At 41.2% G+C, this 118,041-nt stretch overlaps 30 protein-coding genes across 30 annotated transcripts; 12 read left to right on the forward strand and 18 right to left on the reverse strand.

The window, feature by feature from the left end:
- Positions 1-1,922: 1,922 nt before the first annotated feature.
- Positions 1,923-3,958, reverse strand: MELLADRAFT_75524 (ATP-dependent 26S proteasome regulatory subunit; the record flags this gene model as incomplete). The annotated part of the gene is made up of 9 exons (XM_007414787.1): positions 1,923-2,051; positions 2,191-2,358; positions 2,428-2,551; positions 2,616-2,640; positions 2,717-2,769; positions 2,828-2,953; positions 3,038-3,483; positions 3,552-3,714; positions 3,795-3,958. The coding sequence occupies 9 exons, from the start codon at positions 3,846-3,848 to the stop codon at positions 2,029-2,031; spliced, it is 1,182 nt and encodes a 393-aa protein (XP_007414849.1).
- A 955-nt stretch (positions 3,959-4,913) lies between these two features.
- On the reverse strand, positions 4,914-6,882 carry MELLADRAFT_91721 (uncharacterized protein; the record flags this gene model as incomplete). Its single annotated transcript, XM_007414786.1, has 8 exons — positions 4,914-4,967; positions 5,054-5,527; positions 5,614-6,022; positions 6,091-6,165; positions 6,243-6,346; positions 6,415-6,420; positions 6,525-6,578; positions 6,688-6,882. 8 exons carry the CDS (start codon positions 6,880-6,882, stop codon positions 4,914-4,916), a joined length of 1,371 nt encoding a protein of 456 aa, XP_007414848.1.
- A 2,682-nt stretch (positions 6,883-9,564) lies between these two features.
- Positions 9,565-10,096, forward strand: MELLADRAFT_91722 (uncharacterized protein; the record flags this gene model as incomplete). Its single annotated transcript, XM_007414662.1, has 3 exons — positions 9,565-9,806; positions 9,874-9,968; positions 10,044-10,096. The coding sequence occupies 3 exons, from the start codon at positions 9,565-9,567 to the stop codon at positions 10,094-10,096; spliced, it is 390 nt and encodes a 129-aa protein (XP_007414724.1).
- Positions 10,097-13,319: 3,223 nt separating this feature from the next.
- MELLADRAFT_123335 (uncharacterized protein) lies at positions 13,320-13,977 on the reverse strand (the record flags this gene model as incomplete). The annotated part of the gene is made up of 4 exons (XM_007414785.1): positions 13,320-13,451; positions 13,519-13,654; positions 13,730-13,816; positions 13,877-13,977. The coding sequence occupies 4 exons, from the start codon at positions 13,975-13,977 to the stop codon at positions 13,320-13,322; spliced, it is 456 nt and encodes a 151-aa protein (XP_007414847.1).
- Positions 13,978-22,780: 8,803 nt separating this feature from the next.
- Positions 22,781-22,996, forward strand: MELLADRAFT_91723 (uncharacterized protein; the record flags this gene model as incomplete). Its single annotated transcript, XM_007414663.1, has 1 exon — positions 22,781-22,996. The coding sequence occupies one exon, from the start codon at positions 22,781-22,783 to the stop codon at positions 22,994-22,996; it is 216 nt and encodes a 71-aa protein (XP_007414725.1).
- A 3,178-nt stretch (positions 22,997-26,174) lies between these two features.
- MELLADRAFT_110513 (uncharacterized protein) lies at positions 26,175-27,744 on the forward strand (the record flags this gene model as incomplete). The annotated part of the gene is made up of 6 exons (XM_007414664.1): positions 26,175-26,493; positions 26,654-26,911; positions 27,032-27,126; positions 27,213-27,279; positions 27,371-27,391; positions 27,494-27,744. 6 exons carry the CDS (start codon positions 26,175-26,177, stop codon positions 27,742-27,744), a joined length of 1,011 nt encoding a protein of 336 aa, XP_007414726.1.
- A 601-nt stretch (positions 27,745-28,345) lies between these two features.
- Positions 28,346-30,154, forward strand: MELLADRAFT_66644 (uncharacterized protein; the record flags this gene model as incomplete). Its single annotated transcript, XM_007414665.1, has 5 exons — positions 28,346-28,355; positions 28,424-28,560; positions 28,649-28,683; positions 28,714-28,808; positions 28,932-30,154. The coding sequence occupies 5 exons, from the start codon at positions 28,346-28,348 to the stop codon at positions 30,152-30,154; spliced, it is 1,500 nt and encodes a 499-aa protein (XP_007414727.1).
- Positions 30,155-31,034: 880 nt separating this feature from the next.
- MELLADRAFT_91724 (uncharacterized protein) lies at positions 31,035-31,658 on the reverse strand (the record flags this gene model as incomplete). Its single annotated transcript, XM_007414784.1, has 5 exons — positions 31,035-31,137; positions 31,247-31,329; positions 31,420-31,449; positions 31,533-31,550; positions 31,641-31,658. The coding sequence occupies 5 exons, from the start codon at positions 31,656-31,658 to the stop codon at positions 31,035-31,037; spliced, it is 252 nt and encodes an 83-aa protein (XP_007414846.1).
- A 513-nt stretch (positions 31,659-32,171) lies between these two features.
- On the forward strand, positions 32,172-34,825 carry MELLADRAFT_117657 (uncharacterized protein; the record flags this gene model as incomplete). The annotated part of the gene is made up of 6 exons (XM_007414666.1): positions 32,172-32,318; positions 32,446-32,588; positions 32,677-32,749; positions 32,841-33,690; positions 33,764-34,406; positions 34,494-34,825. The coding sequence occupies 6 exons, from the start codon at positions 32,207-32,209 to the stop codon at positions 34,641-34,643; spliced, it is 1,971 nt and encodes a 656-aa protein (XP_007414728.1).
- A 175-nt stretch (positions 34,826-35,000) lies between these two features.
- Positions 35,001-37,381, reverse strand: MELLADRAFT_110516 (uncharacterized protein; the record flags this gene model as incomplete). The annotated part of the gene is made up of 5 exons (XM_007414783.1): positions 35,001-35,330; positions 35,407-36,297; positions 36,360-36,956; positions 37,038-37,239; positions 37,338-37,381. 5 exons carry the CDS (start codon positions 37,379-37,381, stop codon positions 35,001-35,003), a joined length of 2,064 nt encoding a protein of 687 aa, XP_007414845.1.
- Positions 37,382-38,513: 1,132 nt separating this feature from the next.
- MELLADRAFT_110517 (uncharacterized protein) lies at positions 38,514-40,239 on the reverse strand (the record flags this gene model as incomplete). Its single annotated transcript, XM_007414782.1, has 7 exons — positions 38,514-38,682; positions 38,745-38,872; positions 39,245-39,335; positions 39,539-39,552; positions 39,602-39,676; positions 40,034-40,121; positions 40,175-40,239. The coding sequence occupies 7 exons, from the start codon at positions 40,237-40,239 to the stop codon at positions 38,514-38,516; spliced, it is 630 nt and encodes a 209-aa protein (XP_007414844.1).
- Positions 40,240-41,946: 1,707 nt separating this feature from the next.
- On the forward strand, positions 41,947-42,906 carry MELLADRAFT_91727 (uncharacterized protein; the record flags this gene model as incomplete). The annotated part of the gene is made up of 5 exons (XM_007414667.1): positions 41,947-42,226; positions 42,452-42,460; positions 42,532-42,587; positions 42,676-42,723; positions 42,805-42,906. The coding sequence occupies 5 exons, from the start codon at positions 41,947-41,949 to the stop codon at positions 42,904-42,906; spliced, it is 495 nt and encodes a 164-aa protein (XP_007414729.1).
- Positions 42,907-43,307: 401 nt separating this feature from the next.
- On the forward strand, positions 43,308-46,843 carry MELLADRAFT_110519 (uncharacterized protein; the record flags this gene model as incomplete). The annotated part of the gene is made up of 9 exons (XM_007414668.1): positions 43,308-43,360; positions 43,476-43,581; positions 43,690-44,229; positions 44,316-44,802; positions 44,947-45,141; positions 45,254-45,552; positions 45,708-46,579; positions 46,673-46,691; positions 46,799-46,843. 9 exons carry the CDS (start codon positions 43,308-43,310, stop codon positions 46,841-46,843), a joined length of 2,616 nt encoding a protein of 871 aa, XP_007414730.1.
- Positions 46,844-47,567: 724 nt separating this feature from the next.
- MELLADRAFT_49930 (uncharacterized protein) lies at positions 47,568-48,851 on the reverse strand (the record flags this gene model as incomplete). The annotated part of the gene is made up of 3 exons (XM_007414781.1): positions 47,568-48,527; positions 48,613-48,725; positions 48,787-48,851. The coding sequence occupies 3 exons, from the start codon at positions 48,794-48,796 to the stop codon at positions 47,694-47,696; spliced, it is 957 nt and encodes a 318-aa protein (XP_007414843.1).
- A 202-nt stretch (positions 48,852-49,053) lies between these two features.
- Positions 49,054-55,715, forward strand: MELLADRAFT_49933 (uncharacterized protein; the record flags this gene model as incomplete). Its single annotated transcript, XM_007414669.1, has 27 exons — positions 49,054-49,270; positions 49,353-49,473; positions 49,551-49,817; positions 49,880-50,028; positions 50,101-50,127; positions 50,219-50,333; positions 50,628-50,853; positions 50,934-51,112; positions 51,192-51,359; positions 51,448-51,540; positions 51,620-51,933; positions 52,040-52,129; positions 52,193-52,320; positions 52,395-52,485; positions 52,582-52,757; positions 52,818-52,990; positions 53,054-53,259; positions 53,360-53,561; positions 53,632-53,801; positions 53,885-54,206; positions 54,285-54,407; positions 54,485-54,623; positions 54,696-54,763; positions 54,848-55,044; positions 55,132-55,180; positions 55,266-55,324; positions 55,427-55,715. Coding segments are annotated over 27 exons (3,912 nt in total).
- Positions 55,716-55,783: 68 nt separating this feature from the next.
- MELLADRAFT_72870 (uncharacterized protein) lies at positions 55,784-57,381 on the reverse strand (the record flags this gene model as incomplete). The annotated part of the gene is made up of 4 exons (XM_007414780.1): positions 55,784-56,725; positions 56,813-56,885; positions 56,994-57,151; positions 57,224-57,381. 4 exons carry the CDS (start codon positions 57,300-57,302, stop codon positions 56,106-56,108), a joined length of 930 nt encoding a protein of 309 aa, XP_007414842.1.
- A 1,385-nt stretch (positions 57,382-58,766) lies between these two features.
- On the reverse strand, positions 58,767-59,368 carry MELLADRAFT_66652 (uncharacterized protein; the record flags this gene model as incomplete). Its single annotated transcript, XM_007414779.1, has 2 exons — positions 58,767-58,954; positions 58,987-59,368. The coding sequence occupies 2 exons, from the start codon at positions 59,366-59,368 to the stop codon at positions 58,767-58,769; spliced, it is 570 nt and encodes a 189-aa protein (XP_007414841.1).
- A 446-nt stretch (positions 59,369-59,814) lies between these two features.
- Positions 59,815-62,321, reverse strand: MELLADRAFT_66653 (uncharacterized protein; the record flags this gene model as incomplete). Its single annotated transcript, XM_007414778.1, has 7 exons — positions 59,815-60,704; positions 60,784-60,827; positions 60,895-61,118; positions 61,316-61,367; positions 61,451-61,533; positions 61,608-61,765; positions 61,958-62,321. 7 exons carry the CDS (start codon positions 62,319-62,321, stop codon positions 59,815-59,817), a joined length of 1,815 nt encoding a protein of 604 aa, XP_007414840.1.
- A 339-nt stretch (positions 62,322-62,660) lies between these two features.
- MELLADRAFT_91734 (uncharacterized protein) lies at positions 62,661-67,486 on the forward strand (the record flags this gene model as incomplete). The annotated part of the gene is made up of 23 exons (XM_007414670.1): positions 62,661-62,895; positions 62,961-63,074; positions 63,146-63,396; positions 63,488-63,549; positions 63,607-63,668; positions 63,747-63,892; positions 63,973-64,131; positions 64,209-64,298; positions 64,354-64,507; positions 64,575-64,670; positions 64,729-64,784; positions 64,842-64,948; positions 65,016-65,205; positions 65,276-65,456; positions 65,528-65,570; positions 65,648-65,734; positions 65,842-65,887; positions 65,947-66,093; positions 66,160-66,243; positions 66,318-66,506; positions 66,579-66,662; positions 66,736-67,035; positions 67,154-67,486. 23 exons carry the CDS (start codon positions 62,661-62,663, stop codon positions 67,484-67,486), a joined length of 3,216 nt encoding a protein of 1,071 aa, XP_007414732.1.
- An 826-nt stretch (positions 67,487-68,312) lies between these two features.
- MELLADRAFT_72874 (uncharacterized protein) lies at positions 68,313-70,260 on the reverse strand (the record flags this gene model as incomplete). The annotated part of the gene is made up of 10 exons (XM_007414777.1): positions 68,313-68,640; positions 68,708-68,855; positions 68,945-68,988; positions 69,092-69,186; positions 69,253-69,274; positions 69,349-69,496; positions 69,584-69,681; positions 69,757-69,838; positions 69,920-70,010; positions 70,085-70,260. 10 exons carry the CDS (start codon positions 70,184-70,186, stop codon positions 68,577-68,579), a joined length of 894 nt encoding a protein of 297 aa, XP_007414839.1.
- Positions 70,261-74,277: 4,017 nt separating this feature from the next.
- Positions 74,278-76,582, forward strand: MELLADRAFT_110526 (uncharacterized protein; the record flags this gene model as incomplete). The annotated part of the gene is made up of 5 exons (XM_007414671.1): positions 74,278-74,564; positions 74,987-75,784; positions 75,865-75,980; positions 76,075-76,295; positions 76,370-76,582. The coding sequence occupies 5 exons, from the start codon at positions 74,278-74,280 to the stop codon at positions 76,580-76,582; spliced, it is 1,635 nt and encodes a 544-aa protein (XP_007414733.1).
- Positions 76,583-76,918: 336 nt separating this feature from the next.
- On the reverse strand, positions 76,919-78,665 carry MELLADRAFT_66658 (uncharacterized protein; the record flags this gene model as incomplete). The annotated part of the gene is made up of 3 exons (XM_007414776.1): positions 76,919-77,436; positions 77,538-77,626; positions 77,869-78,665. The coding sequence occupies 3 exons, from the start codon at positions 78,663-78,665 to the stop codon at positions 76,919-76,921; spliced, it is 1,404 nt and encodes a 467-aa protein (XP_007414838.1).
- A 1,195-nt stretch (positions 78,666-79,860) lies between these two features.
- MELLADRAFT_117663 (uncharacterized protein) lies at positions 79,861-81,706 on the forward strand (the record flags this gene model as incomplete). The annotated part of the gene is made up of 4 exons (XM_007414672.1): positions 79,861-80,375; positions 80,440-81,003; positions 81,065-81,195; positions 81,279-81,706. 4 exons carry the CDS (start codon positions 79,959-79,961, stop codon positions 81,340-81,342), a joined length of 1,176 nt encoding a protein of 391 aa, XP_007414734.1.
- Positions 81,707-82,388: 682 nt separating this feature from the next.
- On the reverse strand, positions 82,389-83,609 carry MELLADRAFT_110529 (uncharacterized protein; the record flags this gene model as incomplete). The annotated part of the gene is made up of 3 exons (XM_007414775.1): positions 82,389-82,634; positions 82,945-83,071; positions 83,569-83,609. The coding sequence occupies 3 exons, from the start codon at positions 83,607-83,609 to the stop codon at positions 82,389-82,391; spliced, it is 414 nt and encodes a 137-aa protein (XP_007414837.1).
- A 5,196-nt stretch (positions 83,610-88,805) lies between these two features.
- On the reverse strand, positions 88,806-89,850 carry MELLADRAFT_72875 (uncharacterized protein; the record flags this gene model as incomplete). The annotated part of the gene is made up of 1 exon (XM_007414774.1): positions 88,806-89,850. A coding segment is annotated over one exon (267 nt), but the record flags the coding sequence as incomplete, so codon positions are not given.
- A 5,043-nt stretch (positions 89,851-94,893) lies between these two features.
- Positions 94,894-96,181, reverse strand: MELLADRAFT_66661 (uncharacterized protein; the record flags this gene model as incomplete). Its single annotated transcript, XM_007414773.1, has 2 exons — positions 94,894-95,178; positions 95,558-96,181. 2 exons carry the CDS (start codon positions 96,179-96,181, stop codon positions 94,894-94,896), a joined length of 909 nt encoding a protein of 302 aa, XP_007414835.1.
- Positions 96,182-97,562: 1,381 nt separating this feature from the next.
- Positions 97,563-98,944, reverse strand: MELLADRAFT_72876 (uncharacterized protein; the record flags this gene model as incomplete). Its single annotated transcript, XM_007414772.1, has 3 exons — positions 97,563-98,364; positions 98,450-98,517; positions 98,595-98,944. The coding sequence occupies 3 exons, from the start codon at positions 98,904-98,906 to the stop codon at positions 97,701-97,703; spliced, it is 1,044 nt and encodes a 347-aa protein (XP_007414834.1).
- A 393-nt stretch (positions 98,945-99,337) lies between these two features.
- MELLADRAFT_27169 (uncharacterized protein) lies at positions 99,338-100,567 on the forward strand (the record flags this gene model as incomplete). The annotated part of the gene is made up of 6 exons (XM_007414673.1): positions 99,338-99,445; positions 99,534-99,592; positions 99,786-99,889; positions 99,968-100,070; positions 100,138-100,325; positions 100,383-100,567. Coding segments are annotated over 6 exons (747 nt in total), but the record flags the coding sequence as incomplete, so codon positions are not given.
- A 1,296-nt stretch (positions 100,568-101,863) lies between these two features.
- On the reverse strand, positions 101,864-102,618 carry MELLADRAFT_110534 (uncharacterized protein; the record flags this gene model as incomplete). The annotated part of the gene is made up of 3 exons (XM_007414771.1): positions 101,864-102,103; positions 102,186-102,473; positions 102,550-102,618. The coding sequence occupies 3 exons, from the start codon at positions 102,616-102,618 to the stop codon at positions 101,864-101,866; spliced, it is 597 nt and encodes a 198-aa protein (XP_007414833.1).
- An 11,248-nt stretch (positions 102,619-113,866) lies between these two features.
- Positions 113,867-114,714, reverse strand: MELLADRAFT_110536 (uncharacterized protein; the record flags this gene model as incomplete). Its single annotated transcript, XM_007414770.1, has 3 exons — positions 113,867-114,103; positions 114,191-114,547; positions 114,631-114,714. 3 exons carry the CDS (start codon positions 114,712-114,714, stop codon positions 113,867-113,869), a joined length of 678 nt encoding a protein of 225 aa, XP_007414832.1.
- Positions 114,715-118,041: the final 3,327 nt, after the last annotated feature.

Consider the following 118,041-nt stretch of genomic DNA (forward strand, 5'->3'; position numbering starts at 1 on the left):
AGAGTAGTCCCATTTTATATCTCATCGTTCAAGGCATCAGTGGAGGCTCTGGTTGGCCCGGTACATATCTGTGGATGGAGGCTATGGTTAGGCCGACTTGAACCAGTCGAGATTTGGAAAGCCGGTCCAGCATAAATTGATTTGATCCTTCCCAGTCAGATCACAATGCAATTTGAATGATTGATCACAATTTATGATTATGAATTCAGTCTCAATGACCCGGCTTCAGCCCCAGACTTGAAACATTCTGGACTCCACCGCACAACTTAATGTTATTTTTTTATCGTTGCATCATGGGGCCATAAGTTTTCTTGTGATATGAGAACTGTTCTTGGGCTGGACTGGTCTTTCTTCCCTGCGAAAGGCTGATAGAAATTCTCGATGAGGATACACTTCACCACAGAATCAGAGCGAAAATCAGACGGATTGAAAAAAATCATCGTCCCACTGGCCATACAAAAATCCCCTTCTGTGAGAAACTTGGGCCAGTTTTATCTGAATCCTGGGGTCTATGTTTTTCTGTTTTTTTTTTCAATTATACATGAACAAGCAATCTCTTTGGATTTGACTGGTTTTGTTTCGTCGATATGATAAGTCATTACAAACAACTTGGAACGGTTTGTGCGAAGTTACATTGCCATATCACTTTTTTTGAAATGTGGGGCATCCTTGCAACGACGCTTTTGCGCAAGCATGTCTGAAGAGGTGGTTTTCAAAACCAATGCCTTCCGCTAACAACTTCAACAAACCCTGATGGCCGCAGGTTCGCATGGGCATGGAAGGGAGCTAGTGCCGTGTCTGTCTGTGGAGCCACATAATTTGATGAGCATACGGGAAGCTCATTATGTCATTCAGCGCGTGTGATCAATTCAAGATGTCTCGCAAGATCAATTGTAGATGGTGAAGTTTGAATTTGTGATGTGCAGGCGAGCTTGGGGCAAATAGATAGCGTCGAATGTGTGTTTTTTTTGTAAAAAAAAAATGTGTCTGAAAGGCAATGAAATTGAATCGCCGTTCAAAGGCGCGAGCCCTCAAGTTAAATACAACATAATTTACAACAGGAAAAAAACGAAATTGTAACTAGAATGATGCGTTTCGATTCTTAGGTTGTTAAATTTGTAGGATAACAAGTGTCGAATGAAATATTCACGAGAGTAAACAATTGAGTAAGAGTTTCATGCATGAGGTTGGTTGGGTAAACCAACTTCAGCAGGAGTAAGTTCGCGTGCGGGTGGTGAGGTATGAGTCACGACTGTATCTAAGAGGCTAAATAGTCCGTCGACAGGAAGATATCTGGTGGAAAATAAGATAGAAAGAGTCATTGGTTTAGCTCTGGGGTACTTTCGTTTGGGGTGCTGTGGATGTCTACTCACTGGGCGACGGCTGAGACAGGTTCGGTAGTGATGCCTTGTTGTGGGGTAGGTGTACCCATGACATTGGCGGTAACTTTTGGCAAAGAAGAAAGAAAAATGTAAGTGGGGATGAGCCGAAGAGTACTGTCAAGTGGTTGGAAAGGACTCACCGGCCAAGAATGCTACGGAGACGAGATTGAAGCTTTGCATGTTGATGTGTGAATTTATATTGTTGATGAGATGGTAAGTGGTTGTGATGGGGCATAGGTTTCCCCATGACCAGTCTCCTTATATCTCATCGAGCATCACTGCCACTGGAGGGTCTGGTAGTGGGTGGAGGCTATGGTTTGGATGGCTTTAACCGGTCGAGATTTGAAAGCCGGCCAAGAGCCAGTCCAGAAAGAATAAATCGATCGCCCCCAGTCAGATCACAATGTAATTCGACTTCTTGACCACAGATTGGGACTGCATCTGACTGCATCACTAACACCAAGACTGAGCCCGCTGCCCCCAGCGTTCACGGTCTGGAGGCGATGAAGGTGGAGGCCGTCACCTCCATCGGTTGAGATGTAGGCACAGCATATCATGGAGCCAAGCGACCCACATGTCGGCAATCATACGCATCGCTCTAGAGGAGCCATGTATTACAGCTAGTCACAATCTTTACATCAACCTATCAAATATCACCATACTCCATCTCTGAGGATACAAAAATAAAAAATACAATGAAGGCAAACAACAATTGAGAAGTAGAAATCAGATCAAGTCCAATATTGACACAAACCAATGAAATCAGCAACGAGAAACTGTCATCATACTCAAAGAAAAAGCACTTAACTGGTCTCATGCTTTTTCGATTCCTGGATCTTCCTCACAGCCTTATTCAAATCATCCTGCACAATGTAGTCTCGATCGTCCCTGATAGCAAACATACCTGCTTCTGTGCAAACGTTCCTCAGATCGGCTCCGTTGAAGCCTTCAGCCAATTTGACAATAGCTTCGTAGTCTACATAAAACCACACGACATTATGAAAACTCGAAAGAAAAGCAAATATAAGAAAATATTTGTACTGACCTATTTCACCATGCTTCTGGATGGGCAATGCGTGGATCTTCAAAATCTCCATCCTCGCAACTTCGTTAGGAAGAGGGATTTCTATCTTTCGATCCAGTCTACCGGGCCTCATCAAAGCAGGATCCTGTGGAACGATCAAAAATGGTCACTACATCTATTCCTGCAACGTGAGTTAGGTCGTGACGCACAAGGGTGTCCGGTCGATTTGTTGCCCTATACATTTCATCATCAGATATGGCTACATGAAATGAAAGATACAGCAAATCTGCGCCAATTGATCATGACTCACATGATAATCTTAGTCTTGCCTAAATAGTCGAACCCGTCCATCTGATTCAGTAACTAATAAAGATATTAGAGTTAGTGATTGTTGAGACTACGCAAGGTCTCAAGGACCAACCTCCATCAAAGTCCTCTGAATTTCCCTGTCTGCACTAGTACCTTCGCTGAATCTCCTTCCTCCAATGGCGTCGATTTCATCCATAAAGATGATACAAGGCTCGTGTTCCTTGGCATAGCCGAACATCTAGTTTGATGTAATGAAGTAATCAGATAATCTCCAGTCATCTGCAGCACTTGATTTGAATAGCTTCTAAACGTTTTGACACACCTCACGGATCAGCCTGGCTGATTCACCAATATACTTATCGACAATAGCTGAACTGACGACCTTTAGGAAATTTGTTGAAAGAGTATTTGCGACAGCTTTAGCCAAGAGAGTCTTTCCGGTTCCAGGGGGACCGTATAACAGTACACCTTTAGGTGGTTTGATTCCAACCCTGAGAAAGAGTTCAGGGTTCATCAAGGGTAATTCGATCACTTCTCGGAGCTCTCGAATCTGATCTGATAGTCCACCGATCCCGGCAAATGAAGCCGTACCGGGATCTTCTGTTGACATGTTGTAGACCATTGGGTCCACTTCACGGGGTAAGATTCGCATGATGGTCAATGTAGTCATATCCAGTGATACTCGTACTCCGTTCTTCAGTTTGTCCTTTGGTACAGCGGCTCTGCATCCCACTACATATCTCGGACCACTTGAAGCCTTGACAATGACTGATAGTTGAGATAAAACAATGTGAGTTTGAGGGGAGACCAATCCGTATGAAACATAAAATCCTCACATCTTTCCTCGTCTAAAGCTTTCAGTACCTCTCCAATGATTTGACCCACAGATTGTAATGCTTTGATATCTTCCTCTGATCGATCGTAGTCTTTCTCCAATGAACGAAGCGAGAAACGAAGACGCTTGAGAGTTTCAGCGCTTGTCTCGTGATCTTTCAATTTCTGTTTTTGATAAAGAGATAGAACCAAATCAGAAAGTTAATCCGAAGGACTTGAGACCTGAGATGGGAATGATGACGAACCTTGCGATATGCCTCTAAGGCAACATTACGCCGCTGATCTTCTTCGGAAGACATGTAGTGTAGATTGAAGGTTTAAGGACGAAGATGTTGGATGATAGTCTATTATCTTGATATTTCTTGATTGATAAAGTGTTGTTGCTGTTGACCGTTGAGAATGGTTTGTTGTTAAATTGAAGAATGATGACGTTTGCTCTGTATGTAATACGCGGCTCGACAAAAACCATGGCATGTCAATAACCTGTTACATCTGTATTGGACTGTGAAAGTTTCGATCACAATGACGAATCCGCAGCGCCGAAGCAAAACAATCGAACCTTGGAGAAATCATCAAGACTCAAGTCTCAAGAGAATTCTCCGAGTCCCATCACCTCACTTTCTCTTTCAATCTTATCAGACTTGGGAACAACAGCATTTCGAACAATTACATAGTGAATACCCTTTCACTGGAACATTGTCCAGATTGTGACGCTGGCTCGTGTGAAACACATCACTGGAATTTAAAACTTCCTGTGAGAGAAGGTATCAGACTTGGAACACATGATTGATTCATTGATTCTCTGGTGGATGAAAAACCCAATGGGAAATCCCTGCAAAACGAAAATTCTTAACATAAAACAATCTGAAAAAGCTCTTGACCAGAATCAAGCATAACAAAATTATCTACAATACTTTTTCATAGTTTTTGTGAAAGGTCCAAAATGAGGTCTTGGAATCAGAAAACAGAAAAGATACTATTCTGACGAGTGCTGACACTAGCAGCAGAAATGTTGAACAGGATTGTTTAAGCGGAGTTTTTCTCTCTGATTCTCTATTTCCTTCCCCCCTGTGCTTATCATGGACTCAACAATCAACTAGAGTTTACAAGTAGCCAATATAATTTCTCCTTGAAACCCTCATATTTGCACAATTTCATTAAAAATCTTCACTTTAGGAGAGAAAGATCCAGGTCCGTCTACACGATATTCTACAAGATGAAAAGTCCGAAAACCCTGCTTGATTTTGAAAGAGCCTAAATGTACAGTCGAGAGAAAAACAAGAACTAATTGGTTAAAACTTCAAATGATACGAAGGTTCAAAGAAAGGCAAACGAGAGGAATACACTTGAAAAGATTATTAGCTCTACATGAAGTTGTGTCCATTTTTACATTGGGACTCGTTGTGTCCTAAACTTATCTGAAATTCACATTGTTAAATGATGAAAGTTGAATGAACGATGGTAATCTGATTGATTGTCCCGAAAAGTGATCCACAGGCATCACCTGTTCTGATTCGAGTTCATTTGCTAAGTCTATGGCCTTGAATCTGTGCCCATCTCCTTGATTTGCATACCTCACTGACTGTGTATTACGTATTGTACGAGGAGCCAATGTTCCAGACTGTTCATCACGAAGAAGAACGGTCACATTGGCTATACCTACCTCCCGTGTATATGTTGATCCTTTAGCGTCTGCGTATGTAAAATTTTGCTCTGTTTGACCAAATCCACCACTAACTGTTCCTGAAGCGTCGAACTGTAGGTTGCCATTCGATATCTGGCTGGTATCGATCTGAGTGGAAAACCCACTAAACTTTGGCGGCTTTATGGTACGGCTATAGCCTTGACTAAGAATCCCAAATGATCCGTCCTTTTTGGTCTCAAGTGAAAGAGCTAGAGGGTAGCTAAATATATCACGAAAGCTTGTTCTAAAATTGACAGTCGACTTGGAAGATCCAGCAGAAGCCTGATTGACTTGCTACTCACGCGGTACAGATGTTGAACACAATTTAAAGTGATTTCAGGATAATTATTCAAGGTAAAACTTAGTAACCCGATGCGCACCTGACCACTCCCATTCGGGCCCCACAACTGGGTGTTTTTGAATGACAAAGTTTGACTGAAAGTGACTTTTTTCTTGCCAGATCCGGTGACCAAGGTACTAGAAATCGACAGTTTTCTTCTTGCTTCTACTACCGTACGTACGCCTTCTTTACACATCTCTCCACCTATTGAGATCCTCGGTTCATTTTTGTAACTTTCAATATTCCCAGTAGTACGTTTCCCAGATGGGTCTTTGATGATCGCAATGTTTCCACTGAGCTGGAAAGACTCATTTATCGAGTGGTTAGCGCCTTGGCCTGCTACGGATAGGGTGAATGTATGGTCTTTTCCGTCCGTCAGTGTTGGAATGAATGGTGTGATATCTATCATATAAGTCGGCTGGTCAAATGCGCCATAAGCGGCTATCGGTCTGAATCACGGTGAACAGTCAATTTCAAGTCAAAATATGATGAGTGCGCTTCATTAGAGTCCCCTCACCTCCACCATGTCAATATAATTCCACCAGTAAAAAGTACCGGATACGGATTTGCGACACCCGCCAGCCTATCGTCACTGTGTGATAATTGACAGAAAAGTAAACGTCATGAGTGTCACTGATCCCCCATCATGGAAACAGTTGAAAGACTTACATCCACAGTTGCAATTCTCGATACGGTCCCTTGGCGTTCAGACTATTGACATTGGTGGAATTCGATGCTATGGCTGAGACTGCTTCGTCTAGTGCATTTGTGTACTGGGAATCATCACACGTATATCAACATTCTGAAAGCGATTATATGTAAGAATACAACTCGAGATTACCCAAAACTTTCAAGTAGGACACGTTTTTCGTCAGAGGAGAAGTGTCGGGGATCAATTTTACCATGAATATGTGCATAAATGGCTTCTTATATGTAGAATGTTCGTGTTACCTCTTCTTTTCCCGAACCGCTAGCATAGATCTCAACAAATGCAGATACCGTACTCTATAGTCATGAAATTCGTCGCGCAAGGATAATGTAAAGAGTTTGTAAAAAGAGAATTTACATGTCAGTTGAAATTCATAAACAAATCATCACAGTGAAACAGAAGTACATCTGGAATCTTGATAGCCGAGACTGCTGGATTTTCAGTGAACCTCTCTCCACCAGGTTTCGAGATCGGAAGGATCAAATTCGCAGACTCGGGCGCTGGAAAATCTTCCGTAGGTCGGTAATATGTAGCGGAAAGAGTCACTACGAACGATCCATCGATACCGATTGACAAGTCGATAATGTTGGAAAGCTCCATAACCAAATCAGCTTCAGAAGCAAGAAGTGGCATGTATTTAGTGATATCTTTCAGCCTGTGTATCAAGAGTGCATAAATCAATTAATCCTAGGTGCAATCTAACAGAAATGATCATATTCAAGGACTAATCTTACACGGTCCATATGATACCTCCTTGATTTGGCTCTGCAGTGGAACTGCGCATAACTTATCGCCAGAATGAACTCAGAAAGTCAGCTCTTGTCAAGATTGCCAGCCTGCAGTAACACGATGCCGATCAATGATACTGACTCTCTACCTGGTTGAGGAAAATGCTCTGTAAAGTAAGATAATGCGAATCAATGAATGCGGATACGATGAAGTCTGAAAGAATAGAGCTTTACTAACGCTCAGGCGATCATATTGGTTTCCTCGAGAAGCTACATGAGAAGAAAAATGTGACAGTTTCCAAAAATACCAGAATAACGAGCTGATCAGTTGAAAGCAGCATGACGGTTTGGAAAACGAGCGCATATCCCATCTAGAATGTAGTGAGATCTCCTGTGAACCCACTGGTCGTCAAATTCAGAATCACTGATGCCCAACTGCCAGGAGTTCCACAATTCGTAGGTGGTGAGTACTTTGTCTTCACTGGCGTACCATAACTGTTTCCAAATGTCTTGAGGAAGAGAGATGTGAAGTCCAGAAATGTAAGATAGCTTTTTTCTCTCATGGACTTAGAGGGTGAAAGATTTGTTTCATCTCACATATTCTAAAAGGGTCACCTCGCAAGACTTTCCGCCGGTGGGTACCACAGGTGGCTATGAAAGGAAAATATGACGTTAGGCGAAAGCACATTCCACACTATCAAGTGGGACCTCTCCGGTATCATCTTCACGAAAGTAGGCAAAACCCTCTGTACCTGCTGCACTTGAAAATTGACCAGTGGTGATTCCGAATCTCCATGTTCACTAGATGGATCTCCCCGACTTTCCAGAATTGTGGTGGATGATGGCTGAACTGATCGTCTAGAAGGTGTAGAAGATTGTCCGAATGATATCGAATTCTCATGGCCTGAGTTTGAGGGTAGAAAAAATATACAGCGAGGCCAAAAGCTCAAAAATCTTCGCAGCCTCATTGCAAATCGAGAACTTGGCAAGGGTGAAAAATTAATCCTTGAGTCGCACGCACTTGTCTATTCATCTGAGTTCAGAGTTAATCAACGTGCCTATATACGTTTGTGCAGGCGATGTTCGTTGAGACATGTTGTTTTAACTTTCTCGATGCATCCACCTCCGTAACCAATCCCAACATCGACTACAAAGGCCAAGACGGCTCATTTCGCTCACTATGACGGTAGTGTGATTGTCTGACTGACCACGAGTAACTTCGGGGAAATATACCCCCTTCACTGCAATCCAGTAACATTTAATTTAGCTTCTGCTTCGGCTTCCAGAGTTACCTGGCTTCATACGTACCGAGGATGGTTGGTGAGCACAATTTAGAGTCGAATCGGAAGCGGATGAAGAAAATGTTTAAATTGCGACCGAAATGACTAGTGAGTGATCGACCCGTGCTGGTAGGCAAGCAGCCGACCAACTTCACATTCATCGCTGTCAACTTGACCTCGAAAGATATCAAGCTTTTATAAGTCACCCAAAATGAAATCATTGATAATATGGTGTCTGTGCATGACTCATATAAAGCATGTCTCCACTCATCATGAGGAATCCTCCAACTTCAGAATGCGCCTTCAGAATGCAAGCTGGTATGGGTACGAAGTGGGAAGGAAACTGCGAATGTTATTTATTTTTCGGTCATTGTGTAGAAGGGAAACCATCGAGACCATTGAAATATCAATTTCTTATCGTGAATTATGAAAGTGCTGGCTGTTTGATCAGACAAAAGGTTTGGTCACAGGTGTTTGGAATTGGAAGCGTTGAGTAAACAAGTGACATATACGACTCATATTGTGAAAAGTCATGTGTTATGCTTCAAACTGGTGATTCACCTGTGAAAGTAATGTGCCTTGTCCGAATTCGAATTCTGATCTCAGTTGGAGATCCCAGGACCCAAGATATCATCTTGGCATGATTTTGCTCGGTCCTAATATGTAAAACTTTTTGGTTACATTTTCAACTCCCATCAGCTCAAGAATGAAAAAGATGCGCCTTGACCGTACATAGCATCCCATACTCTCATATTTGTGATAGCGTGGTTAATTCTCAAGCTATGAAGCAAAGTCGTGGCTGTATCGGCGAGGGACTTCATTAAGTTTGGACGAACGAGCGCCTTCCTCTCGTCGTGGTGCCGAAGAACACGGATACTCTAGAAGTGGTAGAACAGGATCAAGGCAAGAGTATCAAGATCATGAAAGAGAAGAACGTGACTCAGACAGACGTACTTCAAGACGATCTTTAGCACCGGCGCGCCATCGATCATCCAAAGGTGATCGTCGTAGCCGCTCCCCTGAAAGGCGAGATGGTCCGGGTTGCGTAGATCGACCACGAGAGCTTAAACCTCATCGATCCTCTCCGCCACGCCATCTTCGCTCACGACCTCGCTCTCAAAGTCCGCCAGCTCAATCCGTTTCTTTATCAGCACTGCGAGCAGCGTTAGGAGACGAAGAACCTGAACCTGAACCCTCCGAAGCACCAAACTTTGCACCCTCAGGAAAACTTGCGGCTGAGACAAAAACAGTGAACGGTGTAGTTCTCAAGTATCATGAACCACCAGACGCTCGTAAACCGAGTAAAAATTGGCGATTGTACGTTTTCAAAGGGAAAAAGCAATTGGATGTATTACATCATACATGTACACCGCCAATCGGCGTATCTGTTCGGACGTGATCGACTTGTAGTTGACATACCCATCGATCACCCATCAAGCTCAAAACAGCATGCCGTTCTACAATTCCGACTAGTGCAGACCCGCAATGAGTTTGGAGATACAAAGAGTTTAGTAAAGTGGGTGAAGCTTACAACTCGGATGCAACCTGATCCTAGTCAATAAGGGCTTCGCTCATCATTCTAGACCGTTCATCATCGACCTTGAGTCAGCCAATGCGACGTTGGTTAATGGCGAGAAGATTCCACAAGCCAGATATTTCGGACTGGGATCGGGTGACGGTGAGTACACTATCATCAGATCTCATTGAACACTGAAGCTCTACTAATACTGATATTATGTCTTCATCATTTCAGTGATCGAATTTGGGCGCAGCACCCGTGAATACGTCCTCAGTCCTGAGACCTAGTTATCATAGTATCTACAACTGCCGGATGTATTGATCTGCATCTTCATTTTAGAGTGTATAGTAGGGTGTGAAAAGTTTGCAATTATCCGAGGTTTCATCCTACTTGCCGTAGTTTTCCTGTTCCGGATGGGACAAACATAATTCGAGATACCAGCGGATATTGAATTGCATACTTTCTTAACATTTCTTTGGCGATGTGATATTTTCTAGGGCTGCAGTATATCATATTCGCACCGAGCGCTTACTAGGAGTATCCACTTACGGTGGGAGGCAGACTTTGGATTGTCCGACAATTCCAACATCTTCAATCATAGGCAAGGCATCAATTTCACAGTGCCGTGATTATGATATTAGCTGTTTGAACCGCATCATAGACTACAGAAAGTATTGTTCGTAATTTGTGCAAATAAGCATGTGGAATGTGAGCTGTTTACATGGAGTTGGCTGTTTGGCCTCTCAATTCTTGACGCCCATTAGATTGACGTTTTGAAACTCATCAAATTCGAGTTGGATAACCTACCTCTGCATCTGTTGCCTTTTGATCAATGTAAAGTTGAATTATGGTATGGTCTTTCCCGTCAATAGTAACTCAAACCTAGTGCCCCCAGTTTTTCTCAATAGTGGGGGCCCCCCATTACTGAGCAAAAACGCTCGGGACCTCTCAAGATTTCAAAAATTGAAGTAGCCCCAACTCAGCCAGTAGCTCACTCAATTTTTCTACTTGTCTCTATACTAGTCAATCCCCGTCTGTGCTCTTAGATTTCTGGACTTCACTTCACTATACATTGTAAATCTTTCTGCTATTATTTTGAAAAAACGACAGTAAATCTACAACCCCGTCACTGACTTTCTTTACAAAATTCTTATATACAAACATGCTCTATGTACACCAAAACACACAAATATTTTCGAGAAAGGACCAAGAAGCTTATGACAAGAGTGGTTATATGACAAGCACATTGATCAAAAGAGACACAATCAGTACCCATGACAATTTCAAGATTGAAAATGAAGCACAGGGTCCAAATCTTATACTCATGACACATTAGCAAAGGAATCATACACCACGAAGACGCTTTTGAGCGGAAGGACGTCGGGATTGTCCGAGATCGTATGCTTCCGTCGGCACCCCCGTTTGGGCTGTCCTCTGGATGTCAGTGCGTGCGGACGTCCGCAGCACACACTCAGGATGCCAGGCTGGGCCTACGTTTAAATAAGAACACCCTTGGAAGCCCGTGGGATGTCCCAAATTTTGATTCCGACCCGGGCTCCTTGGATCAGTTTCGTCAGGATATCCCTTCCCCTGCAAAAAATCCTGACGTCCCTAGGACATCAGCATGTCCTTGTGGTGTACATGTTTGGTATCAAGATAGGTATTACTCATACTGAGTATTTGTTGATTGACTTGGCTCAACTCCAGCCAGGTGTAAAGAGCGTGTTCCAAGGCTGCACTTTGTGCAGCCTGGCACCAAACATACAACAATCTCAACACAATCTCGGAAAATGCTCTGCTAACACGTTGTGAGTGCAAAATTTGGACCCTGTGAAGGTTGGAGTTTTCTGCCAGAATTATGAGCTGAATCTTTTGCATCAGAGTGAATATCAGTGGAGTTTAAAACCGGACTAGAGTGTGAGGATGATTCATGGGACTAGAGTAATGTGAGTCAACTGTTTTGTTGGGGTCTGGATTATTATCATTTTTGGTATTAGAGCTATCTGAGACGCTGTGGTAATCAAAATATGAGACCAATCAAAAAAATCAAAAAAAATCGAATTTTGAATTACATCAATTATATTACATATAGTTTAATATTTACATCATTTTATCATTCAAACAAACTTATCAAGATAAGTATAAACTATTAACAAACAGATTACAAAAAGAAAGAAAGAAAAAAACATAAGAAAAACTCGAAAATAGAGGTATACAGGTTGGAAATGGTTTTTAGGGTAGTAATATTAGGTTTATGGGTTTAGTAGGGTTGGAATACGAAAGAGGAGCATTGTTTTAGTCAGCAACAACTTTAATCTTGGTGGTTGATAAGAGAAAATAGAAGTTATTAAGGAAATGGGAAAAAGTCGAAATTGGTAAACAAGGGTTTACAGGTAGTTTTACATATGTAACAGTAGTATTAGTAATGAATAAAGTTGCCAAGGGTGTTTTTAGGGATTTTCACGGTTGGAGATTACTGTGTAATGTTACAGAAGGCAAGAAAGGCTTAGTAAAAGGTGTGAAAAGTGAAGAAAATAGGTGAAAATAGTCGAAAATGAAGGTTTTCAGCTGATTACATGTGTCAAATGACGTCAGAACATGATAAGTAATAGCTCATTCGACGCAGAATCATCAAATTCATAATGTACAATCTTTAAATCATTAGTAACAGAGGTGTATGACAAAAGTTATAAGGAATCAAAGGATTTGATTACACATCAACAAGATCACAAATCATTAATAACAAGCAATTACATCATTGAAATGCTGAATCATCATAAGATCAAATCAATATTCATTCTAGAACATTCAGAACACAGCATATACACAGCATATACACAGCATTTGATCATAAGAATAGAGATTAGTCATGTTTTACTGGTCAAATTAGTAATAAATCTTATCAGATGATGAATAGAAGATCACATTAAATCATAGTAATGATCATAATGGGTTGATGAGCTACTTATGGCGAAATTTAGGAATGTAGAGAGTGGTTGAATCATTGGATCAAAGCTGTTTACCAGCATTTTAGTCATCTTTTGGTTTTTTAGATGGTAAAGAGGATTTTTTAAGAGCTGTTTACCACTTTAACAATTTGTATTGATGTGTTCATAAACTTGTGTCTTTTGTGCGAAATTATGTTTCCTTTCTTCTTCATCTCTTACATAGCATTAATCATTTTTATCATTATAAACTTATTAGAGCAGTACTAGGTCACTCAAATCAGCCCTTCATCAGAAGAGAAATTTGTTTTATGTGCTTTATATGACACTGTCATTCTGGAATAATATCAAAAAGATATTGAGCTTATTTTTCAACATTTTGACTCGACTGGAATAACACTTTAAATGTGTTGAGCTTATTTCTCTGGTGCTTTTTATCAAGATACTTTTCTCTTATTATCAAAGACCTGGTTATATTTCTCTGTTATCAGGAGACTTTAACAACAAAGTCCAGTTTGTTAAAGATTCTCAGAAAGAGCAGTCTCAGACACCTTCTTTAGATCTATTATATCTTCAGATTATCCTCTTTCAAAGCACTGTATAGCCCTTGTTGTGCTATAAGTACTACAACACCCTTCGAGTTGTATTGATCATTAGTGAGACTGAAAGGGTGTGACTGTGCCAAGATCTCATCGGACTTGTAGAATGTTCAATAATGTGAGTTTGCGGGATGAAACGGCTGAAGAAGAAAGAAATGACTCAACTTGGCTTTTGATGAAATTGATGGTATAACCTGTTCCAGATTTAAGATGATCGTCGCCCGATAAGTCCAGCTTTACCTTCCCATTGCTAGAACTTAGATCTTGCTTTACAACTTCCGTGATGCCTTCAGGATAAGAACTTTTGAGGAAAACCACACCCGCATACAGACCAAATCAATTTGGTATACGCATGTGAGGAGCCAGGTGAACTCACTTTGGATCCCGGTTTGTGATTTGAAGATTGAATTTTTCCGGGTCGGTTGAAGCGGCAGACCATTCGATCTCAATTGGAGCAGATATACTAAATGAAATTGAATTAATTTGTGGCAAAATTCTCAGGTAAGATGTGAAATAACTCAACTCCCAGTTTGTAGTTTCGGTAGGTGACGTGATGTCAAATGCCTTGCTTCCTGCAAAGCACAACAACAAGAGATGAAGCACAAAAATCATTGTCAAAAGCATTCTAAAAAAGATGTGGTGTCAAATGTGATGGTGTGGGGATCCTTTCAGGGATAGATTGATTGGGGATATATTTACTACTATGATACATGAGGAAAAATGGAAGAGTAAATTGTATGAGACAGCCTATAGTTTGATGGAAAAGAAAGACAAAAGACAAAGAGAGAGGTCCATTTTATCGTCCATCTCAACACCTCATGACCGTTTTCTCAAGCAGCCCGCTTGCTGCTCAGCAACCAAGTATTAACAAATTCAATGCACATTTGAAATGACTATGGACCCAAATGAGCTTTCAATCGCTACAAGACCTTTGAGCTTTGCACTTTCACTTCTCATGATGTAGACCCTTTGGGGCTTATTCGTGAAAATCATCACCAGAGCAGATTACTCAAAGGCTTGTGCAGCACTGCTACGTGCCCCTTTTTGTCACGCAGGCGTCGGAATTGTAAAACCATGAGACCATGAGACCTAGTGTGCCGTGTGCGCAGACCCTTTAAGTCTGCTATGTGAAATCTCGATACTTTCAGAGAGACCTTATTGTGTGCGCAGACCCTTCAAGCAATCATCCACCCAGATGCCTCAAGTTCTTCTACCTGAATGATCTGCTATGAGAAATCTTGATGCTTTCAGAGACTTTTTGATTTTGATATCTAGTGTTTGAAATTCCACTGTACATGCGTATAATTTGAATAAATCAACAAGGGATAGGACAAATTACGGTGGCCGACAAGCTATGGTGGCTCTAAAGCGGTGGACTCCAAGGTAAGGCTCCATGGATGCCTGGACAAACACGGACAAACAAACACGGGTGACGGTTAAGGCTTGGACCTGGCACCAGGACTAACCAAGCGGGCCCGGGCCGGTCCCGGTCTTGAGTTTTACTGGCCTCAAAGATTTGCTCTTGGGTCAGCCAGAAGGGCTGAAATGAAGGGTTTTGAGGGATTAGTGGTGATGAATGATAATCTGAGAGGCTCAGAAAGGTGTGAAAGGGACCCAAAAAGCAAAACAAAGGCCTTTCAATGGCTACAATGGCCAATATATGTAATGTACCTGAAATCACCAATTTCCTTGTTGCTGTGACGCACAGGAATTTGGTTGTATAGCTGTTTCAAGAAAGGTTGACAACTTTTTTTGGAGAAAGTTGTCTCTGCAGCGGGTAAAACCAGAGACAAAACTTGATTACAGGTTTAATCTTTTCTGTATTCTTCCAATTAGCGGAGAGACAAAATCAAGTAAGGGACAAAACCTGCCTTTTGCACATTGGCAAGATTTTCAATAAAATTGATCTTTGTTGAAACAGCTGTATGTTTGGGCCGGGTTGGGTTGGCCACCAGAAAAAATGGGGCCAAGTCTGTTGGAACCAAATCACCAACAACACAATTCAAATTATCTCTTCATGTTATGTTTCTATTCTCTTATGTCTTGTGCGCTTAATAAGCAATTAGATAAACACTATGTGATTTGTTCCATTATTTTACTCACAACCTTTTTGTCTAGATTAACCTAACCACAGAATGTATTGCTGAATCTTACTTATCAATTCCTGATCTGAGAAAGTTTTCTTTTCCTTATTCATTATTAAACTTTCTCATACAACACAAACTCATCACAAATTTCTCTCCGGATCCCATTAACTCCTCCTAGAACATTTGATTGATTACCGTGTTGTTTTTGATCTGATCAGATCCCTTTAAAGTCAGCCTGGATTCTGAAGGCCGGGCTGGGCCAGGCCCAAGCCTTAGTGACAGTACATGATGTCCATGGATCCAATAATGCAGGGCAAATACAGCCAAGCTGCGCTGCACAGCAGCTAAATTCTGGGGGGGAAAGGCACAAAACATGCCAATATGACACAATAGGGGGTTTCAAGTTGACTTTTTTTACATATTTTTACGTGATAGTGGGAATCATCAAGACACAAGAAGCCCCGGACCGGGTAGTTTGTAATTACAACAGACAATCTGATTTTCCTCTGATGCACTCTTGACCATCAGAAATAAAAAAAAACAAGAACTTCAAAAATTGGTTGTCTGAGGATATTTTTGAATAGCCCTGAACAAGAGGACCTCAAAAATATCTTGATTTTTGAATTGAGTGATATTTGTGACTTTGGCAATCTTTTTTGAAAAATTATTCAATTAAGTGGCTCTTGATGGTTCCCAATATACAAAAACTTACCCGTTGTTGTAAAATATATATAATTTTTTCAAAAAAATACATTGGTTTTACGCATATCTTTTTTACGAAAAACCTTGCCCAACTTTTAAAAAAATACTCAAAAAACAAACCAACTTGAAACCCCCTAATATACTCGAATAGCTGTACTTTTGACAATTTTGATTGAATTACATTCATTATTAGGGGGTTTCAAGTTGGATTTTGTTATGTATTTTTACACTACAACAACTTTCCTGTTGTTGTAAAATATGTGTAAATGTTTTACAGCAGGACACCTTTTTAGGTGTCCCAAATTAGAAATACATTGTTTTACAAAAAAAGATTACAAACAACTTGTCTGAATAAAAATTACGCAAAATAAAATCAAACTTGAAACCCCCTAATGTTCCAATATAATACTTGCTAAGCCTTTTGCTTCAAGCCAACAACTATCAACTCTTCAAGCATTGTATCAAAGATTTCAATTTGGAATAGGCTCATGGTCACCAATCAAGGGCTATGATGGAAAACCAGTCTGCGGTTGAAAGACAGGTACCACATTCTCATGAAAGAGGAGAATTAACAGTGTCCAATCTAGCCAGAGGATCAAGACACAGAAGAGGTAGAGGAAGAGATCAAGGGTTTCCAAATCCAATTGTCCAGCTCTATGGGCATAACAGCAGCAATAATTTTTCTGTACACAGCAGGCCCAATTCCAATCAATCAGCAGGCGCTCTGTTGGAGTCCACAAGCACAAGGCAACAAAACCCAGCCTTTTCAAGGCGTAAACTATAGATCTATTAATGGGAGCTCCCCAATCTCTGCTTCATCTGATGTGCTGTGTGCTTAAAACAAGCCCAAACCACCTGTCCTTTGGGTCAAGGTGCACAACCAAATTACAATGGTTGATGTCAAGGGTTTGGTGCTCAATTGACTGAGATGGCTTCCTCAGGTCCCAATGGGGATCTCCAGGAAGATGCAGGCAGGGAAAAATGCACTAACCAGATTCCTGAAAGCACTTCACTCTCCTCTCAGGAGATTTTGTTGTTGGCCAAAGTCAACTTACTCTTGAGTTATCTATGTCGGCCTACAGCTGTCTCACTTGTTTTTCTATAGTCTCCCGTTTTTAGACAATCTACCGCTGCAAAACTTGTTTTTCCATATTTCACATCTTTTGTTCTTCCGAATGGGAAATCCGCTCTGTAATCAATACTGCCAACAAAGCTTGAATTCTCAAGATAGAGAGGGTGTTGTATTTTCCAAAGATACTGCACGGCAATGTTAGAGGTGTTCAGGATGTCAATACTCTCACATTTGTCAAGAAAGCATACTGTTGACTTACAAGTGCTGGTGTGTAAAGGTGAAATATCCTGAATGTGGTCATCATAAGCAAGAAGGAGGTGGGCGTCCAAAAGCATTGTTACCTCATGGATTTGGTGTCAGCCTGAGACCCAAAACAGGTGGCTTATGAGAATCATAGCTGAATAAATGTGTGCTTGTGATAGGTGTTGAGGCTTTGTGACAGTATCTTACTGAAGTAGATTCAAGCCTAGAAGGTGAAGGTTAGTCTTATTTGCACAAGGAGTGTGAATAGATTAAGAACCTATTACTCACAATTGTATTTGGTGATATAATTTGTGGTCTTCTTCAGACGGGTACGTTAGTACACCTGTCTCAGGGTAGATCTACTTCTACTTGAATTGATAAGCGTAACTTTATCAAAATAAGATCTGTGAAGATGTTTGATGGAAGGTTATAGGTTCAGATGTGATCATTAAACATTGAGACTTTATAGAATCAGAGCAATAAAACAATAACGGATTTTAAAAGAAACCACGGTATACATGAAAAGAAGAAAGGTATCAAAGATGCATTCCTAATTTAAGTGTTTGGCTGGGGTTGGTTGTAAAAAGGTTATAGAGCTTTACGGTCTAATGTTTTAAAGTGTGGGTTGGTGATCAGATGATCCTCTTTATTGGGATGTGTAAAACCACTACTTATATATCATTGTGCATATCTTGTTGTGATCTAACACACAAGGGATTGTTGCATGCGTTCATAATGGTCCTTTTTTAACCAATGTGATGTTGCTTGTTTCTGATCCCTTAGTCACATTCTTGGAATGTAACATTTACGGTACTCAAAACAACCAGGTCCGAGCTACCTTTGTCCAAAACCTACTTTCTAGATCATTCTATGTCTCTGCTGAAATAGGTTTTTTTTGAACATACACGCCAGCACCTAGTTTGTAAGCTTGATTTCCCACCCCGCTCTTCGGGTCTCCACTCTCCCTACCCACTATTCAGGTCTCCAATCTCTCGCCAGTCCTCTGGTAACTCTTCTCTCTCACCATCTACCCAGCCTCACGCTCCAACGGTTCAAATGACTTCCAAGTCTCCTTCGGATCCGGTTCCCAAACGTGGCAGTCGTCGGACCAAACCAACTACGGATGATCCCAGCGCGAATCCACCTCACCACGCAGCAGTTATGAGACAGAGACAGGTTTCGTGGCTTAAAGATCTCAACAAGGAGGGTAAAAATTCACTTGAAGGCATCGTTCAATGGTTGGGACTTACTTGGGGCGATCAAGACGGTCCAGAAGATGTGATTTGGATGTGTATGAATGCTTCTGATATGATCTCGACCAATTACTCTGCATACCGAGCAGGCATTCCAAGTAAGAAAGAGTGCTCCGAGAGATGTGCCAAGTATCTCGTGGCGAAGGGTTTTATTGCTCGTACCTGGAAGGGCTGCAAGCAGCAGGTACGGCTTTTGTTAATCTTCTTCTTGAATTTCCCGTTTCTGACAGTCAAATCTTCCCACCTAGATTGAACTTTTCGAAACCAAGTTTCGAACTGCTCAAGGGTGGCGTAAACAGACCGGAGCTGGGATCTTGGCGCAGGCCGAGGATGATATCAATGACTTACAAGCCGATCCTGAAGTAGAGTACGATGATGATACCGGTGATGCCATCAGATCGAAGGCTGCCAGTACAACCAACGGTAAGGTTTTTGTTTATGTGTTTTATGATTCACCTATACTAACGTCTTCTCCTACTCCGTGTCAGAAATGTTGAAACGGTTATGTCGGTTTTACGAAGAGCTTGAACCGCTCATGGGTGACCGTCCTGGAAACGAACCACTAGCTACTGCCGAGGTGTTTCACTCTGCCCAATTGAATCCCACCACAGCCAACGCTCCGAGTGCCCAGCCTACCCCAAACAAAACCGAGTCAACTGACTATTCTCTCACTTTGACCGAGTCCATGGCTTTTGATGAATCTTGGAACGCGACCCCCCCCATCAGCCGATCGCCCTCTCCTGATCCTTCCTTGCAAACACCTGATCCAGAAGATATTCTGCCACCCATGCTCAAACGCCCATCGAGCATCAGTATTTCCAGTAGTAGCCACACTCGACCAATGCCCCCTGCTGTCTTTAAACAACCTGCTAGCGAGACTCCTCAAAGACCATCTACCTCCAAGAAGAATGATATAACTAAATCAGTCCGATCATCCTTGCCTACCATGTCAGACTTAAAAGAACTTACTGGAGACCGAAAGAAGGACGCCAGTGACCACCAGGATCTGAAAGACCAAATGGCCACCTCGACTCAAGCCTTCATCTCTTTCCTTGGATCTCGATTGGACGGCTCGCCAGCTAGAAATGACAAGCGAGGCAATGATGGCGAACTCTCTCCTGAAGCCGTTGCAAAAAAAAGGGCCTTAGACAAGCAGCTTGTAACCAAGCAGGCTGAGTTGAGCCTGCTCAAGCTTGATCGCGAACTTAAAGCTGAAAGAGCCGCGGTTGAAGCACTCGAACAGGGTCCATCATTGGTTGACAAACTCACTATGGCGCGCGAAAAGATTCAATGGGTGACTCAGCTTATCTCGGCAGGAATGTCTAAAGAAGAGGCGATGAAGCTTGCAGATGAGATGGCCGCTGGCCTTTAATCGCCATTTGTTCGCGCAACTATTACTAAAATTTTCAATATATCTTATAATATAATTATACTCTAATATCAATTTGTGTGCGCAAGTGTTAAACCAGTTGTTTTTGTGCGAGACTTCCAAAATTTGGTTCTAGGCCTGATATCTAAATTTGTGCGCAACTTATGTGTGATTCTTTGTTTGTCTGCTGGTCGTAAGAAATACAAGGAGTGCTTCCAAATAATTTGCTGAGAACTATTGATGAACACCAAGTGCCAACCAAGTAATTGAAATACTCGGAGCAGATCTTTATCAAGATTTTAGACTTGAAAAGTTTTTCCAAGTCATCAAAATAACTTGGATCAGATCTTTATCAAGTTTTGAGGCTTGGTAGAGATCTGATCGTCTCGGCAAGTTCAAATCTCAGAAGAGAATCACCAACTTTCTTTTTTCGAAAACTCGGCAAATTCAAATCTCTGAAAAAAATCTTTCGAATACTCGGCAAATTCAAATCTCTGAAGAAAATCACCAACTTTTTTTTTATTTCAATTTACCAAACAACATCAAATAAATTCATATCAAAAAACTTTTACTGATTTTTTTAATAGCTACCTAAATAACAATGAAACACTTGCTTGCACTAAATTTTTTAATTTGATTATAACTGAACCACAAAATCGATCAAAACTTTGGTTACAAAAAGATAAGATTGCTTTTACCCTTGCGAATTATTGCGCGACTGCCATCTTCTGAACTCATGCAATAATTCGTTTCTTCTTGCATAAGATGCATTATGATCATAATTGACAGGTAGATCATCTTGAGGTGGGTCATCATCATTAATATCAGCAGGCTGTTCCGGTTTCCAGCTGTCCCTATTCTTCAGCGTGAAGTTATGCAGGAGACACGCGACACGAATCCAGTTGACAGCATGTGTAGCGGTTCGTGCATCCTTTAAGATGAGTCGCATGTCCCGTAGAGATTGGAATCGCAATTTGAGCATGCCATTGCCGTGTTCACTGACCACGTGTTGCTCACTGAGTGCGGTGTTGAATTCCTTTTTCAATAGATCTAATCCATAGGTACGGGGGCTTTTGAATGTTGGAATAACGTTCTGGGTACATGTGTAACCCAAATCGGCTAACAGGTACTCGCCCTCGGAGAAAAATTGATCGGGTTGTTGAGCAATCTGACATAACAAATCAATAACCAATCAGTAAGATTCTTGCTGGATATGCGAAACACCTGTTTTACTTACCTGAGTTGATGAAAAAACACGCTGGTCATGTGAACTGCCACACCAACCGTGCAACGCATAGATGATCCAAGCATTGTGATCACAAACGAGCATCGAATTGAGTGCGTACATGAATTTGCGAGTCCAGAAGTCCTCTGGATTTTTGAGAGGAGCCACGGCCAGAGGAATGAGTGTTCCGTCTATGAATCCAACGCAATCTTTAAAAAAGGACCTTGCGCCAATTTCTTTCTTGATAATCGTTCGTTCTTCTGCGTCAGGCCAGTAGACGTACTGGCTTTCCAATTTCAAAAGGGCCTCAAAACATCTTGATGTAAAATTATGTACACTGCCCTCTGAAACATCAGGACATCAGATATTGTACCAGAACAGAACCCGATTTAATTCACCTACTCACCACTTAGCCCAAACATCTGTCCGATCATGTAAGCACTACCACCATTCCCACTTAATCCTAGCTGGCATAATGTCACAAGCAGTTTCCACTCAACCGGTAATTGAGGCCGCGATGAGCCGTTATGAAACACGAGGTCTTCACTAATCAAAGGTACAAGGCGAAAAAAAATTTCTCTCGACATTTGAGCCTATGGTAGGTAGCAATGATGTTGAATGATCAGTGAGTGACACATATCAATCAAACTGGTAAGAACCTTCAAACACTTACATATTTCATAAAATTCCTATCGCTTCCATTGAAGACCGCAGTGAAACGTATTTGTTGCAGGTCCTTCCTGTTTTCATAGAGTCGATCTTCAAAGTAACGTATTCTATCAGTCTGTTCGAGGGCTTCTCCAAGTATCACACCAATCCGGAAACAGTGTTCACGTAAGGCCACTTGATTCGATTCGGCCTCTTGAAGGTTCAAGCATCCATTCAGGTAAGTTTCGAGTGCTCCGACTAAGGTGATCATTGAGATAGTGACTGATTCTTGAGAGTTTTCAAGCAGTAATAAGGTGCCAGATTTCATCAATTCAAAGTGAAGAAACGCTTGTAGAGGTAAGTACGAAGGCGACTGGTATGTGAGATTGATGACCGATAAGAGATGAAGCGATGATTTCACGAGATCGGATATCAGCTGGGCTCGGGTGCCTACAAGAGGCATGTTGTTGAGGAGTGGTAGATGGCGAAGGGCTCCTCAAAACGAGAAACCAGGTGGGAAAATCCTAGTTTCTCTTGTCCCCGCAAAAATGAAATGTATGTAAGTAGGTTTCGGACAAAGGTAGCTCGGACCTGGTTGTTTTGAGTACCGTATATGCTCAAGGACTCAAGGAAACCTTCTTTGGATCAGGGTCTCCTGAAGTTCGAGTATGTCATCATGAATTCTTTCAAGCTGATGTACGTATGTATTGATATCATAACCATCAACATGTACATAGGCTATCTTTGTTATGCCTGAGTCTTTGTGGATGATACTCATGACTGCCAATGGGAGTATTACCAAAATACTCCTCATGGCTGACATTTGGCATGAGCTGTGGCAAATTGATTGTCAAAGGTTGCACTCATGCATGTACCCTAGAATGTCAGCCTGGATCTTGTCTGCCTTGTCATGTGGTAATCAAAACTGCCTGTTATTGCCTCAAGACCTTCTGCACCATCTGTTGTAGTGAGATTCATAGTATCCAAAGCCATTTGAATCAAATTAAAAATAGACTATTGATATGTGAACAAATCTGTAATTAATCATTGTCATGTGGACTACCTTTTTGCAGTTTGACTTGTCATCCGGGTGACTGTAGTGATTGTGAAGTGGCAAGAGATAATACATGCTATTGTGGTAGTGTTGTGAAGACAGAATAAAAGTGCACACCTTTGACTATATCATAAAATTTACACAGGAATCCTTAACAAGCCTATACTCCTGAAGGATTGGAATTCCCTGGCAAATTTAGGTGCAAAGCACCATGTCTGTGGATATTTAAGTGTGGTATCCATTCATGCCCTTCAGTTTTTCATCCTCACTTACACTGGCCATCAAAACTTGTCAACTGCCCATTCTCCTCATCTGTATTGGAAACATGTCCTTGTGGAGCCAAACATCTACCACTGTGTTTTACCTGTGACAATATATCACTACTTGCAGAAACTCTTGTGGAAAACGCCTTTTGGCCTGTGGCCATGCTTGTCAGAAACTCTGCCGGGCCTTGCTCTGGACCTTGCAAAAAAAAAACACTGTTTACCGTTGCGGCAAGGATTTCATTATTTGTCCTTGTTGTGAAGTGGAAATCTTATGTGAAATGTTCAAGGAAGCTGCTACCAGAAAACTGGGCTTGGCATTTTATCCGGTGTCAATGGGTCAAGAGGCTGTGGAGTTTGGGTGTGAATGGATATGCAGAGTCCTTAGATATTGCAGAAAACACACCTGCAATTGAACTTGTTGTGCATTAGGTTTTCTTGAAGGTGTGATAAATACCGGTAAAAATGAAAAGAATTGATATGACATCAAACTGAAGAAGAAAATACACAGGGCTTATATCATTTAAACCTAATCTGCCATCAAACCTTGAATTGTGGTCTACATACATGCTAAATGTGCAACCACAAAGGACCCTGTCTGACCTGTCTACAAAGGTCTACAAGCAAATTTCAATTGGTAAATTTTGTGGCCTCTTTGTCTTTTGAATCTCACTGACATCCTTTCTGTGTTGCCATTACAGTCCTTTCTTGGATTTACAGTGGCCATTGCTGTCAAATCAAGTGTCATGCTCCATTGGTCTGCTTGAGTGAAATGGCTTGTCAAGAAATATTTGATGTTTGATTTCAATGCAGACACATAGTGCAGAAGTTGACTTGTTCAAGTCACAATCTTTGTCCTAAAGGTCACCGGGCCCGTGCGTTGAGATGTAACAACAATTGTGTGATCTATCAATGCAATTTGGTCTTTGCAAGTGCTTTTGACATTGTAAACAAGGAGCAAACTTCAGGTGAACTTAAGGTAGGAATTGAATGGAGTGGTGAACTACTTCATTTTTTTCCACAAATGTTGGTGAAGTCAATCAAACCATTCTTGAAGAATTCCTCAACTGACAACTACCCAAGCTCTCACACCTATTCCAAACTCAGAATCATTTTAAACACAAGTTCATCTGTGAGTTGGCCAAAAAATTTATGGTCTTTCTTGCCAACATCTTGATGAAGGTTAGTCTTGCAAATTTCTCCTGGTTTCTTCAATTTTAGACCCTGATGTGTTTGGATAGAACCTAGGCAAAGTGTCATGGTCAATGAAAAGCCAAATGTGAAGGTACCCCGACCTCTTCTATTGCAGGCCTTTGAGTCTGCGCGGTTGACACAATAGACCACACCAGTCTCTGTGCCTACACCGAAGACTGATTTGCAGTCTCTGTCAAGGCAGAAGACCAACCCGAAAAGATGAATGCAATTCTGCTACAGGGTGTATTTGGACACGACAAAATTTCTTTGCAAAGTCTGATCAAGCGGTGACCCAAAATTTATGGCCGGCGGGTTCGTGGCAGGGGGATTCAATCGACGTGCGTGGCTTTTTCAAATTTCTTGCTATGTGATCGTTTTCCCTGACAAAGACACTATTGTGTTGCGCCTACTGCCGTGATGGCACCCATTTCATCTACCTCGCGACAAGAAAGACAACAGGTAGACGAAGTAGCGGACGATTGGGAAGACACACTTCCTTAATCATGAGCATCAAAGGTCAAATAGACATCCTGTTACCTATACAATCGTTATGAGGCAATGGAAGCCCTCCTTATAGGCTCGCTACTCACAGTCACAGACATCTGAAGATCAGGCACTATACTCTTTATGGATTTTCTAACCATTGTGATTTATAAATTTCTCGAGAAGCATGTTACTCGAGTGTATATGTGTGTAAGCCGGATAGGTTACTTATGTAGAAAGACTCCGATCGTTTTCCGTTGAATGAAAACATCTTCAAGTCAAGTTTTGTACAGTGGATCCTAAAAGCCTCTATCGAAGGGTTGGAAATTTTCTTCCCCCCAAACACTCGCTGGAGCGCAGCATATCTAACGATTGCCTGAAGGCTCGAGTGTACATAACTTTGAGTCATATGGACAACCAAAAAAACTGGATGGTATCCGTGACGCACCACGATTGCAAATTTCTTTCAGTCCGCTCTCCACGCAGTCGCCATATCTCAGATGCATTCTCCACTCCTGGGATGTCCCCAAACTATGTCGGGAACTGTACCATAGCGGTGCGGGGGATCGACGGCGTGATCATAATGACAAGACTGTGGATTGTGAATGGCGATATACACAACATCAGATGAAACGACCGTGATAAAGGGTTATCTATACAGATCCCTACGCAGTCCAGAAATGTCTCGTTGAGGACCTCACCGATAAGGAGCAACTAAAGATAAGGCCATCACGGGCGGCCTGTCCTCATTGCGTTGACGCACATAGTCAACTTAGTCTGGTTGAACCCCGGCCGCTTCTCATATTCTGCGGTAACACATCCGAATCTGCTGCGCGACCGAGCAACTTTTCCAGCAAGTTTTACCTCTCACCTTGTCACCGTATTGAAGCATGAGCATATCAACATATATCGCCCTGCGTCTTATGTGTTTCAGAATCATGATGAGGAGCCGGGATGAGCGCCTTGTGAAACTACAGAACCTGAGAGCTCAAGTCCTACAATATGGCCGCTTCATACAAGGCTGACGCGTGCATCATTTTGTGCGCAGGAAGGATGCAATCAAGCGGTTGCGGGCTGCAGAATTTGTTCAGAGCTTCCATATAAAAGTCGGCACAATCAACCACTCTCGGTGTTTGCTCTTCCTAGTGAAAGATTGATAACAATTATCATCACCCAATTTCTGTCAGATAGACGCTGCGCACAAGTATACCAACCACATTAATCAAAGATGCTCTTGCAATTCCATCACATCCTGATATTGGCAATCACAGCAGAAGGAATGTTTTTGCCCCATCATGGAGGTGATGATCCACGTACTGCCATCAGTTTCACTGCCCTTTTGAACGGAGAAGAAGCAGGTGAGGCTCTTGATTTATATTTGGCAGAATTTATACTTGAGATAGCTTACTCGATGGACTCCAATATTGATGGGACAGACCATGCGACTTGGAAGCCTGAAGAATCTTTTATCGCACAGACCGACCAAGGGAGTAAAAAACCCTCGCCAACGGGAGAAGTTCTTATTGGGGGAGATATTGTAAGGCCAAGTGAATAAGTTTCTCATTTATGTCCATTTATTATTTCACATATCCTCATCTTCTTTACTATATGAAGATCTTTGTAAACTATCCTTGTTTAATCCGCGCAAGCCTCACGATAGCTTGTTGTAATTTTTCCCCGGGCCTAATCACTTGTATTATCCTGTAGAGGGATTGCAAGAACCTGACCCCAAGAGTCTCCTTTTCGCAGAAACTCCTCACACCGCTGGGGACAATACACCCGAAACTAGTGCAACAAGAACGACAGTCAGCACAAATCATGAGTCTTCGCAATCGGAAGAGAATCGCGATTCATCAGGTGCAGAAGCCTCATCTTTACATGGAACAAGTATAGATGATTATGCAGCGCTCTCTGAGGATGGAAATGGTGAAAATCATGGCAAATCTCAAAAAGATACAAATCTGGGTGGGTGTGTTTTTGAATAACGAAGCGCTTGTTTCTCAACACCCTTGGCCCTTTTTGCTTTCCCGCACAATGTCGTCCAAGTTATCTACATTTAACATAATGTCTTTCTGTCAAATTCAGAATACCTGCAAGAACCTTGGTCCTACGAACATGAGTTGATGCGTGACGGTGTAACAAGAGCTGGATCTACTTTGCTGGATATTGATTCATTAAAAGTAAGTATTATTTCTATACCTGATAAAGTGACTCTAGATTAGATTTCTTTCTCGAGATAGACTCATTACTCGGCATGATGTTGCAGGATTCAGATACAAATTCTCTACTAGCTAGTTGGTCAGGTTGGGATAGAAGCCCGACCCATGATCAAGGTGTGTTGGTCCCCTTTGATATTGCCAAATTGCGACGCAATTCGTAATCCACGACATGCATAATGCTCATTCTTACATTGATATTGCGTAGGAAATGCCAGGGAAAGCGCTGGTGAGTATGACAACGTGATTTTAAGATTCTGATACGCCCTGCCTCTGGTAGTACCCTCGAGAGGTCTTTGAAGTTGATTTACAAATTTCAACTGAAATACAGGTCAGGAAAATGTTTATCATAGGCCCTCAGCATCACCATCTCAAAGTCATGAGGATCCAAAAGGAATGCATGTGCATATATCACCTATACAGACCTCAAGCCCACAGCAGCAGACTCCTGAAATCAGTATTCTTGGACATAAACGCCCTCTCATGAATGGAGTTTCCCGAGAAGATATACGTGAAGCAAAGCAGATGAAGAATTTTGATCTTGGATCATTTCCATTTGATCTGACTGTGAGAGTCCCTTGATGAATATTAAAAAGGTGATATGACAAATCTAAAGGTCAAACTAACTTTGTTTACAAAAAAACCCATTTCTGAAATGAAAAATGAAGGATTCACCGACTCTGGGATTCTTACCATCTGGAACTACTAGAGGGCTGCATGAATCTGACCAAGGTCTGTTTCATCATTGTGTGGATTGATCTCCATTACAAATTCTTACAAATAGTACTACTTGTGTAGGAAATGACAAACACGTGGCCATCACCTCATCCAATCCAACTAACTTGGGTAAATATAGTTCCAAAACTCTGTAAAACCTATGAACAATTGGCTCTTTTGTGTGAGCTTCCCAGGCCTTTTATTGACAAACTTTTGCTCTTCTTGATCTTCCTTCTGTGATTGGGAAATATTGTATTTTGACACAATCATCAAGGAGGCTCATTGCATGGGGATCATGATGGTGCTTTGGTGGATCGGCAAGCTTGGAAAGTAAGTGGTATAAAAGTTAGAGAAACCTCTCTTAGACAGTCTTCAAAAATGCTTCTTGACTTTGTCAAAGCTGACTACTCGGGTCGTATCTTGGCAGCACTCTGATAGTCCCTTCCACTTGGTAAACAGTAAATCAATGGCTCAAGGTCAGTATTTCATTTCCACATGTGATGGTACTTGACATGAAATTCAAAATGCCTTGTGGAGGTTTCAGGAGATCAAAATGGACGATGGAAATTACCAACAGGCTCATTTGGTCCAGATGTAGACCCTTCTATGGAAGCTCTGCTGAGAGCTACAGTACTACCTACAATGATTGTCCCCTCAAAGTCCACAGAGAAATTCACAGAGGTGAGTATTTTGTCCCTCTGTTGCTATGATGAGAGAATTGACAAAGGAAATACTTGAAAACATGGAAAATTAAGCATAATCTTCACAGAGGCACACCCCAAAATCACAAGCAACTGAGTTCAAGTAAGTCAAGTATTGCTCTATCAACTACAGAGTCAATCATCATTTACCAATCTTGATACAACTATTGTTAGATAAATATCCTGGCATTCCAAGATATCCAAAATCTTTGCATCCATCAGGTACAGGTAACGTAGCTTGTTTTCTATGCAAATTTCAAGGATCAGCTTTGCTCAGAAAAGATGTACTGATATCATGAACATTTTACATGTACACTGCATTTCAATTTTCCATTCATCCATCTTCTATAGTCCCTTCTGGTGCTGGCCCAAGCCATCAATCAACCTTACTCCCAGGCATCAAAAACTTGGCAGTCTTAGGATCAGAAAAACCTACACGTGATCAAAGACCTTTAGATCCTTTGATTTTAAAGGAATATTTTTCCAAATACTTGATCCATCTTCTTCATCAAATTCCAAACATGAGTCTTGATATAAATTCAGTTAAGGATTGTATACTACCTCATGGTCTAATGGTAATCAAATCCATTTTGAATACAACACGTAAAAGGAAAACACTCATCATCTTGACTCAAGTGACCATGTATCTCTTACATCTTTCACCCAGAAACAATCTACCAGGTCCAAAAGGAGATATCAAACCAGCAGTATATGATGATGTATTAGAATGGGTCAACAAAATCTTACTACATCCTGATGTTGATCAATCTGAGATTCCACTCATGACTGGATGTGAAATGAAACACAAAAGAATCAATCAAGTCTTACAAAGTTCATTATCAGTTTATTTAAAAGATACATCCAGCAATTTTGAAACTATGAAACAAAAGGAGATGGAATACACTCACACTTTTGGGGCAGCATTAGTTGATGAATGGCTCATTGGATACTACACTGAAGTTTGGAGAAAGTTAGTCACAGTCACAAGATATGAATTCAAACCTGAAAATCTATTGTACAAAGGCCTACTAAAGACTTCAGCACAACCAGAAATTGATCAAAAGATGCCTCTTGATCAGATGAAAGCTAAACTTAGTCTTACCATTCACATTTGTGAACTGATTGGTGAAGATAGTATATCCAAAGAATTTGAATCTCTTACAAATCTATTAATCAGTATGAATCTTGCTCCTCAACTTCTCCAGGATAAAAAAATCTTGAAACTTTTTGTTGATTATCAAGAAAAACTCATTGAAACAGAAAAAGAGAATTCTTCATTAAAGATCTTTCAAATCTTATCAAGTGAAAAGATTATGAAAGAATTCATACTGAATGTAGAAAACATAATTTTAAATGGTAATCATCAATCATTTATAACACCTTGGTTACAAACAAGTTTAAAGAAATATTTATTAAATCAAGATGATCAAATGCTTAATCTTAATATTGATGAATCAAAGATCTTATCATCTTCAATTTTAACCAATTTCTTTAAACAGATCTCTGAAATAACTGCACAAGATCCAGGATTGAAACCCAAGTTTCAAAAGATTTTAGGAAAGATGTCATTCTAATTCAATTCAAGCTTCATCCAATGAGTTCTTTAATATTTGTGCATCATGACTATCATGAATTGATCTCTGTCTTTAATCAATTTTTAAGAACTTATTTCATTCATGCAAATGACATTTATCATCTGTTTCTTTCATCTATTCCTCTAAGAACCTTTTGATATACTGATCTATAATTTGTCCTTATATATATCAGGCTGCAGCATCATATTGTTCCTTCTTGGAATCATTCTTGTTGTGCATGTGTTTAATTGATACTGGCAACTTTGGCAATACCTCATCTCGACCTTGTTTTTAACCTACAGATAATTGAAACGGATGACTAAACAAGCAAATAACTGCGTTCTCGTTTTTGCTGAAGCTTATGATCATACTTTTCCTTTTCTAGTATCTTTGTCATATACTTTTGAATTGTTTTGGTTTTTTATATAAAGCAACTTTACCTTTTTTGAGAAATTCAATCATTTTTCAAAAAATTGTATCAGAACCCAAGGTAGAGTTGCTAACCCAAAGCTGGAGCACAAACACGTAATGTATGAAGTTGAAAAGACAGAGAAATTCCCTCTCCCTCTCAAGTCTTAGCCTAAAGACTCAAGCATATCAGGTGTCTCCCTCCAGCTTTTCACACTCGCAGATTAGTAATTTTCTTCTGACAGAATACAATGATAAAGCTATCCAGTAAGCCAACAATAAGATTTCCTCAAACCACGTAAGTAAAGGAAAAAACGTCGACTATCAGTATAAACACATTTGGATTCCTATGATCAATTTTTCACCTTTTTATAAATTGATCCATTGATTTTGTCTTTCGAATCCTAAATCCCATTGTAAACATTTCAACAAAATCACCACAAAACCACCAAAACTTGATAAATCTATACATTTAGTTTGACCGAATCGAATCTGAACCACCTCTCAATGCAAGTACTAAATGTAAGACTGAACCACCTTCAATATTCGATTCTTTAACTGTCTTTGAATCTGTCCTATAATATACAAATGTACAAAGAAAATCCACAAAAAAAGGTCAGTTATATAGATAAGTGAAATAAGAGAAAAAGAGATATCAAGTTGATCTGAAATTAAGTAACGAACAATTGTTTACCACTAAAAATCAGACGTTGTTGACTAGTTGGAATTCCTTCTTTTTCTTCTACTCTTTCTTTCACTTTCTCTATCTAAAACAAGAATAAAACACACAAGCTTTGAAGTTCAGATCTCTTGATGATCGAATGTAAGATATATAAAATATTAAATCTTAGTTTTACCAGATCATCGGCTTCTATATCCAATTCGATCTAAAGGTTCCTTAGCACAGTTTCATCAGTATAGTACACTCAAAAGAAACAAAAAAGGTTTTATAAAGGAAAGATTTACACACCTCTTTGCCTGTAAGCGTCTAATGTTCAATTGATAACCAAATATTCCTCGGATCAGCGCACAGTTCACATAATCCTGTCTCTTGAGAATATCGAATTATAACTCTCACCTTGACTTTGATTTGCATTTTGAACGGGAACTTGGTTTGAGGGTTGAGCTGTTAGTTAAGCTTGAGGTGGGTCAAGGTTGAATGTGAAGTGAAAGTTGGCTTGATTGTAAAGTTGAAGTGGATTTGATTATCAAGAAGCTGAACGCGATCGGCTAAAAGTGATATCGATGTGAATTACATACACATGAAAACGTTACATGTGCTTTACACTTTTACAGCTTCCAAATCCGACAATCACATCCTTCCACCTTCTTTCCTGAAATTCTTCATCCAATCAACCAAGCTATGACCTTGTGACACCGTTGGTCTGATTCTCTGGGATTCGCCCAAGACCACGCTCTTGTTGTTGTTGATTATGAATGAAAGTGATTGTTTAACAATGTATATTGTGACTGTGAATCTGATTGATGGGTATAGGAATACTCATGTAAGATATGCTTATATATCAAACCGTGTGTAATTTGTTTTATTGTCACACTGGCAACCTGATCAACTTCACATCTTGTCTACTTCAATCATCACTCTCTACCTCTTATTCTTAAGGATCACGAAAAGAAGAAGAAGAAATGGGCGCAAATGAATCAAGACCAGGTGCAGAAAATGGATCAAGAAATCAACAAAATCAATCAAAACCTGAAAATTTAAATCCGAATCAAACTACAGAAGATTTATATGAAAGTGAAGCTCAAATCAATTTGACTTTTTTTTAAAAAAGATTCATTAGATTTCTACACGACATAATATAGTATGATGGATATCAAAGATTAAATATTTTGTTTGTTTGTTTATAATTTGATTTTTTCAGTCTTACAGATTCCAGTAGAAGCCACATCTGAAGAAATCAAAAAAGCTTTTAGGAAACAAGCTTTAATTCATCATCCAGATAAAAACCATGATAATGTTGAAGTAGCAACCAAACGATTTGCAAAGATTCAACAAGCTTATGAGGTATCACATGTTCTTCTTCCCTTTATCTTTATTCAATTCAATTCGCAAGAAACTGAAGTACTTTGTTCAAATTCTTCATTTACAAAAGGTTTTGAGTGATGAGGATGAACGAGCATTTTACGATCGACATAGAGAAGATCTTCTGAATGGAGTGAATGATGGTCAGTTTATATTCACATCCATTCCGCAATTCATGAGAGAAACTCCTACTGACAAATTCTCTTTTGTTTCTCTATGCTTTGTAACTGAAAGATTTCGAGAATTTCGATCCTACCAACTTCAAATTCACCAAACCTTCATCATCACGTTCATCAAGTCCTGGTCTCTCAACAAAACATATTCTAAAATTCTTTGATTCTTCTCTTTGGAAAGGAAACTTTGATGATTCTGAAACTTCTTTTTTCTCAATCTATCGTTCACTTTTCAATCAAATCTCATCGGAAGAAATGATAGCACGTCAAGATTCTACAATCGTTTATCCATCCTTCGGAAACAGTCAATCAGCTTATGATCAAGACATTGCCGGTGAACGAGCTTTGAAATACTTTTATTCTACCTGGAGTAATTTCGCTACTCAAAAAACTTTCGAGTGGATCGAACCTCATCATGCTTCATCACAAGCTGATCGTCGATACAAAAGACTAGTAGAGAAAGAAAACCAACGTGTAAGAGATGCAGCTAGAAGAGAATACAATGAGACGATTCGAAGTTTAGTAGGTTTTGTTAAGAAGCGCGATCCTCGATTCGCACGAAGCACAGCAAGTAACCCAGAAAAGTGGCGTGCTCAGGAAATCCAACGAATCAAACGCGAATTACGAGAAGTGGCAGAGAAACGTGCAAAGGAAAGAGAAGAAGAAGCTAAGCAATTCAGGGAACAAGAATGGCAGATGCAACAAGGGGCCTCTACTGATCTTTCTTCAGATAATGACACCCTACAAGAACGTAACAAAAGTGATGAAGGCTCCGATGATGAAGAGGAAGAGGAAGAAGAGGAAGAAATAGTAAATGATTGGTATTGTGCTGCTTGTGGTAAAGATTTCAATAGTCAGGGTGCTTGGGATAATCATGAACGAAGCAAGAAACACAAACAGAACTGTTCACGGTGAGGTTATATCTTATCTCGTCGCACCCTCGTATTCGGATCTTGACTCTGATCAGTCAAAAAGCACACATAGGTTACGGAAACAACTTTTAGAGGAAGAAACTGAGTTTGTTGCTTCTAAAACTGCTTCGCCTACATCACAAGCATCTCCGTCCTTATCAGAAACTTTGCGTGCAGAGTTGAGTAACAAACTCACACTGGACGACGCCGACAAGTCTCAGCCGAACACCAAAGCACCAAATGATACCTCTCCAGTTGCACAAATCAGCGAGCTAGAAGAAGCGAAACCGATACCACAAGCGCCTGATGAACCTTTCTCTCCACTCCCACAGCATCACGATCTCCCACTAATACCACCACTGAGTGATACACCACAAGATACCCAGACAGAAAGTGATCACGCTGATCCACAAACTATACCTGAAATGGCCATCAGTGACGAAGAATCAGAGATGGCGGGCATAGCGCGACGAAGAGGCAAGAAAGCTAGACGTGCGCTTGCTAGGAATATGATGGTTGAAGACCCTTTGTTAGAAGGGGTAGTAGATGATAAAGGTTTCGTTTCAATCATTGGTGACGATCCAATTTCAACACCTTCAAGTCAAGCAGATAACTCAGAGGTTAAACCAGAAATGAGTAAACGCGAAAAACGAAGAGCGAAGGAAGTAGCCAAAAAACAGAATGCGATCACTTCTGAAACAGGTCCGAAATCAGAGGTTAGTCTTTGTATCTTTTTGATTCCATGATTTCATTCATCCTGTGGAAGATTTAGAACTAATCTTATTGTTCAATTCTTTGTTCAGAGCTGTAATCATTGTCAGATGAGCTTTGCGTCCAAAACGAAGCTATTTGAGCATATCAAACAGACAGGACACGCTACAGCCTCAAAGATTAATAATCAATCACCCAATGTCCGGAACACCAAACTGAATTCTAAACGTAGAAAAGAGTGAGGTTCTTGATGTTTTTTTTTGGTTTATATATTGCATACATTGACACTTGAAGTTCATTACATCGTATACATGTTCTTGATAAGAAAGTGTAGCTATGATTTGAAATTTTGTATTGTACCATCAGGAAACGATTTGAGAAGTGACAATGTAACAGATTGAAAAGACTGCAAATGCTCCTTGATAATGATAAATCAAAGTTTGCACGGACTAGCACCCTTGATGGCATCTGCTTTCAAATAATTGCTCACGTTAGTGCATCCGTAGCTCACTCATCTCATGAAAATAGAAAAGAGTGGCATAACTGGACTTTATCTTACAGGGTATGTACGCCCTTTTGAATTCTTTTCGCTATTACAATCACATCAGCCTTTTAACGCCTTCAACATCGCAACCTAGAAGTTCTTGCCAAAGTATCACTACACCCTCTTGATCATTACCAATGATTTGGCCAGTCAACTTTAAGCAAAGATGGGTGCGGTTGGAAGTTTGTATAGAACAAATTGCTTCATGCAAAAGTTTATCAAGTTCAGTTTTACGATAGACCTTCTCAACATAATGTGAAGCAGGAAGAAAGAGTGAAAGTGATGTTGATGTAGAAGTTTTGGTGGTAGGCATTGATTTGTGAATTGAATTGAATTCAGCAAAACAATCGAAAATTGATTTCCATTCTCCACTCGTCGAGTTGGGCTTAGAAATACAAACCTTGATCAGCTAGCTAGCAGTCACGAAAACATCGACACAGATATATATATATCAGACTCACGGCTAGATTCGCCAATACATATGTCTTGGCGTGTTCCAATAATTCAGAGTCATTGCAACCAGAGATGAAATGTCGACTGATCCCATGAGGATAAGTATCAAAATCCGACGTTCTAACCAATTCTAACAAATCTTTACATTCATTGATATCATCAATCGAACGACTCTTGATGAATTCCTCCCAATCACTCCTTATATTTCTCTTTGGATCTGAAACGAGTTGAGAGTCTGAACCCAGAAGTTCACCAGTATATGAAATGAAATAAACTGTTTCTTTTGAAGTTAACATACCGCAACTGATACCTTTGGTCACTTCTTCAACCTTGATTACCGAAGGTAATGAAAGGACAGAAAACAAGCTAGATCCTTCTTCTTCCATTGTGGATAATTTATTATATAATCTTGCGATCAAAAATCTCAGACATGAGATTGCTTGAATTTTCTCATCACCAACTGAGATCTCAATCAATTGTGCCTTAGTTATCATTCCAAGACGTTTAAGATCTTGCTTATCCTCTTCTGGCGATTCTAATCGGTCCAAAAGTTTATCAAAGATTCTATTATACCAATTTACGTGTAAATCAATAGAGTCGCAAGTCAAAAGATTTTCAAGGCAAGGTTTTTGAATCGTGTTGCAATTGGGTTTACTGATTTTTTTGAAAGGAGTCACAAAGGGTTTTTCGATAAATTTCCTTTTGCATGTGATATCTTGAATCGGTGTCGGCTCCACCCGTGAAGGAATTTCCAAAAGTCCTCTGGGGTCGTAGTCTTGAGCCAGCATATGTCCCAAGGCTCGATCTTGACCTTGTGCAAAAACCATAGTTGGAGCAATCGCATGCGATAAGTTCGGAGAAGTGGGCGCAACTCTCTGATAGTGTCTTGCCGTAGACGGCTACGTTGATCAATGTAAGCTTAGCTCGTCACTATTACAACGATAAAAACCTATGTACTAACTAGCTGGCCGCCCGACCGCTCTGGCCGAGCCTCACCTTGTTCAGTCACGGTCGATACCTCGCGTCTTTCTTCGTCGTACGGAGCAGGTTCATACGGACTCGACAAACAGTTGCCTCCAAGTTTTCTTGTGAGTGTCATATCTAGGATTGGCGTCGCTTTGATCAGAGAGCTGTGCGGCTGCCCTACAGGTTCGTACTCTCGAGCTAACAAGTTTGGTGTGATTTGATCTTCGTCTCGCGCGAAAAAGCTATGTGAAGCGGTATACGAGTTCACAGCGTTTGGCTCAACAGCCTGAGTGTACCCTGTTCCATGCGGCTGAATCGATAATTGATGTGTTAGCTTTCCACTTCTGCCATAGTACGAAGTCACGTTGCTAACCAACTGCAAGTCCAACCACCATGGACGCGCAGTGCTTTCCTCCGTTACGGGGGAGACTTCACCTCTGTCTTCGTGGGAACGGGGAGGCGAACGCTGGTCATCAACAGGTTGAACATTTTTTTCTGGCTGCTCGAAATCGTGATAAATCCCAAGCTGTTCGTGGTTCGAGGACTCGGTCAGAACTGATTCGCCCGGCGCTTGGCTGGTATTTGAAGGTGTCTTGAGAATCGTAAATCAGACTCCAATAAGCTATCATAAATTTGAAGAAGGGTGAAAAATGTTACAAGCCCGTTACTGCACGTTTATCAAAGCGTCTCCCGAAGCCTGTCCTATGCAGTCCGTCTCCACCTGACCTTCGCCAGTCTTTGTTGAAGTGACTTTCTTTTTCGATTTGGTGGAGCTAGCCTTTTCTGGAGGAAGACCTGTGAGGCGTCCAATCAAGACAGCTTTTGTTCCACTGATCGCTAGATTTTTATCACGACATAAAGACTTCAAATGCAGACTGCAGATTGGATTTGCTTGTCACCAAGAAGTCCGGTTGAAAAATCGAGACTTGATAGTTATGCTTCAGACAAAAGCTCTTCCAGTGACCATACTTACAGTTTCAATTTTTTCAAACTTTCTACCTCATTGACCACTTGCATTGTTAGGTTATGATGAGTGAATTGATTTGTATGGAACTATGGTTTGTATTTCGATGGAATCTCAATCAAGAATATGGAATTTTAATATTCTCAATCAGTTTGACTCTTGACAGTGACTACAAAAGCTTGATTGCCAAAGGACATGGTCAACAAGAGCGGTCAACAGCAGAAATCTCTCAAGATTCGATTTACACTTCACTACAACGTAACTTGGCTGACATTAGTCAACAAAACCATTGAGACCCCGATTTGGATTGTTCATAAATCTTATCAGGCTGATTTCACCATTCGGTTGGTAAAGGTTCTGTCAGGTTCTGTCATCATTCATAATCTTATTGACTTACATCATCGGATAAGCATCATTTGATTCACATCGATCACAGCTTGATAAAGTGCTGTGTCATGTGAATTCGTGCCGTGTTAAGATGACTACGATGACTTCATTGTGATCACATGATCTTCTTGACCAGTTGTCTTTGCAGTCACACCAAAGACAAGATATTGATTCTTAGCAAAATCGACTTCCCTTAATCCAGGATGCACATCTTCTTTACAATCTTTTCTCATCAGATTGTTTCTCTCTTTGATCTTTTCAGCCATATCGAACTACCTGATGCACGCAGACAGCGCATCATGGAACAGGCGATAATCTCATTACGAATTTGACTCTCCAGCAACTCTCTGATGCTGAGCCTCGAGCTGTAAGTATATCCTGTCACAATTTCCGTTCTGAACCCAGTCACTAGCTTCGCGGAATCTGTGCTCACTGCTGACCCTATGACCACCTCTGATTCCTTCTTAGGACAAATTCAGATCTCACTCTGGTTTACCATCATGGGCGATTCACGTTGAAGCCGCGAACCTTTAATACCTATTCATCATGATGGCCACGTTCGGGCGAGACCGGTATCATAGCTTCATCGCACTCAATATCTTGAACGTGTGGAACCCTGGTATGTTTAACACTCAGGCGCTTTCGCGCGTGTGATAACTGGTCGATCTGAGACCGCACTCTCAACAGATTTGAATCCGCTGAGGCGAGGCAGACGAAGTTAGCTTAAGGGGCTGTGTAAGAGCACGACATTGATAATTTATTCTAAGGCTAGTCACCAACCCTTCTTTCCACTGGTGCTTATTTCATATGTATCCTGAATTCCGGTTGACGCAACCGATCTTCATGCTGTGCCAATGTTCCAGGTGCGACCTCTTTTCTTGCTATCTTTTTGACCTCCTCCTCTTTAGATCCGGCTGCCCTACCGGACCATTGGCTTGAGCAATTTCCAGCGGCCGCATACAAGGACCTTGATAGCTTCCATAATTGCTCTCAAGGAGTCTCAAGGTACATGATTTTTACAAATCTCACTCTTCGGATCGTGCTGGTTCGGATGAGACACCACATGAGACATCGTAAGAAGAGCTTAAACTCTCAGGATAATTCTTGTAGGTATCGTACACCCTACATGAGACCTCCACTCGATAAGCACGATGGATCTTGATTCCGAATCGTAGTTAACGTCGCAGTATCACCCGCAGTACGACCAACGGATTAAGAAGATGATGCACCTTGTCCACATGGAATCTGATGGTCAAAGTCTTCTGGAGGAAGGTGAATCATGTGTCTTACGAATCTTAGCTTTATGTAAGATGAAGAGCTGATTTCATGCTTCCTTATCAATATGACAAACAGATTCTACAAGTGATGAATCCCAAACGTAAAATTGAACACGCAGTCAAACCCACATACGAGTTCATCTCCAATCTGGCGCCGAATTGCTCAACTTTGGTAGACAAACTGGGGCAAAGTTTGGTTTTGTGTACTGAGCATCTTAGACTTAGTGTACAAACTGAGACAGGAGAGCTGACCTGAGAATATGGAGTCCCGTTGGGTTCTACACTTGCTTTATCAAAGAAGAAGGGAACAGTGAATTTGAATTTCTTATCGCACGTTGAACAGCTTGAACAGAAAAATATTTTGAACGATTGGACCAAGTCTTCAAATATGTACAATCGGAACGGGTCCGCGATCTACAAAGATAGTACGTACATACTCAAGCTCCGCAGTGGCAAGGTGAACGTAGAATAAGATAAAAATCATGTCTGAAGTGTTTTATGAAGAAGATGTTCAAATTGTCTGATCAGACGCGATGTTGAACATACCTGAATTGATCATGCTACATATGTGACGGTCACACAGCTTGTTCTCTCATCAACCCCGCTTACCGGCCACCACTCGGCAATCCCAAGGTGATCAATTCTGATGTTAGGCTGAGAGCTTGAGAATGGGACCGCAAAGGACTGCGATGATTTTGTATGTACACATCACACCAATAATCCTTTGGTAGATCTTCTATTCATCGCATATATCCGACTTGCTATGTAGTACTGCGCTGCAAATTTTCACTTTCTTTTCGAAACCTTATCCTGTGGCCGGTCTATCAAAATAAATGCCGTCATCCCTGCAAGAGAACACGCTGATCGACAGATGCGTATCATGAGCACGTAGTGTCAAGTACGACGTTTCAGTATTGTCAGGAGAGGCAAACCGTAAACGTGCAAACGTGTGTACAGCCAGCTCTTTGTAAACTTAACAACGAATCAAAGCACACATCATGATGGTTTTGTGGTGCCACGTGGAATGGCGTATGAGCTTACTGAAACTAACATTGCGATTCGGGCATTGGTTATCAATGATTGCATCAATTCGATATCAACTGAGAGGTGCTGAAAATGAATCTTAGATCTACATAAGGGCTTTTTTGCCCTTAGCATTTGCCATGTGATGAACTTGCTGACTTGTATCGCTGATTGGTTACAATCAAGTTTTGGTGAGTTTGATATGTGCTTGGAACTCGAGTCATAATGATAGCATCCTAATTCCATGACACTTCATACATATCATCCTATCTATTTTTTCGGTATGTCCTTTCTCTTTTTTTTCGTTCAGACCCGCTCGGCAAAAAGACGTCATTGATACAGTCCAGCGGTTGCTTGGATGTCTGAATCCTTTTGCTTAATTCCGTTTCTCGAGACAATTTGAGTGTTTCTGTTTGGGTTCCCGTGGTGAAAGATTTATAGACACCATAAATGATTTGTGACGTAATAGCTCTTGCATTCGAGAATCCTTATCTGGACACTTTTCATCTGGTTTGATTTTTCCCCAGGTTTATCGCACCGTCCAATCTATCTCTCCTGTCCACTCCGATTATCTAATCGCGTACTTTCCCTGGAGTCAACTTTTGGAAAAACCAAGTGGATCCGTATTTTTTAACAGCAGATTTGGTAAAGCTTGGCACCAATTCCTTATCAATTTCCTCGAGTTTCGCATTGAGAGTCTAGAGATCATCACTAATCTCACGTCCTTCAAGCTCAGATCTTTTTGAAAGTCATATCTTATATTTCTTCAACTTGAGGGTAACTTGATCGAATCACAGGATAGAGAGTTTACACCTGAGATTTCCTCTTGAAAAAAGTTCATGATCAAGCTTGTCAGATTTACTGCTGATCTTCATCATCAATCAACTTTCTCACCTCTACAATCCATCCAGTCCTTAAGACTTGAAAACTGATTTCCATTTACCATTCTGAATCATCTTTCAAATCGATTTCAGTTCTTTTGGTTTGATTTCAATCGATTTCCGGTCAACAGCTCATTCACTGATCAATAACATCTGGCACATAGTCAAGTTGAGTCAGTCTCATATTTCTCTTGATCTTCTGTCTTTACCTACCTCAACCTCTTCATTCCATTTCTATCTTTCTCTTTCTCTTCTTCATCATCACCTTCATCAGTTCATTTCCCTGGTTCTTGATTTTCATCTTCAAGATTGCAGATTGCAACGTTCCAATCCACTCCATCCAGTCTGGTTCGTTCTCATCCCCTGACTCACATTTCACTTTCATCTCATCAGAACAAATGTCAAGTCTTTAAACTTTCACCCGCTATCACTAATCAGCTTCTGTCTGATTTCCCCGGTCAAATCTTGTTAGTGTTTTGATTCAAACAAATCTTACCTGTCTACTCGAATCCAAAATCCCATGTTTCAATTCAACTGATATCATAATTCATACTATATGTACGTAGTCACAATATAATTAATCATAATCATAATCATCACTTCATTCATCCCGTCTTGAGTAGCTTGATTATCTTTTTACAACACGAATACTTTCATTCCTTCAATCTCATCTTGAAAGTGGACCATCACTTTTTCACCTTCTGGACTTCAAACCAGAAGAGAGCATCTCATGTCAAACTCTAATCATCATAATCCATTCATCATCTCCTAACAAAATCCACTTCCACTTTATCACAAGTTTTATCACCTGCTTTTTGATCAAGCAAACTCTGACTTGCTTCAAGCTAGAGACTCATATAAATTTCAGATAATATATATCTCTACACTTCTCACTTCAGCCCGGAAGCTTATCATAATCAGAGCAGTTTTCCCCCTTGGTGTTATGGCTACAACATCAGATTATAGGCTGATCTTTTTCTCATCTTTTTTTGTTATCAAATTGATCACGGTCCTTTGCCACATCACAGTTAGTCCTCAAAACAATCAAAGATGATCCCTACAGCGCACCATCCAACAATCTCTACCACCAGACCGTTGACGCCTGAAGAAGAAATAGCCATGAGAGTTCAAACTTCGATCATTGATTTACGCAATTCCTCTTGCTCTTCATCCTCTTCAGCTTCAACATCCGATTCTTCAGTGCCTTCAGAAGTTCCCTCTGATCCACTTTTACAAGATATTGTCACTAAGCTTTCATCCACTCAAATTATCATACCTGGGCCACTTCCTCAAGATCGCCTTTACAGTTACGAAAAATCTATTCCTACTGGTGCGTTTCATTTCCTTTACATCATCTATATCCTCTCACAAATCAACCCAATCACCAGAATACAGGATTTAGCTATATTCATACATTTCAAACGCGCCTTACAAAGACCCCCATTCCAACTCTAACAACATCTCTCTCAGTTCATGTACCAATTTTTCTGTGTGAGGGGCCGACACGCGTAACTGACTTGAATTTTAATTTTCTTTGTTTGTGATCCCGGATCAGTGGTGTTATGTGAGACTTTCCATACGCAATCAATTCCAGATTGCATATTCGCTGATCCCCTGCTTAACTTCCACTCATAGATGATCATCTCGGACTTGAGCTGTACGACCAGATCACCGCTACTCATGATTACTACGTCAGTCATGCAATATTTTTCGTCACTTATCAGATTTCTGGAAAGTAGAGACATACTTATTTTGCACCTGTGTGTATGTGTCTTGTAGCCTTACGGTACCGAATTGCAAATCTTCAAACGACATGGAGCCGAGATTGTGAGTTTCGGGGTCTTCTCATTTTCCACTTTTCCCGTCTATCAAATGTATCACTTCTTTGAGCTGCACATCTTGATCTAGTCAAATGGCAGCACAAGAGGATATATGCGCATATTCTCACGACCAAAAGATGGCCTTGGTCATCAGCTATCCACGCCCGACTTCCTACAAGTCTTTATCTAATATGGCACTTAGCTGTCAGGATCTGACCCAATGGTGCTGGATCTATCGCCTGAAAGCCTGCAATATCATGTAGAATGTCAACTTACCACATTCGCCTAACAATGTATTGTGTTCTTCTTAGGCTCGCAGGCTGTGTGGACTAACAGCAGCTGAAGTCGTAAGTCATCCCGATATCGGTCAACATCTATGTCAATCCCTTCGAAGACTCAAAGATGCGCTTCTTTGACAGGAACCCAAAGGTTGTTCGGGAGACGATGAGAATAAAGGGTGATTCGTCTCTTACAAAGTCAAAAGTCATGGAAATACCCTACGACAACCTTTCTTGACTTTAGCTGACGCTGTTGATATACTTTTTCCTCAAATATAATGCTTGGTGTAGGTCTGGGGTGGATTTGCCAGCCATGCCTCCGTTTGCGAATGGAATCTCAATGTCGATTGTCGAATTGGGCGCCGGGTTTGTCTTCCCAAATTCCTACTCCCTTCTGATGCTTATGTGGTCTTTTCACACAAGCCCATGATTACTTGAGAGCGTACAAATGGCTACTAAATCTTTTCAAATCCTCATGTAGCTCATTGAAAAAAACCACGCACCTCTTACGAAATGTAGCGAATCTACTGGGGTCTATCTCCAAACATGACCACGGTGCTTTCCTATCACAGGCTGAATATTATGCTGTAAGCTATTATCAATTCTAAAAAGGCACATACAATGTGCAGTCATCAAGTCGTGATCAGAGACTGAGATGGACAACTGACGACCCCTCCCCACATCGTATATCGAAGCTTGACCTTGAATATAGCCAACTGGTTTCAACCCTCTCAGCTGTAGAGCTACAGGAAGACAGCGGAGCAGGGCCGCTGGTCGGGGAAGAGGTCCAGACAAGAGGGATATGTGGAACTTATACCCAAGGTCTGGAATGGATCACTCATTCACTGTCAACATCTTCCTCTAGCAACTCCGACTCAGAAACGCGTTCATCGCGGACCGACGATTCACTGGGCGGGAGTCAAGGTGATCGAAGAGCGATTCTCTGGCTGGGATCGTCAATCGGGAACTACTCGCCGCAAGAAGCTCTCGAGTTTTTGAGAGATGAACTCAGGCCGGCTTTACATCATCAGACTCGAATCTTGATTGGAATCGATAACTGTAAGATTCCAGAGAAAGTTGCAAAAGCTTACAACGACTCAGAAGGGGTAACACATCAGTTCATCCTCAATGGTATTACCGTCCTTGCTCGAATGCTGGGAATCGACAAGAGCATCTTGAATTCAGAGCAATTCGAATACGTCTCACGGTATAACGCGAGTATGAGTCGAAATGAGGTTAGTGTGCACAATTTTTCCCATTTATCTTCATCGATTTCACAACCTCGAGTGTTTATTTCGGCTTCTGACCACTGACCATGTAGGCCTACCTTCGAGCTCGCGAAGCCATAACGCTCACCATCACAGCCCTAGTCACACAAGATGAAGATTCCAAGAAAGATTCAGTGATCCAAATAAAAGCTGGAGAGCTCATATTGATGGAAAAATCGTACAAGTTCACCGACGAGGAGGTTCATCAACTTTTCCACTCCGCTGGATTACGAGTCATCCAGACCTGGTCTGATCAATCTCATTTACCCTTGGCTTCAAGACCTACTACCGGTCCAATTCACTCACTTTACTTAGTTGAACGTGCTGGATTCTCATTTGACGACCTTGCTTTTTCAAAGGTTGAGGCTCTTGAAAAAGAGGCGAGGACGGATATGGCCATCCGCAGAATGATGATCGAACCTGGATCGTCTACATGTGAGACACTTTTCAGAGCTTTCAATTCGATGTCGGTGGACAACATGCGAGGTCTGAAGTTTGGGGACCAGCTCCAATGTCGTTTTAAGGCAATGGACCGAACAGGTAACCCCTTTTTCATACGCGTTGAATCTTCGGCACGATTTCCATAAAGCCTGTCTCCTTGTCAACTCAACAATGAGGCATTGGCATCCTTGATCCAAAATGGTTATATTAATCTTTGCTTCCTCGTCTTGGACCTTTGTTCAGCTCTTGAACCTAGTTCTGTGTCAGAACAGCCGGAATTCCCACGCCTGATTGATGCGAAAACGTATGCTAGAGGAAATGTGCCATCCATGAAGGAGTGGGATGAAATTTGGTCAGCTTGGGATTTGGTCACGATGGGTATCACTCCTCAAGATCTGTTATACACCAAGCCGATTGACTTGAGACATATCTGCTTATGTGAGTGATCAAGAATTGAATCCGAGAAAGCAGACTTCACCTTCCCTCTCATCATCACTATCCCACTCTAAACAACGAGACCCTTGTCTTATTTCTCCGTTTTCTGCCATAGTCTATTTTGGACACATACCCGTCTTTGCAGACATCCATCTCAGTCGATATTTCAGCGAACCGTACAGCGAGCCTAAAAGATTCTCAGAAATCTTCGAAAGAGGCATTGATCCCGACATGGATGATCCCACCATCTGCAACGAACATTCCAAGGTACCAGAATATGAAGATGAATGGCCCAGCTTGTCAGAGATCCTCGATTTCAAGAACTCTGTACGAGCTAGAATTTCAAAAGTGTACGAATCTATTGAGAACCATTCGCTGGTTTTGAAGCGGTCCCTGGCAAGAGTTCTTTGGATGGTAAGTGTACAGTCCATTTGATAAGACTTGACCTCCAATCACCGCGAACTTGCATGAATGAAGCCGATGCCACAAGCTTGCTGCTTCAGAGTAAATCATCGAGAAATGGAAAGTTACTGAGTTTGATCCTTTCCAATATGACGTGATGGGAACAGATATACGAGCATGAGGCCTTGCATCTCGAAACATTCTTATATATGCTTGTTCAGCTGCCTTCCCTCAACATGCTGCCGACCTTCAGTCCACCGGATTGGAGTTCGCTTTCACGCCAATGGGACTTGGAAGCTACCACTGATTCAGGTACAGCAGAGTTGATCGAATACTCTGACACTACCACGTTGCTGGTGGGCCATGATGACCTAGATCGGGATGATGAAAAACTAAATTTCTGCGAGAATCATGAGTTCGGATGGGATAACGAACATCCAGCTCGGACCGAGGTAGTCGGTCCTTTCAAATTATCCCCCACGCCTATCTCCAACCTGGACTATCTAGTCTACGCACTCGAGAATTTGCCTCATGGATTGAGACTTGATGTAACAGTTGTACCAGCATCTTGGGATTACACTTTCGACTCTGATTCCGAGAGCCCGGAGCATGATATCCGAATTCGTACAATCTATGGCTTAGTGCCATTCTCAGTCGGAAAACATTGGCCAGTACAGGCATCAGGACGTCAGTTAAAAGCCTACGCACATCGGCGGGGTGGTCGGCTACCAGCTGCGAATGAACTGAGAGTTTACCTCAGAGATAATCCTTCAGACGGGCCGCTGAGTCCGGTTGGCTTTCGACATTGGCATCCGATCCCAGCACGAGCGGGTCAAAAAGAAGCAGATGGGGTCTGGAGAGGCGGGATGAACGGTGGTATTTGGGAATGGACGGAGACCGTCTTTGATCGGCATGTCAATTTTCAATCAAGCCTACTCTATCCTGGTTACTCGAGTGACTTTTTCGATGGAGCACATTGGGTCCTTCTCGGTGGGAGTTGGGCAACTATACCGAAGATTGCTCATAGGAGTAGCTTTGTGTGAGTCTTTCCGTGCATTTGCCCTTCCTTATGTTTCTTGGTGCTCTTTGCTCAACTTTGCACGGTTGTTTCATTTCTTCTTGACGAGGTTAGAAATTGGTTTCAAGCAAACGTCAGTTCCTTATCCTTTATTCTTTATTTGCTCCTAGCCGATATGCCATAGTGTGATCATCAATGTACTGAACCTAGCTTTGACTTGTTGACGATCATTCCATGTAGTATCCTTACGTGTTCGCGGGCGCTCGAGTGGCTTATGATTATTGATTTGAAGAGCATTTTAACTAATCAACTTGAATTTTATCAGTAAATTTATCGTAGTTTTGATTTTTCTCCTTCTTTCGCAACCACTTAGTCAGCAGCTTTCTGAAAGCATCGAACAACTCTTCCTCTGGTCAATATCTTTCTCTTGGTTTGACTGTTTGAATGGATGTAATGGCACGCATATTTGTTAGAAGTGATTTGCTGAGCGGAATATCTTGATAAGATTGTTGGTCAAGATATACACGAGGAGCTTTATGTCCACAATCCAATTTGTTTCTTGCCTTTCAAATCATTAGGATTGAACGTGAGCGCATGGGATAAGCAGCAGCCTCACAGCAGAGTGTGGTCAGATGAGTTGCTGGCATGTCAGCTTCACAATCCCACTTGACACGTGGGGCATCAATTGCTGAAGTGACAGCGATATCGAAGATGTGCAGTTTACGATCAAATTGGCATAGATAAATCCCGATAAATCATTTGGTGACTTGAGAGAGCGACCAACTTGCCTTGCAACGTTTGTTAAATTTGTTGACCATCTCGATTGATTTTCGCCTGTTTGCCCCCCTAGTGTTTTCGGCTTCATGAAACCACACGAAACCCACTCAACTTTAGTGGGACACAGGAGGAGCACGGAGACACAAAAAGCCTGGAACATAGACGCATTCTGTCAAAGGTTTCTAGGCTTGCATATCTGCGAGAAGTCAAGAGCAAAGTGGGCAGGATTTGATAATGTGACAATAGGATCGGGTGCAAGGGTATCTAAACAAATCGTACATCGGATCGAAGAATGGGTTCATGTTACAAGTTAGAGAACGAAAGAACAAGTGTAGATATAGAAAAGCTTGAATATCCTTCAAGCAGCGTAGCGAGTCCAAGTACCCCTCGTCATCCATGATTCTTTCTGTTGACCGAGTAGCTGTTTACCGTTTTCATCTCTTGGACCGTAGATACTATTGAGAGTACTTGATGATAAGTTGACAAGACTTTGCTGGGTTTCTTTCTGAACTTCTTTGTTGATTTTCGATAAAGAAGAGGAAGCAATAGAAGATGATGGCTCATGGTCAAGTTTTGAATGAGGTACCTCTACTTTGGGCTTCTTTGTTTTAGATCGAGTTTTATTGTTATCGAATTCTTTATTTGTTGGATTTGAATCTAGTCCGAAATCTGGACCTGTTTCGACATCTTGATTCATGTTTACCTTTCTTTTCTTTTGCTCTTTCTTTTCTAGTTTTCGTTTTTCCTTTGCTTCTTTTTCTCTTTTTCTCTGTTCAACCAATTTGATCTTCATCTTTTCTTCTTCTAATTCATTTGGGTTAATAATCACAAACTCTAAACTTTCTTGAAGTTTTCCACAAACTGGACATTCAACCTTTTCAGTTGATTTCTCTACTTGTTTTAAACCAGTTTCAGTTAATACACAACCACAACCCATCAGATAAACCCAACGCATTTCCATCTTTCCTAATCCAGCTCCCATTTCCTTTAAACTGATCGGACAGATTCGTTTGGTTGATTGTGAATCGAAGGTTATCTTGAGGTTAATGATATCCCGAAGTGAAGTCAGATGTCCAGCTACTTGTCGACCATCTTCTCCAAAAGTATCATTATTTAAAAGATATTCTAGTACTGATGATTTATTGTAAAGCTTTCCTAATGGATCTGAAACGATGGGTTCTTCCAAAGGTCTCTAGAAAGTTACATGAAGATAACATGTTTCAAGGTTCAGCCTGATCAGATTGTGTAAACAGCGATGAATTTATCTGACCACTCACTTTGGAAAGGGCACAGCAATGCCAACGAGTAGATTCTTTTTGTTGCGGATCCACTTGTTCACCTCGATGTTTAGTTTTGACCAAGTCATCACGTTTCGGAATCGAACCACCATCTGAGAAAGTTAAACGTTAGTCATGCCATTCTATGGGAATTGAAAATCGATTGAAACTTACCATTCCCCATGTTGATTGAAATAAGTTGAGGTTGGTGGTGATTTGATGTAGTTGATGAAGTTAATTGAAAGTTGACGACGAGTTGAAACCTGAAGGCGAGCAGACGAAAACTGACAGTCAAGCTGATTCGAAGCTAAACGGTTTCTGACTTTAAGCCCTACCCTAAGCTAAGTCTATGTGTTATTTTGAAACTCGAGAAGATCTGGATTAACTTTTTTTGGTCGTGGATTGGTTTTGATCAACTTCTTTGTCTTTCTCTTGACTCTTCAATTAGAAACCTTCAACTTGACGCCCAAACCAACCTCATACGCGTGCTCATCACTTTCAAAGGGTCCTTGTGCATCACAGGACTAAAGAACCAATCAATCGGCGCTCTTAAATATCAAAAGTCGCGTCTGCTGACCTGTGGTCTTGATTCCTTTGAATTTGACCTCGACAGACTTATTGGGACAATCTACTTGTGACTCCATCACGAAGTCATCATGTACGTTAAAGTGACTGAGGATAATATTACCAGTCTAGGTTGCCTACCCTCTCGGTGACTCCAAATCTTTTGATTTCCTCAGGTCGACCATCGACAAGATCGCCATTCGTGGCATCCGTAGTTTTGATCATGAGCAAATGGCAGTCATGCAATTCTACAGTCCGTTGACTGTCATCGTTGGTCACAATGGAAGTGGCAAGACAGTCAGTTTTGATCGTCTCGCCATCTGTCCTTTAAGTTGCTGGCTTATGTTGATCCACTTCTTTGGTTTTCGTCCAAGACTATCATCGAATGCTTGAAATACATCACTACTGGCGATCTACCGCCCAACGCCAAAGGAGGTGCCTTTGTGCATGATCCATCTATGGCTGGTGAATCTACTGTGATGGCAGAAGTCATGCTACGTTTCCGAAATGCAGCTGGTACAAAGTTAGTCGCCAGTCGACGTCTCCAAGTCAGCAAGAAAAAGACTGCTGGGATCACCATGAAAACTCTTGAAGGGACCCTATCGTACAATGATGATGGCCGTGAGGGATCTAGTGCAAAGGTTTGAATCCTTAATCACTCAGTCCTCTTCTGTTGTAGAATGCAAACCTGACAAACTTTTAGAGACGGACAATATCGACCAAATGTGCCGAGATGGATATAGAACTTCCTCGACAACTTGGAATATCAAAAGCCATCCTGGAAAATGTAATCTTTTGTCATCAAGAGGAGAGTAATTGGCCATTGTCTGAACCCGCCAGTCTAAAGAAAAAGTAAGTCACCTGAAATCTCGTCTGCTTTTGTATGTTCTACTGTACTCAGCTATTCTTTTCTTTTTGGTACAGATTTGATGAGATTTTCGAGGCAACCAAGTTCGTCACCCTCAAATACTTCATCTCCCCATCAAAACGGGTATATCAAGCTTCTAAGTCTGACTATCTTATGATGATGTTTATCCAACAGATATACCAAAGCGCTTGATAACCTCAAGCTCATCAAAAAGGAAGCAACGGCGGACCTGAAAGTCGACAAGGAGAGATATTCCGCCTTGGCAACTGATAAGGCTCGTGCAGAAAAGGTTAGTATTTCTTCATTTGACCGTAACCCACTAAGACAATCAAATACAAAGCGCAAGAAGGTGGATGAGAATGATTCAAGAAGCTCACTCCTAGAGTGCTGGTCAGTAGACCTTTGGATACTCAGCAAGGGAGTGGGGAGCCTGGATTCTTGGCGCACTCTACCTTGAGACATAAATTCATAGCAGAAATGCTGACTGAATTTTCCAAGGGGGGGGCTTAGGGATTGAGGTTTATATAATTGTGGGAAGGATCTGATTGTCGGACTGACTTTCCGTCTCTGCTTACCGTATCAGCTGCAAGCAGGTATAGATAAGATCAAGGCAAATATCGAGAAGAAAGAGGAACGTTATGACGATTTGGATGCTCAAATCGCTGGTCTTGCCGAGGATAACAAGAAATTTTACGAGCAAGCTGTACACTATAAGGAAATTTTGAATGAGTACGAAACTTTGTCACGACAGAAAGATAATCGCGAAGAGATGGTACAGGATCTGTTGGAGGGCATGGAAGAAATTGCAGGTGGTTCGTCCTTGATCAAATCTGTTGTGTTTCTTTCAGAACGTAGCGTCCATTTTCTGACTGACTCTTTAATGATTTAGCCACGGATGAAGACTTGAGGAATTCTCGAGAAGAATCTAGAGCTAAGTTGGAAAACCATGCAGAGAGATTGCAAGATACCAAAGATCAATTAGCCAGTCTTGAATTAGAAATAGCCAAGCTGCGACGAAGACACCAAAATAAGTTTACCGAGTTAGGTCAGTTGAAAGCTCAAACTCAGGTAATTTGATTTTGTCTTATCTTCCTCAATCTCAGTACCACACTTCATGGATGATATTATATTGTAATTTTATCTACAGCGACACGTATCTGCATTAGAAGAAAGGCAGGACTTGGTAAGGCATCTAAGTGAACATCATCAAATTAAAGGCTTTGAAGGCCCGATCGATGAAAGGCAAGTCGAAGAGTTCTTAAACACACTCACCGAGTCTCAGAAGAGATGTTCCTCTGAACTGGAGCAAGTGAAAGTGAGGCTTTTTACTTTGAGGTCAGGTTCACTTTTCATGAGTTGACATCGTAAGCATTTTCACTTGAATCAGCGAGAAGGAAAAAGAGCCGAAGAAAAGAAGCAAAAAGAGATCTTTGAACACAAGACGGAGGAAGGCTCGAATCGACAAAAGAAACAAGCTTTGCAGGAACAAACTGTGCGTTGGCGCAACCAAAAGATGTTTTTGTTCATTCCTCGATCCGACCACTTGCGTCTTGCTAATATCCTATTAATGTACAGGACACCACCCGGAAGCGCGTCAGGAAATTGACTGAGCAAATTGAGAGGGTCAAGATCTCTGAACATGATCTCAAAGATCAAACCGATAGTTTAAAGCAAAAACAGGATCGTTTGACAGAATTGACGAAATGGATGACTCAATCCCAAGCTGACAACCGGATCAAAACCAAAAATGACGAAATAAAAAAACTAGAGGATGAGAAAGATGAATTACATTCAGAATTGAGTGGATTACATCGACAGTTTGATACTCGAGCGAAATTGGCTTTGAAACGTACTGATGCTAAAAAGAAAAACGATGGAATTCATACAATGTTGGGTTATATTCGACCTTAGTTTCGATCGATGATTTCTAAACGAAATTCTCCTGATAGATGTTAGGCTGACGTTCTAGTATGATCTTTCTTTGGACTATATTAGAATTGAATCTCACGGTCCAAAATTCAAAGAATTGGTCAAAACTGAAATGACACTCGAGAATGCCGAAACGGATATTGGAAACGCCCTCCGGTATGTCATTTTCTCTGTTCGAGTGACTCGAGAGTGATGCTGAACCCTCGAATCTTGGTTTAGAGATATAGAGCGTCAATCAAGAGATACTGAAAGTGTCAACGCCACTGCTGCTCGGAATTTACAGACCGTGGATACCAAGTTGCAGATGAACAAGGCTAAAACGAAGTCTTTAGAACGCGAACTCTATGGTTAATTTCACCTTTATATTGCGAAATTCGACATTGAAGGCTGAATGAATTCTTTGATGCATATTTCTATATAGGTCTCGAAAAGAAAATCAAAGACGCAGCTGATGGGGAGACTGTTTCACAGTCGATCAGTATCGCGGAAACGGAAATTCTTTCTTTGAATAGGTGACCTGACTTGTATCCTGGCATACGATTCTTGTTCATCCCGTAGATGGTGGCCAGATAGCTTACGATGCGGTTATATGTTACGAACGTTTGTAGTGAGCTCGATATCATCAAATATTCCGTTCGGTTTCATCAGAATTTGCTCGCGAAAGCCAAAAAGGGAAACAATTGCGGAGCTTGTCAAAGAGAATTCGGAGACGCACAGGAGATGCAGCGGTTTGAGCGTTTTGTCAGTTCTATTCTAGAAAACGAATCTTTCAAAAAACTCACATGTGCATTACTTTGAAATTCTCAGTGCAAAGACATGATCGAGCAGCTACCGAAAAAGAGAGCAATATATCAAAGTGAACTCAAAGAATGGCAGGAACAATTAGAACGGATGAAGAATTTATTGCCTGATGAGCTAGCAGTGAACAAGTTACGGGAAACAGAATTACCAAGCTTGGAAGAGGAGTTGAAAGAGCTCGAGTCCAAGTGGGCTGCTTCCAGTCATACATCCGAAGATGTATGAATGTTTTTATTACTATCCATTTTAGAATGACTTGATGCTAAGTGATCATATTTACAGGCTCGAAGAGACGTTGAGCGGCTCAAAGATCAGATGAGCGAACTGATGTTATGCAAGCGTTCAGTGATCGACATGACTCGAATGCGCCTCGAAGCTGACGACCTAGAGCGCGAGATACAGCGATTGGAATTTGAACTAGAAAACTCGGGCTCCACCAAGACGAGTGAAGTTGTGGAAGCTCAACTTGAAGCTTTAACTACAAAACTGTGGGTGTCTTTCCTTCATATATCTACTTGACTTATTCCTTCGGGGCAACCCAGCGGGCTTTTCATTGGTTGAATAGATTCTTCTTTACTTCTTTAACAGTGCGGAAGTGCGGAAAGAAGTGAATAGCTTGGTCACTGAAAGAGACAACAAAAGAGCATCTATTCAGGTGCTCGAGAACCAGATACATCAAATCGAGCTTGACCTGAATAATAAGAGACAACAGATCAAAGAACGAGAAGGATTTGAAAAGCAAAAGGAAGAATCGAGGACCGAAATTGCGCAATTGGACGAGATGATCAAGGTGAGCATAGTATGGCTAGTACGTTCAAATTGAGATCTGACACCACATTTTTGATTCTTTCAAACTTTAGAAAATCGATGAGCACATCAGAACGTTTGCTGAGCCCATTAGCCGACTGGAAAATGAGCTTAAAGAGCTCAGTGCTAGGAATTCGGGAGCTGAACTAGAAGTTGTCAAGAAAGTACAGATGTATAATAAAAGTCTTAACCAGATTGAAACGATTAATCGAGAAATTGCCAAGTACGTGATCCTCGCTGTCTTATTTTAGTTTTGTCAACGCTTGAACAGCCCTCATACTCACATCTCACGGACACAATCGGTAGATTTGTTGAATCGGGTATTGAGACGAGTATGCAACGCTGTCAGGGAGAGATTGACCGACTGGAACAGTTGATCAAACAGGCTACTCAAATGCTAGCAGAGTCGCAACAGACGTTGATCGATTTGGATCAAGAGTCGACGAAAGCAAAGGAATTTGAACGGAATATCAGTGATAATATCAGATTACGAGCTCATCGGGACGAGATAGCTGGGTTGGAAAGCGCTTTGCAAGAATTGGACGTCGAAGGAGCTCGTGAGGCAAACAGGAAATATGATGAAGAGTATCATAAAGCTCGAAAGTTACAAGCGGATTTCCAGGCAGATGTGAGGAGGCTTTTGAGTTTTTTTGCTTGACATCAAATATTGATTTCTTGCATAAATTATTTGGAACGTCCGAAATAGCATGCGAGGTTGGGCGGTGAGATTGGAATGGATAGAAAAAATCTAAAAGACAAGAAAAGTGAAATGGACGTCGAGTTTAAGGATATCTTCAACCGACATCGTAATCAATTGATCAAAGTCAAGGTGGGTTTTGGGTTTTGCAGCCTTCTTCAGTCAAAAATCACAAGTTGATATGTTTTCATGACGAAAATGAGATATAGACTGTTGAGATCGCGAATCAAGACTTGGATAAGTATGCAAAAGCGCTAGATCAGGCGATCATGAAGTACCATTCGCACAAGATGGCCGAGATAAACGATACTATTCAGACCTTATGGCAAAAGACTTATCAAGGGACAGGTGAGTTCGGTTTACCTCTACTTGACACGATAAATATGTATTGTAAACGTTTCTTCTCTCGTTCCTCGTCAGACATCGATAAGATTTTGATCAAATCTGAAAACGAGAATGCAAAAAGCAATAGATCTTATAACTATAGGGTAAGCGCAAGTAGGCATTCAATTTCTTCCCATTCAGGATAGCTGATACTTTCACGGTTTCCTATTAAAAATCCACTCGTAAAGGTGGTGATGTTGAAGGATCAAGTTGAGATGGATATGAGAGGTCGATGTTCTGCTGGACAAAAAGTTTTAGCTTCGATCATCATTCGATTGGCTTTGGCTGAATCTTTTGGGACTAATTGTGGTATTCTTGCCTTGGATGAACCTACGACGAATCTTGATAAAGATAATATTAATGCTTTGGCTAATGCTCTTTCTGAGTGAGTTGGACTGTGTCAAGTATTGAAATCCTTTGTGTGGAAATCCTTATGACTCACGCCTGTTGGCTGGTTGCTTATCTATACTAGGATCATCAAAGAGAGAAGAGATCAAGCTAACTTTCAACTAGTCGTCATCGTGGGTTTCATTTTTTTAATCCTGACAGAATCTATACAGATCTGATTCATATCTTGTTCACTGATGGCTTTGTTGATCACTGCAGACGCACGACGAAGACTTTCTCAATCAATTAGGTCAATCTGACGTACTTGATAAATATTGGTAAGCTCATTCTACATTCTGAAGGACCTTAGACCCAAGTTCACAAGAGTAGAGTCTATGTTCAAATGCTAATTCCGAAATATTTTCTTCAAAATCCATTAGGCGTGTCAGTCGAAACACTCAACAAAAGTCAATCATTGAACGTCAACGGTTGATGTGAACCAAAAGGAATGATTTACTGATTTACCAAGGAAATCAAAAACCTTGATCATCGTAGACTTGTCCCTTTAAACCTGGCGTCTTTTTGAAACTGGTTATGTATCAAGGAGTTTAGAAAAAAGTTTGGTCCGAAAATCTCTTTTTCAATGTTTCATAACATTTTTGTACCTTTATGATGAGTAAATTGATATGCAGTTAATAAAATAAACCTTAATTGGAGGAATTTGATGAGAGATGGCTCATGAGCAATATGAATAAACTCATCCAGATTTCTAGGTGGGTGGAATTGCCCTCAATAAAGACGAGGATGAATTTGATCATTGGGATCAATTCTCGATTTCAAATCAAGTGGCTATTTCAGACAGGATCAAAAGTTTCTCTCAAACTTATTAATGTATATACATCATACAACATACGAGGTAAAAAGTTTAAGCACAAATACAACATGTTTTTTTCAAGAACACAAAACTGACGACAATATTAAGATCACTTCTTGAGCATAAGACTAACCTGACGAAAAAGGAAAAAAAAGAAATTAAGCTCGAGGTTGGATTTTCAAGACAGAGCTGATGAAGTCCGACAAGAGAAGGCTTTGATTATTTTACTGCATAAAGCTTTGGTTTTAAGACCCCAATGGACTTCCAGGTTTGTTGAGGTGTGGACGGTCAAGATTGATTGAGACTCTTCTCTTTTGTTTGATTGGAGATCTCATTGCTTGTTGATCAAATCTTGGAGAAGTTTGAATTGAAGATGATTTATTATTAGGAGATTGAGAGTTTAAATGTTGTTGAAGATGATTAGCAAAGAATTGATTAAGAGAGAATTCCCATTGACGTTGAGAACGTTGTTGATCGATTAATTGACGTTCAGCACTAATCTTTTTAAATTCATCTCTTGCCGTTTGCCATCTTAATCTTCTTTCAGATGAATCCATTCCAATCGATCTACGTTCGAATTCAGCCAAGATCATTAATTCTAATGCACTTCGATGTGATGATCGATTAGATTCGATTTCTAATTTTCTTCGAAGAGTTTCATTGGCAAAGAATTTCGAAACTTCTTCTCGTTTAGGTGATGGTAAGTTTGGATGTTTGATTCGTAAGTTTTGAATCTTTTCAAAAAACTCATTTAACCTTTTTTTGGCTAATTCTGAGGTGGAGGCTTCTTCTGTTGCTCTGGTTTTTGATTCGGTACTTTTTAACCATCCTTCAGCTAAGGTTTTTGATCTTTCGATTAATTGATCTTGTAGGGGAAAAAAACGAAAGTGTCTTCTTAGTTATTGGTTTGTTTAGAAAATGAGTTAACTTCCGACTACGGACAATTACTTACCTTTATCGAATTTAGATCGAATTTGATACCTCAAAGAATCGTACCTGTTCTTCCTATCTTTATTGCTTAAAACCTAATTAAAGGAGTCAAACGATGAAAAGAGTTAAAAACCATTTTTGGTTTGATCGAATCTTGTTGTTTTTTTGCTCTTCAAGATGATGGATCAAAAGTTGGTTCGAACCTCATAAGCATGTTTAATGATTTTAGAATAAGTCACAGCTCTTGCATGATCCTCAGTTCCGATAGTAAAATTATTAGGATCATGTAAAGCAGCTTGAGTAAAGTAAGCTTGATGGATTTCTTTGGCGTTTAGATCTTCTGTTGATGGTAATTGAAGTACTAATGCAATCGAAAGAAAGAAAACTTAGTTGGATTGATTAAAAGATGGATGGATGATAAGAGAATGATTACCTTTATACCAATTTGGATAGATTGGAGGAGTTGATCTTTGATTGTTTGATTGAGATTGTTGAACTGGATTGTGGTTCATGATTATTAGTTTTTGATCTTGAAGTCGATGTTGAGTGAGTTGATGAGATGGAATGGTCAACTGTTCTGGAACATTAAGCTGAGGAAGTGAAGTGAAGTGAAGTGGTTCTGTTTTGAATCGATCGGATTTAAATTCAATCGAATCTTGCCCTCGTTCCTTTCTCATATCAAACTTTAAATTCTCATCGACTCATCTTCCATTCCTGGATCATTCCTTCGGCCAAACTTCACGCGTTTGGACTCGGGGATATGTTAACACCTTCAAAGTCTTTCTTTACATCTCACGCTACAAGAAATAATCAAGACGAAATGGCAGCTTCAGTGGTGCAAAAGCCCAAGCGCCGCAATAACCCGGTGTGCCATAGCCCCTATCATCAAAAGATTATTTTAAAGAGACCTTTGAGTTTAGAAGGGTTGCACGTCACTTTGGACCATGAAGTAGATTTTTTGTTGGAAAATACTGAATCCAGCCCGGTGCTTGAAACTCTGACCCCCCGGTTCACTTTGTATCTACTCTTGATAGCTCTTGATCCCACGTAATTTGTTTGTGGCTTGACATTCCGGGCAGTTGCTTGAAAGCTCGTCCATTTCATGTCATCTGAATTACCTTACTACCACATTTTAGTGGAGATAGGAACGTAAGCTGAAATTGCTTTCAGCTCACATTTATGTTTGCCCATTGTTTCCTTGTATGGTTTTGTTTGTCCACCGCTCACGGGGGTTTGCGGTGCTACATGAGAGCAGAAGGCTTGGTGGGTGCATCTCTTTGATCTCTTCTTGTCAAAAGGAAGAGGTCTCAGAAAGGCAAGAGAGAACATAAGATAATAGGTCAGAATGAATGAGAAAAAGAGACTAGATTGGATTTGTAGGAAAGAACATTCATTCTTCTATATGTTGGTACTTGAGAATGGATTGATGAAAGAAACAGATCAATACATGTCATAAAATAGTAAGTGATGTCATGATTGTAAAAAGAAAAAAGAAATCATGAAGGACTAATTATCTCAATCTTCTCTACCTGTCCAATAAGATTCTTTCCCTTCAGCCTACTTTGTTTGTGGGGCTTTGAAGCACATATGTCATACATATTGTCATGTTTATCCTTGAAATTTGATGTTAATTCATCAAGTTTGAAACCTTTTGAAACACAAATTGCTTCTTTCAGTAGAGTTGATAGTTTTATGTCTCTGAAGTTCAGTCCCAGAGCAATTTTCTTTACTCTGTATCTCAGCATGTACTGCATCTTTGGGTAAATAACTATGATTAGAATAGTTTCTTGTGGGCATCTTGAACAAGTTCTTTTGATACTTCAGGGGGATTGGCTCTACAGTTGTATCTTGGTGGCCTGAGAACGTCACAAAGAAACAGGAATCAACATTAGGATCAAAATCTTGTGAATGATCATAATTACCTGGCAAGCTGGCCTCAGTACAGCAGCCGCAAGTGTTTTCCCCAAGTCCTGACTCTAACCCCAACTGGACATTGATTGATGAGGATCAGATGTAATTGCACCCTTATCAGTAGTACTAGGAGCTCTAGGAGCTTTGAACACACTTTCTTCTGCTGTGTCTTTGTGCCTCAAGTTTATGATAGGATAACTTGTTTCTTGTGACAACTCCAATTGAGATTTGGAAGTACCAACATAATCATGATCTGCGGGAATATTTCTTATAGCTGGGTTAGACCTTGGTGAAGACCCCAACCATTGTGGTTCACTAGTGAGGCTGCCAGGCCCAGAATACCGTGGACTGGTAAGGATAAATGTGTAGAGGGGTTGTCATATAGATTCATTGTATTTGGAAAACATTGAGGTTGTAGCTTCAAACTCGAGTCTTGCATGTTTCCAGCTCTTGCCTGTGCTTGCCTTGGGTAGACACTGACTCCTACCCCAAAAGATATATTTTCTTCAAGTAAATTGCCAGCATGTTGACTGTTCAGGTCCCGGTCCCCAAAAGCCTGGCTAGTCAGATGTGCTTGGCTGGCTTGCATACCATCAAAGGCATCATTACTCTCATCGATCATTCTGTAAACTTCAAGCAAGCATCTTGATTCTGAGATCATTGCCATGTTACCTAATTAACAACTTCCTGTATGGAATCCAAGTCCAAATGTTCTTTCTCTGAGATCACTGATACTTCTTCGCTCATTCCAAAATCAACATTGTCCTTGAATGTCATACAAACATGATTATCAATGCAAATACGTAAATCATGCTCATTGAAAAATATCTATAGTACAAAAGAATCATCAGTTCCACTTATGAAAATCAAAAAAGCAAAATGTATCAATAACCATAAACATTCAAAAATCTTAACAATCCATCTAAAAAGTACCAGTCATTCTATTTCCTATCCCCAGATCCAGTGTCTAGACAATATACTGTACAAGAGATCCAATATCATGATTACTTTTCAGGTTTATTCCGACTTGATGAACTTGATTTATTGGCGTTGGCTAAAACTTCATCAGCTTTCTTTTGCCTCCATTCACATCCTGATCGAAATTCACACGGTCTAGGAAAATTCATATCCGTTGCAATTTGACATTAGCCCACTTCGAGTCAAATGGCTGCTCTCTTCCGCATCTCCAAACAAGATGTTAAAAAGAATGAAGAAAGTCACTTGCCTACATCGATCAATCTCAGTGACAGGTACACCGGCAGGTTCTCGTTCGCCATTCCAGAAGGACAGAGCACTTTCGAGAAAATTGTCTAATAGGCGACGATCATATCCTAATAAGACAGACGCAATTAAACCTTTTTCTTTCCTTTTGTATGACACTCTCGGTTCGGCTACTTCAGATTTTGAGCCGGATGATGGCAGCACCTCTTCTTTTTCAATTGAGTTGGTCTCAACTTCGGGTTGGTTCAAGTTAGTGTTTCTACAATCTTCTTTTTGGAGTGATTCCGAAGGTTTGCTCGTTGGTTTAACATCTGTAGCTAGAGTGCTTTCAGTCTGATTCGTGCTTTTCACTTGGCCTTCATCAGGAACAGCGATTTTCGAATCGGCTAATGAGTTTGAGATCGCTCGAGCTATTTGTTCCTCTTCCTCAGCTTGGGTTCTAGGTAAAACAACTTTAGCCTTCTCGTTGGGTGCCATCCTCAGTTCTAATTGTTTTGGTTTCTTTCGACTTGTCTCTCTTGTACGATATACGATTTCCAACGTGTCACTGGACTTATTTCCACCACTCAACTTTGACATTTCTCTTAAGAGCAAATCATACATCTGTCTCAGGTTCATTGGTAATTCATCCTTGCCTTGTGTGAGTGGTAGGATCTGTTCTATGAATTCAGCGCTAAAAGTTTCATTCTCATCAAGTTGAAGTCGATCACATAGTTTAGTAAAATCGAGTGATCGTGTTGATAATTGATCATATAGCAATTTATACAGCATCAACTGAAAGCCTAAAGACCAAGATGAGATAAAACATCAATGGAAGTTTCTTCTAACGATCTTATGAAATAATAGCAGAGTGGAACATACGAGTGGATTCGGTGAACAGAGACGGCGGTAAGCTTGTATCTGGCCTAAAAAACCAACCTGGCATCAATGAGATATGAGAGTCAGACTGAGTTAAGTAAAACATGTCTTGACCTTGTCTTGTTATCGCTAATCATGACCACAGGGTATGATGGGCCCGGTTGCTCATTCTGTACACTTTTCTGTGGTTGAGATTGTGTATTAGAGGATGGCGAGAAGAAGTCATCCAGTGTGCGACCTACTCGAGTAGGATCACGCGGTTCAATGTATTGTGGCTTGGGGTCGAGTTCAAGTTGATCGATTATCCCTAAGACGAGAAAGTCACCGACGAAGCCCCACTAATGAGTCATTGACAGCGTCGACGGATCTTAGTGTTATGATTGAGCCGCAAAAGAACGAAGTGCGGAGAAAAACAAATTTACCACACTCAATTCACGCTGCAGACATATCGGAAATGCAAGAAGACTTTCTGGTATCAGACGGACGCTATTGAAGTAGTTTGTAAGGAGAGGAGTCGGGAACATTTTTCACGTACCGTGATACCAGTATCGCGGAGTATATCTAGATTGATGATGGTATTCAATATTCTAAACAATGCAAGCAGACTTCACATCAGTTCTTGTTCCATGACTCTCTCAAGATCATATATGAAAATAAAATCAAGATCCACTTCAATCCCCAAATGTCAACAGCTGAAACAGTTCTGATCGGGATTTTGTCAGGTACGATTTCTTTTTCCAACTTAGTATGAACCTATAGATCGAAAGATTGAATCAGATTTATCACCAAAGCCCTCCAGTAAGAATCAGAGAAATTCCTTCACTCACAGCTGTACCACCATCCAAAACTTTTTGACGCGTGAACATTGCGTCTGAATTGATTTTGATTTCCGTCCCTGCACGAGTGATGATCGATTTTGGTCTACTTTTTGGTGGCAGGTATCTTTTACCTAGTAGCCCATATTCTACTTGAGTCTCACACCAGGCTGTACATATGTTTACGCGTGTTTGTTTGAACAAGAGAAAATTACGCGTCTAGTTATTTTCATTCATTCTTTTTTGGAAATATGATCACGAGGGACAAACCGCATGATACGATATCGCTAACTGCTTGGTATTTTTTTGTAAAAGGACGTCAGATATGGTTGTATACGGCACAAGTATTCAATTTTGCGAACCTGATAGAAAACCACGTCTGGCGCGATATCTTTGATAGAGACTTGTGCTAGAGTTCCAGAGAGAGTTGTTCATTGATTTCATAGTCGGATTGATAGAAGGAGCTACTATAGCACTGTTCAAATCAGTTGTGCTTGTCTCGGGTTCACATTCGATTATCAGATGAGTGGGCGGCGTGATTGGATGTGAATTTGATAGCTCTTTCTTGACGGGATTTGATGTAGCTTGAGCTTGTTTCGAGATAAAATCAGCTTGTATTTGATCTATGATGGCCAATGCTTCTTCGTCCCATATCACTTCATCGTATTCAGATTCTGGTGTACTATTCTTGCTTGTTTTGTTATTAGTTTCATGAGAGAGGTTCATCTGCTGAACAGGAATTCGGATTCGTTTGTGCTTGGTAGATGAATAAACTTGAATATACTGAAGTAATCAATATCTTGAAGAAGTTAATGGAAATGTCCAACTCTCTTCAACCTTTCATCATGCTGAGCCTTCAACACATCCGGTAGGCACTGACAACCTACATACACCGAGTCGGGCCGGACTGCGACAGGCGAGTCTACATACAAGGCTGAGAGATGCTAAAGATGAGGGAGACAGAGATCGAGGTTTGTGAATTTCAGTTTGGTGGTTTTGTTCTTTACCTTCAACGTCATATCCATTTCTTATTCCAGTGATTGTTTACTCATCTTCATATCCAAGATGGAAGCCACTTCCAATTCTCAGCTTGAAACAGATCAAATATCTGCACCGGCCGATGACCAGGATGCAATCTTCAACGAGATGTTAGAAGTGATGTCTGCTTTGCAGTCCAACCCTTTCGATTTCGCACTCCACCAACGAAACGTCGCGGTGTGTCGAAAGCTTGGAGCTGCCACTATTGAGGAATTGTCTCAAGCTAGAAATCTGATGTCCGAGTACTTTCCAGTGAGAGATGGTTAGTCATGATCATCATGATTGACATTTTCCAGGCTCTCACTGACGATCGGTGATGGGTTTCAGACTTCTTCTTGGAATGGATCAACGATTTGATGGCCAGCCAAGAGGATCCCTATGATCCAAATTCAGTGGAAGCCGTCTTGGAATTATATCAACAGGCTTCCTCGTATGCGTTTTGTAAGACATCGCTTGTCCACCAGACCAAAGACGACCCATACTTCATGAACTCAGTGACTATGTTTTTGTAGTCCCGACAATTGAAAGTGCACGACTGCAGTACGTCATCGGACTCTATTACCACGCTCGAGGACTTGAACAACCCACAGGGGATCTTGCCACTTTGATGGAGGAGTCTATCAATGAAACTAAAATGGAAGAGGATTCAGTGAATGGTGTAAAAACGGCAGAACAGTCGCCATTGAAAGACTTGTTGACAGATGATAAAGTTCGCGAAGTTGCTGTTGATGTATTGGACAAAATGGGATACCACTTGGTCGAGGTCAGCCCTTAAGATCTGATTGTGACTTTTTGCATACGCGAGCTTGTAGTAATGTGTGTTTGGGATATGGTCACTTTCTGGATATCATCAGAGTTCCAAGATCTGGAACGCATGGGCGCTCTATGAGTTTGACACTCTTCAAAAAGATTGGGGGTAAGGAATATCTCTAACATTTGACTCAGGTTATTGTACTCACAACCATTCTTCAAGGTCCGATGCAATCGCGCGATTCAAATTGTTTCTCCAATCCAGACTTCGGGTTCCTCACCTAGGTAATGAAACACATGCTTATCTTTAGTGCTAATAGCTCCATAACTATAATGTTTCCATTACATATCATGCTTCTTTAGAAAGCGACCAAACCTTTCAGCTATATTCAAACTTTATCACAAAACATGAAAACGAAAGCTACGAAGAGGAGATGGTGGCGGTTAATGAGTTGTATAGTCCTGCTCGTCAACAAAAGCAGGATCGAGAAGTTCACGAATCGCAACTGGTCAGTAGCTTTGACTGAAATCCTTTGTGAATATCTCAGATATGGCTGATATATATGTTTTGGGATGATTAATTTTCCAGAGAAAGTCTATCTATTCTGCCGAAGCTTATATCAAATATCTTGCTTGGGAGACAACAACAAAAAATACCAACTTCAACCTGGTTAGCACACTGTTCGAACGCGCAATCCATGACCATCCAAATTCAGTTGAAATATGGGGAGAATATTTTCGCTATCTGGTGCGCACCCTGATACCCTCTTATTGAGTTTTGATATTGAACTCAGTCATGTAATGCAACAGAATAAAGTCAGTCAGGATCCTTCCTGGGCTATATGTGCAGCGCGCCGAGCGATTCGTACCACACCCTGGTCTGGAGAGATTTGGGAGGCTGCCATAAGAACCTTTGTAAGCTTGTCCATTCTTGAGTATTATTGGTTCTATCGGTCTAGTAAACTTGAAGATGAATCAGGAACGAAACGGCCAAACGGCTGAAAGCGTTGAAGAGCTCTGCGACAAAGCGATCAACTCCAAGTTTCTCGAGCAAGATGTAGAAGCTATTGTCGCGTTTAGTATTGGTAGGGCTGACTTTCATCGCAGGAGGCTTGATGCGTACTGTGAGTAGATCGACTCCATGCGCTAATGAGCGGGTCGAGATTGTTTATCTATCTTTCGCATGCTCAGTGGCAGCAGGTGGTGTGGACAACGTGGAACAGGTGGATGCACTAATGCAAGCCACTGTAAAAGCTTTGAACTATGGAATCGACCATGTCAAGAAAGGTGTGTTTCGACATGTCACTAAGAGAGCGGAGCTGGCTGACATATGAACATCCTCTAGTACCCAATCAATTTGGTGACCCAGCATGTCGACTGGAAAAGTATCTAACGGCTTTGGTGCGTTTTATTTAATAAATGTCGTCTTCACATACCTGACATGCGGTGCAATGGTAGCTCGAACACCATGGCCGTGAAGACGATGCCGCAAAAGTCTGGCAGAAAGCTACAAAACAATATCGCGAGAGTTATTCAATTTGGATTTCGGCCGCCGATTATGAAATGTTTGTCTTGACATTGCATGAATGGCCTTCTACCTGTCTGGATCTGATACTCTTTTCGTGTCTGTAGTCGCCGAGGTGATCTAAAGCGAGCTCGGGAATACTACAAGAAAGCTGCGAATTCCAAGTTGGACTACCCGGAATATCTACTCCAAGCTTGGATCACATTTGAGCATCATTATGGCAGTCTAGAAGATTTAGAATACGCGGTGACAAAAACTAATAATTTGATGAAAGGTATCGCAGCCAGGAGAAAAAGGGTAAGTTGAGCCAATCTGCTGATCTATCGCCGTCGCTTTTCCACTTACCGCGAAGTATGTGGGGTTGTAGGAACTGGAGCAGCAGTCAGGATTACTCCAACAAACGAGTGATCAATCCCGCCCTATTGAAATCAGTGAAACGAAAGATTTGCCTAAAGCATCTGCCGAAGTAGATACTGAAGTGAAAAAGCGCAAGGCGGAGGCGGCCGACGATATACCCAATGGAGGTGAAGAAAAGCGGGCTCGTTTTGGTATGCGACACGATGATCTTGTTGTACCAACATTATTGGAAGCTGATCTTTACTTTCTGCATGATCATAAGACTCGGCGCCCGCACGAAACGTGGAAGGGGAAGAATTGAAAAGGTAGACTCTCTGCTATTCCAGGGTGTCGACAACAGGCTGATGGCTTATGATGTCCTACTTTTCGTATTCGGCCTCAGAGATCGAGAAAACTCTACAGTATTGGTCGGGTGTCTCCCGTCGAATGTGACCGAAGCCAACATCAAGCAGCTATTTCGTGATGTAGGGTGATCTTGAAAAACTCGCGACATATGTAAGATTCATATTGATCGATTCTGGCTGATTGGCCGTGCATTTCACAGTGTGGAAAAGTTCGCGAGGTGGTCATTCATAGGATTGATGCCGATAACACAGTAGCTACTGTGGAGTTTATGGAAAAGGTCAGCGACATGGACTACTTCCTTCGACCCGTGCATTGAACCCATTCTTTTGTCTTCAGGAAAGTGTTTTGCCGGCACAAACCAAGGATAAAAAGCAGTTATTGGATGTAGAGGTCTCCGTGACGTTGGCTTGGCGTTCGACCCTCTATGTTACAAACTTCCCCGAAGATGCAACTGATGAATGGATACGTTCAAAATTCGGAGAGGTATGCATACTAGACTCTGTACTCAGATAGTTGGTCATGGTTATCGAAAGTGGTACTGTTCGACAGTTTGGCAAGATTTTCGATGTACGATGGCCTAGTAAGCGATTCAAGAGTACCCGGAGATTTTGCTATGTGCAATTCACTTCACCGGTAGGTCTGATTAAATGTGCCTCATGTCTCTGGAATAGTATCTCACACAGCATCATGATTTACCCGCCTTCTAGGACTCAGCTCAGTCCGCACTAGCTCTTCACAATACCGAAGTCGCCCCCAGTCAAAAGATGTCTGTCTTTATCTCAGACCCGCTCAGGAAAAAAGCGCGAACGGATGTCGGTGCAAACGATCGGGAGCTATATATCACCTGTTTAACTAAATTTGTTCAAGAGGCCGATTTGCGCAAACTTTTTCAGCCAGTATGATCCTGTTCTGGCTGCTCTTCTATTGGTACAAAACAAGCGTTCCTGCTGATACGGCTCTTTATATAGTTCGGAGACATCAAAGGCGTTCGCATGATCCTGAATGAAGATGGGCATTCTAAGGGGTTTGCATTTGTTGAGTTCGAGACCGAGGTGCGGATCAATTTTTCTTGTGTTGCTCATTCATCAACTTGCTGATGACCTCTTACTTTCCACGATGCCAAAGGCCTCAGCCAAGGCTGCGCTAAGTATGAATAACGTTGAGTTGAAGAAGCGCAGGATTGGTGTTACCATTTCAAATTCTAAGGGAACTTCTTTGGTCGGGAAAAACAAAGGAAAATTCCAGGCGGAGTCTAAACTCAGCTCAGCCGTAGATCAACGTAGTCGATGTGTGAAGGTCTCAAAATTACCGGAAGGAGTTCAAGAAGCGATAGTCCAGCAAGCCTTCGAGTCATTTGGAAAAGTACTGAAGACGATCACATACCCGGAAAAACAGGAGGCCGTGGTCGAGTTTGCTAACGCCCAAGTGAGTCCCGACAATCCTTACATCTCCATTTGCAGTAGCTCCATAGGTATCTTAAGATTCTGGACCATTACCATAACCTTTATCAAACCTTTGTACTCCTCTTCCTGCGTGATTTTAGCATGCCGGTGCAGTCTTTCTGCATCCCGAGGCAATCCTCATCAATGGTCAACAAGTCGAGCTATCTGTACCCTCAAGCTCGGTTAAAGCAGGCTCTAGTACCGTCAATTCTAATCTGCCATTACTGCCGCGCACGACGACGAGAGGGAAGAAAGCGCGTTTGGGATTGGGCTTTTCTGGAGCATCGTCAGGGTCAAAGCCTCTACCGGGCGACAAGCCTTTGAAAGAGACTTCGTCACACGTGGCGCCTCAGGTATCACAAAAGCCTGGAAATAGTGCGACATCTGGTCCAATAGGGAAGAGTCAAGACGATTTTAGAAAGATGTTGGGCTAACTCAAAAATGGCTTTTGATGTCATCCTTGTGACCCCGTGTATACGTCCAGGGGCAAAATTTCGAATCTCACATATTTATTCGGTCATAAATTTGGTCAAGAACTTATTCAGACATGTGAAGTATCATCTTCATGGTTCTGGTCGGACCTATCTTGGGAAGAAGATTTTATAACATTCCCATATTTTTGGCCAAGTAATTTGGTGTGCAACTTTACCCTTGAAACACGGGCTTGTATCGCAAACAACTGCGTGTAACAATGACGATATACGCATCTTTGTCCTGCCCTTGTAATGATTCAACATGTCAAGATTGAAATTTGTCGCTTTTCCTGATGGTTGGGCATGATTAAAGAGGCTTGTCAAATTCTCAATAAAACTCGTTTGCTACAGTTTCAGAGTGCCATGGCATCCAAAAATGTATCCTTTCGGTGCTTCCTTGTGCTAAATCTGGCTCCTACGTGTGTTTCAATACTCACTGGTCACGGGGTCATCTAGTTAAGTTCATCTCTGAATTTTCATAACAGTCCACTCAATATTAGAGAAGACAGATTATTGATCAACAGAGCAGTCCGTGAGCATAATGATCAGGCTTGAATAGCAAAGAGGCCATTTCTTGGGCCGAGATTGGCTGCAAATCGTACAACATTGCCAGAATACTCAGGCTTATCTTGCTGACATCGACTACCCCCACAAAGATGCAGCTGCACTTGAGCTTAAGTCAGGCTATCATCATTTTTTGTCTTCCTCGTCCTAACAGTCGAGAGTGAGATACCTAGAATTTTTTCCTCATATGTCCATAATACATCACACAGTCACAGTCACCATTGAATAGCGTTCAAATCATCCAAGTTTGTTATTTCATAATGTCAACATAGACTCTAGTTCATGAACATCTTTGAAAGTCGTGACATTTACAATCATTCAACGGGATTGAATGCTCAAGATAAAATTTAATACTGACTCATTTCCCATATATAATACCATGAAAAAGGAACCGACGCAGCAAAGATCAATATACCACATTGTGAGAGACGTCAGCCGTAACCCAAGAGTTTACTGCGATCGACTCGAATTCTATATCTCTTCTCACTTAGCTAATTAGCTTCATGGTAGTTTCAAATGCGGCAAACGTTGCTCCATTAACCAGCGGAGATCTATCAAGGGGAAATTGGTCGACTATCAGTACTAGGCATCGGTATCAAAATGATTGATGATGTTGACCTTAATAATGTTGGAGCTAGGCCTTTAGTGAAACCTTTGACACCCTCTGCCCTCCAAACCTTCTTGGCGCAATCTACTACCCCGTGATATTTTCGATCATTGGGCTGAGAAGGTAGACCATCGGTCTGGATTCGCGTCTTGATCTGATCTGTGAATTGTCCAGATTACCGAGGAAGTGGAATCGGCAAAGGAAACTGAAGACGCGCGTTTTATAATTGGTAAGAAGGGGATACTAACCTAAAGGATAACTACACAGCCACATGGAATAACCTGCACCGGCCCTGCCACAAGGATAGAGCCATAGTCAGCTTGGAATAAAGCCTATCACGACTGGATAGATAGTCAAAAGATGAGAAGAAAATTAAGCTGTGGCACACAACATACCCGTACAACATAGCCCAACCAGTACCAAGATCTTTTCTCGAACCACCATTTTGGTCTATGTGACGTTGGACTAACCACTCATATCCGAGGAAATACTATGAGAAAATACCTCAATGATAAACAAAGTGACGAGCCCATCTCATTTAGCCAGGAAGACAAACCATCCCGTATCCATGAAACTCTCTGATTAGATCAAATGACAGATTGTGAAGAACGCTTAGCTGATTGTACTTGACCATCAAATAAATTTGACTCACCGAAGTACAGTTGCGCCTTGCCCCTGATACCATCCCCTAATCCCATCAGTTTTATAAATTTGTTTCAAAGCATCTAACGGTCCTTGCAAATGATTCTTGGAACTTGGAGATGAAGTCTGTAGACGAATTCGGATATGCTCAACCGGTCCTGACGATTTAAGAACAATTCAGATCACTGCCGTTATTTCGATATTCTAAATCAAAACTTCTTCTAGGTGTAATCAAGGAGATGTACCTGATATTATAGAGCTAGCTACCCCAGCCCCTCCACCGGAAAGGTATAGTTGCCCGAGAGTGAGTTGTTCAGAACGACCGCTTGCAAGATTTTGACGCCTGAAAAATGTAACAACCTTGCTCAGCCTTGTGCTTGAAGAGTGATGATATGTGAGTTAAGGCAAGCCTACAAACCTGAATGAACGCTTGAAGGCTTCTAGAAATCCGAACTGTAGAGACACGCATGCACCGATACCAATCAAGGGTAAAGTCGTGCCTAGACTTTTCTTAGGGTAACGATTTGATAGTTGATCAGTAACCAATTCACTTCTTCAAATTCAAAAGCCTATTGAACAACCTTTATAGAAGCTAGCGGGACCTTCCTCGCGTAAAATACGTAAAGCGGCATCATTCATACCTCGGTATGCATCGCTACTTTGTAGACGAACCTGTTGAAGCGAAGTACACGAGTTGGTCAACAGCTGGTCAAATCGGTAACATAGAGAATTGAAGAATATCAGACCTTTACAATGTCGAATGGTTGTCCGACCAAGACTTGTGTGATCCCTCCTGCGGTTCCTGCTAGTAAATCTTTGATAACCTGAGACTGAGGTTCAACAGCCATATTCGATTTCCTTCTGTCCTTCTGTGTGGTCGTGAGAATGGTTGTTGTAAAATTCGAATTGAACTTCTCCGAACTTAAATTAAAAATCTCAAACGGCCCGAACGTCCAACATGTTTTTTGTCCGAAAAGTTCTTTCCTATATTTTTTTTCAGCAGGCACGTGATTTGACTCTTGCGGAGGCACACTGCAACTACACCACGAACCCCCTTTTTGTTGAGTAACCGCTCTCAGGGGGTTCTGTAGGTACCCGGTTTAACCCTTGCTCCGAGCCGGCGCGCAACCGGCCTTGTCCCCGGTTTTGAACCCTATAATATGAGTGGTCAGTCAACCACTTGTAAGGCAGTTGTCCCCGTCAGTAAAACCACAAACAAACACACCGTTCCCGCTGGTTCAATGACCAGCGGATGTTGCTCCAGCAGATCACTGCTGGAGCTCGTGTGCCAGATAGTAAACGAACCGATTTCTTTCATTTACCCTTGAAGAACGGAAAACGACCGTTCACCTTTTCCCTTTGGTCAAGGAGGTCCAATCACTTGTCATTCATTTGTCACTCGTGTTTGATTCAGCTCTCTTCTTTCATCACTATCACTTTTTATTCCTTCATTTGACATTCATTCCTATCACTTACACTTATCAACTCATCCGCTGATGGAATTAGAAAAATGTATTGATCATCTTTCATTCCTAGCATGCCTGTTCATACCAACTGACAATCACGTACACCAGGTTTTGTCGCAAGGTCAAATGGACATAATAACTCCATCTATGTCTGCCTTGCGTGCGATAGTCGGACCATGGAGTTGTTGTCCATCAAGAAGCATCGCAAGACTTTAAGCCACATCAGACGCTTTGCAAGATGGCTCGTGGACCAACAAAAACGCGAAATCATCCCTGCGAGCCCTGCACGGTCCGAGGTCCATCATTCAAGTGATTCCCCTGGTCACTCGAATATAACCCAACATTGTATGAATTCCATCGTTTTTCTTTCTAGCATCGGCACGTTTCAAAGCCAATTTTGCTCGAGTATCAAACTGTCGATGTAATCCACTCAATTCTGAATGTAATTCATCTTTCTCATCCTCTAGTTTTTCTATTTCGTCATTTTTGGTTTTAATCCGGTTGTCAGCTTGGGATTGAGTCATCCATTTCGTCAATTCTGTCAAACGATCCTGTTTTTGCTTTAAACTATCGGTTTGATCTTTGAGATCATGTTCAGAGATCTTGACCCTCTCAATTTGCTCAGTCAATTTCCTGACGCGCTTCCGGGTGGTGTCCTGTACATTGATAGGATATCAGCAAGACGCAAGTGGTCGGATCGAGGAACGAACAAAAACATCTTTTGGTTGCGCCAACGCACAGTTTGTTCCTGCAAAGCTTGTTTCTTTTGTCGATTCGAGCCTTCCTCCGTCTTGTGTTCAAAGATCTCTTTTTGCTTCTTTTCTTCCGGCTCTTTTTCCTTCTCGCTAATTCAAGTGAAGATGCTCACGATGTCAACTTATGAAAAGTGAACCTGACCTCAAAGTAAAAAGCCTCACTTTCACTTGCTCCAGTTCAGAGGAACATCTCTTCTGAGACTCGTCCTACCTAAATATGTATCAGTTTTTTTTGTTGGTCTTGCAAGACGATTACGACCGAATTGATGGCATGAAGAATTTCGCTCAGCTCAAGGACCGTATCGATTTTTCTATGCCAACTGAGGAGCGTATAGAGAACACTATCCAAGAGTTGGAGGATACATTTGGGAGTGGTCTTGCCCCAGATGAGGGCGGTCATGAAGCAGTAGATGTGGAGGCCCCTTGAAACCGTATAGGGATATGCTAGGGTCTTTTCAACTTTCAACTTTCTTGTTTGTGTTTGTTTTCGTGTTTATTTTTGTTTCACTTATTCTTTGTAGTACTTTTGCTCAGAGGTCTTCTCAACTTTAAACTTTGTTGGTTGTGTTTGTTTTTGTGTTTGTTTCGTTTCACTTATTCTTTGGAGTCCTCTCGCTCAGATTTGTCTCCCTTCAGTGGGTCGGTCTTGTATTCTGTTTGGTGCCTTAGCAGCTTCATTTGTTTTGCGTAATGTATCACAAAACCTAGTTGCTATATACATGAACCAAGTGCCACCGTGAAAACAACCAATTCTCAACGGAGGAAATCAACCAAAGCACAGTAAATTTTTCAACCAGTAACCTACGGGCAAACACATTGATTGAAAGTGGGTTTTGTTTATACCCGTACAAAAGCGACTGAAACCCCGTTGCCTAACCAACGCTAGCATGACCAGTTGGAAGATGGTGGAGACGCGGACGTTGTAAAAGCGTTCTTCACCAGCTAAAAATTGTGGTAATTCCACTGGGGCGAATCCCAGTTATTTGACCGTGTCCCAGGGTTTGTGGTGTACTGGACCAAGCTTGATATCTTTCTCGGTGAAGGTAGAGAAACAAAAAAACTCCCTGAAGATGTCAAACTTCACCGAAGCCAATCCCCACGATGATAGCCATATGATGAGGGAAGCAAGCTGCTGCTTTGGTATCTTTGAATTCCTATTCACTCAGCCACTTCAACACATTGAAAAGAGATGTTGATATATATCTTTTGATTACAAATTAGGTTGACAGATAGAAGTAAAGGAGCTCAGAGTGAGGGTATTTAAAGTACTAATTGATTCAAATATCGGCAACGACTCGATACGAATATTCAAAAAGTAAACTCCTGCTCATCATCGCAAAACAAAAACAACAAGAACACATTTCAAACGAGAGAATGGAATGGTCACCAAACAAGACATTGAGATAAGGAAACAGATTGAGGAACACGTCGCCTGCCAAGTCACAAGAGATTTGGGAAGAGTCAAAAGGATCAGATCACTCAAAATACATAATGAATTCGCGCTCAGAAAAGATGAATCGATGGGAAATGAAGGCAGAGATAACATACCAAGATGAAATCAAGTCGAGTTCTTCAAACTTCACATGTTAAAAAAGGTCGAGGAGGACCAGGAAGACCGCAGTTTGAGGGACCTTCACCTAGAAGCAATTGTCGATTCAGGAAGAGTTTGTTAGACTGGTTTATAAAATCATGAGAAGGAAGAACTGTAGGAAAGATGGCATACCTAGATCAATTTCAACAAATTCGGCTGGAAGGGGGATTGGAGCATCGAGAGGTTTCGGAAGAGGAGCTACTGGACCGAGTTCGATATCTTTCTCAGGAATAGTCGAACGCTCCTTTGGAAGAGTGTCGTGGCGAGAGTAAAGAATATGAGAATAGAAATAAGCCCAAGGAAGAATGATGTACAAGTTTTTAGCGATGAGTTTAAGGATGAACGACTCTGGAACTTTGAAACGAGAGATCTTGTGAGTGCCAAAAATCAAAAAGATAACAAAGAAGAAGTTCAACGGGAAGTAAACAAAGAGGGTTTTTTGAAAACGAGGACCGAAGATCTTTTTAAAAGTTAACTTGGGGAGATTCATGATGAAAGAGAAATGGAAGAGAAGTGGGAAGGATTCAAGAGGTAGTGAAAAAGGTTTATGGAAAGGATAATCTTGTGGTGGTGGTAGAGAGTTGGGAAGGAGAGGAACAGCGATCAGAGAAAGTTAGGATATTTGTACCCGATACATACAGCTTCGAAGCTGATCCACACGTGACCTTTCTAAGAAATGTTATCATATACTTAGGATGATTTTATTGGAAATGTATTGTAATGTTTTATTTCTCGTGTTCAGTAGCCCCATCTTCGCTCCGTGATGGTACTGTATGCTAACAAACCTGCTTTTCTCTGTATGTCTGGATACCATGCCGATCATTCATGTATACAACAACCTCTGAGGAAATTCCTAAAGTTATGTTAACTGTCCTTTTCTAGGAATGGATCTAAGATTTCACCTCTCAGAAAAAAAAGCTATTAAGTTAAAGAATTGTGATTCGACTCACAATCCTAGACCTTCTAGAGCACGTTCTACATAGACTTTGCTTTGTGGTTCTACAGCGTCAGATTCTTGAATACATCCTACTTTGATCATCGCTCCATCTGGAATGACTTCTAAGCGACTGACGGTCATCAAAGTGTGTTTGAAAAGTCAAATTCAGGCTTACATCCTGTATGTAAGAATGCCGGATCCTAACAGTTTCGAGTCCATGGAACATAAGATTCTGGGTCGTAACAAGATCAAAGGTATTAAGATGATCAGTCCAAATATCTTATTACAAGTTCTTCAGGCAGTTTGCGTGCTTTCGCAGCAGGTTGCTGGAATTCATCGACCGCATATATCTACCAGGCCTCTCGTCCAAGATATTTTCCGATCAAGTCTGCAAGAAAAGACAGGTCGACAGGAAAAACCGTTGCCTAATTGGAGAAGTTTTTGCGTGGTACTACAACTGAGAAGATCGCTGGAGTGGTAATGAGTAAGAAGAACTGACCAACAAAAAGCTTTGTCTTTTGTTACCTTTGATGGAACTTTTCTACCATCCATCTCATACACCATGGACAAGAATGAAGGTGAATTTAATTCTTCCTTTGTACGGTTGCAGCGGATGACGAGAACCTTTGCCTTGTCTAACGTTCAATGTGTGTGCAAATCAGGTACCACTTGATATCATAAGTCTCACCTACTTGATCCTTTGTTTGAGCCTGCTAACATATCTCAAGTCTCTCAATATTGCGTTTTCCCATCAACCCAACTCATATCATCAAGTATCGCAAAGGTCTCGCCCACTATTCATATCTCTCGACGCACTTTGCATTCGTCTATTGAACTCCGCGTGTCATGCGACTTGATGGTTCCTTCTCTTCATTTTGGCTTGCCCTGGCTTTCATCAGGTCTTGCTATTGTCACCTCGTTCATAGCAAAGATGATTCACTTAATCGACTCAATGGCTTCTCACTCGTCGAACCCCTTTGTATGGCACCAAACCTCACAAACCATTCTCTTGCGTCTCTCGGCCCCAAAACTCCCCTTATGAACGGAACTAATGGATTTACCGGAATCTCTCTTCATCAAAACCTGAACTCAGATGGATTAATATATAAGTTTGATAAAATCAAACATCAATCAATTCGTGAGGATCACGAAGAATCATCTCGCCTAGATGGATTTGTTCAACAAGAATGTTATCCTCATGAAAGCGATATTAACAATGAATCATTTTGCATTTACCTCAACTCAAGATTTGCTCAAGGGAGGGGCGTAGTTTTCTTGTCTAGACCTTCAGTTTTCATGGAAGCTCTTAAATCAATTACAATCTTTAAACCTAATTCAAAAGTATTAACAGATGAAAAACGAAATTTAAGAAAATTCGAAGTTATAGATATGCCAGAGAAAGGTGGAAAAGGTATGATTGCAAAATCAAGATATAATTTAGGTGATTTGGTTATAACAGACCATTCAATCATTGCCATATCAGTCGAATCATTAGTTTGGGATAGAAAAGATTGGGGTATGATTAGAAAAAAGATGGTAGACTATTTACCAATTCAAACTAGAGCTGCTTTTGCTACAATGCACGCGATAGGTGAAACGGAAGAAATTTGGATCGAATCTGCGATCAGTAGAAATGGATTTGAATTTTCGATTGGAGAAGATGAAGTCCCATTCTTTGCTGTGATCCCAGAACCTGCGTGAGTGATGATTTTACATCCAAAAATGCAAATCATTCAAAATGTTTCTGCTTCGCTGATCCTTGTTGTTTTGGATTTAGGAGATTAAATCATGATTGTCGTGCTAATGCAGCCTTTCACTTTGATGAATCGACGCTTCAAGTTTACATGTATGCAATCCGAGATATTGCACCCGGTGAAGAAGTCACAATTTCTTGTAAGCTTTGGATATGTTTACCCCCAAAAAGTAGATCAGCAAGCAAAATTTACGATCAATGTGGATTTCTTTCTTTGTGAATTCTGGATGTCAGATCGGGATATGAAACTGTCACGCGAAGAAAGAAGAATAGAATTGAAACATTACGGATTTGAATGTCAATGTTCACTTTGTTCTTTACCATCACATGCTGTTGAAGTCTCAGATTCTCGAATACGGCAAATTGATGAGCTCACTGCACACTTGATTGACTGGTCACCTACATCCAAAGCTACTCCTACTATGGCTGAACATGTCTTGGAGCTCTACAAACTGGTTTGTCTGTTCTAAATCATATCGTTAATTCTTCAATATTTGAACACAACGGAAGCCTTTTGTTTGTTTGATAGGAACGGCTAGATACAGGTCTAGAAGAAGCTTACACAATGGTTTCATTGGCATATAACGCTGTGGGTGACTCACAGAGGGCAAGTATGTATGCATCTTTAGCTATAGCTCGTGGAATCATCCTCAACGGTCCAAAGTGGGAAGAATACGATGCAGTACTTGAATTGGAGCAATCACCAGAGACACATTGGTCTTATAGGCGCCGGGAAACATAGACTTTTAATTCACTTCTGATGATTATCGCAGTCTCATATTGATTTCCACTTGTACAAATCAGTCATCATTTATCCACGTCAAGTGTTTTTGGAACGTGTAGCATTTTGTTCTTGATATATATGTCTGTATCGCTTTGAGCCTGGAAACTATAGAAAGCAGACTCAAATTGGGGTTTTGATCCGATTGCATTGCAGATGTTTTTTAATAGGATACTGTTCAAAAGTCATGTGGATAAACTGAAGAGTTAGGATGAATGGTTATATCACCAAATAACATCATCTTTGAGCCATAGCACTTATCAAATCCCTCAATCAAAAAGTATTTACATAGGCAATTTAAAGACGCTTTTTGTAAGACCAATGTTGTTCAGGCTCTTGCTCCAACTGCAAGACAGAATCAAAGTCTTCCCACTTCGGACCTGATGAGACAGTGCCATAAGCTAGAGCTAGAGAGGCGTACATCTTAGCTCTTTCGACATCTCCCACGGAGTTATAACTCAGTGAGGCTAATGTGTAACCTTCTTCTATTCCATTATCCATTCTTTCCTTGTCAAGAGAAAACCAAACAAGAAGAAAGTTAGAATCAAAGTGATACAGAGTACTGAACCAAAAGCTTCGAGTGGAAAGACTGACCAATTTAAACAAAGTTATTAATCTTTCTGACGTGGCTGGAGTAGCAGAAGAATGAATGGACCAATCCTGAAGAATACCATCGAGTTCACCCATCTCGTAGATTCTATCATCTGACAGTCGAGCTGGCAAATCTGGTAAAGAGCAAAGTGAACAAGTACAGTTGAAACCGTAATCTTCGAGTTCTTGTTGTCTTTCAAGACGAGGTAGCTTCATATCTCGATCTGAAGTTTTGGAAATAACTTTTAGATCGATATTCTCGGGGTAGGTAGCATGGCTTTCCATCTTGAATGGCCCATTCCGTGTAGAGAAATTGAAAACTCACAAGATATTGTCAATTCTTCACCTGGAGAAATATCTCGGATTGCATGCATCGAGACTTGAAGTGCATGATCATCGAAGTAGAACGCCACGCTAAACCCGACCAAAAACATCGACAATATCAATTATTTGCTCTCGAGAACTTTGATCAATGATATCCACAAAGTGAAATTCACTCACTTAGGTCTGCAGTCATGATTGAGTCGACTGAGATGGATGAGGAAAAGATGTATGCCAGGAATCATAGTGGTTTAACAGGGTTTGACATCATAATTAGTTTCTTCATTTTAATTGAGAAGCAGCGCCTTGTAAGGAAGCAAGTGAAAATGACTGACGAGGGTGTAAGGACTAATGCAAAATGTAAGTTTGATTGATTCCCAAATCGAGTCTCGAATGAATTCCTTTCAAGGATAGAACCCGCCAAATCTTCCTCATTTTCTCCAACTCCATGTAACTTGAAGATTTCATCCCTTGTTCTCGACGGTAACAAATTAATTCCACGCTTTCTTATCTTGACCCAATCTGATCTATTCAGACTTTCAGGTTCAGCAGCCATGACTACGACTGGATGACTTGTGATCACTGAATCTCCCAAATGTAATTTTCTATTGGATATAGCACCTTTTCCACCTTTGTGAGCCATATCAATCACCTTGAAGGGTAGTTCATGTCGATTGTGGCGCTTTGATCCAGATGTAGAGCGAAAAGAAGTAAACTGTTCTAAACCTTCTTCAAAAACCGGTATTCGAGTTATGAACACGATACCCTGACCTTGATCGAAATTAGGATTAAGATATATACAAACTGGTTCTTGTTTCTGATCAGTGGGATGTGGATAACATGAGTCTCGATGGAATCCATATCTTTCAGATTGTATAGGATATGCCGAATCGGGCTTTAGTTCGTGATCAGAGTTATAGCTTAGATTGGAGAAATTTAAAGAGTTTTTAGACAACTTCTTGGTCGAGTTATCGTATTCTAGAATGTCTTGAAAGACCGTAGAGTGGGCTTGACAGACTTGATCGTATGGTGAGGTGATGTCAGAGTGAAACGCCAAGGAAGATGGCGAATGAGATGCAATCATGAAAAGCGTATGGACCAGCATAGCTGAAGCGAAATAAAGTGAAATCATGAATTTTTGTCCAAAAAATGAGACCTAGCTCTGTAGTTTTGAAAGATAGAACTTTTGATGATGGAGGCCAACGGATGCCGATATTTTTGAAGAGAAGCTTTAGGCGTGGTAGCATCACACCTGATCATGGTATATGCATTTTGTAACCAAGATAATAGCAAATAACCAAGCTGATCAATCAAAGACAAGAAAACAACAAGCCCACACAACGGATAGGAAGATTGGATAATGAGCATTTGCATTTTCAGGACCAAGACTGCATTTAAATAGATCATACCCCACTTCAAATTCCCTCATGATCAGCAATCTCAATGACTCTCCATTGCCAGCTCGATATTCACCCTCCTTAGTTTGGCTTGAGAATTGTGCCTTGGATAAATTGTGAACACAGGAAAGCAATCAACATTCCGGACTGAATTGAATTTGAATCAGATGTGGTTTTCAATCATCAGGTTCTTAACTCAGTCATTATTCATGGAAGATCACTTCATTCTTTGTCAAGGATGGTGAGACAAAGGACAACTTTTTTTCCAGATAAACATAAACATGCAATAATCTATTTATTTCTACGCCCAATCCTTACTTATAGACTGAGATATAAACTTCTCTCTCAAAATTGTGCATTAATTCAACACTGGATTGCTTCACGTGTGAGGCAGCAAGTATGAGCACCCCCAAAAAAAGTGATTATGATGAATGCTTGAGGGTCTTTTTGAGCATGTTGAGTAGCACCTAGTACTCTTCGGGAACATGGAGGTTTGGCCGAGTGGTCTAACACCTCGTGCAAATGGGTGACGTATACAGCTGCTGCGGCGCGCCGACGTTTACATAAGCTCTGCGTGGACCCGCGTGTGAAACAGTGTGTGCCACAGAGCGTGCGACACCTGCTACCACAGCGGGTCTTGTATGCTACACCGTTTTCTGAATCTTCCCATCTTCCCACGCATATAATCGGATTCGGATTTACAGACATCGGAAACCCGATAATCACTTCTTTGATCAATCCCAATGAAGGATAGCCTTATGTGTTACCACAGCAGCTCAGCGCGGGTCATGATGTCATCTAAAGGATGCACAGTGACCACTCTACCACGAGCTTTGGTCCACCCTATAAAGCCGAGTAGCACCTCGACCTTGCCTTCAGTTTCGTTCGTCATATTGTTCATATTTTCATTACTTTTGGAATCCTCTCCACGTTTTACGCCTTCTTTGCTTTCTTTCAATTTGTTCAGCTACTATTGCTTTTGGATCTCTCCACGATTTAAATCTTCCTCTATCCTTCATACTGGAACAATGTCCGACGGTGTACCCCCCGAAATCAGAGCCTTTATTGATAGCCAGCTCTCCGAACTCAAGGGCCAAGTCCAATCAAAGGATGAGGATCTTGCTCAACTTCGAAGTCAACTCGCTGAGATGAAGGTGGAAAAGAAGTCGAAACCTTCGTCATCGTCTCGAAAGGTAACCACCACCACCTCAGAGGAGACTGTGCTTCGCTCCAAAGCCTCAACTTCAAGAACTTCAAAGAATTCAGCTGAAACACCGGTAAAATCATCATCTCAAAGCCGTTCCACACCCGTTCGATCTAGATCAACACCCGTACAAAGTGCATCAAAATCGAAATCAAGCAAGACAGTGAAACCTCCGACTCCAAAGCGACATCCCTGCCAGATTCAGGAAAGGGAACTTCCACCTGGATTCAAAGGTGTCAAGGTAAGCGCATCATGTCTTCTTCTTGGTCAACTGGTTGAATACTGATATTGTATGCAATATCTAGGATGCTCTCTTTCTAACTATCCGAGTGCTCTGGGGAATGACTGAACGAGGAGCGGTTCCGCAGGCGCCAGATCGCAAAACTTTGAAGGAGTTCTATGCTCGGTTCAACTCTGCAGCCGAGATCGAATGCGCCGCCGATAATATGGGTGCACTTGCCCTCATAGCGCAAGAAGAAATCACCACTCTGAAGGACGCTCGACTTCGACAGAAGGCTGCTCGAGGAACACTTCAGCTGCAAGAAATCCACATTATGTTCATCCACGCGACTCTTGCTAAGCTTGGTCTACGGCGCTGGTCTCCTGACTTAACCGAATCAACTGACTCCCTCCTCAACTGTGCCTGTCGCATCAGTGCGATCTCGGCCTTTCGTCAAGTCGCTGCTGGTGCAGCTTTCGACAGCATGAACTTGGATAAGGACTATATCAATGATGTCCCTCGCTTGATTCGAGTCTATGATCACTATGTACATTTCCTCATGGCCACTCGATTCAACCGAGAACAGAAGAAGGCAGGAGCGTTTGCGGAAGAAGCGGCACGGAAATCTGCACAAACAGGACGAAAACGTGTAAGTAACTTTATCTACTTTACTTTGTTCATCCTGGTCATCAAGCTGACTCTTCCTTCAGCTTCGAGACCATCGCTTGAATTTTGCACGCGACATGAAATACCCCGACCGGTACATCGAAATCTTGTCCGATATTGCAGCTCATAGTGATGACGAGCCCAGCAAAGACGATAGCTTTTGGATAGTCAAGAAGTTGGGTTACCGTTCCGACATTTCGTAATCTTCTCCTGTCCTACCAATGTTGTTGAATTCTTCCATTTCGATGCATGCGATAGAGTTTCGGATCTCTCTCGAAGTCGTCCAATTTTCAAATCCCTTACTTCCTTCCTCGTACAATAACACAATGCACAAAAGTACGTATGCGAATGAGACGCAAAACCGGCGACCTTGTGAGCAGCCACTCTATCCGCAATCAAAGGAAGGATCTTGGCTTGAACTACTCGTCCTTTTGGATACTGATGCGTACATATCATTGTGCCTTCTTCAAGTGTCAAGAGTTCTTCGATGAAGGGGTCGAGGACATGACTAATGGTGATGTTGCTCGGTTCGTGAGGCCCAGGGATTATACCGGCGATGCAAGTGTTTGATAAGGTCCATCGACTTTGTGTTGGAAGATTGAGGCAATTGAGAGCTTCGAGGCCAATCGAAGCTTTCTTTCCGGCGATTTTATTACCCCAAGGATTGAACCAATCAATGAAAACACTAAATACCAATCGAATCGGAGGGGCTGAGCTTGTGAGACTGTGTTCATTCCAGTCAAGACTCTCCCATGCTGGAGATTGTTGAACGTCGTATAAGCTGGAACCTTCAGAAGCTGACAACATCTTACTCCAGTTTTCAATCTCCGATTCCACTTCAGGCCTTCCAAGAAACCAGGTGATCCAGGATAAGATATCTTGAGTTACATAAACACACCGTGGTATATCGGTCGAGGCAAGGAAATCAGATACACGAGTTGCAGAAGACTCTGAAGGCATCTTTCCTTTGTCTTTGATAGCTCCGAATGTCGTCTTCGAGTTGAAAAGTGGTTCGCCGCACTCCTCCGCATCTGGTGCTCGCTGGTAAGTACAGAAGATTGGTGCAGATCGAGCCGTATAAATCTTGAAGCACGAAGGACAGCAGATCTGCCGACGCAAGGTGGGGGAAAGATTGAGCTGTCTGATGATAGTCCGCGGGTCCTTTCGGACCCAACACCCCATATCAATATGGCCTGGTATCCTCTGACGACCTTCAATGATCTGCAGGATTCGGTCTCGCGCAATCCGACAGTTCTGCAGACTAACGTTGCAAAACAAGTGAAGCCAAGCAATGAAGACCACGACAATGACTGAAACAAGCATCGTGATTAGTGTTTCTGCTGCTGTTCAACAACTTTGACCAGGAATCTACGTACGGGTATAGTCTGCCACTGGTGATACGTTGTTGCTAGTACTAGCGCTGGCATCTGTGCTGGTATCTGACGAACTTGTGTCGTCTGATGGGGTTGATGCACGACTCTTTCGACTCTTTATACTCTCTACTGGTGGTTCCTCTACAAGTCGTTGGGCATCAGCTCTCATATGTTTATTCTTGGTGGCCTTCGACTGATATTTTCCTATCCTTGTCACTCCGGTAGAGTCTTTCCAGGGATGCTGCGTGCATTTTGAACACGTACAAAAAACGTTCATCTCAAAGAGTGCGATGGATTCAAAGAAGGTGATGGAGTATGGGCTAGGAACGGGGTCTGTGACTGTCTTGGACACGACCTTTCTATCATGGCTCACTTATAAACCTCTCCAGGTTGAGCAATAGATTTCAAAAGGCTCAAAGTTGCAGGTTGCAAGGGATGATCCAGTGCTGAATTTCATAAGAGCTCCTCCTAGTTCGTCTTTCTCAATCCGTGCCAAAAGTCCCACGCTGTAGCACACGCTGTCGCAGCATACAGCACAGGCTGTAGCAGACTTTCGCACGGATGTCGCTGTCACACGGCTTATGTAAACGTCGGCGCGACGCAGAATTTGTGTACGTCACCCACTTGCACGAGGTGTAAGGCGCTGTGTTTAGGTTGTTGATCAACGTAATCCGCAGTCTTCGGGCGTGGGTTCGAATCCCACAGCCTTCAATTTTTTAACTCCAGTAAGATTCGGCGTGATAAGTCTTGCTCTTTTAATGCTCGGGATGACTGGGCACGTTGATTGAATCAAACAAAGCCGGGGTTTATGTCAGACTTCAATGAGCTGCAAGGAGCGAGGAGCAAAGGTGGAGTTGGTCAGGTTTGAGTCTGTGCTTGGTGAAGTGATGGAGGTGAGACGGTGCAGGCACCCAACGGAGATTGGAGATTGCTTGAAGTTGTAGTACATCACGGACCCAGGGTAGATCTGACTTTTGTATATTCACTGATAATTATCAAACTGCCCCTGATAAATTCACCTACAGGCATGATACAGCCCTAGGCCCATGCTTATATGCAAACACTTTTCAAACCACGAGTCTCACACCACGCCCGCCACGTGATTGCCTGCGCCAAACACAACCTTTCACTGACCCACATATCATGGGTTTACACCAGCATACTGCTGCATGAACCTCGCACCGTCACATAGCGTGTAATTGAAGAATCCTGGCATCTTTTCTCAAATATCAACAAGTCAGAAGAAAATAATCACTAGGATTTAGTATGAAGCTGGAGTATTGCATCATTGGATGGTTAACTTGACTAGCTGGTTGAGGAAATGCTTGGGACTACCAACGTCTACTTCTTTTATATGTAGTCATCAAGTTTTCTGGTTGATTGTGTCCTCCTGTATCTTTTCATCAGGAGACTGAGGCGGACAAAAATGGCCATATAATTTTCACAATTCTTCTGTGTCGCTGCAATCAAGATTAGGCATCATCACCCTACTAAATACCCTAATCATCAGCGACCAAGGTATTCTCCATGTGATAAAGATGCTCAATCATTTTACAGTGTAAGAGATGATTGAATCAAAACCTAGCCAATCCATGAAGGATTTGCTTTTGGACCAATGTCTGTACCAGCAAGGTTGAAATCACTTCACTATGCACAGCTATATGACAGGTCCTTGGTAGTGATGTGGTGTACCACTATTTTGAAGAACCAATACACACCGCTATTTGCAGACACCCACTATGGATTGCATGTAGTGCTGTGTGTTAGTCACTAACACTCACTGTAATATTGTCTCACTAGCACTATAATAGTGCACATGTTGTTTGAATACAAAAAAAGAAACTTATCAAAAGGCATGTAGTGCACTATGTAGACAATATGTACAAAGAACCATTGAACTTGGTTTATGGACTATGTGAGCCGGTCAGGAAAAATAAGAAAGATTGAACATGAAGCAAGTTTTAAAGGGAGTTGTAAATCAAGGGGAAAGGAGTGAGATAAAATAGCCAAGATTTGTATTAAAGAAGGTTTTGAACTTGAACAATAAGATATGTTGAATGATGAACAAGTGTATAGGGAAATAACAAAGAAAAAAGATGTAGAAAGATTGACAATGAAGGATTACTTCATTTTTTCCATATACACAACCAACACAAAGGCCTCAGAAAACTCTCTGGGACCATTGGGACATGCCTTCATCAATTCACACATTGAAGTAAGTTGCTCAATGGTTGCACTTTCCAATGCCGTTTGATCAGACCTGCAGAAATTGGCTGCTCCAAAAAATACCCTCTCACACAAACAGGTGGTTGCAGAACAGCACAGGAAATCCTGAGCCATCTTTGCAATAACACAAAAGGCACCTGAGTTTTCCTACATCACACAAAGTAGTGAGAAATCATAGTAGTGGTAAAGAGAATGAAAGCAAAACTTACCTTTCACCATGAACACAGCAAGCCACCAATCAATGGGAACTTCCCAGACATGCATCCCTCCATCTCATAACTAACGTCATTGTCAGCAGAAGGAGTTGGAGAAAATACATTGTACTTGTTGTCTGTAACAGTGGCATCTTGAATATTGAATACCTTCAGCATGACAGGATAAGATGAATTGAAAGAAAATCAAGATGAAAGATAAGAAATTGATTATAAAGAAACTGGATGATGGTTGAAATTAAAAAGTACATTTGTTGGAGGGAGATTGAGTGCTATGTTAAGTATGTTTGTTGGGAGGATGCTGTTCAAATCAAAGTTTTAGATAATAAATCTAGGTTTTTAGTCACAAGCAATGGTCCACAAGGGGATTGAGGCAGGTTACTTTATACTTTTAATTTGAAACTCACTTTTGATCATGATTTTGATGAGGTGCACTGGTATGGTAGATGTGGTGGGGGAAAGCTAATGATAGAAAGTCACAAGGTGGATGAGTGGGCCAAAGTAGGACAGAGGTGAATTCAAGTATGTGTATACCTTGCACCCCAAAGGAAAGATAAAGAAGGGTCCTGACAAAGCACAGGACTTTTAATTGTTTGGGTGCAGAGCCTGATGGAATTTCAATGAATTATCCTTCAGTGCACACTACAGTACACTATGTGGACCACTATATGTGTGGACACACTGCCAAAACTTGTGAGTGTAGTGGACATACCACTACAGAAACTTTGGACTTTTGTATAGGGCTGTGCATCAACCACTATCGCAAAAACTAGCTTTTCAAAGTGTAGTGCCACAGCACTTTCACAACACTACCACTATCCATTGTGTAGTGATTTTGACCTTGGGATAGATATAGTAATGCAGAAAGTAATAGATTTGGAACGGTTCTTCAAATCTTTCTTCATTCCTTTGTAACAAAACCCTTCTTCAGATTGAGGTTGAGTATTTGAATCAAAATAGGTCTTGAAAAAAGTCATCTAAAATGACGCTTCAGATGGAATTATACAACTTGTACATCTTGATAACAATCCCATTAGGTCAGTATCTCTCTAATGTACAAAGCATCATCTATAGGATAGAAAGATCCTTCAAATGATGTTGCCCCTGGCGCAGGATCTTGAAATCAAAGTTGAGTTTTTGAATTAAATATCAATCGTTCAAGCAATGATCTTCGCATTTGAATCCTAAAATCGAGCTTGATGAAGAATGGCTCAGCAGAAACTAGCGAACGACTGTAAATAGTTGTCTATCATGTCCATACAGGTCTGCTCAGTTTTTTGCCCATCAGAATAAATAAATCACATGTTATACCACATGTAACTTTTTTGACTTTTACACCAAAATGTTGAGTCAGTGTATGTAGTCAATCTTTTGAATGCTTTTGTCACTCTGAAAAAGTTACAGCATGTATTACATATGGGACAGCACTATTTGGCAACCGTGTTTTTTGACCCAATGCCCAGAGTTTGGGTAATTACTATTCATCGCCCTATTTGACTAAAACATTGCCCGGTTTAATTTGTAATTGCGCCGGCTTGCTCAGCAACTTTTGGCTCATTTACTTGTCACATGATGAAGCCAATTACCAATGTGACTCATTTCTCAACCCTTGACTGAAACCGCGACTGACAGGCACCTCAACTGACTCATAAGATCGGATCACTTATCAAATACACAAATTGTTTTTTTGCAATCAATTTCAAAAACAAACGACAAAAAAAGAAGTAGAGATAAAAGATGAAACAAACAAGTGATAAGAAAAACAAGTGTATATTGTAATGTAATGAGCATCACAAATTGAGAGATAACTTCCACAACAAAAATCTATTCATGATAGACACAAACAAGAGAACCTCAGATCAATTGTTGATGTTGATCAAAACTGAGAGAGAAACTCCTTCGTATTGAACAGATCAAACGGTGTTGAAGGTCAATGTCAATGTAAGTGGTAGAGAATTGGTGGTAGCCCGGTTTGATATGTGATTGGAGGTGGTCATAGCCTTGTTTCCCATGGTGAGAAGTCCTGTGTCCGATACAGAAGCTGGTATTGCGGCGGCTGTGGCCAAATTTGGCAGAGTCGGGTCCGGGTTTGCGTGAAAAGCGCAGGTAAGTACCAAAAAACTACAGGGTGTCGGGTCAAAAAAAGTGGTTGCCAAATAGTGCTGTCCTTACATATGAATAACTTATCCTGATGATCAGATAACTGAGCAGAACTGTATGTACATGATAACCACCTATTCACTGAGCCTGCTACACATATGTAGTGTGGGTGTTATGGCTTAGGTGTGGAGTGATTGATCATTTTATGACAAATCATAATCCCAATCATTCTTTCCTGCCCACTTGGGGAAGTTGAATGATGTTTGCAGTGATAGTGAGTACTTTGACGGGAAGTCATCCATGTCCAAGTTTAGTATCTGGTTGAGAAAATTGATTTAATGTGTCTGTATTGAGCATTGATAAGTCAATGAAAAATCAGTTTTTTTGTCAAGAACTGACGTAAGGCTGCCTTTGCTTAGGATACCGGGTGACATCATTAGCTCACACTACCCCCAAAGTAAAATTTCCTGTGCAGAAAAGAAAAGTAGAGGCATGTTTTCCTATAGAAAACAGTTTGTTTTTATGTAAGCTCTTTGTCTTAGTTCCTTGGGCTTCTGCCAGTTTCTTCTAGAGTATTGTCAAATGCTTGGAACTTTTTGACCAATCCTTGGAACTTTTGACTGATCCTTGGGGATTTTGACTGGTCCTCAGGGCCTTTGATGTGCAAAACCATTCAAAACTCATAAACCAAATCCAAACTAAGTTTTTTCAAGTCAGTATGACATACAAAAAGACAACTTTCCCTTCCAAAGCATTTTGTATCCTTACATCTTTCCATTTATCAATCTTGACCAACCTACCACAAATATCTAACACACAATTGTGAACCCCATAATCCAGTTGTGTAAATAAGTGATAACACAAGAAACAAGTGATGAGTTTCCTGTAGGAAGACAAACCACCTTGATATAAATTATCTGATCCAAAAAACACAGAAACCATACCAAAATAATCCATGGTGGCTCACATGATCAACTGTGTTACATTTGTACAATCAATGGGATTTTCTCACCAAAAGATTGGATCTTGGTTTTTTGTGTGAGATAAAGGCCTGATGATCATCTAGGATCCCAACCAAGCTCAAATCTACTGCTTCACAAAACCCATAATGCTTGATTTGGTCCAGTTTTGTTGGCTAGAGTGTGCACATTTTTTTTTGAAACAAAGTGCAATTATTCTTAAATTTGGTTGTAAAAAGAGTCTGTGATTCTGTAACTATACACTTGATATTTACACAACAAGACTTACATAAAAAACACCCTGGTAATATAGATTTGTATTTTGATAAATACATTGGCTGTTTAATTAACTTTTTCCATTACTTACCACTCCTCTACTACAAATTGTTCAACATTCATGAAGAAAAAACAAAAATAAAACTTCAAATTTCAGTTTTCATAATCAGATTTAACCAAATGAAAAGTCTGAATGGTTTAATTTGGATTCTCATATTAACTTAAACCCAACCATATAATTAAAAAAACTTTGTAATCTTTTCTCAAGTTTCAGCAGAATGACAGTCCTCTCATGTATCGAATCCCTTCAAAACCCCATTTTCATGTTCATTTTCATTTTTTAATTCCTACACACCCAAACAAAAAACAAAAACAAAGAATCATCAATTATAAAGCATTGATTGATTGATTGAATAAGTAATATGAAAAAAAAAAATTAAATATAATCAACACTTTGAGATCCAACAAAGGAAAAAGAAAAAAAGGTTAAAAATAAATATTTAATCAAAACACTAGACTAGTTTTTAGGTTTACAACTTGATCATAGAGATAAAAAATGAGAAATGTTCCATCCAAACCGAAACCGAAACCGAAACCAAAAAAAAATGCATATCATGTCAAGAAGAAACGGATTTGGTTGTGTGAAAAGAATGAGCTTGATGTAAAAAAAATGGAATGAAGGAACACATATATAGAGAATGTCAAGAAGAATTGACTTTCGGTTGTAAAAAAGAATGAGGTTGATGAAAAAATGATAGGTATAAAAAAAAGAGAACCACACACACACACAGGTAATTTCAAGAAGAATTGAGTTTGACTTGTAAAGAAAAAAAATGAGGTGATCAGAATTGATAAAAATGATTGATAAAGAAGAGAAAACAAACAGAATGTCAAGAAGAATTGACATTTGGTTGTCAAGAAAGAATGAGTTGATGAAAACCTAACGAAATTTAAGAAAAACAAATCATGCAAAGAAAGATGATCGAAAGAGAAGACTTGAACAAATAAGAGGGAAAGGAAGAGAGAAAGAGAGCGAGAGTTTTTGATTGAGAAAAAAAAAGAAAAAATATAAAAAGAGAACTAAATGAATGAAGAGAGAAAGTAATAATCCAACAAAAAAAAACACCAAGAGTATGAATCCAAGATCAAGACCCATGAACGGTTTCTTCTGAACCCTTTTCAGTACCTTCGTCTGGAATCGGAGGTAAAGCAGCTGTAGGAGGAGCCACCAAAGGACCACTTAACATTCCATTCCGTTCGAAATCCGTTTTAGACGAGCCGACGGTTGTGCTAGGTTTCTTGATGATCAAATGACTTAGTAACGGTCTAGGTTTGAAGGACTCAGGGTTAACTGATCTAGATGATCTTCTAGGAGGACAAGGTAGAGAGGTTTGATGAGACGATAAAGAACTGGTAGAACTCGAAGGTTGGGAACCGAGGTCGGAAGATTTAGTTGGTACTGAGGTTTGGGATCGGATCAAGGGAGAGGTACGGTATGGTGATTCTTCAGGTCTGAGAGTTTCGAGAACCGGATCGGTTCGGATCGGTTGATGAAATGATTGAGATTTGACAGATGATGACCAAGTGTCTGATTTAGATTTAGGAGTAGCCGATTGAAATGAAGTAGGACCCAAAAAGTTTGAAGTGACTGATCTGATGGATGAATTGATAGATAATAAACTAGGATTGATATTCGTATGTCTTGATGGAACTCTTAGATGAGGATCAGCAGGTTGAGTTGAAGGATGACTCATACTTGAATACGGACGATTATTGGTAGTAGTCGTACTAGTAGACGAAGCTGAATAGAAAGCTTGAGTGGTCTCATTGCCCGAGTTTTGTCTTAATTCATTGACGATCTCTTTAAAAGTTTTCATCCAAGTCTTGAGATGAGTGACATCTTCCATAGCAAACATCCAACTAGTTTGAGTTTCAATGATTTGAGAAGTATCTAGGTTCTTACTAACTTCTTTACCTGTGATCTTTAAAACTAACGATTCACCTGCCATCTTGTTTTCCAATACACAAACTATACTACTCGCTTCGATTCGTAGTCTAGCTGATTCTAATTCGTTTTGAGCCGGTGAAGGACTATTGAAGATATGTAGATTGTAAAGTGTCGCTTCACTATTTAATGTGGGATGGTTGTGTGGATAGATGGCGGTTAAACAACATAGAGTAGTTTTCCAAACTTTTGATGATCTCGAATTCCAAAAGCCAACTTGAGCAGGTGGAGTATGTTTAAGTAATGTACCTCTATATCTGCGATTCAGATGAATAGGACATTAGAGAGAAATTCCAAAATGAATGATGCCATGAAGCTGATCGACTTACTTGGTAAAACCTTCTAATGCTGCTTTTGAGCATGGAAAGTGTTCTAGTTCAGATTCCCAGAGTGGAGTGAGTGAAGAAGATTTACTGATCTGATTTGATTGAAAGATTTTAGGTTCACGAGGAGATGAAGAAAGCGAAGAAGTCGGAGTAGATTGTTCATTGAGTTTCTTGAGTACTTTGATGAAAGCCGGTTTATTGTTGTTTGAACGAGATGAAGCTGAAGAGAATAAAGATTGAGATTCATCGGTTAAGAGAGAAGTTGATGTAGACAGATTAGATAGAGAAGATTGAGTGGTGAGAGTTGAAGTTGGGATTGGGATTGGAATTGAAGTTAGGTTAGATTTGTTAGAATGATGAGTTGGGAATTGAAAGTAAGAAGTGGTGTTGTTGGGGTTGTTGTTGGTAGTGTTCGATTGAAGAAGATGAATATCATGGTTAGGAGTGATAGGTGAAGCTGAGATGATAGAAGATAGATCTGAATGACTAGGACTGATGATTTGATTTGATTGATTGAGATGGTTAGCACTGTTAGCAGTAGCAGTACTGTTGATCGAAAGTGAATGATGATTGTTATTCGATTTCTTAATTTGGTTATTGTTGATTTGATGATGAAAAGTAAAATGTGATAAGAAAGATGAAACTCTCTTTGTAGTCTTAACTTGATGAGTAGTTTTATCCATCATAATAAGTAAATCTTGAGATATCAATCTGATAGTATATGTACTTTAATGATAAAATGAGAAATCTGATGAAGATGACTGAGTCTGATATGATATCGATTTGAGTCTGATGAGGATTAGAAAGAAGACTTCAAGAGAAGATAGAGTCTTTAGTTTAATTTGGATTTAATTTAATTTTATTTAATTTTCTTTCTCATCAACTTCTCTCTTTCTCTTTCTCATTCAATTTCATTCAATTCTACTATTCATCATTCTCTCAGCAACCAGTCAATCACTCTCATTCTCATTCTCACTCTCACTCTCACTCTCACTCTCACTCTCATTCTCATTCTCACTCTCACTCTCACTCTCACTCTCACTCTCACTCTCACCACTCTCACTCTCATTCACTCACTTCTTAAAATCAATTCAATCCACATCTTACATCCATAATGGTAGAACTTGACTACTTAATCTTCTAAATTAAAAAGCTAGCTTGGTGAAAATTAAAAGAAAAAGCGCATTGATCAATATAGACAGATTTAGAATGAGAAAATCGGATTCATATCGGACTACATACAAAGATCTCTATAAATAGACCTCAGCATACATAACACAGAGACAGAGACACGGTTGAAAGAGAAAACACTTCTTCAGTTACTTCAATGCTTTGTCATTTCTCGACTTTCGACTGGTGCACTTGCATGGAGAGTTCTGTCATTCGAGTCGGTGTATGCACGTGCTTTACTGCGGAGTGCATCTTGAATATACAATCAAACCTGTCATAAGACATACTCCATGGTCCGAGTCCGACTAATTTAAGGTGCCCCCGGGAACAGACCTGCCGACAGGGCCAAATTTGGTCGTGCACCGTGACAAGTTGACCTTTGACCGAGCAACCGACGACATCAACTCGGCTCATGAAAGGTGATCAGGTGCAACATTCGAAAACATCTGACCCTTTGACTGCCACACATCAACCTAACTGACAGCAATAAATCATCAATCCATTACATCATTCATCGGGCCTCTTTTTGCCGAGGGCATGGTCGAAATTTAGAAACGTTTCCAAAAAAAAAAAAAGGTTCCCAGCGCACCGAGATCTAGGAACGGGCCCAATTACATATAGGTGTTGTATCAGTTTGTCATCTTATCCAGAATGGAACATAGTTGTTGGACAAATATTCCACTTGTCTTGGGGTGACTGCTTGGGATATATTTTCTAGAAATGGTTGATTTGAGGTGTTGAAGTATGTATGTTCTTGCCAAGTTTATGTCAACAATGATGATATGTATGGAATTCCCTTAAAGGATCATTTGGACCTATATTCATCTTATAGGTGTATGGTTCAAAGTCTTTTATCTTCTGGTAATCTTTTTGATTGATAAGGTTTGTCAAGTCTGGCCTCTGAGTTTCATGGATGTTTCATCCAGTAAAATATGTGAGGACAACTTGATGCTAGATATGTTGTTCCAGGTGTGCAACAGGTTCTAAAAGTGAGAGCACCTGAACACCTTGCTCCTAGATTTTTATAAGGATGCAAGAACTGAGCATCTAATAAGACAGAGCACAAATTCAATGGTTCATTCACTTGATCCACCTTGCTAAACATTTAAATCATCTATTATTTAAATGACTGACCACTCTGATCATAATAGAACATAACATAAGTATTTTCAAGGCAATTTCATCTAGCACAGTAGAGAATAAGAACAGACATCTGTAGTGCAACCAAGATCCAACACAGAAAAAAGTAAAAGGGTATGACGATACATGTTGAGTTGCTATGTGAAATTTGATTGACACAAAGCGATTAGGAAAGAATAATGTAGGAAAAGTGTGATACAATTGATTTGAATGTCTTTTGGGATCATTTGAAAGCTGTGTATATGGGTATATGGTATAGTGTATGGTGGCAAACTGTTGTCAATCTCAAACTAAGGCCTAAAACGATTCCTAGACCACAAAATTGGTTGTTTTGACCAGCAGATTCAGGTTCTGGAATGATTTTATTGAGAGCCTTCCATGCAATTTTTTTTTTTCAAAATATTAGATCCATGCCAAGACGTTTTAACTTTTTTGATTTTATTTTAAAGTCTTGGACTGTAATCTCAAGGGCAAACCATGCATATCATTTTGGAGAAAACCAGTGATTTTCTGATCTTTTCTGAAAAATTTAATCTCCTTTACCAATTCTATCACATCTACATGTATTTTTGACATAGAAAGTTGAGGAGAAGCACAATGTTTAGACCCAAGAGCTTGTATGGGCTTGGGACAGTAAACCAAGCTTGAGTCAAAGAAGCAGTGAACCATCTTGACAACAGAACTAGGTTTCTACTTTATTGAAGATTCTGAAATTTAAGCTAGTGGGGCCAAAAGGACAATTTGTTGAGTATTTACTTGATCCCACTTTTCCAAACTCTTGCCTCCTCACACTACACAACAATAATCATAATCTCGCAAAAATGATCAGCCAGGCACTTCAAGTTGAACTCCAGAAAGTCTCAAAAATATTCATGATGTAGAACAAGTTCAATCATAGGAAGGACCTTGTATGCCTTGCAATGCACTATCAAAAATTCTCTGGCCTTTTTGAGGATTTGAAATCTGTGAAGATTCTAGACCAATCATTTGTCATCATGATGATATTCATTGCTGTCTTTGAAACTAGACAAAAATTGTATTAGAATCAAGAAATATATTTTTGTTTGATGTTTCTATAGTTGTTGCCTCTTTGCCTTTGGCGCGGCTTGTCTATGCTCAGAGGCAGACAATTTTGTACCGTAATGGGAAGATTAATGTAGTGAACAACTCAGTATGGTACGGCAAGAACTTACTGTACCTTACAGAAACAGCCTCTGTAGAGCCATAAAATCCAAAAATTTGTAAATAGCCATTCATATTGAATGAATGACAAGGGAAAACCAAGGACATTGATAGTAAATAACATAGAAGAGTCTAATCTGAACTGAACTCCTCCCAGATAAATTTGACATTGAGTCATTAGTATCCATTCTTCATTGATGCTTGATAAGGTTTTTTCCATACAGGCACAGATTTGGAAACAAACTGCTGAAGACCAGTTGTGGTGTATCTGATCATAATTTATGTACTTGCTGTACCCTGGTTTGTAGACAAATCTGGGGTGTTGACAATACCCTTCATGACTTTCAATACAAAACACAAATTCTCAGTCTGTTCTTGCAAATTTCATCAATATCTCTCAATTGTTGAATTATCACCTTGGCAAGAGCTGAAACCCGACCCCTGGTGTCACCTGGACCACAGAAATAGTGAAGTATGTGAGTTGAACTGGTCTGGTAACATTGGGGAGCCGATATGGAAGACCCAAGAGTGGCTTCATCAGATTCATGATGAAGGAGTGGGAACCAGGACATTTTATGATGATGAGGGTCAAAAACAAAGGAATTCATGTAAAAATGGCAGTAAAGATAGTATAGAGAAAAAGATCAACTCAAAGTAAAATCAAATGTAAACTGAACATTAAATCAAACAAAGGTAAATTGGGTTCAAATTAATATTCTTGATTGATCTCAATAGTAGCAAGGAGGACAAATAGGTTAAGATTTCAACATAAAACAAGGGGATTTCCATGTTCAATTGATCTCAAGAGGAGCAATGTATCACCCAATGAAAGATGGAGCTGTCTGTGGTATCACAGGACAACTACTACACAGAGTTTTTGGTGTGGGGCTCATCTTTAACACAACTAGGACTCTGTCTTTTTCCAGAGGCCAAAAATCCCCTGAATTTCCTCAAGCAAAGGTGGCCTGTCTTGCAGAAGTGTGGTCAAATGAGATATTATCTCATCCATACAATGTTCCTCCAGGATACCACTGGGATCTTTCTTGGGAATTGGATATTTTTCCACGTATTTTGTGAATTTCTCTTTCAATGACACAAGATTCTTCTTTTTTATTGTGACTGGAAAGTTGATGAAACATTCAAAGATGTTGTCAAACTCAGGTGAAGTATCATGAGATTTGCTTGAAATCTTTTGTTTGAGAGAGTATATTAGTGATTCCCGTTGAATGGCTTCATGTATGGCTATTTTAAAAAGATTATGATCAGACCCTTCCATCACCAATGTAAAAAATGCAGCATTGCTCACTTGGATATGACAATTGACCTGGCCCATGGGATAGCCCCAATTTCTGGTGAACCAAAGTTGCCAAGTCAAAATCTATGCAGCAAATAAAGACTCAGATATCATAGATCAAGAACCCAATTTCCAAAATGATGAATGCCTGACCTTTTAGTAGAGTCAAATCAAATTCCCCCCGGCCCGTCATGTCTGATAAGCCAAGCTGTGAGCCAGGTGGAATTTCTTTGAATGTTTTCTCTGGAATCCGACTTTTCCCATATGAAAGTACCCCAACAGCCCACATCCTTTCCATTTCACTGAGTGAATCATCTTGAAGTGCATCATAAGTGGGTGTGATCAATTTTCTCCAAATCATTTCTGGAGAAGGAGGGGAACCATGGTCTCCAAGGCTAAGGACTATATCAATCACCCCTTGAACATTGGTGAAATCCTTTGATTCACCAGAAACCTTTTTTGCAACATCATAGATCCTTGTCCATCTTTTGACAGAAGTTTGCTTATACCAAGTCACAAACTTGCCAATGCTAAGCAATTTGGATTTTTTCATCTTATAGTTACGTCCAAGAGGATCCTTGGTAATTCTATCTATGGGTGATAGTTCTGTCTGAAATTCTCCATCAGTCCATCTTGATGAATCAAAACTTTCAGACCCTTCTTCTGGGATTTGAGGCAATTTTCCTATGATTCCAGGCCCTTCTTCTATGATTGTAGGGCATTCTCTTATGATTTCAGGCCCTTCTTCTATGATTTCAGGCCCTTCTTCTAAGATTTCAGGCCCTCCTTCTATGATTTGAGATCCTACTTCTACAATTTCATGATTGCCAAAGCTGGGGGCTGAGTATACTTTCTCAAGAGAGACAAACAAAACTGACAGGAGAACAATAAACTTCATATGGAATGAAAGTTTTGAAGTGGAAAATCTTGGTATGATTTTGAATGGAAACTGTGGATGGATTTGATTTGGAAAAATCAAGAAAGGGGTTAGATCATTTGAATATCATCTCAGGCAAGTTTCTATTACACATGCTGAAGATATGTCACCCAGGCCAACAAAACATGTGCAGAAAGCAGGTGGAGTATAGACTCACAGATACTGGAACATGTTATTGATCTGTCAAACTCAACTAAAATATAGTCTCAAAATTGCTGTGTGAAACACCACAATGTTTCCCCACAACTTGCTCCATGTGTTTGCCATTCAAAAAGAATGCTGTTGCCTTATTATACCGCAGCCCTGGCTGGGTTTGCGACTGATGTGACACACACAGTCTTGTGGAGTAAATGCTTCCAATATATATCACATTGATACAAGTACCACCCTAATTTTAATTGCCACTCAGTCCCTACTAGAGTAGCAGCCTGCAATGTGTATCTGCACCTGTACTGAGTCTGAGGGCCGGGACCTTTTGTTAGGTGGAATAAGTACTTCACATGCCTACATCACAGTGGTCACTGAGATTTTGGGTACTGCACCATTTCACATCATATTCTGTTCAGTTTGTGCCCTCACTGAAGTACTCTGCGCAACTTGCCCTGCATATGTTGACTGTCTATTTTCAATTTGAGGCAATAAGGTATGGAGATCTTTTATACTTGTACCTGTCATATGCATGTTTCTTCTTGTAGATCTCAATATCAGATTGCAAAGTGCATATGATGTCACAAGGATGATTTGAAACTTACAATACAAGCCAAAATGAGTGTACATCCAGAGAAATTGTGGCAATTGGATATATTCATGTTGAGATTGAGTAATGAGCTGAGAAAATGTGGGCACAGGCAAGACACAGAGTCACAGCTCTTCCATACTCCCCTGGGATCTGAAGTGGATTGGAAATTCAAGCTGATATTGTAACATACAGGCATGTAATATATGCAGGCTCCCACCAGGGCCACCCCATGGCAACAAACTTATAAAGGATTACCTGGAAGATGGAGTTCTAGGCAAGGCATGAGAGAGCTGTGAGCTCGAGAATATAAAATGAGTCTCTATATCTCAACCAGCTGACACAAACATGATTACTTCTTGACAAATCCATAGTGATGATGATGGCAATGCACCTTTCAGAATGGTACAACAAGCCACGTGGAAACTTTTCGAAGGCTCATGTATACTAAAGGTTGATGGGAAATGCAGAACGGAATACCACAAGGTTTTGTGTGGTCATCTCCAGTGCCATGGCAAGTACACTCTACTGCTGATATGTCGTGACACTATGCATGCTCCAAAGATACTCACAGTGATGTATTGCACGCGCCCATGCTCATTTGATAGTGGTACTATTTAGTGTATCCAACACGAGTATGACACGAATTTGGATTGAAGTTGAGAAAAGAAAAATCTGCAAAAAGACAAGTGAAGAATGATAAGATTACATGGAACTTCAAAACAATAAGATGATGACCAGATATCATTTGGAGGCCTTTCGAGACGCTTTATGACGAGGTTTCCTTGGTGCTCGTGTAGGTTTACTAGCTTTAATATCACTTGTACTGACATCGGCATTTTCAGTAGTAACAGGATCCTTGGTGGCAGCACCGATAGCCGAGACGTCATTTGTGATATCAACCTCGGACGGTATGTTTGTGGCTTGTTCTGTTGAATTGTTGGAAACTTCGGGAGCGACAACAGTAGGTTCTTCCACAGCATTCGAGACGATGGTACTTGGTTCGACAATTGTGATTGAAGCGACTTCTTCGGTTGTAGAGATAGGATCAGAGACGACCACTGGGTCTTTAGAAGATCCAGCTTGAACTTCCTCATCTTCTTCAACTACTGATAACTCATTTGATTTCTTCTGATCCTTCCCTGAACCAGCAATTGCAAGTTTAGCTTTCTTCTTCTTCTTTAACATCGCCATAGCTACCGCACTCTTGACTTTTTCAATTCCTTCCTTTGATTGTTCTAATTCTTTACTATCGTTTAATCTTCGTTTGCGTACATTGCCTTCATCAGTTCCATTGACAAGAGAATCTAGTCGAGCGATTTCTTCATTCAAAGCGACTAATTTGGCTTCGTTTTCGCGTCGTTGAGCTGCTAGACGTTCGGGTTCAGATGCAATCGCGGCGGCAAGTCTAGATAGAAAGGGAAATATATCAGAAGAGTTGAAATTGACCATTGGAGACGGGAGGAATCTGAGGTGAGTGAGCTTTGTCTTACTTTTTGGCTTCCTTGATGGTTGAAAGCCTTCTACCTGTCAAATCTCGACATGAGTCGTTGTTTTGAGTCTAATCGAGCATCACAAGAAGATGTGAAAGGATTATGAGTGTTTTGAGCATAAAGAAGCTCTGATGGCTGGAAATACCTTTTGAGAGCTCATCCGACCACCAGCAGCTCGCAATTGACTACCGAAACCCCCCTTTCCACCCAAAACTTTAGGGACCAAACGAAGTTGAATGAATCGAGCATCTTGACCTAAATTCAAGTCGAAAAGTTGACCAGTAGTAGAAGGATTGATAGAACGTCCAGACGAAGTTGATAATGATTGTTGATCGATTGATAAGATTGGACTAAGGATGTGAGGTAAGCTTGAGATTGAAGTAGATTGAGGTAAAGAGAATGAGATAGTTGAGAAAGGATGAAAGGTAGAGACTAGGATAGAGATAGAAGGTGACATGATTGAGATTAACTATTTGAATTGGTTGAAGTTGGCTGTTGAAGTTGAGAAGACTGGCAGTCTGGAAGTGGTCAAAACGAGAAATTGTGTCTTGGAGATTAAAGAGGACCTTAGTGTTATGTACATAGGTTAGGGATAAAACCCCCTTAGTTTCTGACTAGCCTGAATGCGCTGTCAACCAAATCGGAGAAAAAAGAACCATCGAGTTTGCAAATCCATTCTTTCATTGAACTTCTTGTACACTTTCTCGGATCTCAAGACAAAGAAGGACAAAAATGAAAGAAAGTAATTCAATCTTTTCATCAAATCGATCAAAGATTCAAGCTGGTGATATCCTCATCGTTTATCATGTAAGTTCATCAACATCAAACTTTTCATATTCTCACTCACTCTTACAAGGACATCTTCGATTAATGATGATGTTTATTTAGTCTAGAGATAATCTATCATCCATCGTGGTATGTCCTGGTAAAATCTTGAGATCGAAATTTGGTGAATTTCCTCATGATGAAATGATAGGAATTCGATTTGGTTCTAAAGTAAGTTCTCTTCCATTCCTTTTGATCAAATCGAACCCTTTTTTTCAATTGATGGATTAATTGTACATCTTTTTTTTGGAATTTCTAGTTCACCAGTAAAAATAAAAAAGGTTTTACTTATCTTTTAAGACCAACACCGGAGTTGTGGTAAACCTCAATATCAATTATATATATACTTGTGTAAGATTCATTTAATGAAGGTAGCAGGTTTTTGAATTAAGTTTTCATACCTGCTCGTCCAGAGATCACTTTTGGCTCTAACAAAACACTTTACTTTACTTTGGTTTTTCTCTCATTCTTTGATTTCGACTCTTGATCCTCTATTCTTGGGTTCTTTCAGGACACTTGCATTACCACATCGGACTCAAATTTTATATCTACCTGATATTGCTTATGTTACGGGTCAACTTGATCTTAAACCCGGTTCAATTGTTATTGAAGCTGGTGAGATTGAAGTTTCAACATTATCTTTTCATCTGAGATCCTCATGTTTTTTCTCTTTCCACGCGTTCTTCTACCTAGGTACTGGATCTGGATCTTTTTCACATTCGGTCGCTCGAACAATCGGGGATGAAGGAAAACTTTTCTCATTTGAGTTTCACGAAGAACGTTTTTTGAAAGCCGAGTCAGTCAACCATGTCTCATTGAGATCCATTCTGCTCTTCAGACACTGACCAAGATTTCTATGATAGAGCCGAGTTTAAATCGCATGGACTACTATCTAGTGAAGGGGGTCCAATTCGGCTAGAACATCGGAATGTGATCAAAAATGGATTTGGCGATCTTCAAGGAAACCAGGTTGACGCGATCTTTTTGGACTTACCTGCTCCATGGGATGCTCTAGCGGACGCGAAACGAGTGATGAACGTAAGTAAACTTTGTCGATGTCCCGGCCATCCAATGTCCTAATCTTTGCCATCCTTCTTTGTTCAGAGAGTGTACACGTCTCGTATCTGCTGTTTCTCGCCTTGTATGGAACAAGTTCAAAAAACTTGTCAAACCCTACAAGCTCTTGGTTTCTCGGAGATCACCATGTTTGAAACCCTATTACGAACCCATGAGCCCGTTTCCATTCCAATGCCAACAGTCGCTAGTGCAGTGACACGGATCCAGGAAGTTGAAAAGAAGAAGGAATTAAGACGTGATCGACAAATTGCAGAAGCGAAAAAACGCAGAGAAGCAGTTAATACTACTACGAATGAAGATGAACAACCATCAACTGAAGAGCTTGAGAATATATCAACAGAACCTTTGACGAAAAAACGATCAAGGAATGATGACTCACCTGATACGCCTGTTTTGGATGCATCCACCCCGCTGAATGGTCAACAGGACATAGCCAAGGATGGAATAAGTTCGAATAAATCAACATCTGTTAAATCTGGCACGACTACTTTTCTTGAAACTTGTAAACCGGCTTTGATGTCACGTGGTCATACCTCTTTCCTTACTTTTGCGATTCTTCTACCAAAAAGTTCAACAGAGGTTGCAGTAAAACCAGAGACTACGATAGAAGAAGGATTAGACGTTGTTGTTTAATTCGTGATTTCATGTTTATTCAATCTTGAGAGAAATGATGATATGGATCAGGATCACCTGGAATGAAACATTTTGGCAAGGGACCAACTCTTGCACAATTCCTGAGGATGTATGCAAATAATATTACATGATGAGCATGATTTAAAGCTTGGCTCACTGATTTGTAAGACTCCCGAGATTCAGTAGATAGAGTTCTCAAGAAGTCGTAAGTGACAACATGCTCCTGGGTGTTGCGTCCACACTCTTGTGCTCTGAGCTTATGGTCGTCAAGACAAGTGCTGGGTGATGAATAGATTGAAGTCACAATAATCTGCCTTTGGTGTAAGGTAGAGTTTTGCAATGACAATGTAGTCAGGGGTAATTGGACATCGGGCTAGTTGAAAATGGTCCAGGTCTTTGCAGCTGTCAACGCAGCAGTGAATACCATCTCTAGAGTCTATTTTCAATAACATCCGACCTCCAACTCAACTGAGGAGTATGTACCAGGTGTGGCTGCCAGGTATGAGTGTGGGGGGAAGGTTACAGATCAAGAAGTAGAAAGAAAAGCCGCTCAAGAGGCACGGGATGTCCATCTGATATTTAGGGTGAGAGCACGAATTCAAAACGCAAACTTCAATTGCGAAGAAGCCAAAGACTAAGATAAATGCGGGCTACAATTTTGGTGAAAGACAGGAGCTGAACAAGTCAACTGAAAAAGAAATATCCGTGTCGAATGAGATGAAAAGAATACAAGGCTACAGCAGTAGGGAACATGAAATGCGAACTAGAAAGGAGAAAATTCAATGACAGGTGGTTTAAGGCGATCAGGTGTTGTTGGCAGCATTTAAACTAGCTGAACATGAGCTAAAAGGCCGGGAGGCTCTCTTGTTCCTCGCTTACTTAAGTGGTTAGGGGAAGAGTTGATGTTCCATTCAGTGCCGGAACAGATGAGGTCCCATTGGTTGTTGGAAGAGTTGATGTTCCATTTGTTGTAGGATCACTCGATGTGCCGTTCTTGGCTGATTTGTCGGCGTCTTTGGTGGGTTTACCGTCTTTAGGTTTACTGTCTTTAGGTTTCTTGTCATCGTGGCTTTTCTTGTCATCAGGACTTTTCTTGTCATCAGGGGATTTCTTGTCATCCTAATTAATCCGATATCAGTCAAAAAAATTGAAGATGAGAAGAAGAAGAAAAACAAAAAAGATGTAAGATCTGAAAACATACCTTTTTTCCGTGACCCTCTGTTTCTTTCTTGGCCTTGAGGGCAGCAAGTTTCTCTTCTTCATGAGCAATTTCTTTCTTGTATTTTGCAATCTTGGTCTCCAATTTAGTAATCTTCGCTTGAATGGTGTCTTTGGTTGGGGTGGCTGTGCCATTTGCACCAGAGGTTCCGTTTACACTAGAGGTTCCATTTACGTTGGAGGTTGCGTTGGTCGCTGGAATGATGGAGCTGCTGTTACTGGTGCCGTTGAGAGCTGGAGTACTTGTCTGCACATCAGAAGCTTTTCGTGCCTATATTGAACAATACACGTCAGAATCAATTCTCTGTGTCATACGGCCAAAACAAAATTCGCAAGGCTCTACTGACACCAATGGTCGAACCATAAGCGGCGGAGGCGCTGAGCGAGACGACGAGGCTGATCAGAGTGAATCTCATCTTGAAAGTTTTTGTGAAGGCGTATGTGTGAAGACGTGCGAAATAAGAGAAGTAGAGCTATGTATGAGCCAAGTATACAATCTGATTGGACTATGTACAAAGTTGGAAAACTTGAATGAGATTGCAGGCGAGGATGAATGGATGATTCGATGAGAGGCACACCCAAGGAATCGATGGAGGTCTTTTATATCAGGTCAAAGACCATCGTAAAAGGCAATAATGACGAGGACGTCACTATCGGCATGGAAAGTTGGCCAAGTCACCCAATCCAACAGCAACCACACCCAAAAAACTATGCCTAGCCCAGGTTCGTCGTCTGAACCTCCATGAAATTCATACTCAGCGAATGAGGGTCCAAATCGTTTCTGTGAGCTCACCGTGCTTTGAGGGATGGGCGAATTTATTCATCATGGTTATCTATGGGGAATGTGGGCTTGCCTTGCCAGATTGCAGGTCACATTCCTTCTCTATTTCGTCACTTGTTTTGCCACAGGGTCTGATAAATGTTCTGAGCTATTTATAAGATTACGTCGGACTTATGCTTGTAGTGAGTAAAATGTTTATTTGATAGCTTGCCCGATGAGATGCTTTGCTCCTCACGTAGCAATCTAAACCTTACTGAAGGGGACCCTTTGGGCTCTTGCATCTCCTCCCCGACCCATCAAGCCTTGACAGTAGGTAATTCAAGGGCGGGATGATTGCCCTTCTGGTCCTTCCTGAGGAGTATTGGCCAAAGAATAGATAATAGAACATCAAAAATTTGGGGTATCATGATTGATATCATGAGTGAGTTGTGAATCAAGATGATCTGGAACCAGTGTCATTTGATTCCCAAGAAGTGATATAAATCAAAAGCACAAGGATAAGATATATGAGAACCCAAAATACCACCCAATAAAATGCAGAATATAGAAAAGAAATCAAAACAGATGAAAACTAGTATAGATGAGTGATTAGCTAACATCTCAAGACTCTCAGGTTGCATTGTCAGAGATACATCTAACAAAGTGATGAAAGTCGAGGTCCTGAAGAACCCTGTGCCTCCGATCAACCGAGGAATCAAAGACATGGTAGACTAGCGTGAAGTGACATAAGCCCAAACAATGCCAGGATGGGGAAGTAGACCAATGATGCTAAATAAAAAGGTGACACGTGATTATGGAGTGCTGATCACACACAAATGCTCAGCATCTTGATCTGATCAACCTTTGTCCGGTGGAAGCATGGATTGAGTGAGCAAAATACAATGATGAGAATTTGCAAAAACAAAGATAAATGTAGTCTACAACGTTGGTTGAAAGAAGAGTTGAGCAAGTCAACTAGGAGAAACATTCATATCTAATGAACTTGAAAAGAAGAGTAAATGCTAGGGCAATTGAGAACACGAGTGATGAACTGGTAATATTGTGATTAAGAAACAGATCCGTTGAGTGAAGACTCATTCCTCTACAGTGGATGAAACGGTTGATTGCGCGTTCATGGCCGGAACACTTGATGTCCCATTCATCGTGGGATCAGTTGATGTCCCGTTGACTGTTGGATCAGCTGATGTCCCATTTGCTGTCGGATCAGTTGATGTCACGTTTTCTGTCGGATCAATTGTTGTCCCGTTCTTCGGGTGGGCTACCTTGTCGTTGTCTTTGCCAGGCTTGGCGTGATGTTTGGGTTTTTTGTCATCATGACTTTTCTTGTCATCCTGATTGATGCGGCGAAGACAAGAGAGGAGTCCACTACTCTCAGGTGTAATGTGTAAATGAGTTCATGATAACTCAATTTCATTTATGTCAAGATTAATATGTTAATTATTAATCCTGACTTGTAGATGTTCCCAAAGAATGAGTAACTTTCCTTTGATTCTTTGTAACCACTACTTAATAATTTGTTTACTATGTGGTGGTGTGGGGGTATGCCCCGGAAGAGCAGGCCCCGGAGATAGATGTCTATCTCCGGGTATCTCCTGCCCCTCCGGGGTGATAACAAAGAACCCGAGGAGGCTTCTCTTCCCCTGGGACGGTGGGTGGGACTCAAAAATTTTATTTTCGAGAGCTACGCGATGAGAGTGAAGGAAAATAAAACTAGACGAGTTCTACGATGAGGTGAGAGGAAAAGATGGGACAGAATAGCTAGAGAAGGAGAGAAAAAATTTTCTGCTTGAGAACTTCAAGCCACACTTCTCTAGTATTCTGGCCCCGCTCTCTACCGGGCCTCTCGCCTCACGTGATTACTCGTCCACCCTTGGTAATGGACTACAGTTTACCGTCTCAGGTTTTGGGTAAACTCTCAATCCACTACTCTCAGGTGTAATGTGTAAATGAGTTCATGATAACTCAATTTCATTTATGTCAAGATTAATATGTTAATTATTAATCCTGACTTGTAGATGTTCCCAAAGAATGAGTAACTTTCCTTTGATTCTTTGTAACCACTACTTAATAATTTGTTTACTATGTGGTGGTGTGGGGGTATGCCCCGGAAGAGCAGGCCCCGGAGATAGATGTCTATCTCCGGGTATCTCCTGCCCCTCCGGGGTGATAACAAAGAACCCGAGGAGGCTTCTCTTCCCCTCAACTCACAGGGGATAAGAGCCGTGAGCCAGAGAAGCCCCATTCCTCGGTCCTCTGTGAGCCACACACCACGCGTTCAACAGTTGAAATAATTAAAGTTTCATATACATGGTAAGCTGTATTTCTATGAAGATCTGCTTGTACTGATCTGTACAATGACTCTATTGCAAATCTATCAATAAAGTTCGCCGATAGAAGAGCAACGTATGCAGCCTCCTGCCAAGCTTGGCGCTCTGAAAAAATTTTCCAGGTTATACATCACAAGAAGTGTGTCATGTCCGTTCGAACTTCACCAACTCATATTTCTTCATACTTCTCTTCCCATCTCAGCTCTAGGAGCAACTGTTTAGTTTTCTTCAACTCCCTCTCTGAAAATTTCCTAAGGTAAATCAAATACGTATCTGAGGCCCACCGGCCGCTCTTCATCACTTCTTCTCTCGACGCTCCTAAGTTCCAAAGCAACGACGCTCCTCCTATCCTGAAGGAGTGGCCATGAAGTAACTGTCTCGATTTTGGACGTCTTCCATTCCAAATCGCACGTAAGCTCTTGATCGTATCTTGTTTTCCCAGCCGTTTCTTTCTCTCTCCAACCATCACCGAGAAGATCTCTTCGCTTGGTTTCCTAGGACGCAAGGCAAACCAATCTTCTAGCATTGATACCGGATCTAACAGAGAATTTTGTCTATGTAGGATAATCGATTGTACCTCTCCTGGTCCTGCTGTTTTCGCGTTATGTAAAGCAATCGTCACCAACGACCTGTCTTCTGACCAATCCACATCATCCCATCTCGGTAAACGCTTCTTCGGGTCATCTGAGATAAGTTCTCCCAACCTTGCTGTTCCCCAGAAAGCCATCAAAGCGACCGTCAATCGAGCAACTCCTATCTCCCCTGAATTCGGCAGTACCTCTAACAGGACTACCAGATCATCCAAGAGCACCGGAGGCCGTTTCTTCTCGACCAAGTTAAACTGTGCCTCCACCATCCTCGATGCCTTCAATAAGGCTTTCACCGCTTCATCAACCTCCGTTGGGTAAGTCTCATCATGATATAGATGCCATGCTTTGATCCCAGCGATATAAGACTTTAGCGTTGAATACTTTACTGATTCATCACTCTCTGCCTTTTCAATGCTCCTTTTCGAACCCCAGACTACAAACTTCTTCATCAAACTCGGAGATATCGGCAGAAGACTTTCTCTAGGAATCCCTTTCACCTTGGCGAAACGAAAAAGTTTTACTACTCCTGAATTATAGCTCTTCAAAGTACCGTTCCCCCAAGCGCCTCGTAAGTAATGTTGTTTCACTTCATCTATCTCTGAGTCATCGATTCCTAACGCGTTTTTCTTGAAGGCTCCAAAAAGATTCGTCACCTTCTTCAGTACTTTCAAGCTCTGCATCCTGCTAACACGCCAGAACGTCAGTCAAATCCATTCGCAACATTCTACGACTGTACCACTTACATCAAGATCTATTCAGACGAGTGGGAGCTCTTGTTTCTTCTTTGGGGGGAATACCTGCCTCAGCAGCAACGTTAAGTCTTGAGGAACTTCTACGATAACCTCATTGAACCACATCAGATCTCCGATCCAGCCCCTTGACAGCCCATCAGCATCGTTATCGTTTGATATCACTCGTCTCGCGTCGATATCACAGGCTAAGGACGTAAGTAGACGCTGTATGTATTTCCATTCTTCATTTACATTCTCATCTTTCGATTTTCGCTTTCTAACTGTTGATTGGGATGTTGTATTGTCCGTCCAGACAATGAACTTCTTTCCTCCGACATGTCTCAACCTGCTTAGCACCACCAAACCTAATCGAATCGCCAGAGTCTCAGCCCAAGCGATTGACCTTCTGCCTTCCGACAGGCCTACCATTTGCCAATCTTCTACAAACTCGAAACATGCCCATCTCTCTCCAATCAGGATTCCTATTCCGAAGGAGGAGGAAGCATCCCCTACCCACCCCACTTCTTCTGCTCGTGGGGAAGGTATTAGAACGCGTGAGTTAAAAGAGAAAAGACACCTCTTCCATTCCTCTAAGTCTGGCTTAACATAATCTGGTGTATGGCGTAACGCTGATTTATTCACCCATTCCTTGAGCCACTTATAAAAGGACCTCATATAAGCCTTCATGTGCGGAACGATGTAAACTGTGTGAACCAACTTCCCTAAAAAACTTTCTATGGTGTTGAATGCCCAAGGTTCTGTAATCGTAAGTAGATCCACAATGAGTTGCTTTCTTTCTCTTAACTTTTCTTCTGGAAGTCTGACAGTATGATCTCTTCCATTCCAAATGAAACCCACATAACGTTGTTCAGACGCGAATTCATGATTCTTCGCCGGATTAGTCTGTACACCCAAACTATTGCTTAACGTTGTCACATCCGCCAATGACGCGAGCTGGCCTGGACATCGAAATATCAAATTATCGTCTACCCACCTAAAAATCATCGGGAAGTTGAGGATCTTTTCAATGATGATTTTCCACACGTGTGCTGGGGCTCCAAATACCCCACAGCTCGCCACACCACCGAAACCAATCGCTAAATCTACCCAAATCCTTCCCAAGAAATCAATAATACACAAAAACCGTCTCTGACTAGGGTGCAATGGTAACTGCCTATAGGCCTTCTGCCAATCAAATATCGCTAGTTCCCATTCTCCTGGGTTATTTTGAAAGAATAAAGCCACCTTATCGAAATCATCCCAGTAAGTTCCGTAATTCAACTTATTTACAAAAGAATTTACAGAAGGAACTCCTCCTTTGTCTTTCGGAAATGACAAGTCGTTGACCATCCTGATTGACCCATCTCCGTTCACCGCACTTCCCATCGGATTTGTTCTGAAGAACCCGAATTGTTGGAATACTTGCTCGTGAGTAAATGGTCCGGCGATTCTACCAGCCCGGAGTTCTTTTGCTAAAGTAATTTCTATCTGATCTCTAGCTAAACTTGCTGATCGATGATTCTCCGGCGTGTACCACGAAACACCTTCAATCTGATGTTGAGGTATCCCAAGGCAAAATCCGTTCTTGAACCCATCGGTGATATAAGGTATATCTCTTTCTAACCCTACCTCCTTCATCAATTCAGCCCACTCAGCGATTACCATCTTACATGAGACTGGCGCCGGCCACATATTTTGTACCGGCACGGCGAATATCTTCCTTTGCCAAAGAGGTATTGGTTCTTTCGACTTCCGCACTACAGCTTCCTTCTCTTCCTCATCCGAGGTGATATCACTCGATTCCTCTGATCTCTCTCTCTCTCGATCACCTCCTTCGAACACAAGATCTCTTGACTCTACAAAATCTCTCGGCAAACTCAAGGAGGTATCCCTAGAGTGGTAGAACGACTAAAGGAAACAAATTTTCTTTCTCAGAAACTATACTTCTTCTATTTGTTGATTTCAAATTCACAACGTACTATGTATCACAGAGGTTTATATGACAACAAGAAAAGGTTAGAAATCAGGCAACATCATCACATCCGTCCCCAATGTTCCCACACAGTACACGGAAATCCAAATGGGCCAACCAAATCACATCAAGCTTATGTCAGAAAAACTTCACCAACAGCTGCTTTCTGCAGAGAGAAAACTTACACGTTTTGATTTTCTGTAGGTTTCGTCGCTGCCGAACCCTGTCCGGCTGGTCCTTGTTTAGCGTTCTTATGATAATAAGGCTTCAACGCTTGGGTTGGAAAGGACGATGAGGGGCCCGGATGATGCGAATCTCCCCCTGCTGTACCAGAGAAATGAAAACGAAAAAGTGTTAGTCCTCAGACCACTCCGAACAAATCATAGAAGTCCTACAACTAACCATTAAGGTTTTCCCCCACATTATTGTTCTTATTGTACCGGTTCTGGGAGAAGTTGTTCTTCTTAACATACGGTTTTCTAAAACTGCCTCCACCTCGTTTCCCGCGCTGGACTGACGTAGACGACTCCACTACCTTTTCAACTACCACGGGAGCTAGCGTCACCACCTGCCTACCCGTTGAAAAACTAAACCCGTATTTCGGACCTCCTTGGGCATAAGGATTGTCTACAAATTGCAAATCTCCAGCTCTATCCGCTGCGAATCTGGCTTTATCCACTACCGATTGTTGCACTCCATCAGGTATCTTAACTATATCCTTCAATATCGTCTTGCCTTTGACTTTAGTTTTAATCAACTTTCTCCTTCTGAAAATGACAGTTCTGATCTTCAAGTGATAACGTAGTCCGATCATCCAACAATTATATTGTTTCTTCAAATCAGATACAATCTTCTTATGTTTCACAACATAATTGGCATACGTCTCCAAACCATAGATTTCTCTCGCATACCTCTCTTCTAAATCACACATTTCTATAAAATCTCCATACGTAAGTTGTTTTTCTAGAGCTTTAAGAGAATTCTTGGATATTTCTAATTTCTTTTTATCTTTATCTTTCTTCTCTTCATCTTCATCATGAAAACTTTCTAACAGAGCAGTGTTGAAGAGAGTCAAAGGTACATAAGCTCGTAACTTCCTAAACCCTTTGTCCCATTTGTCCGGTAAATCTGGGAGGTCTGCTGAATCGAAAGCCGACACATCATAGCCTAGCTCCGCCTTGTCGACCACATCGGAATCATCTGAGCTGTCCTCCGACGTAGAAGAATTCTCTGACGAAGAAGGTGACGAGTCGTTGTCTGAATTTGAAGGTTTCCTCTTCGACTTTTTCTTCTTCTTTTTCTTAGGCTTCAACACCTCTGAGTCATCGGAGGACGGGCACTCATCTTTCTTCTTTGGTCTTGGTCTCGGATCTGAAGCGATCGAATCCTCGGAAGAAGACGAAGAATCTTCACTGGGATTCTCTTGATTTTTCGCTTTCCGCTTCTTCTTCTTCTCTTTGACTGAACCAAGCTTCGTCGCGACTTGAGCAGGCGCTGCTGGAGGGGGATCTTGTCTTAAACTATTGATCTGCTTAGATCGACCAGAAATTGAATCTAACAATTGACGTGAGTCGCTTTCTTTCCCTCCTGGCTTCGTCACACCTTTCTCTTTAGGTTTCGGATTCCACTTGTCATATTGCATCGAGACCATTGAACCAAAGGAGTTGTTGAAATCTTGGACTAACCTCCTGGCTTCGTTGCCATTCTTGGTGTCCAGCGCTATGGTCAAAGCTTCTAGTAGGGCTTTGCTACCTGAGTTCCCTCCGCTTTGTAATTCTCGGAAGGCTAGATATAGCCAGCAACGGGGACGAATAAAAGATAACAATATGTAAGTATTACTATCTTGAATCCCACTCTTCTCACAAAGAGAACATTCTTGAGCACAACAGACTTCTGTTTAACTGCTTCAATGTCCGAATTATGACCCAGCGCATGAGCAGCTAGACTCTCTATATTCGAACATTATCGCGCTCTCGCAGCGAAAACCTTTGGAAAGATACTAACGTAAACTTCCTCGGCATGTTGCGCACTTGTCGCAAGGTTCTAGGTTTTGACACCCAACCAACATCTACGTAGCGCTTTAAGCAGCTGGTGACCTATGGCGCCTTCAGCAGCCTGCACCTTTTTCCAAGACACTACCCAAGTCTGATCGCATCTTGGAAACCATCTAGGATCACCGCCATTCACTCTGGCGCATGAAGCAGCCTATGGACCTTACTATAAGGTAATGCGGAGTGATCGAAGAACAGAAGAATTTTTATAAAGAAACGAAAAGGAAAAAAGGGACCTGAGTTAAGAAACACACCATCAATTGGTACTCCTGGTTCATCTTCTCCCAGTCTACTCTCTCTATTGTAAGCTTCTTCCCTTCTGCTTAGTTCTTCTTGTCGTCTCTTCTCCAATTTCTCCAACTCTTTCTTCTTCAGTTCAAGGGGTTTGACATCCGCTACATCTGATTCTGTGTCTCCATCATTGCTAGCATCTTCCTCTTCACCTTCAACGTCTTCACTCTGTTCTCTAGTCGGTCTCCCACAGTTGTCTCTCTCTAGCGTACTTCCCGTTTGACCTTGTTGATCTTGAGTCTGATCTAAGATTTGACCTCCTCCGCCGGAGCCATCAGCCGTACTAGGTTTCGACATTCTATTTTTCACACGCTGTGATCTTCTTTCTACCTGGTCCTTCTCTATAGATAACTGAGCTAATTTATGTTTATTTGCGATAAGTAAATCTTTTTGAACTTTATTCATCCAGAAAGGATTCTATTAAAATTTGTTGGAAAGAGAGATAAAGTAGATAGATGTGAAATACGAGAATTTGACCACCTAGAAAACTCAAAAATTTTATTTTCGAGAGCTACGCGATGAGAGTGAAGGAAAATAAAACTAGACGAGTTCTACGATGAGGTGAGAGGAAAAGATGGGACAGAATAGCTAGAGAAGGAGAGAAAAAATTTTCTGCTTGAGAACTTCAAGCCACACTTCTCTAGTATTCTGGCCCCGCTCTCTACCGGGCCTCTCGCCTCACGTGATTACTCGTCCACCCTTGGTAATGGACTACAGTTTACCGTCTCAGGTTTTGGGTAAACTCTCAATATTAGAATTTCGATATGCAGGATAGAAGAGTTGAGGCTGCGAACACAAACCTTGTTTCCATGACCTTCGTCCGGTCCCTCACCTTTCAAGTGAGCTATTTTAGCTTCTTCGTGAGCAATTTGCTTCTTGTACTTAGCAATCTTTGCCTCTGCTTTAGCAATCTTAGCTTCAAGGATGGCACCTTTGAAGGGGGTGGCTGCACCAGTAGAGGTGGCATTGCTCGAAGGACTGCTTGTGTCGCTGCTTGGACTGACAGAGTTGCTGTTACTTGAATTACCTTTGAGAATGGCGGTATCGCTGATGACACCTGTTCCAGTGGCATTCTGGGGTGCCTACGACGGAAATTAAGATGTCAGGATGATTTGCACGGCTGAAGCAAAGCATACGGGTCTTTACTGACCACAATGGATCGCGGTCCAATGGTCGAGCCGTAAGCGGCTGAGGCGCTGAGCGACACGACAAAGCTGATCAAAGTGAATCTCATCTTGAAATTCTTTATGTAGGGATATAAAGTAATAAAGATGAAGGTGTGTATGTGTGATGTTCACGATCTGATCCAAATATGTACAAAGTTGGTAAAGTTGAATGTAATTGTTGAAGGCGATGGGGGCTAGTTGACAACTTGAACGGATCACTTTATACCATCAAAGACCAGCGCGTAAGGCAATAATGGTGAGGACGTCGGTATCGGCGTGAAAACTCGGCGGAGCCACTCAAAGACACATTCCAATGCCAACCAGACCCGAAAGGGTCTGCCAAGCCAAGGTTCGCCATTCCGTTCTCCACAAGGAATTCAAAGGAACTTCGACACTCTATCATAGTCGGCAGATGGGGGGGTCTGTCGATTCCGCGACCTGACAGCTAACCCTGGTTTGAGGTCTAGGTGAGGTTGTTTCTCGGGCAGGTTGGTCCTTCGCACTTCAATATGTGTAGAGTGTGGAGTAGCTCTAAGAATATGTGACGTAGGACTGATCTGAATGATATTCTTGCTGGCAAAGGAATTCTTGACAACATCTGCCACGCCAACGTTTCTATCGTACCATTGTCTACTAGGAATCGGCTTGCCTTACCAAATTTCAGGTCACATTGCGTCTCCAGCTTTTGCCACAGGGTCTAACATATCAGGTAACAAAAACTACAAATAATCAAGTTGGTTGTCTTTTGAGCATTGGTTACGCTGTTAACCTCAAATGATGACATTCAACGAAGCATGGTTGCGAGACACAAACTCTCGCATAGGCTTTCCAGACTACATCTAACCTGACGGAACACACTTGGACATGTATATAGTCATATTATTTAGCTTGACTAAGCCCTCTCCGCGCGGCCACGTCCGCCCCTTGCGAGGGGCATATGACTAGATCTCGCTTGGGGAGTCTAACATGCTCATATTTCTACTCACAAAGGGAGCTCAACAGAATAGACCAGGCTGAACCCAAGCAAAACTGTTTTGAATTTGTTTCAAACCTCTTCGTGTGTGTACGTCGTTGTGTTACACAAATACCGTCATGGTGTTATGAAGCTCAACTACATCTGAGAGAAACTCATTAAAGGATGACTGCTTTGTTGCTGGCGGGCAAGTGATGTTTCTAGTCATGGTTGAGATTTGTTTTGTATCCAATGATTCTGTATCTGGTTTTCGGGTGACATATCTAGAATGTGTAACATACAGGAAAAAATAAATGTCGGGGTTAGTCGATGGGATGATAGGAGTCTAGACGACTTTTTTGTAGCGTTAACCGTTCGACAGCCTTTTAAGAGGAAAATTTCTATGCCTAATCGCCATCATGTGATGGAAGTCACAATTACCTCAAAGAACATTGAACTTGAGGTAGACGAATGGCGACGAGAAAGTAGAAAGAAAACCACTCTCATTAGGCACAACGATGAACAGTGCCCCTCATACACAAATGATGTCAGGAATCCTTATCGACATTGAAAGCACGGATTGTGGACGCAAAATTCGTGATTAAATTTGTGGGGAACAAGGATGAATATGGTCTACAAGTTTAGTGAAGTAAAAGTTGAGCAAGTCAACTGAAAGGAAGATCTATGTACAGTGGACTGAGAAAGAAGCAAACAAAGCTACAGCAGTAGAGAACATGAAATGCGAATTGGTAAGGTCGCGATCAAAAAACAGATCCTTGCGGAACAGTCGATGTCCCATTTGCTCAAGGTAAAGTGGACGTCCCATTTGTTGTCGGAACAGTTGATGTACCATTGGTGGTGGGGTCAGTTGATGTCCCGTTGGTGGTGGGGTCAGTTGATGTCCCGTTGGTGGTCGGTTCAGTTGATGTGCCGTTCTTTGCATGGTCTTGGTCTGATTTGTCGTCTTTGTCATGCTTGCCATGGTGTTTGGGTTTCTTCTCATCGTGGCTTTTCTTCTCATCCGGTTTTTTTTTGTCATCCTGTTCGATGCGGTGTGGAATCAATCGAGATCAGTATAAATATCCATATCTAGAGGTAACAAAAGAAATCAAGATCTGAAATCATACCTTTTTTCCATGATCCTCGTCGTGTTTCTTAGCTTTAAGATGAGCAAGTTTATCCTCTTCATGAGCAATTTCCATTTTGTATTTGGCAATCTTGGCCTCCAATTTGATGATCTTAGCCTCAATAGAGACTTTGGATGCAATACCGGTACCATTTACGGTAGAGGTACCATTGGTCGAAGGACTGCTTGAGTTCGTGTTTGGAATGACAGAGGTACCGTTGCTGGAGGTGCCGTTGCTGGAGGGACCGCTGATAGAGGTACCGTTGCTAGAGGTACCGTTTGTGGCTGTACCGTTGGTGACGGTACCGTTGAGGATTGAGGTGTCGTTAGTCTCTGTTCCACTAGAATTGTGACGTGCCTAAAATTGATAATTCAGACGTCAACGAGGATTCTAAAGAGTTTGTCACACGGCTAGAATCAAAAGGGCGGGTCTCTGCTGACCACAAGAGATCGTGGGCCAATGGTTGACCCGTAAGCGGCTGAGGCGCTGAGCGAGACAACAAGGCTGATCAAAGTGAATCTCATCTTGAAAGTGTTTGTGAAGGCGTATGTGTGAAGACGTTTGAAGTAAAAAAGATTTATATTCGGGATATTTACAATGCGGACTTTATTGGCACGAAGACGAAAGACTTGAATGAAGCTGATGATGATGAGGAGATGAGTATCCCAGTGAAGGAGTTGCTGGAGCCTTTATAGCAATTTAAAGACCAGCGTACAAGGCAATCATGGCGAGGACTTCGCTGTCGGCACGAAAGGCCGACCACGCTGCTATGTAGAAGACACGCATTCCAATGTCAATCACATCCAAGGGTCTGCCTAGCCCAGGTTCGCCATCTGGTTCATGCATAGGAGCTTCACTTGATCAAATGGAGGGTCCAAGCGGTTGCCTGTCGAGACCTGTGGACTCACCGTGGTTTGAGGAAATTGTCTCTGTCGAAGAACGCTAGTACATATGAGAGGTGTGGAATAGCCCGTTCGCATGCTAAGAGTGATTTGACTCTTGCGCCATTTTGTTGGCAAATGATTTCGTGATGATTGTTTGCCACGCCAACGTTGCCACCGTGTCATTTCCTATTGAGAATGCGAGCTTGCCTTGCCAAATTGCAGGTCACATTCCTCCTTTACTCGTTTACTTCGGTGATTCTGTGCCACAGGGTCTTACATATCAGGTATCGAAAAGCGCAACATGATAATCAAGTCGGCTTTCTGTTGAGCATTGGATACGATGTTATCATGGAATGAATGCAAGCAACAAAGCATCCTCAATAGTCTCACAGACTTCTCATACCACACACAATGTTAGTTTTTCATGCATCGCGTCAAGTGACATTGCGACCCCAAAGGTTATCGAGCGCTGTATTTTGTGTAGGATAGGTGAATCGAATTCGATGTGAATCTTGGGTATAACCATCAGCCCGATTCCTCCAACTCCTAGTGTCATTTTAGCCCAGCAACTTTGCATCCTTCTCGGATTATCGGAGGATTAGACTTCTGGCTGATCAGCACAAGGTCTCAGATAGGCTGTACAGGCTGTGAACACCATGGTGAAGGTCTTTGGCCATCTTTGAAACGCATTTCGCTTCACCATGGGCGCTTGATGAAAATATTGGAGTGATCAAAGCGCGTCTTGTTCTCGAAGCAATCTTTCTGTTCATGCTCAAACCGGGACACATGGATCACGGGATCGAAGTCAAAATCATTGAAATCATATATCTGGATACTCTATACATACTCATGCTTGAATCTGATGCTTGATACTCTATCATCTGTCGTGGTATTCAACATCCCACGGTGTTCTTTTTATTCTTTCTTTAGTTTTACTCATTTCCATTGAATCCACTCCTACGGACTCAGAATCATCCTCAGACACAGAAAGTTCCGATAAATCCACCAACACTGTTAGAAACACCACTGGTCTTAAATCTCTAGTTTTACCTACTCTTGTACCTCCTTCACCGTCAAAATCTTCGGCTGCAATGTCAACTGAAACTTCTGCTGTTGAATCCTTATCTCCTATCCAACTTTTCATTCAACGAACTACTAATGCACTTAGTAAATTCAACATCAAGAACGACTTGACTGACGAAAATTACAATCACTGGAATTTGTTAATTCACGAGTCTATTGAGTCCCTTGGATACGAGTCTTACTTAGACATTGAGGATTACGTAGATACTTCTTTATCTGAGGAGAAACACAAGAAGGTCAAGTTTCTAATTTCTACCTGGATACTCAGCAAGTGTGATGGAATCAACGGAGAAAGAGCTCGAGATCACTTAACGGTCAGAGATCCGGTCACCAAGGTCATGTCTATAAAGTACGATCCTTATCAACTCTGGACTCACTTTGCGAAATATCATGCCAGCATCTCGGAAGCCAAATTGAAACGTGTCGAGAATCAATTACATTCCTTATCTCAACTTCGCTCCGATACTGTTAAAGCTCACATAGATAAGTTTTCGTCTGTACTTCGTGAATACAACAAGTATGGAGGCCACATGTCAACAGATCAAGAGGCAAGAACTTTGATTAATAGCTTAAAACCAGGTTATGAAATGACTGTACACATTATCTATCGTGTCATAAAACCGTTAACTTTAGAAAAGGTTAAGCACGAGCTACTAATGGCAGAAGAAGAGCAAACATATGTCTCGCCTTCGTTAATCCAATCATCACATCATGCTAATTCGTATCAAGCTAATCCCAGTCATCTCACCAAATGCACCGAGGATCGTTGTGTCGGAAATACGTTTCAAAATCCTCATAAGCCAGAGCAATGTTTTAAAAAGCCTGTCAATTTTGCGAAAAGAGATGAATGGATGAATAAGCAAGACGAGAAGAAGCGATACAAGAAGAGAAACTATCAAACTCAAGTTAATCATGCTGAATCTTCAAATGTCAGAGGTGTGAAAATTGTTCGACCTCCTATCTCTTCTGCCCATGCCATGACTTTTCTCATCGACTTCCAACCTGTCGATATTCAACCAGTACAAACATCAACTCTATCTACGGTACTACCTGATGTTATAACTGTGTTAGATGTGTCCTCCGCCTTCTTGCAAGCTCCGATTGACACGAATGTCTCCCAATCTCGCGACGATGAACCAATCGCTCAAGGTTCTGAACTAATTGATATGAACGCTTCTGCCTCGTCTGCCACCCCTTCTGACGGAATCTGGGCTCTGAACGACACAGGTGCCTCGCACCATATGTTCAACGATTTATCTTTGTTCGATCCCTCTACGGTGAAACCCCTTGAAGACAACAACAAACGTCTTCGTTTAGCCGGTGGTGATGCCTCTTTGGCTGTCCATTCTACTGGTTCGGTTAAATTACGAGCAGGCGACGGAACTGTTTTCACTCTGGCGGATTGCCTCTATGTTCCGGAACTCAGTCGAAACCTCATTGCTGGAGGCGCTCTCTTGAAGAAGGGTGTGGTGACTCTAATCAATTCAACTGATCCCGACTGCTTCAGCTTGGTAATGGGACAATGTGCCCTTTTTAACGGTGCATTCTCGGGCAATCTCATGCTTCTTTCGCTTGAACCTGTGAGTTCGGTGGTGTCTACTCAGCTTAATCATCTTCAGTCACACTCATGTCATGTACAACATCAACGTTTAGGACATCTGAACCACAAGTACCTAAACGACATGGTCAAGATGGGTAGCTTGGATGGACTGTGCAATTCTTCTTCTACAACCAAATCTTGTCCTATCTGCATTCAATCAAAGTCTAAACGACTTCCTTTTTCTGGCTCACGCCCTCGGGCTTCATCATTTCTTCAGAATGTGCATGTAGACCTCAGTGGGATTAATCGTGTTTCTGGTCTTAACAATGAATCTTATTATATTT

The sequence above is a fragment of the Melampsora larici-populina genome, assembly GCF_000204055.1.
Source record: "Melampsora larici-populina 98AG31 unplaced genomic scaffold MELLAscaffold_45, whole genome shotgun sequence".
Classification (NCBI taxonomy): Eukaryota; Fungi; Basidiomycota; class Pucciniomycetes; order Pucciniales; family Melampsoraceae; genus Melampsora; species Melampsora laricis-populina.